The 144,179-nt window shown below is 40.5% G+C and overlaps 1 protein-coding gene across 1 annotated transcript; it reads left to right on the top strand.

Annotated features, from left to right (window-relative positions):
- The first annotated feature begins 2,014 nt into the window (after window positions 1-2,014).
- Window positions 2,015-56,948, top strand: LOC124795285 (DDB1- and CUL4-associated factor 13). The gene is made up of 9 exons (XM_047259240.1): window positions 2,015-2,174; window positions 5,410-5,609; window positions 20,996-21,193; window positions 36,851-37,019; window positions 37,096-37,243; window positions 41,827-41,980; window positions 48,730-48,876; window positions 56,488-56,651; window positions 56,808-56,948. Exons 1-9 carry the CDS (start codon window positions 2,105-2,107, stop codon window positions 56,893-56,895), a joined length of 1,338 nt encoding a protein of 445 aa, XP_047115196.1. The 5' UTR covers window positions 2,015-2,104; the 3' UTR covers window positions 56,896-56,948.
- Window positions 56,949-144,179: the final 87,231 nt, after the last annotated feature.

The raw sequence follows: 144,179 nt of genomic DNA on the forward strand, positions 1-144,179 counted from the left end.
TCAGCAACTGTATCATCTGAGTTGGGAGGGCGATAATAGGATCCAAATATTATTTTATTCTGGTAGTCAAGAATGATCTCTGCCCATACCATCTCACAGGAAATGTCTATTTCAGTTTTGCTACACGATGAACTACTTCTAACAGCAACAAACACGTCACTGTCCAATGCACTTATGTTATTCTTTCTGAACACCATTAGGTCATTCACAAATATTTCCGCTGAACTTATCTATGGCTTTAGCCAGCTTTCAGTGCCTACAACGATTTGAGCATCAATGCTTTCTATCAGTGCTTGGAGCTCTCATGCTTTCCCAACACCGGTATGACAATTTACGGCTGTTATACCGATGATTCCTAGATCTACATTCTTCATATGTTCGACTACACCCTTTCAGACTGAAGTCCTTTTTGTGTCTCCCCAAGACCTTCTATCCTAAAGAACTGCCCAGTCCGTCCCACACAGCCCCTGCTACCTGTGTAGCTGCCTCCTGCATGTAATGGGCTCCTGACTGATTTAGCAGATCCTGAAACTCCACCATTCTGTGACACAAGTCGAGGAACTTGCAACCTACAAAGTTACAGAACCACTTGAGCCTCAGATTCAGATCCTCCACTTGGCTCTGTACCAGAGGTCTTCAGTCAGTCCTGTTGATTGCGCTGCAAGTGATGAGCTCTGCTTTCATCTTGCAAGCATGAGTGGCAGTCTTCACCACTTCAGATAGCTGGACAAAACCAGAGAGAATCTTTTCCAGTCCAAAGCAACACACACAGAAGTGCACACTGGCTTTCTTCTCCTCCTTGGCAACCAAGTCCCTAAGGGGCCTCATAGCCTGCCTTACATTGGAGCTCCGAACCACTAACAAACTCACCCTCTCTGTCTGCCCAGATATTGCAGGCTGTGAGGTTTCCTCTGAAACAGGACAAGTGTTTGCATGTGGCTGAGTGACATTGTCAGCTACAGTTAGCACTTGGAACCTGCTTGTCAGACTAACTGGGGAGGCCTTACATTCTGCCTCATGGGAAATCTTTCACAGCCTGCCATGTCCCGAGGCGACCTCCCACTCGACCATGGGTGAGTAATCAATCACAATACCAGCAGTAAGTTGTCTGGCCAATGGTGCCGACCAATCGGCAGACTCATGATTCGTGCTATACATCTGCTGAATCCCATCCACTGCAGCCTCTAGCTATGTAGCCGAATCCAACACAGCTTGAGCCTGAGAGCAAAATGTCACCAACTCAGTTCGCATCCGCACACAGCAGTCACAGTACCTATCCATACTAAAGACGGTGGAAAACTACACTATATGGACAAATATGTGCGGCAGAACTTTACTGTAAACACTGACGGAAAGAGCAGTGTCTAGTAAATTAAATTAACATGCAGAAATTCAAAAAGTAGCCTAACAAAGTACACAGGTCAGACTAAATAATTCGCCCCTGGTTAGGAACTTGTAAAATGTCACGAGTTTGGTTACTTTCTGACACAAACGAAAACGCGAGAAACTGTGTCTAGTAAATATAAAATTGACACAAAGAAACTGAAAAACTAAACTAACAAAGCAAAGCAGATTATTGGGTCGGGGGAGGGGGGAGCTCATGGTATTGGAGCTCCCCGACCATTTCATCGCCCTTATAATGTTGCGACGAGGTACTGTCGCACGATGGGCTGATGTCCCATCGTTCATAAATCATAGTCGCTGACTACCAACAAGAGTAAAATTTTTCGATAGTGCTAGTAATTTATCGCACAATGACTTCAACCACCAGTTACTCATTTCAAACAAAACGACTCACATCTGGTTGTCAGACATAAGTTTGGGGATCTTTTCTTCTATTTCTAACCAACACTACGTCCTATATAAATATGTGCTGTTTTTTAAACATCTTGTACACAAAAAACAATTATTAAATTATTACATGCCGAGAATTTTATGTAGTGGTCACAACAAACTGACATAAGACTGTGGTGATCACTTCAAAATGACAATGTGTACTTTGGTGTAAAGTAGCAAATGTCTTTGCAATACGGATGGTAAAGCGTGGTTGTAATGTTTACTTGAGATGTGTTTGTGTTTGTGTAGAGTTTGTTTGTAAGTGACAATGAAAGTTAAAGTTCTCTGTCGGAATCCAGACGATTATCTGCGTGAAACGAAACGTGATTTGTACAAAGGTGAGTTTATTATTCTTGTTTTGTGCCAAATTTGTGTGATGTGATTTGCGCCGTGACACAAACGCCAACTGAGACGCAATCAATCATACGGCATGTGGATTTTACAGTTAATTTTAACTGAAAATCGTACTTGACATGCAATCATTTAGAAGACTATAATATAATTTATGCTCTCCCCTAAGTACACAGTATCATAACAATGGATGGTAGCAGAAGGTGAGTTCCATGATCAACCCTGAATGAAGCGATTTGAAGTCAACTGTTAGAGCTATGACCTTTTACTTTTCGTGAAGTGCACAACCTTGTATTAAGAGCAAGTTGCCAGTCTTTCCACCAGGCTACTGTCCTGTCGATATCCAACTTGACTGTTTACTACAATTTTGTCAGATAGAATTTTCCTCATTTTAAAGCCTGCGATTGCAACAAATGCAATGTTCTAAATTTTTAAATCGTTGATGTGTTACATGAACTTTAACAGCCCTATTACCTTCCACTGGGGTACATCAGATAACTGCTTCAATATAGGTGAATCTCCATCCAGGGTAATGTGCTGTATGCTGCCTGACAGGACTTTTGCTTCAGTCACAAAGCTGGTTAGTTACCCTACATCAAGGTTTTCTTTTTCTTCAAAAGCTATTGTTGCATTTAATCAAAAGCGTAGAAACGACGACTCAACTTGGATTACTATATCCATAGCACCAATGGTATCGTGGGAAGAGTCAAGCTTAGTATCTTAATAAGTTTCCTGACCCCCATTGGTTTCCATGGAGAAGGCTGTTTTGAATGAGATAGGTTATAATGTTTGACATCAAGATATATTCTAGGAATCTGCTGCAAATGAATAAGTAATATTAAATTTTAGTTTTGTCATTCAGTTCTGCTTCCTTTTTATGTAGATGTGACTTGTGCTCTTTGCCAGTGACAAGTAACGTGTCTCTACTCAATGGATCTAGCGTGGAGCAGAACTTAATAGAGATTCTTTCAGGTGTCTGGGCACTGTTATGTGACATTGGCAGCCTTATCATATGATTGTATTTTTTTTTTAGTTTTGTTACAGCTCATGTGATAATATTTTGCTGTTGTAGCTCTCTGATTGTTCTGCTTTGTGCATGTTTTCTAGAGCTTGGTTCACTGTTTGTTGTAACTTCAGACAACTCATTTATGAGGGGCAGTCAAATATAAACTGAACACTCACCATAGTGAGACCATAGAATGGTTCCATTAAAAAGTAATTTCATCGTTCATTAAGACATTATCCCACTGGGAGACAAGATGAGCAATTCCTGTTTCGTTGAATTCAAGTGACTGCTGACAAATCCAAAACCACGCTCTTTTTTGCACTTCTTCATCTGACTAAAACCGACACCCACTCGTGTTTCTTTACGTCGCCAAAGATGTGAAAACCATATGGTGAAAGATCTGGGCTATACAGGGGTTTTGCAGTGTTTCCCAACCAAAAAGTTGTAGCCTTTGTCCAATTGGCAGTGTAGGGGAGGGCATTATCCTGCAACAGTAAGATTCTGTTCAACAGGATTACTGTGCAATGCGACTTTAGGGAGGGGACAAGCTAAATATAATAGAAAAAAAAGAAAAAAAAAGCACCACCATGATCCCAAAACACACAAAATTACGAACAAAAGAAAAAAATTACAAAAATCTACAGGAATCGGACACTTCCCTTGATCTATATAGGTCAACCGCTGCTAAAGATTCCAAAACACCAATGCCTATACATGAAACTACGAAAATTAGAATTTGTCATTTCCCTTGACCTACCAACACCCACAACTACGTAAAACGAAACCAAAACACCACCACCTCAATAATTCAAAAGTCAAACATCCCTACTTAAATTGAAATGCATTCAATGCACAATAAATACACAAAACATTACAACTCGAAAAAAAAAGACACTACAAAACAATTACTTACCACCAACAAATTTGGGCGCTGCAGAGTATGTCGGTCATCCCAAACACACACACACACACACACGCGGCGCCTTCAAAAGCAACAACCAACTTATAAACTCCATGCCTTAATGACGTCACACACCATGGCACCCTTAAGTCATGGGTCAAAGCAGATGGGTAGAATCGGACGCTTCCGAGTCAGGTCAACGAAGCGTCCGATTCCACCCGTCTGCTTTGACTCGTGACTTAAGGGTGTCCTGGTGAGTGACGTCATTAAGGCGTGGAGTTTATGTAATGCTTTGTGTATTTATTGTGCTTTGAATTTATTTTAATTTACGTAGGGATATTTGCCTTTTGAATTTTTGAGGTGTTGTGGTTTTGGTTTCATTTTTCGTAGTTGTGGGTGTTGGTAGGTCAAGGTAAATGACAGATTCTAATTTTCGTAGTTTTATGCATAGGTATTGGTGTTTTGGTATCGTCAGCTGCGGTTAACCCGACCATTCCATGTTCCCATTGTATCAGATCTTGAGTTTTCGTTTGACTGCCACTTACACATGCTGAGAAGTAAGATACACACCTCCTTATGAATTTTACTGCACATATAGGCTTTTCTAGTACTTTTTATATTGGTGTTCATTGTTGCTACAATTTCTTTGTGATCACTGACTCCTATCTCTCTGTGGACACAGTCAAAGGAGTAAGATCTATTTGTCACCAACAAGTCGTATATATTTCCATCATGGATTGAATGCTAACCCATCTGATGTCAATAATTTTCTGAGAAATCTTTTAGGACTGTTTTGCAGGAAGTTTTATATTGTCTGCCACCTGTGAAGTATCAATGCTGCCTGTCAAGTGTGGGCTTATGGAAATCTCCTCCAACCAGTATAACATGGCTTGTATACTTACGTACTAGGGAACATAATTCATTTTTTACTTTTTTAGTAATCATTTGCTTTTGTAACTTCGATTCCAGTTGTTACAGTTAATGCCACAGTTATTTCACATACAGACTCAGTTTCTATCTCAGTTGATTTAAAATTCTTGCCTATTAGGCCTACTGCAAATACTCCAATGCCAATCCAATTAAGCCTCTAATGGAATGAAAATTTTGAAAGGTAAATATTGTAATGTTTTTCATTATCAATCAAACCCATTTTTCTATAAGTGAGATTAATAGTGTGTAACATGTAATAAGTTGTTATCAGAATGGCTGTAAAAATGAGCATATTTGACAAACTAATATTTTTTCTGCATTTTCAGAAATGTTGGACTTCGACAAACTTATCATTGCCTGCAATGCTTTGTCTGTTTGATTTCAGTTCCTAGAAACTATGATCCAAATCTTCATCCATTTGAAGCACCTCGAGAATATATACGTGCACTCAATGCAGTGAAGCTTGAGCGAGTCTTTGCAAAACCATTTATTGGAAATTTAGAAGGTCATAAAGAAGGAGTCAGTTGCATTGTAAAACATCCTGCTCGTCTTTCATCAGTAGCTAGTGGTTCGTATGATGGAGAGGTAAGTTTCAGTATATCACTTTTTGTGATTTATGGAGAGGTAAGTTTCAGTATATCACTTTTTGTGATTTAAGGTGATTAAAATGTTTACATTCCCAAGCATCTGCCCATAGAACCTTAATGAACTCGGTTTAGGTTCATTTTCTATAAGTAGTAAACATTGCAACATTGCGCCTATGTAGATGTGACACACTCAGCCTGGTGAAAATATGAGCCTCAAGAAATGATCAACACGAAAACATAACGAAAACCAGTGAACTAACAAGACCTCATTGGAAATGCGAGGTTTTAAGCGATTTTCTTGTTGTTGATGCCTTCCAACATATTAAAAAGCAGAAAATGTCAGACCACACTTTGAAAATAAAGGTTTTCATTGTGGGCATCAGTGTAACTATAAAAGGCCAAACTGGAGAATGCAGTACCACCTGTCGGCTTTAACCCTTGATAAAGATGGTTGAAACCTCTATTTTGAGCTTATACAATATGATGACCATGACGTTGCTCATTACACATACAAGCAGACACAAATAATATGCTGGCTGCTGTGGCCAAGAGGTTCTAGGCACTTCAGTCCGGAACCGTGCTGCTGCTACGGTTGCAGGTTTGATTCCTGCCTCAGGCATGGATGTGTGCGACGTCCTTAGATTAGTTAGGTTTAAGTAGTTCTAATTCTAGGGGATTGATGACCTCAGATGTTAAGACCCATAGTGCTTAGAGCCGTTTGAACAAATAATACAAACAGTATTTAATTGCAGAAAAATCATTAAACCAATGGAACAACCACAGGAATTGGGTGGTTTTGGGTGTGGATAAACTAAATATATGACAGTCCTAATAATAAAAACATACCAAAACAAATACTAACTCAAAGATTAAGCAAATAAAATCCTCAGCAATCAACAAAACTACAATGAAAAAACCTGAACAAAAACTGGTGTCGGTAATTTTGCTTGACTTATATAGTAGCTCCAAAGAAATCCATGAACTCACAAAACCCTACACAATTTGACAAGTCTGTTATCTAACACTTCAGTTGGTCTAGTAAAGTAAGTAAACACCACTGATGGGTTGTGTCTTAGGCCTGTTTTGACTGGCTGACTGTGCCTCCAAAGCAGTTCCATGATTGTGTGACATGATCAGCATGTTGCAATCCCTACAGCCATTATTACAAATAGATTAATCCTGATAATGTTGGTGCTTCTTTAGTCAAGCAGCTCCAAATTTGACCTCAGAAGATCTGAGTAGACTCTGTACCAGACCTTCTTACATCTCAGAAAAAATCTGAGGAGGTATCAGGAATTGAAATCAGGTCCTTCCGCACCGAAGCCAATGACATTAACTGTCTGGCTATGTAGGTAGGTCAGTTGGCTTATATAGCTAAAGCGAAGTCCACAATGCCACAAAACCAAAACTCGCTCACATAATTAAAACTGAAAGTTTTAGACCAGTAATGTACATAAAATCAACTCCACAGTACCTCCCAATCACAGTCAAACATAGTTACAAGCAGCTAACAACACAATACACCAATTTTGTTAACACAGTAAACGCACGTGAACACACATCTGACACATACTTCAATAAAAATAAGACGGCAAACCATCCAAACCAGCCAACATGTAAATCTAGAAAACCAATGGTAGCAAAAGTAATATATCATCAATACCATCTCTAAAATGGCCAATGTAAACTTCTCATACTAGGAACCTCTCCACATAGAATGCTGACAGCACCACATATACCAGCTTCGGTCAGTCTCGTACCTCCTCCACAAATGTAACACTTCACACACTCGGCAGTTAAACCAAATAACTGTAGCAATTTTATCATGGTCAACATGTTGTCCCCATTGTGGCATGCAGGTACATACTTGTGTACTTAATTCTCATATCCATAACTATCAAAAGATGAAACATAAATTTAAGTCTCCAAATATAAACAACAGACAGCACTAATAATTCTAAACCTAAAAATAAATGTATTGCCCAAACCACCAGCATTAAAATAACTCACTAACGAACTGCTGCAAACTCGTCCAGTATTATTTTTGCAAACAGCACTCAAGAAGTCCAATGAATCACCGACAGCAGTCACAAAAAATTTAGAAACAAACATCCCACACTACAGCTCACCACCATATACTGCAACACACCCTCTACAGATACGATCAATTTCAAATATGTCACACCACACAGTTACGTCATAGGTCAAAACAGACACGTGATACCTTCATCTTCGGTTGGCCTCCAGTAATATGACCGTTACTGGTCAAAACAGAATGACAGTATTGTGCTCTTCAATTCGCTCATTATCTACACTAGTTCAACATGGTATAGTAAATAACCTGATGCAAGAACCAAATGAACAAAACACACCAATGGCATTTGCTATTGAAACAAACAGATACATCACAAATGTCATCTACATGACATTTGAAGTCATACTTCAAAAAAATACAGACGGTTCACAATGTTCACCTGACCCCATTTTCCATTTGTGTACCGTGTTATTGCCATTTGGATACATTTCAGTTCTTTGAAGGAAAAAATATTATTTACTGAATTCTCACTGTTTATAGTTGTTAATGTGACCAAACAGAAATATATTACATGCTGTCTTTTTTTTGCCATTGCAGATATGCAAGTTGTATAGGTTAATCAATGTCTTTTGCAACTGTAATGAAAGTCTTATTAAGACTTTCTTTATTGTAAAGTATCTTACACCAAAACCTACAGATGTCGTACACTCAGATCAGTGCCAAATGTATATTGATAGAGTATCAACCAAAACACCGATTTTGTTCATGCTGTGTTCTGTTGTCCAGTAGAACATGCGTAAACGGTGATTGAAAGTGACACCAGAACTACAAAGCACGTGAAAGGTGTATGCATGAATGGTGGTTTTGTAAATCTCATGTGTGTAAGTTGGTAGAGTGTGAGGCCGTCGTACTAAACGTCCTGTGTTCAGATCTAACTGATGACTTTGTTGTAACTGTTTATGTGTGAAACTGTCACAGGGGAGAACATTTTTCTGACATGTAAAAGGACTTTTCGGAGTCTGTAGCAATATTCTTTTGGCAGTCTGCTTTTGCTTTGTTAGGGTGAAAGTAGCAAACCTATAGAGTACATTTGTATAGATAGGTATTGTGTTCTGTTGCTCATGTCCGTTAGAACAGGCACTGCTCGTGATGAAGCAGCTAATGTATTTGTAGTTTCACTGAATAAACATAAACAATCTGAATAGTAGAATAAAGAAACAATTGCATCCCACGTGCAGAAGTATTAATAGTCCCATATAACACTTTCGTGCATAATGCAGTAAAAATTTGTCGTCATTGGGATATGAATCTATGACCCTAGGTACAACAATCTGATGCTCTACCAATTTCCCCGCGAAATTATATAGGATTAAATTCAGTTTTTGTTCTATAGACCCAAAAAATGAGATGATTTTCGTGGGTGTGGAACATGTCGTAAAGTATAACATAAAAACATAAAACATTTGAATATAATACTTACTACCCTGATCATTTGTCAGGAGATTGTCGAAATAGGTGAGTACAATGCGATAAACTGGAACAGCTAATAGTTACAGAATTAACATGCTGCCAGAATGAAACATTGTTGTGCACTATTAATAAATTTATCATACAGAAATACCTAATCTTGACTGTTGTGACTGAGTGCTGTCAAAACTGAAATCTGACAGACATTTTTACTTAAGTTGGCTTAACGGTGTCTGTTAAGAAATTCTTCTCTAGAGTAGAAGGAGTTGCCTATCAAAAAGTCTTTCAAACTCTCTTTAAACCTTGCTTTTTCTGAAGCAACAAGTTTTTAATGGTTACTGGAAATTTATTGAAAATGTGTATTCCTGACTATTGGACCCCGTTTTGGACCAAGGTCAGTGACTTTAGGTGTTTATGTTGATTGTTCTTATTCTGAGTATTGAAACTATGTATTGAGCTACTGGTTGGATATGGAGATATATTACTTGCAACAAATTTCGTTAAGGAATAAATATACTGAGAAACAGTGGTGAGAATACAAGTTCCTTGAACAGGTTTCTATAGGATGTACTGGAATTTACACCACAAATGATTTTTATCATATGCTTTTGCACCCTAAAAACTTTTGCTCGGTTTGATGATTTACCCCAGAATATGATCCTGTATGTCATAATAGAATGAAAGTAAGCAAAGTATGCAAGTTTTTTTACATTTATATCTCCTACATCTGACATCATTCTCACTGCAAATACAAGCTTGTTTAGGCACTTGAGCAATTCTGTGGTATGTCCTTCCCAACTGAATTTATTATCTAGTTGTAATCCCAGAAATTTAACACGGTTAACATCTTCGATCTGCATGTTTTCATATGTTATACACGTGCTGGAAGGAAATCTCTTATAGGTTCTGAACTGCATATTGCAGGTCTTCTCAAAGTTTAATGACAATGAATTAGCTTTAAACCATTTATTAATGTCAGTGAAAATTTGATTAGCAGCTATTTCTAAATCTGTACTTGACTTGCTACTTATTGCAATGTTTTTGTATCGTCTGCAAACAAAACAACATTAGCATCTGGCAATGTAACAGATGAGAGCTCATTAATGTACACAGGGAAAAGCAATGGACTCTAGGTGGAGCCTTGAGCAACACCACGTGTAATTGATTCCCAATCAGATGAAGACTGACTGCTTACTGCACAGGTATTTTGGAATGACACTCTTTGCTTCCTGTTAGAAAGAAAAAACTCAAACCATTTCGCAGCATTGCTGGTGACACCATAATATTCTAATTTACTTACGAGAATGCTGTGATTCACATAGTCAAAGGCTTTTGACAGGTCGTAGAAAATGCCAGTAGCCTCTAATTTATTATCTAACGAATTAAGTACATTCTCACTGTAAGTGCAAATAGCTTTATCTGTATCAGAACCCTTAAGAAATCCAAACAGTGACTTGTACAATATGTTATTTGCAGTGAGATGCTTGAGGAGAAGCTTGAACACAACCATTTCAAATATTTTTGAGAAAGCCAGCAAAAGTGAGATTGGTTGATAGTTTGATTGTATCTCCTTATCCCCCTTCTTGTAAAGAGGAAGCTATATGTAATAGTTACTCAAAATTATGCTTTTTCTGTGCTCCATAGTTCTGATATTACTTTAAATTAACGTTTATGCCCATTCCACTGGACAACTGCACATAATATGAACTGAATCAGGCTTTGAGTCGATACTCTAATGATGTATAACGTTTGGTACTGATCTGAGTGTCTGACATCTGGAGGTTTGGGTGTTAGCTCACAGAGCAGAAGTAACAGTCCTCTCTGTTGAGTTGGTACTTGGAGAAGCTCCAACCCGTCTGCAAAAACCGAAGTGATTGGTATAACAACTGTGATGCTACCTGCAGCCATGGTCAGGACAACTTAATAGGACACAGTACTGAAAGCGGAATCCCATTATCTTTATGTAGTACATGCACCTCTCAGCTAAAGATATTATGAAGGCTTCCTCATGGGTAAAGTATCCTGAAGGTACAATAGCCCCATTTGCATCTGTAGGTGAATTTATTTAAAAAGAGTTATTAGACAAAAATAAAATGCTAATCAGGGTGAACATGTGGAATGTTGGGTGCTAAGGCTGTGTGGGGAGCTATAAATGGAAAGGATGCATATATGTAGGTAGAGAGTTTAGGAATCAGAGAGGAAGGGGGGGGGGGGGGAGGGAATTTTGGAGTGGTGATCATACGTTTATTCGTACTGAGTCAGATAGTGGTTAGGTAGGAATGAAAACTGGTAGGGGAGAGGCAATATGGTAAAGGAGGACTATATTCAGCAAACAGAAGTTGGAGACAGTGAGTAGAATCAAACAGACATTGTAATCTTGAGGACATAATAAAATGGTGGTGTGGGCACACAGGAGCAAGGTCATTAACCCTTTGAATGCTGCAGATGTGATATCCGGCCACACTCCACCTTCCCTTGGGGGCTGTGGACCTCATTAGCCGCTGCAGTGGTATTTCCCGTGGGCACTGCAGATGGCATTCACCATTGCAGCCTGGCTAGCACCTGAGTCCTAATGATGGCTTTTACCATCAGCCGGTTCCACTATCAGCAGTATTTCTGTCAGATTTCACAATTGCTGTTCGACATTCATGGTAGCTGATTTGTGTGATCATCCGCATTCTGCTTCTGTGGTGTCTTTTAGTTTTCTGCCTATTCATCTGGATTTTTAGAGTGCTATCACTTTTTTGTTGTGCAAACAAATGGCAAATTGGCATGGATGCACTGACGAAGAGATACTGGAGATACTCATGAGGAATGTTAATGACAGTCTGTGAGGCATTTTCAATAACTGTAGTGATGATGATGATTCTTCAGAAGAAACCTGTTGTAATGAATCTACATAGTTCACCTAATAGAGCTCACCAGGATAGCTCTTCTCCAGATTCTGACTGAGCGAGGTGGCGCAGTGGTTTAGCACACTAGACTCTCATTCGGGAGGACAATGTTTCAATCCCGCATCCGGCGATCCTGATTTAGGTTTTCTGTGATTCCCCTAAATCGCTTCAGGCAAATGCTGGGATGGTTCCTTTGAAAGGACATGGCTGACTTCCTTACCCAGTCTTCCCTAATCTGATGAGACCGATGACCTCGCAGTCCGGTCTCTTCCACTCAAATCAACCCCCGACCCTCTTCAGATTCTGAAAGTGAAGACCAATCGATCTGTAAAAGGCCATGCCTTATTGACAGATTTGATTGGCAAAAGCATGATTTCAGTCCAGCACTGCATGCATTTTATTGCTCATCTGCAGGACATAATTGCCAACTAGCGCCTGATTCAAGCGTTCTATCCTTTTTCGTGCTATTTCAGTCAGAAAATCGGATGAAATTTATAGCATTTGAAATGAACTGATCTTACACTTTCACCATTGCAAATACGTTAGAATCATTCTCGACCATCCACCTGGAAAGATACTGGTCTTGAGGAACTGTATTGATTTATTGGTATGTGGCTTCTCATGGCCCGCATTAAAAAGTTGAGAATAAGGAATATTGGTCCAGAGATGTACTTCTGAGCACTCCATTTTTCAATGAAGTTATCTCTGAATCATAGAGATGACAGTTTGTTTGAAATTAGCAAAATAATTGATACTGTTCGTTTTGCAGTGCATTTAATCCATACAAAAAGCTCTGCGTCGATGAAACTCCATTATTGTTCAAAGGTTGCTTATCTTTTAAACAATTCATTCCTTCGAAATGAAGTAGATTTAGAATCAAGACATTTGTGTTGTATGATTTGTAAGAGTGAAAATGTCTTTGATTTCATTGTATATGCAGGCACAACAACAGAAGTTGAAATCCATAATTTGGGGAAATCTGGCAATATAGTGGCAACACTAATGAACCATACTGTGAATGTGGACATAACCTGTATGTTGACAATTGGTGTACAAGTCCAGATCTGTTCCTCTGGCTTCACAGCCATAGAACAGCAGCATGTGGTACTGCATGTAGCAACAGGCGCAATTTTCCGAATCTACAGAGGAAATTTAAATGAGGAGAAGTTGATTTTATGTCTACTGTCAAAGTGCTTGTCATCAAGTTCTGCAACAAGAGAGAAGTGTTGACTGTTCTGTAACACTACAGAATTGTGTGACCCAGGAAAGACAAACGGGAAGGCTGGCAAGAAAGTAATGAAGCCGCAGTGAGTTGTCGACTATGAGTACAGTGCAAGTATGGGTGCAGTAGACCGCCCTGACATGCTATTAAGCTCAGTTGGATCTATACGTAAAACTGTTAAATGACACAAAAAGGTTTATTTTATTTTATTTTATTTTTTTTTTTTCGTGGTGTGGATCTTGTGTTTTGAATGCTCACACTCTTCACAGATCGTTGACATGGGGAAAAATACCATTAGCAGATTTTCATTCATGTCTGGTATGAGAAATTCTTGGAAAAATTTGCTTCAGAACGGAGAAGAGATAGGAAAGGAAGATGCTTGATGATGTGAATCCTGTGCACTTTACTGGAAGGCGCTTTCCAAATGTCATCCCAAGTGATTGGTTCAAGAAACGCAGACTGTGGCGTAGACATACAGTCTACTTGAAACAGAATGAGCGCAGAGAAATATGAATGCAAAATATGCACTGTATCCTTGTGTGCTGTACCATGTTTTGAAACGTACCACACTAAGAACAACTTTTAGCCAAGTTTCTACATTTGGAAGATGAAATTAAGCCCTAACTTCTGACAAAATTATTTAAAAAATAAAAATAAAAAAAATGAAATTGTACAAAAATTATAAAAAATATTATTAACTTTACCATTGCTGGTCCAAGGCGTAGATGAGGAGAAGGATGGAAATATAACACTGCAAAATAAAAATAAATGAATACAAACACAGACTTATCTGAGCTGGAAGAAGCTCTCCAGATGAATTACTGTTCTAACAAACACATTATGTATGAACGTGTGAAACATCCAGTCCGTGCTGACACACAGACTGGATGCTTCCAAGTCCAAGACTGTAATGAACAAAACAAAAAAAATTAATTATTCATATTGATTATTTCAATCGTGAATGACGAAAATCATGAAAATCCCATAGAAAAAAGCTCTTCCAGTATTTCCAGAGTTTTCCAGGTTTCTAGGCAACTTCTCCAAACTTTTCTTTCATACAAAATTCAACAAAAAAAGCATCACCCACATCGGTTAAGCCATTTTTGTGTTTTAGTGGGACTAACACACAGCATTTCATTTTTGTATATAGAGATATTATGTACAATATGTACATAAATGAAGGTTAAATACATTAGATGATGGTCAGTTGCACATACTCGCCCGTTTCTGAGGCACAAGAGGTCATTTTGAATTAAAAGTGACATTTAATTAGGTAACAAAGAAACTTTAGCATTTCTTTATTGAATTCTTAAACAAATGCATCATAATTTATTTATGCTGTATAAAATGAACTCAGAATTGTAAACTTTTTGATTTTGAAGTTTCCCTGGTGATAATTTGTTGGGTCAATGAGGTCAAAATACAGTATATTGATTATCTTTGAAAGTATGTGTCGGCATCCAGACGCTTTGCTCGAAAGTTGTTTGCGGGCAAATTATTGTGTGAGTACAAATGAAAGCCAACGTCTGATTGTTATGGATTCTCCAGCATTTACATCGTAAGTTACATACAAAAAGCTGATAATTAAGTATCAGTATGCGAAATAAAACTCAGATGTATACAGAGACCTTATGATGATTCACAAGAACTAATTGCAAATGAAGGAAGCCCTTGATGAGAAGTTAGCAGAATCAGCAGTTTCAGTGAACATTATATCTGTTGAGCAATTCATCTCCAGATTCAAAGCTAAAGAATAAGTATCCAGATACACAGTGTTTATTTGTAACGTTGATAATCACACTCAGACTGCCAGACAGTTGCGACCACCCTGGCTCCCGAAAAACTCAACAAAGGGCGAGGTAGGATGAGGGAAGAGCTCAGGCACAGGCAGTAGTCCGTGGAGATGGCTACCAGTGCAGGTAAACGCATTATGCGACCTCAAGGGCGTGCTCGACAGGCCAGCCAGACGCGCAGCTGCAGCACAAAATTCTGTAAGACCAATGTGACTATAGAATGCAAAATTATTAAAATGAGAATTGAAAAGAAAAACATAAATTCGTTTCTGCCTGCTTATAATAATATAAAATGTGCTAAGTTAATATGTGGCGTACAGTGATTTGCATGCTACAGGTTCCACAGACTGTGAGTAAGAAGCCACTTATTAGGCCGGTATTACACTATCAAATTTCTTTGTCAAAGATTTGATCAAAGATGTGATCAAATATTCTGTCAAATATATTTGACAAAGATCTTTGATGTTGTGCTAGAAGGGGTATTACACTGTCATCAAATTTTTCGTCAAAGTTCAAGATGGCTGACAACAACAACTTGTTATTAACCGCAGTAGTTGCATGTACCACAATTGTACTGTGTACACATGCGGAAGAGAAGCGGGGGGAAAAAAGGAAACATACCTGGGTGAAGCCGTGGGTTTTACGATGACACGATAAAAGCATTCAACAAAGCTTGTTACGTGAGCTTATAGTGGAGGACGTCAAGTTGTACATCAATTACTTAAGAATGGATGAGCATACATTTCTGTATGTGCTCAGTGAAGTGTATCCTCATATCACAATGCAAAATATTCACTTAAGAACTGCTACATCTGCAGAAGACAGGCTCATTGTAACACTCCGATTCCTTGCTACAGGAGAGGGTTAGGTTAGGTCAGGTCAGGTCAGGTCTCCAAACTTCGGAATCTATTTTTTTATTCAGCGTGCCTCACGTTGTAAAGCACCTCATCAGCTTCATACATCTCTATTAATTTTGTAGTTGTCGGCAAACACCAATTATATTTACCAGCAAAGTTTATAAAAACACTACAGACGACAGAATGCAGCGATGCTAGTGCTCCATGTGGTAACATGTCACATTGCGGTGAACAGAAGACAAGCGACTTCTTTGATCAAATCTACAGTGAGGGCATAGATGTGATCAAATATTGGACAACATTTGACAAAGTTCCCTATTACACCATCAAATATCCTTGACAAAGATATTGGACAAAGATATTTGACAAAGAAATTTGATAGTGTAATACTGGCCTTAGGGAACAGTGCCCAATTCATGGCAGATCAGGGTCACTTCATCCTACCTGACTGATCAGTATGAGAAATGGCACTGTCATATAGTTGGTTTTACCAACATCAGGTTATTGTCCCTCACTGCCAGCTGATCTTCTGCTACAACTGCATGGAAGCAAATTGACAGACTGCAGGGAAATGCCACATTGTATCACCTCATGTTCCCTGCAGGGCTGCGTGGTGGCTTGGTCTGCTTATTCATTTCCCTTGATTCTTATATGTTCCAGTATCCAGCAGAATGATGCTTGTTTCCCCCTCTGTTGAAGAAAGTATGTTGGGTCATATATTACCTGAACCATTTTCTCTGTAGGCTACATGTCTTGCAATGATTGTGGGACAGTAAGGGAATCAGAGCAGATGAGAAACCGCTTGCCTTCTGGGCCTATTTAGGAGCCAAGATTGGGTTCTGTTCCAAGCTTAGTGTAAAACTTTAAAATCAGCCACACTCACCTCTAACATGGAGCAGCAGCTCACAAGTCACTGCATAGAAGCTCAATGCAGGGCTCATTCTAAAGGCCCCACTGACCAGTCTATTTCCTTCATGCTGCTCCGTGTCTGATGTTTTAAAATCAGGGGGTCTTGCAAATCCATACATTGTGCACTTACAATCAAGCTGAAATCTCATGTGTTTTAAAATACTGAGTGTGTTGAGGGACTGTTTTTTCAGGTCCTTAAGGTGTGGCAACTAGAGTCAGATGTGAGGCCTAGAAATCTCACTGTGTACTTAAAAATAAGAACTATGTCCACCATCCTCAACTCAGGGCAATTCAAAACAGTATGTGAACAGTTAAAAAGAAAAACACACACACATTTCATGTTTTAGAATTTAAAGCTGCTCATCTCATAAATTCCTCCATTTGCAACTGATTAGTTATAATTGTGAGGCCTATGGAGGAACAGAAGACAGAGAAGTCATCAGTTGACGGAACTTCTTAAGATATTGTGGCTCCAAATAGCATTTTAGGCTTTCTTGATGTCCAAACATACATCCATTAGGTGGTGATAGCACAGGAAAGCATGCTATGTAGCTGCTGTTCCACACTTGTGAAAATGATGGGCTTCCACTACATGATGGGATTAGACTGGCCATGTGTGCTTACAGGACCGGCCCGATATTGTCTTGGTGCTGATGCTGTAGAACCGCTACTCTGGTGGCAGCTTCTCATGGAGTGTCAGGCGTGTTAAGTTTCTTGCCGCTCCAAACTGATCTGCATACCGTACTTTTTCTTGTCCACTTCTGCAATGCCTTTTTTCCAATTGTCCACAAGCAATGATGCTGCTTGGGATCTGCGTGCAGTGTGTGCCGGAGCATGTACAATCCTAAATCCAGGCTTTTAACTCCATGCCACCATGGTTATTACAGAAGCCCACAGTAATTTTAGATTTGGTGTAGTACAGGAAAGATTGCACTCCTGCATATGTTTTTAATGCATTGTTTTATAACATTTTAACTATGCACCAAACTCTGTAGCTTTATTTATGCATGGGTCTAAACAAATGCCATTGGTTGCTCTGTTGTTTTCCCTCATTGTGTCCCCAAGATTTGACTCCCTAAGGACTTTACTATCTTCAATGCAAAATTTATGCAATCTAGCTAGAACTGTAGCAGATGAGACATGTCTGTTCAGATTCCCTGAATGCCCTTCACACTCTACAATGCTTGTACCCAGCATATAAAGTAATCTAGCATATCCAGGACGCCCTCCTCCAACAACAAAGGCTGGGGATGAGATGTCTTTCTGCTGAACGGCAGGGCACACGGGTATCGCAGGAAACAAAAGGGCACATGTAGTGACTAAGTAAGTGTGTCATGATCTTAGTTCAGTGTGCCATCCTCCTGCAAGCTATTGTGTTGCTGTTGAACAGAGTTGTGCATCATTGGGAATAAGAATGGAAGTGAACAGATAATAAGCTGCATCTAGCAAAGTCCACAATACGGCCATGGCGTACCCCCTTCCACCCATGCAGGTGTGATGAGGTCCTCCTTACACATCTACACATAAGCCACAGCCATAAGGCACATACATAGCTTCATTCTCCAGTGAGAGGATCCTTGAGTGTGTGGTGCCCTTAGCATAAAGAGCACAGTATGCCACATTTTACTAGAGTGTATTTTATTTTCCAGCCAGAGGGCAGCAGCTCATTTGCCAAAAGGTGTACCGTCTAGTTTAGTTGACAACCAGAAAAATATGATATGGCTTTATGAATTGTCCAACTTGTTCGTTAAAATTTTAGGATGATGTTTTTAATATAAGGCATGCTCAGATAGTAAGTGTACTAGATTTTAATAATTTTTTTTAGGAAAAGTGTATTTGAAAAAATGACAGGATATAGTTGACTATTTTTCCATACATTTGCCATCCCATTCAATGAATGTGGTGAGCTGTGGCACAAGCTCCCTTATACACTCCTCAAAGAAGTCTTCCGCCAACTCCTCTCCCCACTTGAAAATCTCTATCTGCACTTGCTTGTCAGTGTAAAATTTAATTCAACTCATGCGTGCCTTCAGAGGGTTGAAAAAATGATAATCTGAAAATGCTAAGTCATGAGAATATGGGGGTGGTTCAAAACATCACAACCAGATGAGTCCAAGAGTGCCTTGACTCGCATGCGCTATTGATCCGATTTTCCTTATGCTGCTCGGTCAGTTTTTTTGGGACCAATCTTCCACACATTTTCTGGTATCCCAATGTTTCTTTGAGGTTTTATTTTAATTTTATTTATCATATGGCATACATTGCTATTTTTACACACTTAATATACAATTTAATTACAAATTGACATCCAGACACTGAATATGATCTATGAACTCCTCTGTTGCAGCCAGGAAATCGACAAAGGTTCCCATGTAAGTTCTATCTGGGCATTCTTCCACCATGTGCTGGATTGTTTCTGTAAGTGTTCTGTATAAGACAGTTTTGGGGAGTTGTAGAAACATCATAGAAATTTCATCTACTGTCAATCGGTGGCCTCCACAGACAGTTATGTCGATGTTTTACACCAACTCATCATTAAAAATAAAAGATCTTGGACTCCTCTGTTCCTCGTGAACGTTGTTTCTGCCTCCACTAAACTCCGTACACCACTTAAACACACTCCTTCTGTTCATAACACCTTCACTGTACACCATTCGATTCATGGAAAAATTTGAGTGGTGTTATTTCTTACACAAATAGAAAGCAGATCATAGCACATAGCTCGGACTTGAGGGGTGGGGGTGGTTGTGGTGGGGGGGAGGGGGGGGGGAATTTCTTATTGTCATCTTTCACGCAACTGGACACTACAGTGTGAGTTTATTTACCACTGTTCCTGCAGTGCTCGCTCTGGTCAGAGGATCCCCCTTTACCGCTAGGTGTTACCAACACTCAAAAAACAAAGAAACCACAGCCCATTATGGTCACAGCACAATTACTTTCTGAACATGCGTCGTATGTTGTTATGCTGGCTGGGTCATCCATGATTTTGATAAGTGATAAGTCAGCCATATACTCCTGTGAGTCTGTTTTAGTTTTCCTCTTGCCTCTCTTAGGTTTACTTAACTGTTTTAGAACATATGAGCTCCTTTAATTTTATCTTCCATGATGTGAGCTCGTGTGATTGTGAGTTTATCTCAGATTTCTTTTTATCTCTTTTTTCATATTTTCTGCATTTTAACCAAATTTGTTTCTACTAATTTCATAAGGGTGCTGATGACCTCATGATTGAGTGCGAGTGCACCTAAAACCTCCCCTCCCCCTCCACACATGTGTGCGCGCGCATGCACACACACACACACACACACACACACACACACACACACACACACAGGCTTGTTGCTTTGTATGCTGATGTTGCAAACAACTTGCATGTTGAACAATGGGAACTGAATATGACAAATTGTGAGACAATTGTCAGTAACCAGTCAAAATGCCCATTCATAATTTCCCATGGATTATAAATAAAGGTGACTGCAATTTTGTTCTATTAAGTTAGCGTTTAATCACATTGTAATAATTTTCAGCAAAATGGGAAATAAGACATACAAGTAGGTTATTGTGATGATGACTGTGTATCTGGGACTCTGTGACACATCAGTCTATTACTACAATCATATTTTTGTGTTGAGATTTGTTAGCTTCACCAACTCTTGACCAGATTGTGACACTCCAGCCTAATGTAGACTTCAGGCTTCAGTATATGTAAGTCTATTAGCACATCAAGTTTTCTTCCATTCACATTTGTTAGCTTTGCTGACTCTCAACCAAATTGTCACTGCCCAACATAATGTAGGCCTCAGGCTTCTCTACAACCTAGTCTGTCAGCACATCTAGTTTTCTTCCCATACTCTATATGGAAAACAGATGCATTCAATTTGTATATGCCACCAAAAGAAGTCATTGGAGTCAGCCGTTTTCATTGGCTACCTAAACTATCAGCCGAATGACTGAAGCTAATGTCAGTGAATTGTCAACATTGGCATGCAGTTCAACCAAATAGGCTATTGCCAAGAAATTAGGATGCAGGATATCCTACTCCTGCTTGTATAGTTTTTGGGAGTACTGGTGAAAAAATGTTTTTTATTCCACTGCGTACTGTTTTTACGTGGAAGTTTTTTAAAAAAAAGGGTAGCATTTTAATATTGGATCAATGTACTTGTTATTTTTGCTTTAGAATTGTAGTGAAACATACTGTGTTTGATTGCAGGTTCGCATTTGGGATCTGCCGCAGCAGGCCTGTATTCACTCTTTCCAAGCTCATGATGGGTTCTTGCGAGGAATTACCTTCCACTCTGATGGGCAAAAACTTATTACAGTTGGTGATGACAAAACGATAAAGATGTGGCCATCAAATGCCCCAAAACTTGGAGCAGATGTGGAGCCTCTGAATACTATCCTTAGTAGGGTGAGTTACTCTCATGCTGAACTGTCAAAGTCAGGCTGGCAGTTTTTCACTGGTTTCTTATTTTCAGAGCAAAAGTGCATTGCAGTTATGAGAATGACTATACTATTTATCAGCATTCTGTTGCTCCGCAAGAGGTCCATGCAAATACTCCAAATAAAAAAATAAAATAAAAAAAGTTACTTCTGCGCGATGCGCGTGTGTGTGTGTGTGTGTGTGTGTGTGTGTGTGTGTGTGTCAGTCACAATACCATCTTGAGTGCAATAGTCATCTATGGGTTGAATGTATATCACACTGATAGTGACTAAAAATCTACAGAAACATACTGAGGTGAGCACCATGTAGTGTACACCAAAGTCTCATCAGAATTTTCAGAACTACACCAGCTAAAGTCCTTATTCTTGGAGTATTTCCGGTTGATGTAACTGTGGGGTGTATGTCAGCTTTATACAGGCTATGGTGAGAACCATAAACAGGGGCTATGAAATTGCAGGGTGCAGAATCTCTGACAAATGCAGTATAAAACTGTGGAAGATAAACAAAAGGCAGCATAGATAAGACAGATGTACAGAAAACTAAATGTGTTCATGGTGTATTACCTGGTATTTATGGACTACTAAAATTGAATGAATTAAAGCAAAGTGAGGTTATGACGTTCACAAGTGTTTGTAGTCCCTACCCGCAATATTTGTTTAAAATTCAGAATGTGCACTCAGCAATGTGTTACTGTGGATGTGGATAGGTAAGTCTCCTGAGGACATGGCATTAATTTTTTCCACTTATGGCATATGTTAGGCAGTACATACCATCTGAAGATTTCTATAACCTTCTAAGGGACCCAGAATTATGTTCATCAGTGGACACAACTGCACACAGAGCATCTAGAGCTTTGTAACTTCCTTCTTGCTTGACCTTTGTGCAGTGGTATATGTTGGTTCATATTTGGATATTATCAAGATGCATTTGGTCAGTTTTTTTTCTTTTTTTTCAGTGGTATACAAATAATATGTAGAATTTAATAGTGGGATTAGAACAGTGGTAACACTCATGGACTTATGAAGACTCATGCTGTGTCAAGACATGAACAGTCATAGAATACTGAGTAGGTTAGGTACAGCAGAGATAATTAGGTTCAAATGCTTGACGAGGGACTGACAAGACTCAGTGTTTCTGAGGCAACCGTTGAAGCCTTGAACATTAGTAGGATAGAAAGAGAATTGTACACTAAAATCTCATGAAGACACTCTCCATGGGTCCAAAGGTAAAGCATGCATTAAACAGGAAAATATCTTAAATGGAAAATTCCATAGCAGCTGCTTCTTTGAGAACTTAACATAAATATGTACGTACAAAAGTGATTCCAGATGTTATAAAAATATTTGCAGTATTATAATCTAAATTTAATTAACCCATGCAGTAAAGTACAAAGTGCTTTCTTGGGTTGGTTGGGTAGCTAGTTCTAATGTTCCATGGATCATTTGCATAATAAATTACAATGACATGGAATGAGTCATTTTACATTCAAATAATAAATAACTTTGTAAATATGTCTAGATGCTAACCTTTTTTTGAAAAAAAAATTGCAGATTTGAGTTAATAATTTCTACCCACCACCTTTGCACATTACAATAATAGAAATTCTGCTGTAGAATAGGAATTGCTAAGGAGAAACTTATCCAGTTTGTTTTCAAATTGTACATTGCTGTTTGCTACACATTTTATATTCCTTTTTGTGCTAAAGACAACCTTAATGTGGCATAATGAATATAATTTTTTCCTATGTCATTGTAATTACGTACATCGTTGCCTCTTTTGAAGTGCAATGGATTTTTTACAACAAACTTCACGAGTGAATAAATACATTGTGAACCAGTAGCCAAAATGCCTAACTCCTGAAACAAATGTCTACAAGATGATCTTGGGTGTGCGCCATATATCCTTCTTACAGCTTGTTTTTGAATAATGAACACTTTTTTTCCTAAAAATGTATTGCCCCAGAACATTATTCCATATGACACTATTGAATGAAAATATGTCAGCATACTCATTTGTCTCTCTCAAAGATTTGCAATGATTCTCACTGCAAATAAGTTGTTTTAGAAGTTCCAAAAGTACTTCTTACAGTTTAAATTCTCATCAGTATGAACAAATAAAGACTCTGAAGCTTCCTCTCTGTTTATTATTTTCTCACTTTATGTTACCCTTATCATTAGTATAGGGACCTCTAGATCTACAAAACATAATATGTTGTGTCTTTTTTTTAATTGAGAGTGAAACTGAGCATTATTATCAACCAATACAAAGTATTGGAACTGGACATTGCTGAGTTTCTCACATACTGCATGCAGTTCTATGCTGCTAGTATTGTTTAACATCAACATTTGCCTCTCCACATGTTTGTGACATAAAATTTATCCAGTTATTCATGTAGACTACAGAAAAATTCCTCTAAAAATTCCAAGAACTTCATAAACTCATCTCAATAACTCAGGCCTCCTGGAAACAGTTTCCGATGATTTGAGGTGCCACATTATGCCACACAGCTGATATAAAGATCAGTGCATGCAGAAGATTCACAGAGTCTGGCATGTTAATGTGTTGTTGATACCACTGAATGAGATGCTCCATCCATGGACAGAAGTTTGCTGGTTGTCTACCAACACTAGGAAAGGAAAGAAAACAAATTCATTGTTTTGCAGTGAAACATCTTTTGGTTTAGCAATACAGTTGTTTATAAGAAGCATAGTCTTGCAGTTTTTTTGGTTGTTTTGTGATCAAACATTTTAACCATGTGACAAATTGTATTTCTGACATCTAGGCTTGTCACTTATTTGTGAAGTCATATGTTCTTGAAGCAACAGAGATTTGCAGCTTTACCAGTATCGAGCAATGCCAGTTTCTCTGTCCCAACAGCATTGGCACAAGCGAGTACCATTATTCTGTGTATACTGTGGTTCCCATCCTGGCAAGTTTCAGTTTATATTTTGTAAGACTTGTCATACATGAGTATCAAGAACAGTCTGAATCCATCTGAATTAACCAAATCACGCATTTCAAATCATGTTGTCAAGCCTGCTGAGACACAATTTTTTGAGGCCAGAATGTCATTTCATTTGTAGATTTCACCTCACCATTGATTTTTGGTAAACAATTCCAGCTTAAACCTATCAAGTCAGCATTTTCTGGTTTCATTTTCTTTCCAATTTCGAGAGATGTTACACGAATTACTAGTCCACTTAGAAAGACTGACATAGCCCTAGCTGAATTAAATTTTTTCCAGCTCAGATTGTCTCCCAACAAAATCTTTCTGGAAGTTTGTTGCCCCTTTACAAGCAATTTTTCATGTTCCTTCCATTGGTTAACAATGCCTCACAATCCCAAACATGACATCCAGAGAGAGTGTGCAAATTCTTTTTATGGCAGCATCTTGTTTTTGTGGTACCTCTATTTGATTTGCAGATTTTGACTCATTGAAAATGCTTTGTTCCTATTTTCCATAGCTATTGTACAAAGCTTTAAACACTACTAAACAGAGGAATGTGATCAATAGCTAGGATTGCAATGAGAAGGGAGGTTTCCTGTGTCTATTTGTTGAGGGCAGCTCACCCTTGCCCTCGGAGGCTCACCATTCGTTTGCTGGGTATGGGCTTGGCAACCCCGAGGTTCCTGCGTGCCACCAGTGCTCTGTCATGATAAGCTCTGGACATTCTTGATGACCACTGCACAGCTCAGTGGTGGAACATTGTGTGTCACAGGGAACGGGGATCTTGGATTGATCACCTGGATTGTGGGGATGGTAACACCTCTATAAAAAAACTTAATGAGCTGCATGGCTGCTGAGGTGGAACATTCATCAGTGGGCAACCTGTGGGAGACATGCTGCACTTCAGTAGTGTAAGGCTTACCTAGGCATATGGGGCTCTGTCTAGGTGGACTTTTATTTCTCCAGCTGCTCATGGGACTGAGATGGAACCCTCAAAATTTCCTCTTCTTCCTCCTAGCAGGGTGGGTGGGCCAGTGGTGGGTGTCAACACTCAATCCAACAAGAGAGCTCGTTGTCCTGACTCAGCCGGAGTGCTTATGGTAATAGTAATAGAACGCATGCTGCTGGTCAGAATGTGTTTGTAACAGTTAAAAGGAAAGGCAACAGCTTTATGAGGTCTCCCCTTTTTACATTCAGAATTGTTTAGAGGGAATTACTGTATGTTTAAAATCTATCAAGCAGTTGCACAATGGAATGCTGTTGGTAGAAATGTCTAGTTCCCGACAAGTAAAGAGCCTTCAGAAAGCTCAATGCTGTGGGGAGTATGTGATAGGAACTGCTACAGAACACACTGAATTACAGCAAAGATGTTGTGGCTTGCAGGGATCCAGTTAACATTCCCAGAGAAGAACTGAAAGTTGAGTGGATCCAAGAAGGCATTGTTGACATGCAAAACATTATGAAAAGGGAGGATGGCGATTTACTGAATTCAGACTTGTTTATACCGACTTTCAACAGTAAGAAACTTTCAGAGCACGTCAAGGCAGATTTATGTTCCTAACCCAATGCACTGTTTTAAATGCTAGCACTTTGGGCACACTATTCTTGGTTGTAAGGGAGAAGCCACTTATGTGGTCAGGCTGCCCGCAACAGAGTCAGTTATTCATCTCCTCCGAAGTGTGTTAATTGCTCTTGGGATCACCCTGTCTGAAGTAGTGACTTCAGTGCCCATAATGTGTGGTGGGGCTCAAACTATGCTTGACCTAGTGGTTGAGTCTTGGAGGACTTCATGATGTCTCAGGAGCTGTGCGTCCTCGACACAGGGAGTCCCACTCATTTCTTGGCTGCTAATAGTTTGTCCTCAGCCATTGAACTCGCTCATCTCCAACCCTTGCAGACTCTTCTCAGTGGGAAGCAAGTGTTGACCTCCATTCCAGTGACCACTTTCCGTTATCCAGCTTCTGGAAGGAGCATTACATGAACAGAAGCCACCAAAATGGATGGTCAGCAGGTCTAACTGGGTGATGTTCAACCAGCTGGCTTTGTTTAAACACTGCTGCTTCCTTGAAGAAAGAAAGACACAGGAAATTAAACTAGTGCAGTGCATCCCATATGGTGAGCCCAAAAAGATCTAAAAGGGCATGCAGTCCCTTACTTTTCCTACCTCCTTTGCTTCTGTTCTTAAACAGCAGTTCAGAAGACTGATGCTGCTACATGGATGGAGGTTGCTAGTGTTAGCACCAGTACCTGCATTTGTCAATGAGCCTGTGTTGCTGCAGTTACTTTTATGCCCTTATCTCCTCCCAGAACATCAGAAAAGGCCTGGATACTGATGTTGTGGAGATCTCTGCTCCTCCAAAAATTTAGTCTGGTTCACTGTCCAGCAATAGCACTACCACCTTCCCAGGCAAAGAAAACCGAAGTCCAAGACAAAGAACCAGCCACCGATGGAGACGAGAAGTAAGTAGTCTGATCATGATTTCATTGCTCTCTCTGACATCTCTCATGGTTCGTCTTCAGAGCCGATGGACCTTGATGTTGACTTAGGGCACTCAGCTCACCCCAAGATTGAGCCTCCATCCACTGTGGGCTCTCCTTCCCACCAGAAAGACCAAGTGAAATTGCAGCACACGTGGCAAACAGCTCCCATACTACAGTGGAACATTAATGGGTTCAGTACACATGTGGAGGAACAGAAACTCTTAGCATAGAGACATATTCTGTGCTTGTGTTTGGATGAAACACATTTCAAAGCCTCTGATGCCTCTGTACTATAGGGCTATACCCTTCATTGCAAGGATGGTCTGACTGGAGAAAGTGCCAAGGGAGGGGTTCCTGTGTTTGTCAATAACACACACACCACTCCTCTGCTCTCTCCTTGGTTACTGACCTACAAGCCGTAGCCATTGCAGTTCATGTGGGCCAGAAGATCACTATCTGCTCACTGTACTTACATGTACAAGATATGATAGACGATGAGGCTGTCACACACCTTATAGAACAACTCCCCACACCATTTCTTGTACTGGGTGATTTCAGTGCCCATAATGTCTTATGGGGCTCAAACTATACTTGTCCTAGGGGTTGAGTCTTGGAGGACCTCATGATGTCTCTGGAGCTGTGCATCCTCAACACAGGCAGTCCTACTCATTTCTCGGCTGCTAATAGTTTGTCCTCAGCCATTGAACTCGCTCATCTCCAACCCTTGCAGACTCTGCTCAGTGGGAAGTAAGTGGTGACCTCCATTCCAATGACCACTTTCCATTGTGGATCCAGCTTCTGGAAGGAGCATTACTTGGACAGAAGCCACCAAAATGGATGGTCAGCAGGTCTAACTGGATGATGTTCAGCCAGCTGGCTTTGTTTGAACACTAATGGGCTTCATGCCCACTAGTTTGACACATCTAGCATCTCATTGGCCAAAATAATCCTCCCTAGTGTTACTTTTAAACTGAAGCAAATTCGCATGTCCTTCTGTTCTCAAAAATCACACCTGCAGAATCCGGCAATCAGTTTCCCCTACCATGTTTGTACAATGGAGCAAAAGAAGCAACAAGTTCACTCACCACATTCAAACCATTGGAGATGAAAACCATATCCTGCTGATGACAACACAGCTGGAGCAACCTCTCAATAAATGGTAGCCATTGATGATGAAGAACTTCTGACACCTGTATGTTGAATTTGAGACATAACCTCTACAGTAGTGGGTGGATTGGCGTATGGACACCTAAGTTGGATTGCTGTCTCCCCATCTGGTGTGGGCTACGGGTACGCTGATAGCTGGAATCTTACGGCAAACAATCAGTAAAACTTACCTTGTTGTAACTGTCCTTTATTCATGTCATTTACAAGGATATAGCTGTAGCCGGAGATGAGGTTATTGTCCTTGGTGACATAGGTGGCTGTGGGCATACGGTATTCCGGCATGAGCACTTCACTCAAATGACAAGCATTGTGTGCAAGAGGCCACTGCTGCTGACATTCCCCCTGCTGTGGAGTCTTGACGCAATTGCCATCCTGTCAATGAGGGATGACAATGGCCGTTCTTCATAGCACTGCTGCTTCATGGCTGCAGCAACAACACGCCAAGGTAGACAGACAGTGATAAAACTATAGTGCCTGGTGTGACTGAAGATGATGGCAAGCACCTATTGTATGAGATAGTAACCAAGAATGTAGGCCCTTACAGGCCAGTTGACAGCGAAGTTGTAGCTGGGAAGTAAGCCGGCCCAGGATCAATGTAGTAGCCCTCCAGGGAGGTGACCGGTAACAGTAGATAGTCACCCAACAGGTGACACAGTGGAGCAGAGGCATGGAGTTTACTGCATGCAGCTCTGGCAGGAACCAGTGGCTACTGGCAGTAGAGTCCGTAGATGGCAGACGGTTGTGCTGCAAGTAGTTTCTGTCTCGTAATCATCAGTTGGTGTACACTGCATTGCACAGTGTACCATATGCACGTGGATACTAATAGATATAACAAACATCTGAGAATGAAGGTGTGATTTGAGGAATATATATGTGAGCTGGCTGGTTAGTATCCCTCCAACAGCAGCAGTCCCCCTCCAGAACTCATAGCAGGTTGATGCAGAAAGGGATCGCTGTTGGGGAGCAATGATTTCATTTGCTCCAGTTTTCTTGTTTGGTCAGCTCACCCATTTCCCAACATTACCTTTCAGAGGCACTTAATGGCATCTTCATCTATGCTCTGGAGATCACTGTGAAGTCCTTGGCAGAGGGCACTTACCATTGCACTAGTTACAGGGGTTCTTTGCATTCCATTTACATATGGATTGCAGAAAGAATGGCAGCTTAAACAACTCTGTGCATGCTTTAACTAGTCTGATCTTGTTTTCGCAGTCTCTACAGCAACAATACATCTACATACATACTCAGCAAAGCACTGTACACTGCATGATGGAGGTATGTTGTACCACTACTAGTAATTTCTTTTGCTGTTGCACTCGCAAATAGAGTGAGGGAAAAACAACAGCCCAAAAAGCTCCATACAAGCCCTATTTTGTCACTTCTTATCGTCATGGTCTTTATACAAAAGGTATGTTGGTGGCAGTAGAATTATTCTGCAATTGGCTCCAAATGCTGGTTCTCTAAATTTGTGCAATAATGCCTTTCAGAAAGAGCATCATTTTCTCACCAGGGATCCCATTTGAGCTCACAAAGCATCTCCGTAATACTTGGGTGCCGAAAAAACCTACCGGTAACAAATCTAACAGGATGCCTCTGAATTTGTTTGATGTCTTCCTTTAATCTGACCTTGTGGGGTCCTCAAAAATTGGAACAGTATTCAAAGATGGGTAACACTAGTATTCTACATGGATGGATAAGCTACATATTTCCAAAATTCTCTCAATAACATGAAGTCGGGGATTCACCTTCCCTAATACCAACCTGATGTCCTCATTCCATTTCATATCAATTTGCAATGTTACACACAGATATTTGACATGACTATGTCAAGCTGCAACCTACTAATGCTATATTTGAGTGTTAGAGAACTGATTGTCTACTTATCCACATTAAATTACATTTTTCTATGTTTAGAGTGAGCTGCAATTCATCACACCAGCTAGAATTTTTGTCTAAGTTTTCATGTTAATCCTACAACCACTCAGTGACGACACCTTCCCATACATCACACACTGCAGCATCATATGGGAACAGCTGTAAATTACTGCTCACCCCTGTCCATCAGGGCATTTATGTATATAGAGAATAAAAGTGATCCTGTCACACTTCCCTAGGGTACTCTTGATGATATCCTTGTGTCTGATGAACACTTGCCATCAAGGACCATGTTCTAATACTTAAAGAGTCGTTGAACCACTCGCATGTCATGTTTGGACTTTTTGTCAGCAGTCTGTAGGGGGGCACCATGTCAAATACTTTCTGAAAATCTAGGAATATGGAATCTGCCTGTTTTCCCTCATCCTTGGTTTGTAGGATATCATATGAGGAAAGGGCAAGCTGAGTTATGCAGGAGCGATGCTTTCTAAATCCGTGGTGATTTGTGGACAAAAGCTTTTCTTTCTTAGCTTTTCTTTCTCAAGGTAATTTATTACATTCAAACTGAGAATGTGTTCAAGAATTCTGCAGCAAACCAATGTTAAGGACATTGTTCTGTAATTATGCGACAATAGTGGCACAGCATACCCTCCATCATGTTGTGTACAATGCTTTGAGGAGTATGTATGTAGATGTATTGCTGCTGTAGAGACTGCGAAAACAAGATCAGACTAGTTACAGCATGAACAGAGTTGTTTAAGCAGCCATTTTTTCTGCGATCCATATGTAAATGGAATGCAAAGATGCCCTTATAACTGGTACAATGGGAAGTGCGCTCTGCCAAGCACTTCACAGTGATGTCCAGAATTTAGACGAAGATGCAGAAGTTATAACTCTCTGTCAGGCTGAGACTCAGCCTGAATAGCTAACTTTTGCAGACTGCCATAAATCAGTGATGGCACCAGATCTTTTACCTTTCCTATTTACAGGAGTCATCTGCACTTTTCCCCATTCAGTTGAGATGTTTTGCTGTGCGAGAGATTCATGATAAATGCAGGCTAAGCAAGACGCAAATACTGCAGAGTGCCCTTTGTAAAAACCAAACTGGGATTCCATCTGAACTTAGCAACTTTTTTTTTAGGTACTTCTGCATTCCATGGATATCAGTTTCTATGCCCATGATGTGGAAGTTTGCACAACAGCCAAACCATGATATGTTTGTACAATCCTCCTGCATGTATGCTTTTTTAAACATGAAATTTAAAACATCAGCTTTCCTTTAGCTGTCTTCTATTGCCACCCCAGACTGATCAACGAGTAAGTGGATAGAGGACTTTGATCTGCTGAGTGATTTTAGGTACGATCATAGTTTTCTTGGGTTCTCGACAAAGTTAGACTGAGGTAGAGTGGTGGAAGTTGTTACGTGCTATGCACATTAGTGTTTGTGTGGGCACATGAATTTCTACTACAATTTGTCTGGTAACATTTGCGCACTCATTTTTGAACCAAGAGTACTACAACCTTTGTTTCCTCAGCATTTTCCAAATTTGGTTATTAAACCATGGAGTATCCTTTCCATCCTCAATCTGCTTTCTTAGCTCTTAAGTCTCCAGAGTGTGATTTAAACTTTACCCTTAGTCCCTCTATGGTCATCATATGGAAGGTAAATTATGGCTATTCGTTGTGTGCAAGTGGAACAGTAACAACTGGTTATCTGCTTTTTCTAGCATAAATACTCTCCTGGCCTTCTGGACAGATTGTTGCTCTGATGACATCATGATCACTAATCCCTGTTTCTATACTGGTACTGTCGGTAAGATCAAGCCTGTTTCTAGTTATGAGGCCTAAAATATTAGGTAGTTGTATATTCTTATATTCCACTCTGAAAGCTTGTTTCTGGAACTTTGTAGGATGGTTTGTGTCTGTCGTCAAACATTTACCAGTTCAGTTTATTTTAGCATCTCTGTGGCATTCTTTCTTGGATGAAATGAAGCTGTGTCCATTCCTGCTGCCTGTCTTTGTATATTTCAGTATTTCTTGTATTCCAATTTGGCACAAGTTCTTCATTGTTGAGCAATATTCGTGAGTGTTTTGTAAACAGTCAAACATTTACCAGTTCAGTTTATTTTAGCATCTCTGTGGCATCCTTTCTTGGATGAAATGAAGCTGTGTCCATTCCTGCTGCCTTTCTTTGTATATTTCAGTATTTCATGTATTCCAATTTGGCACAAGTTCTTCATTGTTGAGCAATATTCATGAGTGTTTTGTAAACAGTCTACTTTGTAAACTGCTTGCATTTTTGTATTATTATACCAATGAACGGAAGTCTGTCACCTTCTTTACTTGCAACTGAGCCTATCTGTTCATTCCATTCCATATTTCTACAAACTGTTAAGCCAAATATTTGAATGTGTTGTTTGGTTGTAGTTGTGACTCATTGAGATTGTAGTCATAGGATACGACATTTTTTTTGTTTTGTTAAGTTAACGGTTTTATATTATATTTGTGCAGCTTTTTCCAGACAGGTACTTCATTATGGATAACTGCATTATCTGTGAGAAGTCAAGGGTTACTATTAATATTGTGTGCTAGGTCATTTATATACAATGTGAATAACAAGGGTCCCAACACACTTGCCTGGGGAACACCTGAGGTTATTTCTACAAGTGTCAATGATTGTCCATAGAAGATGAAACAGATAACTTATCTAACAAGAAATCCTCAGTCGTTTAAAAAATTTGCTTGGTACCCCATATGCTCATACTTTTAGTAATAAATGCTGCTTGGTACCCCATATGCTCATACTTTTAGCAATAAATGCTTTCCACACATAATCAATATAACTTACTCTAAAAAAAAAGTGAAAGAAAATAAGGACTAATCATTTGATACTTAAGATTAAGGCACATAACAGAAAGCCACCAGCTTCTCGTGTTTTACTTTTCTTTTTGCCTTTATAATATATTACTCCAATCTTCTTTATACACTTTTCACAATTACGAGTGGCTCAACCTTCTATCCTCCTCTCCTCTTTTCTCCCCTCCTGTCATAATCTCCTTGAGAAATCCTGGCCACAATGATGTCTGGGGTTCCTTATTCTATTTTGTTTTGTTTTGAAAAGTAAACGTTTTTATTTCTTGTTTCTTGTTTAAACTGCCACCATCTTATTGTGGTTGTGCAGTACAAGTTTTGGAAGATACAGTGAAACTCCGCTATTACACTTTTCAAGGGACTTCAGAAAATGGTGTAAAATGAGGGAAATAACATTAAAGCTGTAAAAGTTGTGTGTAGGGTATCCCCTTGCACTTTATGTATGATATATGTATGTAACAGGTATCAAAAGACTTGTCAGGCACTTGTTTATTAGCTAATGAAGATTTATTATGTAATAAAAACTACTGATGTAACTGGAACTGATAACTGTCTGGGAAGTAGGAACATTTCACTCAGTTTCCTATGTCATAATCGATGTTTTTGAAAGCCTGCAGCTGCCGTTTGTTACTTAAATAATGAAATACTGCACTAGCTATGTATTTTTTCATGCTTAGCGTGACGTGTTTCAAGAATTTTTCTCATTGTCAAGTGCAAATATGTACATAAGTATATTATGTGGTGTTTGAATATGTGTTATTCTGCATCTCTTGCACTGTAGTCGTCTTTTTAAGGTTATCAGGTACTGTGCATCATCAGATATGTAGCTCACCACACACACACACCCAAACTGTGACTCTCATTGTTTATTTGTGTAACATCACAACAAATACATACATAAATACTGCACTTGACAATGAGAATAATTTCTTGAAACACGTTTTGTTCAGCATGAATAAAATACGTAACCGATGCTGTGTTTAAACTAAAAACATTTGAGCAACACAAAGTGAATGACGGTATTAACTAGCTCTCCAAAACATGCTAAATATGGTTCGAGAAAGATGTCACAATGGTGATAACAATCACGAAACTGTTTTTGTGCAGTAGGGACAGTTTGGAACTGGTTGTGATTGGCCATGAGATCTTCATTCGAACGAACCTAGTTACTCCCATCAGACACCACGCCAAGTAGAGCTTGGCAGCAGCGGGAGATTGAATTGTTCCAACTTTTACACGTTTACTGGTTCAAATCCACTAAGTAGAGTTCCATGGTGTCAAGAAACTTTACCACGTAATATTTGTAAATGATGAGCAACGTCATGCCAGCATCATTTTTTCTATGCCAGCATCATTTTTTCTCCACAAACATTTTTTCGTAATGCGTAAATCTTGGGAAAATTATAAATATGTTGATGCAAAATCAGGTGAAAATTAACTTTGTGGGAATAGGAAATATGATGAGACCTATAAAAAATGTAGTAAATGGTGGTAAAATGTTAATTCCGGGAATGTAAAAGTGAGGTTATTCTGTGCCATTATCTTGAAGCTTAAAAATGTGTACACACACATGGAGGGAGGGAGAGAGGGGGGGGGCGGTAGCTAATTGAGTATTATTTTCCTTTATACAAGTGGTGTTCATTAAGCAATGCCACACTTCTTTTTGGGTGAAAAAAATGTGGATTTTATGTGGGACATTGTGGAATATGAAAAAAGAGGTGGTACCCAAAAAACTGGAATTATTTTTTAAAAGCTATGTATTTTCAAATTGTTTACAAAACAACCTTATCCCCTTCAAGATACTCTCCATTACAACTAATACATTTGCCCCACTGTGCAGAACATTTTTAGTAGCCATCTTTAAAAATGGCTGACAGCTCCTGCCATGTTTGTTTGTTGGGATTTTTTTTTTGTTCCTATACTTCTTCAGCGTTTCAAATTAGTGTCTTTTCATGCCCCTTTTCATGTGTGGAAATAAAAAAAAGTTGAATGGAACCAAGTCAGGCGAGTAAGCTGCATGGGGCAGCTGAACCCTGCTATTTTTGCCAAAAACTGTCTAACAGAAATGGCTTTGTGTGCAGTTGAATTGTTGTGGTGGAAGAACCAGTCTCCCACATGTCAAAAATCCGATCTTTTTTGACAAACACTGTTGCACAATCTTCTCAAAATTCCAAATAAAAGGTTTGATTGACGGACAGATCTGAGGGAAAAAAACTCTGAATGAACCCCCCCCTTGGCATCAAAAAAGCAAATCAGCATTGTTCTGATGTTTGATTTGACTTGACAACATTTTTTTGGATAGCTTGACGATGACGTCATCAATTAGCTTGACTGTTGCTTTGTTTTTGAGTCGTAACTACACCACCATGATTCATCACCAGTAATGACTTTGACGAAAACCCTGGATCAGTTTCAAGCTGTTGCTTCAAAGCACGACATGTTTCAACTTGATGTTCATTTTGATTGTCAGTCAGAATCCAAGGAACAAACTTGTCATTAGCGCTTTTCATTTCCAAGTCGTCTGTTAAAATTCTCTGAACCAAGCTCCAAGATAACACACTAATTTCTGACAGTTGATTAATTGTCTGTGAGCATAAGCTCTCGAATTTTCTCAATATTTTCATCAGTTCGGGCAGCTGATGGATGTACAGAGTGAGATCTGTCATCAGTTGACATGTTGCCATTTTTAGATCGAGCACGCCACTCATACACTTCAGTTTTTCCCATAGCATCATCATGGTAAGCTGTTTCCAACATTAAAACAGTTTCAGCAGCATTTTTACCAAGTGGAAAACAAAATTTCGCAGCTGCAAGTTGTTCACTTAAACTTGCAATCATAAAAAATGAAAAAAGAACAAAACAGCACTAACAAAAACAGTCGCTGCAGATGAACAGAACAAGCCAGGTCGGCAGCACTGAACTGGCAGCACTGAACTGGCAGTGAGTTACGCTATACACCCCTAGCAGCAGAAAAGCGTACTACACAAACTCCACCCACTGCAATGTTATTCTGTTGTTCTTTTTGGGTATACCCACATATTCTGACTTCAACCCCTGTAGTTGCTTGAAGCTATATGTAGCCCTCAGAATGACATCTATAATGGACATGCATTCCAGGCAGAGAGCTATCATTGGGTTTCTTCTACCATAAATCCAGAGCATCGCAGATATTCATAGACATTTGCAGAATGTCTACAGAGATCCGGCAGTGAACAAAAGAAGAGTGAGTCATTGGTGAAGTGTCTGTCAGAATCACAACAAGGTTGCACAAACCTGCCAATACGCTGGCCAGCTGCACACAGCTGTAATGTTGGAATGTGTGGACACTCATTCAAGATGATCAATGGATCGTAATCAAACACCTCGCTGCTCAACTGGACATCTCTGTTGGTAGTGCTGAAACATTTGTCCACCAGTTTAAATACTCAAAGGTATATGCCCACTGGGTTCCTTGCCATCCAACAGAAGGCAACAAAGAGCAGCAAATGACTATCTGTATGGAGATTGTTGTGCATTATGAGGCGGGTTGTGACAGTTTTTTATCAGTCATCATGAAACGTGGATTCACCACTTTGAACTGGAAACAAAACGGCGATCAGTGGAGTGACTCCAAACCACCTCCCCATCGAAGAAAAAGTTCAATGCTACACCCTAAGCGGGTAAAGTCATGGTGACAGTCATCAGGGATTCTAATGGGGTTATTCTGTTCGATATCCTCCCTCATGATACAATGGTCTACTCTGAAGTGCACTGTGCTACCGTCAGGAAACTGAAGAATGACATCAATGAGTGTGCCATCACAAAAATGCGAACGAACTTCTCCCCCTCCATGACAATGCAAGGATTTACACAAATCTGCGGACCTGAGAGGAGCTCACAAAACTACATTGGACTGTTCTTCCTCATCCATCTCGCAGTTTCAGATTTTCATCTGTTTGACTCAATGAAGGATGCACTCCACTGGAAGGCTGTATATATATGATGGGGATGTTATTGATGTAGCAAAATCTTGGTTCCAACGTGGACCGGTGTAGTGGTACCATGTAGGCATACAGGTCCTCCCAGTAAGGAGGTGTAAGGCCTCCCACTGAACAGAGATTATGTTGAAAAACAGAATTTTGTAGCCAAAAGAGTGTAGAATAATATGGTGTATTGGAATCCTAAGTGAAACCAACCTGCTTTCAGAGAAAAGTTGTTGCATTACTTATTGAACACCTCTCATACATGACTTTTTATATGTTGCATTGCTGAGATGTGAAAAACAATGTATTTGTATTTTTCAGACTGTACTTATGGGAGTGAGCCATAATTACAGAAAAGATGTCTTTGCTACTTGTGGTGAACTGTGCCAGATTTGGGAACATTCTCGCAATGAGCCCATTCATTCATATCAGTGGGGAGTTGACAGCTTACATACCATTGCATTTAATCCTGTAGAAAGTGACTTGTTAGGTAAGTTATTTTTTATACATAAACTAAGTACGATTCTGATGCCTGACATGTTCATGAACAGTGGAAATGATTGCAGTGACGTGTGCAAGTGATAGAAGTATCATTTTGTATGATACACGTGATACTGGACCAATGCGAAAACTTGTTATGACCTTACGTACAAATCAAATTAGTTGGAACCCGATGGAGCCATTTGTTTTTACTACAGCAAATGAGGATTACAAGTGAGTGCACTGTTCGTACCTAACAAAGTAATTCTATCGTTGCTATTTCTTTTCATACTAATGAAATAAATGAAAAACAGAAGCATATAAGAAAACATAAATGTTTTCATCTTGTTTTGTTTGTAAGTCCAATCCTGTGATATAATTATGTGCTTTACTATTGTTGTTTCACTTTAAGGGTTTTACTTAGCTGTTTTTCATTATAATTAATGTTTATTTTATGTAATCATCTTCTGTATACATAGCAGCAGTTATTATGTTGACCACATGAAATTAGATTTTGAATAATTCCTGTGAAAACTGGTGTTGGAATGGTCCACCCAATTTTGTTTTATCTTAAATACATATAAACCACTGAGTTAATGATATCCAGGTTTATTACAGGGTGTTTATTAATTAGTTATACAAAAGTAACCGTCATTGGGAGAACGGCAAATAGCTTACTGATACAGGGTGACAATTACTGAACTATAGGGAAAAAATATAAATTAGTTACAAACTACAGCATGCATACACTTTATTCAATATGTAAACGCCACTTCAGATATTGTGATTTAGATTATGACATGTTCAATATGCCTGCCATCATTGGTGATGATGTGGCGCAGACGAATAGCAAAATTTTGCAAGACCCACTGATGGGCTGGAACGTTGATGCTGTCGATGGCCTCCTGAATGGCTGTTTTCATCTCAGCAATGGTTCTGAGGTTGTTGCTGTACACCTTGCCTTTAGTATAGTCTCACAAAAAGGAGTTGCGTGTATTCAGATCTGGAGAATGTGGCGGTCAATCGAGGCGCATGCCATTGGCCTCAAGGGTTTCCCAGACCCAGAATGTGGTCCTCAAAGTGTTCCTCTAGGACATCAAACACACTCGTGCTTTGATGGAGTCAAGCTCAGTCTTGCACAAATCACATCTTGTCAAACTCAGGGTCACTTTGGATAATAGGGATGAAATCATCTTCCAAAACAATCACGTACCATTCGGCAGTCACCGTGCCGTCCAGGAATATCGAACTGATTATTCCATGGCTGGACATTGCACAACACACAATCACCCGTTGAGAGTGAAGAGATTTCTTGACCGCAAAATACGGATTATCAGTCCCCCACATGTGCCAATTTTGCTTATTGATGAACCCATCCAAATGCAAGAGGGCTTCGTTGCCAAACCAAAACACATTCACATCAAAGTCCTGTTCATCTATTCTGTGGATGATAGTTTTGGCAAAACACAACTGCTGCTCCATGGTCCTGGGGCTTAATGGCTGATGAGTTTGAATTTTGTATGGGAAGAGATGCAGGTCTTTAACAACAATTTGTTGCAGTTTCTCCCGGTTGATTCTCACCTGTTACGCAGCTCGTTTGATTGATTTCCCGGGGCTGGTTTGAAACACAGTGCATGTCTTCTCGATGTTTTCAGGCGCTCTCACCCATTTTGGACAATCGACATTGCTAACATCTACATCTACATCTACGTGATTACTCTGCTATTCACAATAAAGTGCCTGGCAGGGGGTTCAGTGGACCACCTTCAAGCTGTCTCTCTACTTTTCCACTCTTGAATGGCATGCAGGAAAAACAAGCACTTTAATTTTTCTGTCGAGCCCTAATTTCTCTTATTTTATCATGGTGATAATTTCTCCCTATGTAGGTAGATGCCAACAGAATGTTTTTGCAATTGGAGGAGAAAATTGGTGATTGAAATTTCATGAGAAGATCCTGTCACAACGAAAAACACCTTTGTTTTTATCATTGCCACTCCAATTCATGTATCATGTCAGTGGCACTATATTCCTTATTTTGTGATAATACAAAAAGACCTGCCCTTCTTTGAACTTTTTTGATGTCATCCATCAGTCCCACCTGATGCTGATCCCACACCACACAGCAATACTCCAGAATAGGGCAGACAAGCGTGGTGCAAGCAGTCTCTTTAGTAGACCTATTGCACCTTTTAAGTGTTCTACCAATGAATCACAGTCTTTGTTTTCTCTCCCCACAACACTATATGTGTGATCATTCTAATTTAGGTTATTTGTAATTGTAATCCCTAAGTATTCAGTTGAATTTACAGCCTTCAGGTTTGAGTGACTTATCGCGTATTTGAAATTTAGCAGATATCTTTTAGTACTCGTGAATAACTTCACATTTTACTTTATTCAGGGTCAATTGCCAATTTTTGCAGCATACAGATATCACATCTAAATCATTTTGCAATTCATTTTGGTCATCTTATAACTTGACAAGATGGTAAATGGCAGCATCATCTGCAGACAACCCAAGGGGGCTACTCAGATTGTCTCCTATGTCGTTAATATCGATCAGGAACAATAGAGGGCCTATAACACTTCCTTGGGGAATGTCAGATATTACTTCTGTTTTTCTCGATGACTTTGTGACCCTTCTGACGGGACATCACGAATCGTCGCACAACTGAAGCGATATTCCATAGGCACGCAGTTTGGTTAGAAGACACAGTCATCATGAACACAACCCATCCTCTCAAAATTGCAAATCAAATTCTTGATTGTGAGCACACTTGGACCAGTTGTCTTCAGCTTGAACTCGGTCTCAAACTTCCTTTGAGCCTCAGTTGGGCTGTTATTGATTGTATAGTAGGCCTTCACAAGTGCTAGATGCTCAGGTGTGCTGTACCATGACATTTTCACATGCAAATGGCTGACAACAAGGCATGTACACATGCGCATAATAATTTCCATCATGCCCCATGGCCAACTGTGCAGTTTGAACATTCTAAAGCAATAGTTCAATAATTGTCACCCTCTTTGTTTGATACAATACTGAATGCAGTTTATCTTCCAAGTTTTATTTACAAATGTTCTGTGTGGCTACCTTTTGTAACATGACAAATGTCACATCTGTAATAAGTTTCTTGCCAAATCCTAAGAAGCAAGTACAATGGCAACTACTTGTGTTATCCATTGTCACAGTTTGTCGATGTTTGCTGACAGCACAGGAACAGACACACTGTTTTTAATGGAACACCATACATAGAAATCTATTGGAGTTAAATCAGGTGATTGTGGTGTCCTGGCACGTCCCTATGGAGATATGCGACAACTACACAATGATGATGTGGTGGCATGTCACCTTGTTGGAAAATAAATTCTGTGCCTAAACTTGTTGTTATTGAGGCATTAGATAATGTTCAACAATGTCCAGGTACGATATGCCAGTTACAGTTGACTTGGCAAAAAAAGAAAGGACCGTAAACCTTGTTTCAACTTCCAGTGCAAAAAGCAACCTTAGGTGAGTCCCATACATGTTCGATTATGTGACGTGGTTTCTCCTCACTCCATATCTGAACATTATACTGATTTACTTTACTGCAGGTATGGAAGGCGCCATCAACACTGAAAACCGTTAAGAAAATTGTCTTCACTCTGCATTTTCATAAACATTTCTACATAAATCTCAACTCATTTTTCTTTGTCACTTTCTCTTAAAACTTGCGACAGTTGCAGTTTGTAAGGTTTGAATGACCGGCATTTCTGTAATACACTCCACATTGTAACACTAGGCATATTCAGTTCTAAGCTGGCATGTCTCTTTGATTTACCCAGACTATGAGTGTTAAGACTGCCAAATTTTTTCAATTGCTGCATCAAAAGCTGCTGGATGACCCTGTCCCGGCATCCTATGTGATATACAGCCAGTTTTGGTGAAACGATTACCAATTAATAACAGTTTATCTTTGAGGTGTTGTGTGTGTGTGTGTGTGTGTGTGTGTGTGTGTGTGTGTGTGTGTGATATTTAGTCTTGAATTGTGTCTGAACTGTAGTAGCATATTTGGATTCATGAAACCATAAACAACACTGCACATGCTCTGCACCATTGTATGACTCCATGGCAACTGTTGGAATAACTCATTTGCGCATGCTACTAGCAGGAACCTTAGTAACTAAGTATTAGGTGTGAGTAAAACTTAAACATTGTTAAACATTGTAAAACTTAATCATTGTTGTATCAAATATTTCTGTAAGCTATTTACTCTTTTCACAATTAAAGGTTGCTTTTATGTAACTAATTTTAAACACCCTGTAATTAGCAAGAACTTGGCATACAGGGTCTGCTTCTGAAATCAAAATCACAATCTCCAAAATAAATTTTATTTGTTCATTAATTCTCTGGAATTCACTTGGAAGTATTATTACAGCTATATTCGTACCTCCCATGACAGTTGTTATGTTAAGGATTTCTTGTCTTGAGGAATGACAGATTATCCCTCAGGAACTCAAAAACAATCTTACTGACTTGATACACAAGTGCAGTGCAGTGTTGATTATGACAGTGTTCACCATATCTGGGAACAAACATTTTGGTTGTTTTGCAGCTGAATGAGCTAAACAACATAAGAAAGTTCAGGTGTGTTAAGCTATATTTGGATGTACATATTCCTGTGTATGACGTCAGAAAGAATCAAAAACCTGTTGTTACATATTACACTCACATTTTCCCTCCGTTCCATAGTGGCTTAGGCTAGTGTCTGTGTGTGATAATATTTACAGCTATTTTCATTGTATAGTAATTGTTGAGATTAATTAAAAATTGTCTTTTACAGCCTCTACAGTTTTGACATGAGAAAGTTAAATGCACCATTTCAAGTTCATTGTGACCACACATCAGCTGTGATCACAGTCGACTATTCTCCTACAGGAAAGGAGTTTGTTAGTGGAAGCTATGACAAATCAATAAGAATTTTTGAAGCTGCAAAGGTATGTTTCATGTTTGTGTGTGTGTGTGTGGGGGGGGGGGGGGGGGGGCATGTGCATGCATACATGCGTGTGTGACTTCATAACATATTTTAGGCTGGTGATTTTATATGCAGCTAAAATGGGGAATTTCATATTGCAAATACAGGAAAAGTTGTTGTAAGTACTTAAGTCCTAGAAAATTGTAAGATATTAATAATACATTTTAAGAAATTATGATAAGTTATGGAAATATTTATAAATTTTTGTGCTATAGGTACAAAGAGAGTTCAGCTTTGTTTACCTAATCCAATCACCCCAATTCTGGTTTTCCAAGTCACTGTAGACAAACAACTGTGTCATTGAAACAAGACCAATTGTTTAAAAACAAAATAAGAGCACAAGGTTGTGGCAGTCTTATGGCTTCGTAGGAAACCACTGCAATCTGGCACCAAAATATTGATTACAAAGCTAAACTTATTTGGGGTAAGAGGAAATGCCTACCTATGGCCAGAAAATGCCTTGAGACCCTTCCATATGGATTAGCAACCCATATGATGAGAGTGGGTCAACAGCCCAGTCTCATGCCCACTGACTAAAAACAGCAGTAAACACAGCATGATGGAAAGACAAGCAATAGAGCAATTACTCAAGGGCTAAGTCAGTTACAGCAAATGCAGACCTGATCATTTGGATTCTGGATGCTAAGAAATCACTGAAAAGAACTGAGGGTTCCCGAAGCTTCTCAAACCCCACAAAACAACATTAATTGGCACCATCAGTATTGAGACTTTATCCAAAACTGGAAACTCAGAATACTGATGGATACCTGCAGCCTATTCGGAATTTTTATACTTCATCATATGCAAAAGAAAACTTGTGGTTAAACACATAAACAGTAATTTACATATATTGGCTTCTGCATATACATACTACGGTCCAGTGGTAGATGGTAAATTTCACATTGCCTTCATGAGTCTCTTTTTCACAGTTAAATGTGTTAACAAGATCGATACATTGGTGAACACACATGCTCCAGCAATCAATGAACCTGACAAAAGCAGTTCTGTTCACAGCTTGAACGAACACTGTAGAAGATGTCTGGACACCATGTTAACATCCTATTTGCAGGTTTTAATACACAAATTGGTAGAAAATGGAAAAACAGCCTCACCGTCAGAAATTTCTCACCACGCAAGAAGACAAATGCTAATGGACAGTGCTTAATAAAGGTATACCCTTTAGCTAATGTCCACACATTTTAAGAAACTTCCACAGAAAGTGACCACATGGAAATTACTTATCACTTACATGTATGAACACCAAATTGACTGTGTAGCGATCATTATAAAATTCTTTCTGGAAATCAAACATTTGCTAGTATACAAGGGTTATCAAGTGTTCATATCATCATTTCTTGCAACTGAAAGTCTGCTTCAGACCTAACCAGAAAAAACTGTCACAAACCTAGAATATTACACATTAACCCAGAATACTTAAAAGAAATACATTTGAATTTATACAGTCACTGCACACAAATATGAGATACACTTTTTGGGCCCATTCAAGGATCAGCAAGGAAACTTGGTATACCTCCACTAGAAATAAGCATTTGTTGATCTTAGAATACTGTAGAGCCTTGGAAGTCTGCATCCAAGCATAGAAAAATTGGAATAGCCACAAAATTCCACATAATTGACAGGACTTCATAGAAATAGGAAGAAAACATCCAAAACAATTGGTTAAATTAAACCCAATACCATTTCAATAGAGTGGATGAAGTTTGTGACGATGTCAGAACGACAAAACTTTCTGCGCGACTTTTACGGAAGAACGAACACATTAGAAATTGCCCAGAATTTGTTTCCATTGCACAGAGGGAACACTTGAGGATGAACACACAAGCTAACTGTGACATATATGAGAAACTACACAGCTGTGACTCTGCTACAGAAAAATTATAACATCACAGATCGATGCCAAACCAAGACCCAGCTTCACAGGCATACTATGCATATATCTTAAAAACAATAACACACTGGAGGAAGAATTGCTGAGACTCTCAAGATCAAAGGAAAACTCATGATTGACAGACTACATGTCATCATTATGAGTAAATGGGGGAACAAAGTTATACATACTGATTTTAAAACTGCTTGGATTTACTGTCTCACAAAAAAAGGCAACAGGAGGGACGAGGTATTTATTTTCTGCCAGTCACTCACAAAGTACTCCTCCCATGGTATTCTTAACTGATTAGAGCAACAGATGAAGAGGAAGGTAGTTGGATGTCAGGTGGAGTTTTGATCTAGCTGATCTTTTCAAGTACAGATCTGAAACCTCAAGATATATGATACCGTGAGTGAATTTCCACAATGGTCACATTTATAGATTTCAAAAAAGGCTCTGACTTGATTGACCAACCATCATCTTCAGTGTATCACATTAATATGGTGTTGGATAACAAAAGTACCACCTTATGTGACGGACTTAGACAGGCAGAATTAAGACACTTACACAAAGCTTTTGGCCACAGCCTTCATCAGTAAAACACCCCCCCCCCCCCCCCCCCCCCCCCCCCCCCCCACACCATTGATACACACAAGGAATCACACCTCACACACACACAACTACCAACTCTAGCAGCTCGGGTCAGAATGCATCTATCATATGGGATGGCAACAGCAATCTGGAGGGGGCGGGGAAGGGGAAGGGGAAGGGATAGTAGTGCACAGGTAGGGGGAGAGAGAACTGCTGTCTGGCAGAGTCTGCAGTGAGTAGAATGCCTACAGATACAGTGTCAGGAGGTTGTGGGGCAGGGAGATGATGAGAAAAGGAGCGAGAAAGGAGAGGAGAGGGGAAAGATGGGCTGGTTGGAGGTGTGAGGGCAAATGACATGGGAAATCTGTTTGTGCACTAGGTCTGCGGGATAGTGCCTGTCTGTGAAGACCTTGGTGTGGCCTCAGCATACTGGACAAGGGAGTTCTTTTTACTGCAGACACACTGTCCTCGGGTGGCCAGGCTGTGTGGGAGGGACTTTTTGATGTGTGCTATCGAAATGCAGGTACTGTGGTGTTTGTTGAGTTTAATGTGGACAGAGATGTGGGTGGAGCCATAAGAGAGGAGGAGGAGGTGGTCATCAAGGAAGGTGGCATGCTGGGTTGACAAGGAACAGGTGAAGTGGATGGGAGAGAAGGTGTTGAGGTCATGAAGTTATGAAGATAGGGTGTCTTGGTCCTGAGTCCGGATCATGAAGATATCATCAATGAACCTGAACCATACTAGAGGTTTGGCAGTTTGGGAGGCTAGGAAGATCTCCCCTAGATGGCCCATAAACAGGTTGGCATAAGGGGGTACAATGCGGGTGCCCATAGCTGTGCCACAGATTTGGTTCTAGACATTCCCTTGGAAACAGAAGTAGTCATGGGTTAGGATAAAGTTAGTACAGTGTATGAGGAATGAGGTAGTGGGTTTGGAATCTGAAGGACATTGCAAAAGATAGAGTTCAGTAGTGGTAAGACCATTGGTATGGGGCTTGTTGCTGTATAGGGAGGTGGCATCAACAATGATGAGTAGGGATCCAGGAAGTAAAGGGGTGGGGATGGTGGAGAGTTAATGAAGGAAGTGGTTGGTATTTTTGACACGGGAGACTAGATTACGGGCAGTTTGATGGGGGTTTTGGTCAATGCGGGCCAAAATTCTTTCAATAACCAGCCACAATGGGGCATCCAGGATTGTTGAGTTCATGGATTTTGAGGAACATGTAGGTATGTTTCCAGGTTTCATATGTGTGAGTAGGGAAATGGAGTCAGGGGAAAGGTTCTGGAAAGGGCCTACGACTCTAAGGAGGGATTGGAGATTGTGGTGGACTTCTTGGATGGGATAACTCTGGATGAGTTTATAGGTGGAGGAATCAGATAGGTGGCAGAGTCCTTCTGCGATTCACTACAACAGTGGTGGAATTTTTGTCTGCAGGTAGAATGATTAGGTCAGGATTTGCTTTGAGTTTGTGTATGGTTATTGTCTCCTCTGCATAAAGACAGTTGTTCAGAGGAACGGACCTGGGGAAGGATGCTAAGGCTAAGTTTGAGGTAAGGAATTCCAGCGGGTGGTTAGGTGGAACCAGGGAGGATCACAGTTAGACGGTGGTATGAAATAGAAGAGGCTGGGTTCAGTGTTGGAGTTAGGTTGGTTTTGGTTGGAGATTGGTGGCAAAGAAATGCTTCCATTGCAGGGATCGGAAGAAGGAGAGTAGATTTTCGACAATTCCAGCATGATTAAATTTCAGTGTAGGTCTAAAGGTGCGGCCTTGGGATAGGACTGAAACTTGTATGGAGTTGATGATTTTGGTGGAAAAGTTAACAACAGTGTTATGGGAATGTTTCGGTTCTGGATTTGGTGGAGTGTTGATAGGGAGTTTTGGGGGATGTGGCAAGTTGAAAAGGTCAGCTAGGCAGGGTTTTATTGCTATGAGAGGTGTACAAGGAGGAACACTGTGGGTAAGATAGGGATTGGATAGTGGTGCCCTGAGGCAGCAGTAGGATGTCAGCAAGTTGGATAACTTATGGAGGTGTTGTCTGGAATGCTCCTCCAGCTGCTGGAAGAAACACAATGGGTGTAAAGCAAGGTAATGGATTACTTCCTCTCATTTTCAATTTGTTACTGTATCCAGTTATCAGAACTTGACAGAAAGAAGTACCTGGAATAAATATGAAGACAAAAAGTAAATGAAACAATATCAGAAATTTCATCTTTGCTGATGACCTGGTAATAATTACTAGGACCACTACATGGTGTAGAACAGCTTCATTAAACCTCACTCAAAACTGATGTCCACATCTCTTATGAGAAAAACAATATGTGAACTCAAAATGCTCAGTACTGATATCAGTAATGATGTGATATGCCAACATCAGGTTCAAAACATCAGTTACCTTCAAATGGGGTGATTTTGGATTGTTTTGAGGTTATTTTCATTGTAACTTGGATAGGATTTTTACGTTACATTGTGTGTAACAAATGTAGTGGGGTATATGTTTAATGAATAAAATAGCCTAAAATGAGAATATCAAACAATGGAAACTCCAGGTAGGAATATCAACAAAATTGTTGCTAAAAACAGAAAATTTATGCCAGAAAGATAACTAGTGTTAGAAGGAACCCTATGGACTTGGGTGATTTTGGACAGCTGTCTTTTTTAAAATCTCTGTCTGAAGTAGCAAATTATGTGGTGGGGAATTTGGACATAAATTAGCATTTTTTTTAAAATTCTCTGTTCCTCCTTTTTCATTTTAGTGACTTTTAACACATTTTAAGGATGTCCATCATTACAAGTAAGTGGTAAGGATTGAGGTAATAAAATTTATATATTAAAGGCCAATTCTTATTTGCTAATAAATTAAATTGCGAATTTTTAAAGTTCTAAATTAAAGTATAAAAATTGGGACAAAACAAAGAAATTTTACTAAAAGACCAAAATCATTTTTCTCACTCAGCATTCAAAATTAAATTGCAAACACATCAAACATTGACCATGAAGTTAGATGGCCTAAGAGTCTAAAGCACATCTTCTCAAAAAATAAATATCCCTCTCTTCTCAGAGGGTGTAGGAAATACTCACAAACTTTGTTCATTTTGCATTGTGTCTTCATCAGGGACATTAGGAAACCAAATATGTTTCTACTGTTATTGTGTGGGCACATCTATTTTCAGATCCAACAAATTGGTTTCGTGTGCTTTGTATTTAACTCTTGTCACAGTTCTAATGCCATAATCTGCACTATAACATTGACACTCACCCGTATGATTTCAGTTGACGTCATATTGCAAGCAGTGGAACTACATAAAGTTTGTGGCATCCTGTGTGAATGGTAGCTCATGGTGGCACTACTGAAAGCCAAAAATTGTGGCATCACATTAATTATGTCTGTGAACCCAACTTTAGTGTGGGATGATGTGTAACTTACGTCCTGAAGTCCCTATGTACTAATCTAGAATACTGAAATAACAAATGACTGCTATAACACATGTATGTTCATCATAACAGTCTTAAATAGAGAGTGTGTTCTGAAACATGTGGAAACAACTTCTCTGTAACAGTGGTCTAGGTATTACCAATCATGAACAGGATGGCTGGCCCAACAATATGTATTTCAAATCTCTCAGTTTTTCCACTTCATTGGTAGATGCATTGTCCTAAAGAAACATGAATTTCCCCACTTTTGCAATCTAGACCTTCACTTGTGTGTTTGTTCATTCATTTGCTGAGTCAGTGTAAGTGGAAAGAAAACTGCCAGATAATTATTACTTGCATTTCATGTCTGAAATTGTAGGTTATCCATAAAGTAAGCATACTCCATTTCGCTAACATAAACCAAGAACAACTAAAAATTAAGAGCAAAGTTAAGGGAGCAGATGGTTTATCTCACAGGTATGCCATACGATCTACTGCTGTGCTGTGCTTGTAACTCTCAAACAGGCACCAGCTCTAGAATCTTGGTGAATGTGTCTTCTCCTGAGACTGAGAAGAATGTATAATGAGTTTGATTTTATAAGTAATCTGGAGGTTACATAATGGACTAATTTGTGATTGAAGGTGATGTCTCATTAAACATAAACTAAGAGGGCAAAGCGTAAAGTTTTAACTGTGACTTTATCCTGTGTGGTAATTGAGAATGGTTCTGTAAATAAAATTCTGTATTCAGTATTTTTATTTTTTTTTAATGGTAACATTCTGTATGTCAAATAAACATGCTTGTACAATTTTTCTTCAGGGGCATTCAAGAGACATCTACCACACAAAACGAATGCAAAGACTGACATCAGTTGCTTGGTCTCTTGATAACAAATACATTCTAAGTGGCTCAGATGAAATGAATATTCGAATATGGAAAGCACGGGCATCTGAAAAATTGGGAGTGGTAAGCTTTGTAGCACTATATTGATATTACAGTACATACATTTTTGTTGCTAAGGCCTCATTTTATATAAGTAGTAAGTAAGGTAAACATTAAAATATTTTGACTTTCTCTCCATTTTCACTTCCATTATTTGATTTTAACTTCTTGGCATCCATTCATCCATCCATCCCCCCTCAGAGCATACACACGCCTCATCGTTCTTGTTGTAGGGGGTCTGTGATGGTCTAGCAGGTAGAGCACTAGACCCCAGCTGTGAAGGTCCCAGGTTCAGTCTCAGATAGAGACAGTGATTTATCTTTGTTCTAGTCCCTTCAGGACAGTTCCAGCTCCACTCAGTCTGCTATTAAATGAGTACTGGGGACCTCTCTGTGAGGGGGAGGGGGGAGGGGGGGGGGAAGGCAGCCTAGGTGATGGGTCCACCATTCTCCCCTCCTAGTGCCATGGCGAAGAAAGGCCACCCTATACTTACAGTCAGGCCAGTAGCCCAGTCAGGATTTGCACCACAGACTTTACCTTGATTCTTGTTGTTAGCTACAGTGGAGGCCAGATTTCCACCTAAATTAGCTTCTGTTGTCTTGTAGAAATTTAAAATATGGTGTTTGGTGATATGTATGCCAGGAGTACCATACATTAGGAGTCGCTTCCACTGGGATATGAAGCCATGCATAAAAGATAATGCCCAGTTCAGAAGCTATTCGTATTAACTTTGTTCTGTCAGAGACGTAAGTGAGGGGTTTGCCTTGGTGGGACAGTTGCATTTTATTGTACTTGACAATTAGCCATTTCTCCTAGGCTATGGAGGAATGACAGATTGTGATCCCTGCAGGCCTGTGTCACTGATGTGACAGCTGTCTCCTTTCCGCAGAATTCCATGTCTGTGGGGGTTGGTCCTAAACTTTCAATTATCAGCTCAAAAAAATAGAGTTATGTAATTAATTTTTTGTTTCTCTGTAGCTAGATGTTTGCAGTCCTGTTACACACTGAAATGCCCATGACCCAGCAACATAACGCACTGCAAAACAAAATCCCACAGCCCTTTGGTAAAGTACAAATCGCCAGTGCCACTTTGTTTTAGCCGCTCTAGCGGTGTGCTATGGGACTCTGTCATGGGGATTTCATTGTGTACCGAGACTGAATACATGCTTGAAAACAAACAGAAAATTAATTATGTACCTTTATTTTTCCGAGCTGATAGTAAATACCTCCTTCCGATACCTAGCACAGTGATATTTTCTTCCTCTGCTGTTGAAGCAGTGGAAATGTCTTTTGAATATTTTTGGTCACTTTATCGTCTGGATATATTTCTTGTAGTGCTTGTGGGGCCATAAGAGACAGGGAGCACATGAGAAATGTTTTACTCTTATTACACCAGCTTGAATGCGTTCAGGATCTTATATACTTAAAGCTCTGTGGTACAAACAATGAATTTATTAGGAAGGAGGATCATGAAGACATTGTCATGGAAAACAAGTAAACAGCTGAGTTTTTCTCTTACTTTGTACATTCATAGTGCCATGTATCTAAAATATTGTGCACTAAGTGTTCACTCAGAATTTTGAATTTGTCAGAGCCAAAGTAATTTTGAGTCTCTTAAGATGCTTCATTCTCAATATGAGCCACAGCTGTATCTAAAAGGCATCCCATCACTCATCTCCCAAAAGGTCTCATCAAGCTTAAAACTTCCAGTGACCATCTTAATTTCCTAAGGTGCACCATAACTAACAGTTTTAAACCAGATGGTTTGGCAGATCCATAGCTCATGTATTCATAACCAAGACAGGATTATATAAAGTCTGTAAAACTGGACCAGATGGGCTTATGTTTTATCGCTATGATAAAACATGTTAAAATATTCAACATTTTTATGGACTGTGCTTTCAGGATCCTAATATGATGTGGCAATCTATAAATTTAAAATCAAATGTGAGACCCAGAAACATTAATAACCCGAAAAATTAAAACATTGTACTTCATCCTCAATCTAACAAAATTAATTCACCACATGAAAAGCTAAAAAGGGCACAAGACAGGATTCCTCACTGTGGACATTGTATTGTCAATTGCAATAACTAAGGCAGCCACACTTTACATTATGAGCTGAGGGACAGTCTTCTCTAGTTCAAAGTGGTCAGATAGATATCTTTAAATGGATCTAAATAAGTTAAACATGAAGTGCTGAGAGAAAGGTGTGTATAAACATGTGTAACATTCTTCGAAGCCTTGTGTGTCGATATCATGCCTCTGAATAGTTTAGAAGGTCTGCTCACTGTCATGGGGAAAATGCCGAGTTGCCTGTTGTATATTAGTCTCCAGAAAGTGCTATTGGCATTTTGAGGTTGATGCAAGCCACTAGTGACCATTCAGTCTTGAGAGTAGTCCAGGAGTACTGGTTCTGGGAACGCTGTGATACTGTTTGGGCATGTAATGACAATCCTAGGCTTCAGTTGGGAGCTCCTTACATGGTTCAAGGTGGACATGATGCACCATGAAAGTTTCAGTGGCCACTGCGGCCTTTGAAACCATCCCCATACTAAGTTTTCATGCTGAGGCTAGTGAGCTGCAACTTCACTTCAGAAGACATCTCCTCATGGTGCAACAGGCCTACAAAACAAAGTCCATGCCAAACACATTTGCATACCATATCATTCTTTGATCACACTGTTTTTTTTGTCATCAACAACAAGAAGCAATGAGGCCCTGTGGGAATCACCCAAAGGATTTCCATTTGGAGATGGGTGTGGCTGATATTATAGTTTTATCTCTTTTTTTTAACATTTTAGATAGGTATCACAGTTTTAAAGTTATGTTCACTGCTGGTTCCAAAAAGGGGGACTTCCTTGTCTGTTCACTAGTGTCCCTCAACCATGTCTTAGGATTCATCTTCCCCATGAATATACTGTATTTACCACACAGCTCCATATGATCCTTAACGCTCTTGAGCAGATAAGAGGTCTTCAGGGCCAAAATTTCTCATCTGCTATGATTCCCTAAGTGCCCTACAATCATTGCAACACATGTGCCCAGCAGAGAAAGTGGTCCATCTAATACATGACCAATTGTACTTCAACAGCAGAAGAGGCAGGTATCATTCTCTGGGCCATGTGGGAATTTGGGGAAATTAACAAGTGAACCAAACCACCAAGGAAGGCTGCAGGGAACACGGGATCAGTGTGCCATTTGCCTGCAGGTTGTCAGTTCACTGTTGCTTCACTTATCCATGCAATTGGTGGCAGCAGGATGGGGGGGGGGGGGGGAGAAGGGGGTGATTGGTAGTGAGGTACAATAAGCTGCAGTTGGTGAAGTCAGATATCTGGTTATGGCATTCCTCATGTCTGTCACGCAGAAGAGATGCAATGAGCCTGACATGCATCTGAATTGGGCACTATTCCCTAATACATGGATTCATACTGTGGAAAGAGGATCACCCAGTCCGTTATGCCTGTGGCGTGCAACTCACTGTACATAACATTTTAATGGAGTGCATTTTATATTGCGATGAGAAAGTGGAAATGAATTTTGGTGATGAGCTGCCCTCTATTTTAGCTTTTGACAAGATAAGACTGGTAAAGGTTCTAAAGTTTTGTGAAGTGTCTGGCCTCCAGCATAAGCTTTTAGGCTGGAGATTTTAGTGTGTCGCCGAGTTCGTGGCTCATCCTTGTTATTCCAGCAATCAGCCAGCCACAGCTATCTGCAGTATTATTTTTTCCTGCAAGGTTTCAATCTGACAGCATGTATGATTATTGTAGGGGCATGTGTGCGTGTGCATATGCGTGCCTGTTTGTTTGTATTTTTATCTTATAGCTGTAGTTTTTAATAACATTGCACCCTTTATCCACACTTTTCTCATAAAATTTTGGTACAGACACGAAAGACCTTGCTGTCACTCACTCATACCAAAATACCATCAGTACTACATCTGTGCTTTGAGAAATTGCCCTGTCACTCAGGTATAAGTAAAATGGTTGATTTGGATTTATAATAACCCAAGTAGTAAAGGCAACCACTCCCTGTGTATTTGATGCATTGAGCAGTTGGTATACACCAGAGCACAGTATAGTGAGTGGCAGTTGGTTCCCATCACTCACTGTCCAAGTGGTTTATGGTATCACTCACTTTCAGCAGGCAAGCACTTGCCCAGTGTGAGCAGACAGACACATGGCCTCTTCCATGCAGCGAAGGAAAGATGGCGGTCAGCCATGCCATAACCCAATGCAAGGCCTACAGAAGAGCATCAAGCCTGTGCACGCTGCAGTGGGGACTTTGTGCATCTTTGTGCTATTCTTGTGGCTATACTAGCCACACAGTCTGCCTTATAATTAGGTGAGGTAGTGTCAAACATCTTGATCAACTACTGTCAGGCTGTGACAAGTGTATGTACCTTCTGTCACATGCACCAAAGCCGAGTTAACTCTACATGGATAGGGCATGTGCTTGTGGTGCTGTAGTGTACATGATTGGAAACATAGCTGAATTTTCAGACAGTGTTCTTTTCAGTCCTAACTAATACAAAACACAAACAATGGAAAATCCAGTTTGAAATATTAACAATATTATGAAAAGGAGATATTCCTACTCACTGTAAAGATGACACATTGAGTTGCAAACAGGCATGATGAAAGGCTGCTGCATACAAACTTTTGGCCACACCTCTGGTGTACTTGCTTGTGTGAATGTGTGTGCAATTCAAAGAAAGCTTTGGCACAAAGTTTATATGTAGCAGTCTTTTCATTATGCCTGTCTGTAACTCAGTGTGTCACCTTTATATTAAGTAGCAGTCTATTCATTTCATTAGGTTGTTAATACAAAACAAACACATATGTGGCTACATTTTCTTAGTGCTTCAGCCTGATAGGCTAGGATTTCTTTACTTCTCCCTATAAGGAGTTGCAGTGTGCTGTTGTGGATCTTATTGCGACCAAATGATGTCATTTGTGCTATGGACAATGTAGAATCTGGTTGCTACATGTAGAGGAGGTATTGTGTTCTTCACCACTTGTGGAACCTACGTCCCAGTTGAGCCTCCCGGCTATCCACTCTGTTATACCAGAAAGCTGGATCTTTGACTGGTAGTTGTGGTACCTGAGCAATGTGTTCTGTTACTTTCTGCCCTATTTCATGAGGACGGATCTAGACACTTCAATTTTGGATTACAGTAACAACTGAGTACCTCCCACCTTTCTCAGGAATCCTCCTAATGAGCTACCTATTAAAACAGTTGGCAAGCACTAAATTGATGACACAATTGTAAAAACTTTGTTGTTTTTTGCCATTGTCAGTTTTCAACCTTTTTTTCATCATCTAATACACTGCAGTGCCGAAGAAACTGGTGGTGGTGGTGGTTAGTGTTTAACGTCCCGTTGACAACGAGATCATTAGAGACGGAGTGCAAGCTCGGGTTAGGGAAGAATTGGGAAGGAAATCGACCGTGCCCTTTCGAAGGAACCATCCCAGCATTTGCCTGAAACGATTTAGGGAAATCACGGAAAACCTAAATCAGGATGGCTGGAGACGGGATTGAACCGTCGTTCTCCCGAATGCGAGTCCAGTGTGCTAACCACTGCACCACCTCGCTCAAACTGGTATAGGCATGCGTATTCAAATACAGAGACATGTAAACATGCAGAATGCAGTGCTGTGGTCAGCAGCACCTATATAAGATAACTAGTGATGCAGTTGTTAGATTGGTTACTGCTGCTACAACGGCAGGTTATCAAGATTTAAGTGAATTTGAATGTGGTGTTATATTCGGTGCATGAGCAATGGGTCACAGCATCTCCTGGGTAGCGATGAGTGGGTAGTTTCCCATACGACCATTTCACGAGTGTTCCGTGAATATCAGGTATTCGGTAATACATCAAATCTCTGACATTGCTGTGGCTGGGAAAAGATCCTGCAAGAACAGGACCAACAATGACTGAAGAGAATCATTCAGTGTGACGGAAGTGCAGCCCTTCCGCAGATTACTGTAGATTTCTATGTTGGGCCATCAACAACTGCCAGCGTGCAAACCATTCAACAAAACATCATTAATATGGGCTTTCGGAGCTGAAGGCCCACTTGTGTACTCTTGATGACTGCATGACACAAAGCTTTACACCTTACCTGGGCCCTTCAACGCCAACATTGTACTGTTTATGACTGGAAACGTGTTGCCTGGTTGGACAAGTCTCGTTTCGAATTGTATCGAGTGGATGTGCGTGTACGGGTATGGAGACAACCTCATCAACCCATGGACCCTGCATGTCAGCAGGGGACTGTTCAAGGTGAGGAGGCCCTGTATAATGGTGTGGGGTGTGTGCAGTTGGAGTGATCTGGGTCTCCTGACATATATAGATACGACTCTGACAGGTGACACATATGTAAGCATCCTGTCTGATCACCTGTATCCATTCATGTCCATTGTGCATTCCAGTGGACTTTGGCGTTTTTAGCAGGACAATGTTACACCCCTCATGTCCAGAATTGCTATAGAATGGCTCCAGGAACACACTTCTGAGTTTAAACACTTCCCCTGGCCACCAGACTCCCCTGACATGAACATTATTGAACAAAGCTGGGATGCCTTGCAATGTCTGTTCAGAAGAGATCTCCACCCTCTTGTACTTTTACGGATTTATGGACAGCTCTGCAGTATTCACAGTGTCAGTTCGGTCCAGCACTACTTCAGACATTTGTCAAGACCATACCACGTCGTGTTGTGGCACTTCTGCGTGCTCGCAGGCGTCCTACATGATATTTGGCAGGTGTACCAGTTTCTTTGGCTCTTCAGTGTAGCTACATTGCATTTACAGCTCTTTAATGTTTCAAGTGTCCTGCAATGAAAAATAATTTAGAATGGAGAAATATTGTAAATGGAATGAAAATCAAGGGTAAAGTTAAAAAACAACAGGATAACTGCATGGCTCGTCTACATGCGGTGAAAGTGTCAAAATTATTTATTAAAACCTGCATTATATTGTGTAGTGTAAAATGTGGCATTGATACACTTTCACTCTATTCTGTGCATTTGGACTCTTACCAACTTGATGTCACGGGAACACTTTGTGTTTTAATGTGTACTGATTGCACACGGAGACACTACATAGCAAAGATATACTTTGTTCGCATTAGGCATCACATACAGGTTAAAACAGGTGACAATATTATCTAAGTTTCTTTAATAATAACAAATGTATAATGCTAAGGGTAACAAAAACAAAATGAATTTGAGAGATGTTAGCATGATATTACTATCATGTACTGATATAAATTGTAAGTAATATATTAATCTATGCCTCTGCCTAAACAGAGTGGCCTTGGTATTTGCATTGTATTATGAACTGTGCTTATTACCTAATTATTTTTGGTTGTTTTTGTGTAGATGTTAAATATTCAATATTATTAAAGTTATTTATGTGGAAAACGTCTTCATTATGTGTAGGTCTTTAAGGATGATCTGATCCTGCAGGCTTTGATGCACATGTTGTTTTGCTTATACCTATCTCAACAAATGTGCTGTAATTTGTGAGAATCTCAAAATTAGAGCATTTCACTGTAGCCTCTATGGAAGGTAACATTATTCCATTCATGCTTATTGAGACAATTATAACTGTCTTCTTCATTTACCGATAGCTTCGACCTCGAGAAAAAGCAGCTTTCAACTACAATGAATCGCTCAAAGCAAAATTTGCAGCACACCCACATATCCGTCGCATAGCACATCACAGACAAGTACCAAAGCACATTTATAATGCTCAGAAGGAACATCGTATCATCAAAGAGAAACAAAAGAAAAAGTGAGTTTTATATCACATCATTCTAAGGTTTTCATATTTAATTTATTTATGTTGAATGTCTGGAGAATTAGTTACCAATCAGTAGCTCTTCCTTAGCTCTGTGTTATCACCACTTCATTGTAGTTATGGTCTTAAAATGCTGCTTCTGTTTTTCAGGGAAGCCCGCAGACGAGCACACTCCAAACCTGGATCTGTTCCATTCATTTCCGAAAAGAAAAAGCATATTGTCAAAGAACAAGAATAATTTACATTTTTGTATACTACATGTCAGAATAAAACTTCTTTTGTTGAAGGTAATGACTTTATTCTTGTAAATAACCTGGCATCTTTCTTGTTACTGGATTTTGTTTGCCTTAAATGTTTTTAGTGTGAGTGATGATTAATATTTTCAAGATTGTGCAGGATCTGCAGAAATCCAAGTTTGAAATGTGTTTATGCACACTTTATTTGCAAGAGCCTTGTACTAAATACTGTGGAGAAGTGTAACTATGCAGATCAACTGAAAGTGTGGTCATTCACAGGCAGTTATTTCAATATCAATCACATGATAAATCTTATGAACTTGCAGTCTCTATTAATTTTTCTTAAAATGTTTTGGTCTGTGTTAAGTATGAATACCAGTTAAAAAGCTGAGTAAGCATCCCGTGTCCTATGGCTCAGTGGTTGCAACATGCAGTTTCACAGTCGGGACAGCAATGGCTCTAACCCAGCTGGACAACAAGTCAAATTGATCTTGGATGACAGACACGGGTATGCCATTCCATGCTGCTTCACTCTTTGCTACAGTTCATAAATTGTAGCGGCTGGTGGAGTGGTAGCATGCCAGATTCTCGGCAACCTATGGCCAGACAATTTTAGTATGTTAGAAAATGTGTTGGCCAGGGCAACAGTCATACACTTCTGTATTGACGTATGTCAAGACAGGTTGAGAAAGAAGTGGACTTTTATTATCTTGTTGAAAGGTAACACCATGGAAACCTCAAAGATATGGTATGCCCACCAGACTTAACACATCAAAATTGAAAATGTTGCTGTCCAAATTACCATGTACACAAATCAGAGATGATAGTGTTGTGTGCCCAATAGCACCCTATACTGTTCAAAAAGATTTCGGGCTTGAAGCCGGTCGTCGTAAACTTCATTGCACGATATTTCGGCTGGATATTTTGAACAGTCTGACGGTGTCGCCATGGGCAGCCCTCTGTCTCCTCTGGTGGCTAACCTTTTTATGAAGGATTTTGAGGAGAAAGCACTTGAATCAGTGGTTTGTAAACCAACTGTTTTTTTTAGAGATATGTCAATGTACTTTCATAGTGTGGCCCCACAGAGAAGAAAAGTTAATAGAGTTTTTTCATAATCTAAACTCCATCCATGAGAATATTCGATTTACTATGGAACTAGAGAAAGATGGTTGCCTTCCATTCCTGAATTATTTGGTTAAACGGAAGAGTGACGGCTCGGTGAGACATTCTGTTTATCATAAGCCCACTCACACTGACTTGTACTTGCATTCTTCAAGTTGCCATCACCCATCCCAAACCGTGATTGTACTTAAAACCCTTGTGCACAGGGTACCGTATTTACTCGAATCTAAGCCGCACTCGAATCTAAGCCGCACCTGAAAAATGACTCGAAATAAAGGAAAAAAAAATTTTCGAATCTAAGCCGCACCTGAAATTTGAGACTCTAAATTCAAGGAGAGAGAAAAGTTTTAGGCCACACCTCCATATCGAAACAAAGTAGGTCCATTGTAATATGAGACACAATTTAGGTCGAATGAATGACGATACAGCTACAGTAGTTTGGTTCGAGTCGTAAGCTTAGTAGTTAAGCTTTATCAGGTAGCCATTGCTATGTGGCAGGCGCTCCGTCAGTATTTATACGGGTACCCTTCCTTTTTCACGTGCTTCGTCTGATTTGAATCGATTGCTTATTTTGCTTTGATCTGATAAGTGCCATTTTCTTTGTTATAGGTGTTTACGCCACTCTAAGCTGAAAATGCATTACTGTACTGTGTCATGCACTGTTTGTCGCATTCTGATAGTGCGTGTTTACGGCCTGTCGCCGCTCGCGGCATGGCTTGCTTTTGTGCTCGCTACCGCCGCTTACAATTGAAAAAAAAAAAAAAAAAAGAGAGAGGAATCGTCTTATTAGCGAAACAATGGCAAGAGACTGCTATTTATTGTTACTTACACTGCTGCTTTCTTTGATAATGATCAACAAGAACCAAATAATAGACTGCGTATGATAGAACATGTTCTGAATGATAGTTAGGCGAAAAGTTTTCTCCGTTTGAAAATCTTTGCGGCCGCTTCTTTAGTACATCAAATTCTGCACAGAAATTAGTCATCTTAGATTTAAAAATCTAGTCAGTTGCCCTGCTTCATTTCTGACTGTATCACTATTAGGCATAAAAATAATACGAATATAAACATGACACGATACGTATATTCTTCCGCGTTTTCTGTTGTCCCGCTCTAGTTTCGTAGTTTATTAGGCAGACAGGATTTAAATGAGATAGCAGCAAACACGAAAGAATACATGGCAAAATGTTTATATTCGTATTATTCTTATGGTGAAGAGAATAGTGCATGTGATTCACATTTCATCAGGTTCCTATTAGCAACCTCACAGGTAGGAAAAAATTCAGAACGTAGAGTTGGCCATATTGACAAACATCCCAAACAGTCTTGCCAGTCGTATTTTCGTAGTACATTGAAATTCTGCTACATTCGAAGATGAACAATACAGAATTTGTATTTACTTCGTTGGATAATGTATGAAAATGGTCGAAACTCGGGACGGAGAAAAAAAGCTCGTCTTCCACCTTTTTAAAATTTATTTATTGACGCAGAGGTTTTGGCGCCAGTATTTATCTTTGTGTCTACAAATCATGCCTGTGTAGCGCTACATATATTCGACGGCAGAAGTTACTTTTGGCGGCACCTACTAACATTTTTCAGAACTTCCGCTTGCTTTGCACTCGATTCTAAGCTGCAGGCGGTTTTTTGGATTACAAAAACAGGAAAAAAGTGCGTCTTAGATTCGAATAAATACGGTACATATGGTGTTGGAAGCAGAGAATTTGCCTAAGGAACTTCCACATTTAAGGACGGTGTTCAGAGACAATGGATACTTGACCCGACAAATTAAGAGGGCCTTCTCAAATAGAGCCAGAACTGGGAAGTGTATAAAAAAGAGAACGCACCAGCCAAGTCCCTAGCTTTTCTTCCCTTCATTGGAAATATTTCCTTCAAAAAAGTGAACATTCTTAATAATTTTCATGTGAAAGTGGTTTTTTGTCCACCTTCTAAGATTTCGGATTTGCTGGGATTGGTGAAGGATGATTTGTTACTGCAGAGCCTATATAGGACAGACAACGCGTACAGTGAAAGAGCGTTGTACGGAACATCAACGTTGCACTCGCATACTGCAACCCAGTAAGTCTGCAGTTGCAGAACATTGTATTTCCAATGGACATTCAATCAAGTACGACAAAACTTTGATTTTGGCCACAGCAACAACTTTTTAGGACTTCATTATCAAAAAATCCGTTGAAATACGCATCGCGGGAAATCTGATGAACCGTGACACTGGTTACCAATTGAATAACGCGTGGAATCCCGTCATCTCCAAAATTTGCTTGAGATGAAGATACCAGAAGACTTCGATAGGTGCGGCCTGCGACAATACTGATGGCAGCTGAGTCTTGCAGTTCCACCAGTGTGCGCACTGTCGCTGGGCGGTGTGGTCCTTCTGTCACCGTGACTGCAACGCATGCGTGGCAGTACCATCAGCGCACTATATAAGACAGTGTGGAGAACATCTTCGTCAGTCCTCATTCAGCTCACCTGAAGATGGCTGGCAGTTGTCCAGATGAAATATCATGCAATGAAGTTTACGACGACCGGCTGCAAGCCCGAAATCTTTTTGAACAGTTGATTCGCTGGGAAAATTTCAAATTTTACAGCACCCTATACTGTCATGTAAGGTGCTGCACCTGTTGGATGACAGTCAATACAGTCCATCAACCTTTGTTCTCTAGGGACTCCACACATGGGTGCACCCCCATCATGTTGTGTACAGAGCCTAGACTCATCCAAAAAGAGTATGTGGTGCCACCTCTTTGTTCAGTGATGTCATTGAGTGGACTGCTGTCAGCACATGGAAACTGCAAAATTTAGTATCGAATTAACATTGCTGGTGCTGTCCATCTCACTCCAGAAACCCTGAATGACTGGGATGTGCATAAATCAAGTTTCAGTTGCTTATCCATATGAGGGCGATTTGGTAAGTCTAGTAAAAAAGTAAGAAAAATTTCTGTGTCATAAACAAATAAACAACTCACCTTACTTCTCACCGAGCAAGGTGGCGCAGTGGGTAGTACACTGGACTTGCATTTGGGAGGAAGACAGTTCAGTCCCGCGTCCGGCCATCCTGATTTAGGTTTGCCTTGATTTCCCGAAAATCGCTTTGGGCAAATGCTGGGATGGTTCCTTTGAAAGGACATGGCTGACTTCCTTCCCCATCCTTCACTAATCTGATGAGACCGACGACCTTGCAGTTTGGTCTCCACCCCCACATCCACCCAACCCAACCCCACCTTACTTCTTAACAATCTCTCTCGAGGCATATATGTTTGGTCCAGTTGTCCTCCAGCGTTTTCTTCCCATTGAGAAAACAGGTTTTGTCAGTCTCTGTAAAATACTTGTTGACTGCAAATGTCACGTCCTCATTTGATGAAAATTTCTTCCCAACCAAAGTTTCAAGTTAGGGAACAGGAAGAAGTTCCTTGGGCTAAGTCTATGAATAGGATGGATGAGGGTTCAATTCAAAACCCACTTCATACACTTTTGCATTGATGCTGATGTGTGGAATGCTGCACTATTGTGGTAAAAGAGCACTTTTTTGTGTGCTAACCTTAGTCTTTTTTAGCTAATGCAAGGTTCAAATGCTCCAACAATTGAGGCATAGTAGGGTCCAGTCATGGTTCTGCCTTTTTTCGAGTAAGATGTGAGCATTATTCCTTGGGAATCCCAAAAAACAGTGGCCACCACATATCAGTTGACAAAAAGGGCCTTTGACGTCTATCTTCATCTACATGGTTACTCTGCAATTCACACTTAAGTTCCTGGCAGAGGGTTCATCGAACCATTTTCATACTACTTCTCTACCATTCCACTCTCGAATGGCACGTGGGAAAAAGGAACACCTAAATCTTTCCGTTCGAGCTCTGATTTCTCTTATTTTATTTCTCCCTACATAGGTGGGTGTCAACAAAATATTTTCACATTCGGAAGAGAAAGTTGGTGATTGAAATTTAGTAAATAGATCTCGCTGCAATGAAAACCGCCTTTGTTTCAGTGACTGCCACCCCAACTCGCGTATCATATCAGTGACACTCTCACCCATATTGTGCAATAACACGAAACGAGCTGCCCTTCTTTGCATTTTTTTGATGTCCTCCGACGAATTATTTGTAGCAACTACGCTTCTCCAGACTGTGGAAGTTGGAATACTCGTATGCATCACTAATCATGTAATGAGGTTCCGTACTCGGTTATTTAAGATACTGTTGTTCTTCTCAATGAATAAAATCTTCTCCATATTCAAACCACGGCATTTCGAACAAAATCCTCGAAACTTCGACAGCTGTTTTAGTCGTAGTTTTTAGGAGTAGGACTCAAGAGCGCGCTTCCATTGTAACGTCTTACTTGCTTTTTTTCTCTTATCTCTAATTCATTTTCTTCCTCTCATGGTATTCCCGCTCCATACTTGTTTCATTTAAATCTTCTCTAATATTAAGTGTAACTTTGTTCCACTCCTGCTTCTAGTTACCTCCGTTCGCAATGCAACCCAGCCTACTGGTTAACTCATCACAGACTCGTCTACTACAAAAAGCATGCTCGTCTTTATCGAAAACTCGCATTGTGTGGACAGGACAAAGAATGTACGCTTCCGAAAGAATTTTTTCCCCAAAAAATATGGTACGCTTCCAATGACAACTGTACTAAGGTGATCGTGCAGCCCTGCCAGAACTGCCAAAGCTGAACCCACCATTCGCCCTCCCACCCCCATTTGCATACTAATTTTCTCTTATTCTTTTGCACATAGATTTACCCAATTTTGTAAATAGGTTTATTGAAATGAAGCATAATTAAAAAATATTACTTAAATAAATTATATTGATGAGAAACATTGTACACAGTAATTCTGTAATTGTATCATTGTAAAATACATTGTAAAAGTACATTTACATCTACATGCCTTCTCTGCAAGTCACACTTAAGTGCCTGGCAGAGGATTCATTGAACACCTTCTCATTATTATCTCTTGTTCCAACCCCGAACAATGTGCAGAAAAAACGAACACCTATATCTTTCCGTGCGAGCTCTGTATTCCATTATTTTATTATGATAATTGTTTCTCCCTTTGTAGATCGGCGTCAACAAAATGTTTTTGCGTTCCGAGGAGAAAGTTGGTGATTGAAATTTCATAAATAGATCTCGCCGCAAAGAAAATGTTCAAATGTGTTTGAAATCTTACGGGACTTAACTGCTAAGGTCATCAGTCCCTAAGCTTACGCACTACGTAACCTAAATTATCCTGAGGACAAACACACACCCATGCCCGAGGGAGGACTCGAACCTCTGCCGGGACCCGCCACAAAGACAACCGCCTTTGTTTCAGTGACTGCCACCCCAACCCGCGTACCATATCAGTGACACTCTCACACTTATTGCACAATAACACGAAACAAGCTGCTCTTCTTTGCACTTTTTCGATGTCCTCTGTCAATCCTACCTGGTAAGGATCTATACTGTGCAGCAATATTCCAGCGGAGGATGGACAAGTGTAATGTAGGCTGTCTCTTTCGTGGGTTTCTCGCATCTTGTAAGTGTTCTGCCAACAAAGTGCAGTCTTTGTTTTGCCTTCCCCACAATATTATCTATGTGGTCTTTCCACTTTTAAGTTGCTCGTAATTGTAATTCCTAGGTATTTCGTCGAATTGACAGCCCTTAGGTTTGTGCGATATATCATATACCCAAAATTTATTAGATTTCTTTTAGTACCCTTGTGGATGACCTCGCACTTTTCTTTGTTTAGTGCCAATTGCCACTTTTTGCACCATACAGAAATTCTCTCTAGATCATTTTGTAATTGGAATTGATCGTCTGATGATTTTACTAGATGGTTTATACAGTGTCATCTGCAAACAACCTAAGGGGGCTGCTCAGATCATCACCTAGATCATTTATGTAAATCAGGAACAGCAGCGGGCCTATGACACTATCTTGCGGAACACCAGATATCAGATCTGTACTACTCGCTGATTTACCATCTCTGAGAGGAAATCACGAATCCAGTCACACAACTGAGACGATACTCCATATGCACACAGTTTTATTAATAGTTGCTTGTGAGGAACAGTATCAAAAGCCTTCTGGAAATCTAGGAATATGGAATCGATCTGAGATCCCTTGTCGACAGCACTCATTACTTCATGGGAAGTAAGAGCTAACTGTATTGCACAAGAACTATATTTTCTGAATCTGTGTTGGTTATGTATCGATAAGTCATTTTCTTCAAGGTCATTCATAATGTTCAAGTGCAGTATATGCTCCAAAATCCTACTGCAAATTGAGGTCTGTAATCCAATGGGTTACTCCTATTTCCTTCCTTGAATATTGGTGTGACTTGTGCTACTTTCCAGTCTTTAGGAAGAGACCTTTTGTCAAGTGAGCTGTTGTATATGATTGCCAAGAAAGGTGCTATTGTGTCTTCTTACTCTGAAAGGAACCTGATTGGTATACCATCTGGACCAGAAGACTTGCCTTTCTTAAATGATCTGGGTTGTTTCGCAACACCTAAGATATCTACTTTTACGTCACTCGTGCTAACAGCTGTTCTGGTTTCGAATTCTGGAATATTTACTTCATCTTCTTTTGTGAAGGAGTTACGGAAAACTGTATTTAGTAACTCCGCTTTAGTGGCACCATCATCGGTAACATTTCCATCACTATCGCGCAGTGATGGTATTGATTGTTTTTTTGCCACTGGTGTACTTTACACACGACCAGAATCTCTTTGGGTTTTCAACCATATTTTGAGGTAATGTTTCATTGTGTAATCTATTAAAATCATCTCGCATTGACATCCACACTAAATTTCAAGCTTCCATGAAACTTAGCCAGTCTTGAGGATTTCGCGTTGTTCTGAATTCGGCATGCTTTTTTCGTTGCTTCTGCAACAGTGTTTTGATGTGTTTTGTGTACAATGGTGGATCATTCCTGTATGTGGTATGAATCTATCTATTGCTGTCGACACTGTATCTTTGAATTTGAGCCATATCTGGTCCACACTTACATAATTAGCTTGGAAGTAATGGAGACTCTTTCTTAGGAAGGCATCAAGCAAATTTTTATCTACTGTTTTAAATAGATACATTTTGCATTTATTTTTAGTGGTTTTGGTTGATATGGTTTTTAGCCTCGCTACAATTGTGTTCACTAATCCCTGTATCCGTCATGACGCTCTCTATTAGAAGAGGTTTATTCGTGGCTAAGTGGTCGAGTGTGTTTTTGCAACCATTTACAATTTGTGTGGGCTCATGAACTAATTGTTCAAAGTAATTCTCAGAGAAAACATTTAGTACAAATTCGGAAGATGCTTTGTGTCTACCACTGGCTTTGAACATGTGTTTTCGCCACCAATTATAACAGTATGAGTGGGATACTTATATGTAATGAGAATCAAGTTTTCTTTGAACAGCTCAGCTATTATATCATCTGAGCTAGGGGGTTGGTAGAAGGAGCCAATTATTATTTTGGTACGGCCGTTGAGTGTAACCTCTACCCATAGTAATTCACAGGAACTATCTATTTCAGCTTCACTACAAGATAAACTACTACCAACAGACACAATATGCAAAATGGCTAAGCAGGCATAGCTAGAGGACAAATGTAAGGATGTAGAGGCTTATCTCATTAGGGGTAAGATAGATACAGCCTACAGGAAAATTAAATAGACCATTGGAGAAAAGAGAACCATTAGTATGAATATCAAGAGCTCAGATGGAAACCCAGTTCTAAGCAAAGAAGGGAAATCAGAAAGGTGGAAGGAGTATATAGAGGGTCTATACAAGGGGGATGTACTTGAGGACAATATTATAGAAATGGAAGAGAATGTAGATGAAGATGAAATGGGAGATACGATACTGCATGAAGAGTTTGACAGAGCACTGAAAGACCTGAGTCGAAACAAGGCCCGGGAGTAGACAACATTCCATTAGAACTACTGACGGCCTTGGGAGAGTCAGTCCTGACAAAACTCTACCATCTGGTGAGCAAGATGTATGAGACAGGCGAAATACCCTCAGACTTCAAGAAGAATATAATAATTCCAATCCCAAAGAAAGCAGGTGTTGACAGATGTGAAAATTACTGAACTATCAGTTTAATAAGTCATGGCTGCAAAATACTAACACGAATTATTTACAGACGAATGGAAAAACTGGTAGAAGCTGACCTCGGGGTAGATCAGTTTGGATTCCGTAGAAATATTGGAACACGTGAGGCAATACTGACCTTAAGACTTATCTTAGAAGAAAGATTAAGGAAAAGCAAACCTACGTTTCTAGCATTTGTAGACTTAGAGAAAGCTTTTGACAATGTTGACTGGAATACTCTCTTTCAAATTCTAAAGGTGGTCGGGGTAAAATACAGGGAGTGAAAGGCTATTTACAATTTGTACAGAAACCAGATGGCAGTTATAAGAGTCGAGGGGCATGAAAGGGGAAGCAGCGGTTGGGAAGGGAGTGAGACAGGGTTGTAGCCTCTCCCCGATGTTATTCAATCTGTATATTGAGCAAGCAGTAAAGGAAACAAAAGAAAAATTTGGAGTAGGTATTAAAATCCAGGGAGAAGAAATAAAAACTTTGAGGTTCGCAGATGACATTGTAATTCTGTCAGAGACAGCAAAGGACTTGGAAGAGCAGTTGAACGGAATGGACAGTGTCTTGAAAGGAGGATATAAGATGAACATCAACAAAGTAAAACAAGGATAATGGAATGTAGTCGAATTAAGTCGGGTGATGCTGAGGGTATTAGATTAGGAAATGAGACACTTAAAGTAGTAAAGGAGTTTTGCTATTTGGGGAGCAAAATAACTGATGATGGTCAAAGTAGAGAAGATATAAAATGTAGACTGGCAATGGCAAGGAAAGCGTTTCTGAAGAAGAGAAATTTGTTAACATCGAGTATAGATTTAAGTGTCAGGAAGTCGTTTCTGAAAGTATTTGTATGGCGTGTAGCCATGTATGGAAGTGAAACATGGACAATAAATAGTTTGGACAAGAAGAGAATAGAACCTTTCGAAATGTGGTGCTGCAGAAGAATGTTGAAGATTAGGTGGTTAGATCACGTAACTAATGAGGAGGTATTGAATAGGATTGGGGAGAAGAGAAGTTTGTGGCCTAACTTGACTAGAAGAAGGGATCGGTTGGTAGGATATGTCCTGAGGCATCAAGGGATCACAAATTTAGCATTGGAGGGCAGCGTGGAGGGTAAAAATCGTAGAGGGAGACCAAGAGATGAATACACTAAGCAGATTCAGAAGGATGTAGGTTGCAGTAGGTACTGGGAGATGAAGGAGCTTGCACAGGATAGATTAGCATGGAGAGCTGCATCAAACCAGTCCCAGGACTGAAGACCACAACAACTACAACAACAATAACAACAACAACAGACACAGACACACCACCACCTACTTTATTTAATCTATCCTTTCTGAACACAGTTTGTGCCTCTGTAAAAATTTCGGCAGAATTTATCTCCAGCTTTAGCCAGCTTTCTATTCCTGTAATGATTTCAACTTCAGTGCTTTCTATCAGCGCTTGAAGCTCTGGTACTTTTGCAACACAGCTACGACAATTTACAACTACAATACCGACTGTTGCGTGGTTGATTCTCATCGTTTCTTTGCCCTGTACCCTTTGAGACTGGAGCCCTTTTTGATCTTTTCCTAGACTGTCTAACCTAAAAAACTGCTCAGTCCACACCACACAGCCCCTGCTATCCGTGTAGCTGCCTCCTGTGTGTAGTGGACACCTGACCTATTTAGTGGAACCTGAAACCCCACCACCCTAATGGCGCAAGTCCAGGAATCTGCAGCCTACACGCTCGCAACCGTCTGAGCCTGTGATTCAGACCCTCCACTCGGCTCTGTACCAAAGGTCCGCAATCAGTCCTGTCGACAATGCTGCAGATGGTGAGCCCTGCCTTCATCTTGCTAGCAAGACTTGCAGTCTTCACCAACTTAGATAGCTGCCGGAGACCAGAGAGAATCTCTTCCGATCCATAGCAACACACGTCATTAGTGCCAACATGAGCAATCACCTGCGGTTGGCTGCACCCTTACGCATCATGGCATCCGGAAGGACCCTTTCCACATCTTAGATGACTCCCCCCAGTATGCACACTAAGTGCACATTAGCTTTCTTCCCATCCTTAGCTGCCATATCCCTAATGGGCTCCATCAGCCACCTAACATTGGAGCTCCCAGTGACAAGCAATCCCACCCTCTGCGCTTGTCCGGACGTCTCAGGAAGACTGGCCACTGCCGCAACCGGCAAGGCCACCCTTGCTGGCTCAGAAGTACTTTCAGCAATGGGCAGTACCTCAAACCTGTTACGGAGGCGTAAGGTTACAGTCTTGCGGCCAGCACCAACTTTCGCCTTCCGCCCAGGGACTCGCAACCCCGCCACGGTTTGCCAATCACCGTCAGGCAAGTGTCAACTGGCAGGAACATCTGAATCTGAGGGTGCAGTGGCATCAGAGATCCCAGGCAATGCTACAGTTTCCAGAGGTGTCAAAGCTCTTGCCTCGGGTGTCCCAGTGTCACCACGGCGGAGGGCAACAGCCTGGAGCCTGTCGACCATGGCCAACAGAGCTTCCAGCTGTTTACGGATGGTGGCCAATTCCCCCTGAATCCGTACACAACAGGTACAGTCCCTATCCATCCCTAACAATTTCTTTTCCTGCCTTTTATCTCACAAGCCATTCAAAACAAACAGATGACCGACGACTATGCAAATTTACACTGCACGGGTACTAAAATGCGATGCTACAACTCTCAAATACTATAATACGTGCGAAATTTGTGAATTAAACTATGCAAGTACCCAACAACATGCAAAGAAATTAATAATTAAACTATGAAACAAATAAGTGAGCTAAGAGTACAACTTGCTACTGGCTGCTGCTTATCCAACGATGGCAGGGAACACTTTAACCAGCCTTTGTCCATTGTTTCGACTGCCATTTTGACTGTGGTGTGTAATGATGGATCTAGATTTCATCAACAGTCACAAATTGGCACAAAAGTCTCTCGGATTGCCATTAAAAGAATCTCAAACATTGTGCTGTAATGTTGTGTCGAGAGCACTTATGGTAGACTGTAAGCAGTTGCGGCATCCACCTTGCCTACAGCTTCCTCACAGTGAATTCTACATGCAGGAGATTATGCACTTGCTCAGTTGAGATGCCTACAGTCTCAGCAGTCATTAATTTTTATTTGAGGTCTTGCATTACCAATCACGGATTTTTGTCAGTGGTTTCCTTGTGGCGACCTTATTTGAATGATTGGCATGTGCTCTGTTTTTGCCCTTGTCCGACCACATTGAAATTCGTTAATCCATAGGTAGATGGTCATCAGTGGTGGTGCAGAGCCCTCGGGAACTTCATCCAATTCTGTTTTGATTTGTGTGGCAGTCCAATCTTGTAAATGAAAATGTTTGATTAGTGCGAAACTTGGTTTTTTCGTTTTTCCATTTGCAATTGCAGTTAATTCACTGAACAGTTCAGATGGCTGTCAACAAAGAACTGTTTGCTGTACATTGTGGAATTTTTGTATCCTTGGAATAACCAAGCTTACCAACTAGGAAGGTGCAACAAAAACATTCCATCCTTTCGTGGAAATTTACCTGACTTATCAGATAACCCTCATAATTATTGGCAAGCCGAGGCTGTGATACTTCTGATGAGTTGGACATGATTGGGATCTGAAAAATTCACATTTGCGATAAACGGGTTTTGAAATACCTTTATTCTCTGCATATAAATATCGAGAAGGTGGCCAGTTTTTGGTTACTTGTATTGCAACACATCTGGGGAAGCCCAATTTGGAAAGAGAATATATGTAAGTTTGCAAAATAAATAGCACACCTGTGCATAAATGTAATGATGTATCAGCAGGGTCATAAGTTACTTTCTGGCATCATATCAACTGTGGACTATTGAATGGTCTATGAGATACATGCCACTTATAGCTATGTAGGACTCGGCCATCAGACCTATGCCTGGATCAGGATGACAAAGTGACTGATAGATATGGAAAAGAGCAATGTTGCAGTTCACTGCTACCTGCGTGCCAAAATAGCCACGGCAGTAACAGTTGTGCAGTTCAGTAATAAATCCATCCATTGATTATTCCGCCTTGCAGATTCTTAAGAGCCTTATAACTTTGTTGTTCATTTTTGCAATTAGCTAGATACATTATTTTGTGTCTTATAAAAAAAAATAGCTGCAAGAAACAAAGTGCATGCTGAAAACATATCACAACAGTTAAGTTAGTGGCTGTAATTGTCATCCGCAGAGTGATGCGACAACAGGCAGACAGATGACCTGATGAAGCTTGTTTCTTGGTTGGTTGTTGCTATAGTAGCTGTCATGTAAACAAGCAACTGTCTGTCACTTCGTTATTCTGATCCAGGTATAGCATTTTAGAACAAAGAAATACGTTTCTTTGTTTGCTAGTGTGAAGAAAAAGTGTCAGTTTTAGAATGGGAAGGGGGCAGGAAGCAAAGCAAGCAGTCACAAAGTAACCATTACCAAACGCTTTGTGCACTCTGCCTTTCTTTGGAGTGTTTGCTGTTTTCATTTCTTATTTGAAGTATGACTCTTACAAAAAGGAAGTGGCAGCAGTTTATCAGTTCTGCTTTCACAGAAACAGAAAATAGGTGTAGTTCAGTTGCCCTGTGAGATGGTGGCGGGGTTTGTTCCTCCACACCACTCCTTATCCATCAGGCAGCCAAAATGCACACTTGTTTACGCACATGGCTGACTGCCATGTTATAGTGTCCACACTTATAGCAACTGGAAAACAAAACTGGTCAATCTGTTTCGACCAGGCTGAGGAGAAAATACTGCTTCTCAACAGGAACAATCATTTGTTGAAAGCTTAAACAGAGCCAAAAGAAGAAGTAAACCAAAGAGCATTTTGGAAAAAATCTGTTGAAGTTTTTGTGAAAACAAATATTCAATTTATTATAGGGAATAAAAACTGTTTATTCTCTGGTATTATTATTTTATTTACAATCCCTTTTTTATTATCAGTTTCATCTTCAGACACATAGCAAAACAACTCTTTAAATTAAAAAAAAAAAGTTAATTTTGCAAAGAATAGATGCTACATTTTGGGTCTCTAGACACGATAGTAACATCTGTGTGTGGAGACAGATCTGCCAACACCAAGTGACACATCGCTTGAAGATGATGGGTACGAAACCCTTCGAAACGTTGCGAGAAGACGACGCCTTTACTCGGCTGATCACCTGAGAAGATTTCACGAAGTGACACATCGTTTAGTCGAGTGACCACTACTTGAAGACTTGTTGTCCTTTTGAGGAAGTAATTGCCTAAAATGCAAATTTTCCAGTAATATTTGTTCAATGCACCGTAACAGCGTGCTATAATGTTAAGGAGGTCCTTGAGTCATTTGTTTTTGCCATGCTTAGACTGGTAGGGCAATGAATCTTCCTGGCAGATTAAAACTGTGTGCCGGACCGAGATTCAAACTCGGGACCTTTGCCTTTTGCAGGGAAGTGCTCTACCAACTGAGCTACCCAAACACAACTCACGCCCCGTCCTCACAGCTTTACTTCTGCCAGTAAGCTGTGAGAACGGGGCGTATGCAGCATTGATGTGTAGTACTCTCGCATTCAAGAATGGGGCAGGTGCTATGAAAAATCATGTCAAATGATGCTCAACGTCAGAGTGAGAAACAAAATTCGCGATGTTGAGCGCCACTCGCCATTGAAGTGAAAAGTGTTAATAGTCAGGAAACTGATCTTTCAAATATCTGTTCTCACAAAGGGGAGTTTACTAGAAATGTAATGCTGTTGTGCATTTTGATGGAAAAATCTCTTTCTAAATTACTACGAATGGCTATAAGAGGAGTTTATTGAGTTCGTGATATTTGGTTGACAAATATAGAACAACTCTGCCACTTGTGGGAGTGATCTCTAGTGCCATTGATGGAGGCTCACTGAGCACTATGTAGATATAAAAATAGCAAATAGAATCAGAAGGGAGTAAAAAGGCATTCAAAAAAGTGTAACCATAAGTAAAAGACATATTATTGTTGTGCTCTCTTGTGCGTGATGCTAGTGTAAATTTGTGGCTAGTTTCACAGTATGTACAAGAGAATTGAAATGCGAGAGATTTGGCTGTGTCCAGTATTTAAATTGGAGCAACGTAAGGGAAAATATAGAAGACCATACTCTGTGTACACATCTCAGGGATTGTTAGTTCATGCAAAGTAAAACTGTCTTTGGACTCTTCAAGCATGAAACGATTTACCTGGTCTGTTGAATTGCAGTATTCTTTGGTATGAACTAATATTGTATGAATTTTTTGCCTTGAATATTATTAATTTCAACCATCTTATGTGGTTGATGAGAGTATGGTGCAGAAGATAAGAAACATGATTTTTTTATGTTATTAAATATTATCCATTAGAAGAATTAAACAGATGCACAAATGAAAACCAAATTGTATTAAGTTAATGTGGGCCTTAAACTACATTTAAGACTATATATTTATGGTTGTTGTTGTTGTTGTGGTGGTCTTCAGTCCTGAGACTGGTTTGATGCAGCTCTCCATGCTACTCTATCCTGTGCAAGCTTCTTCATCTCCCAGTACCTACTGCAACCTACATCCTTCTGAATCTGCTTGGTGTATTCATCTCTTGGTCCCCCTATACGATTTTTACCCTCTACGCTGCCCTCCAATAGTAAATTGGTTATCCCTTGATGCCTCAGAACATGTCCTACCAACCGATCCCTTCTTCTAGTCAAGTTGTGCCACAAACTTCTCTTCTCCCCACTCCTGTTCAACACCTCCTCATTAGTTATGTGATCTACGCATCTAATTTTCAGCATTCTTCTGTAGCACCACATTTCCAAAGCTTCAATTCTCTTCTTATCTAAACTATTTATCGTCCATGTTTCACTTCCATACATGGCTACACTCCATACAAATACTTTCAGAAACGGCTTCCTGACATTTAAATCTGTACTCGATGTTAACAAATTTCTCTTCTTCAGAAACGCTTTCCTTGCCATTACAAGTCTACATTTTATATCCTCTCTACTTCGACCATCATCAGTTATTTTGCTCCCCAAATAGCAAAACTCCTTTACTACTTTAAGTGTCTCATTTCCTAATCAAATTCCCTCAGCATTACCCAACTTAATTCGACTAAATTCCATTATCCTCATTTTGCTTTTGTTGATTTTCATCTTATATCCTCCCTTCAAGACACTATCCATTCCGTTCAACTGCTCTTCCAAGTCCTTTGCTGTCTCTGACAGAATTACAATGTCATCTGCGCACCTCAAAGCTTTTATTTCTTCTCCATGGATTTTAATACGTACTCCGAATTTTTCTTTTGTTTCCTTCACTCCATGCTCAATATACAGATTGAATAACATCGGGGAGAGGCCACAACCCTGTCTCACTCCCTTCCCAACCACTGCTTCCCTTTCATGTCCCTCAACTCTTATAACTGGCATTTGGTTTCTATACAAATTGTAAATAGCATTTCGCTCCCTGTATTTTACCCCTGCCACGTTTAGAATTTGAAAGAGAGTATTCCAGTCAACATTGTCAAAAGCTTTCTCCAAGTCTACAAATGCTAGAAACGTAGGTTTGCCTTTCCTTAATCTACCTTCTAAGATAAGCCGTAGGGTCAGTATTGCCTCACGTGTTCCAATATTTCTACGGAATCCAAACTGATCTTCCCCGAGGTCGGCTTCTACTAGTTTTTCCATTCGTCTGTAAAGAATTCGCGTTAGTATTTTGCAGCCGTGACTTATTAAACTGATAGTTCTGTAATTTTCACATCTGTGAACACCTGCTTTCTTTGGGATTGGAATTATTATATTCTTCTTGAAGTCTGAGGGTACTTTGCATGTCTCATACATCTTGCTCACCAGATTGTAGAGTTTTGTCAGGACTGGCTCTCCCAAGGCCGTCAGTTGTTCTAATGGAATGTTGTCTACTCCCGGGGCCGTGTTTCGACTCAGGTCTTTCAGTACTCTGTCAAACTCTTCACGCAGTATCGTATCTCCCATTTCATCTTCATCTACATCATCTTCCATTTCCATAATATTGTCCTCAAGTACATCGCCCTTGTATAGACCCTCTATATACTCCTTCCACCTTTCTGCTTTCCCTTCTTTGCTTAGAACTGGGTTTCCATCTGAGCCCTTGATATTCATACAAGTGGTTCTCTTTTCTCCAAAGGTCTCTCTAATTTTCCTGTAGGCAGTATCTATCTTACCCCTAGTGAGATAAGCCTCTACATCCTTACATTTATCCTCTAGCCATCCCTGCTTAGCCATTTTGCACTTCCTGTTGATCTCATTTTTGAGATGTTTGTTTTCCTTTTCACCTGCTTCATTTACTGTATTTTTATATTTTCTCCTTTCATCAATTAAATTCAATATTTCTTCTGTTACCCAAGGATTTCTACTAGTCCTCGTCTTTTTACCTACTTGATCCTCTGCTGCCTTCACTATTTCATCCCTCAAAGCTACCCACTCTTCTTCTACTGTATTTATTTCCCTCATTCCTGCCATTTGTTCCCTTACGCTCTCCCTGAAACTCTGTACAACCTCTGGTTTAGTCAGTTTATCCAGGTCCCATCTCCTTAAATTCCCACCTTTTTGCAGTTTCTTCAGTTTTAATCTACAGTTCATAACCAATAGATTGTGGTCAGAGTCCACATCTGCCCCTGGAAATGTCTTACAATTTAAAACCTGGTTCCTAAATCTCTGTCTTACCATTATATAATCTATCTGATATCATTTAGTATCTCCAGGCTTCTTCCATGTATACAACCTTCTTTTATGATTCTTGAACCAAGTGTTAGCTATGATTAAGTTGTGCTCTGTGCAAAATTCTACCAGGCAGCTTCCTCTTTCATTTCTTACCCCCAATCCATATTCACCTACTACGTTTCCTTCTCTCCCTTTTCCTACTACCGAATTCCAGTCACCCATGACTATTAAATTTTCGTCTCCCTTCACTATATGAATAATTTCTTTTATTTCGTCATACATTTCTTCAATTTTTTCGTCATCTGCAGAGCTAGTTGGCATATAAACTTGTACTACTGTAGTGGGTGTGGGCTTCGTATCTATCGTAGCCACAATAATGCGTTCACTATGCTGTTTGTAGTAGCTTACCCGCATTCCTATTTTTTATTCATTATTAAACCTACTCCTGCATTACCCCTATTTGACTTTGTATTTATAACCCTGTATTCACCTGACCAAAAGTCTTGTTCCTCCTGCCACTGAACTTCACTAATTCCCACTATATCTATATTTAACCTATCCATTTCCATTTTTAAATTTTCTAACCTACCTGCCCGATTAAGGGATCTGACATTCCATGCTCCGATCCGTAGAACGCCAGTTTTCTTTCTCCTGATAATGACGTCCTCTTGAGTAGTCCCCACCCGGAGATCTGAATGGGGGACTATTTTACCTCCGTAATATTTTACCCAAGAGGACGCCATCATCATTAACCATACATTAAAGCTGCATGCCCTCGGGAAGAATAACGGCTGTAGTTTCCCCTTGCTTTGAACCGTTCACAGTACCAGCACAACAACACTGTTTTGGTTAATGTTTCAAGGCCAGATCAGTCAATCATCCAGACTGTTGCCCCTGCAACTACTGAAAAGGCTGCTGACCCTCTTCAGGAACCACACGTTTGTCTGGCCTCTCAACAGATACCCCTCCGTTGTGGTTGCACCTACGGTACGGCTATCTGTATTTCTGAGGCATGCAAGCCTCCCCACCAACAGCAAGGTCCATGGTTCATGGGGGGGGGGGGATATATTTATGGAGCAATGAATTTAAACATGGTCGCAGAAGGATTATTAAATGTACTAACCCCCACTGTGCTTCATTAATCTATCTTCTGGAATAGCAGCTGGTTGACAAGTAACCAAACTGGCACACTAGAACATACTTTTAAGCAGGACAGTGCTCTAGCCAACACAATGTCATTCACAATTCAAACTGATTCTTTGTTAGTTTTCTGATTCATCTCTATTATGTAGCTTTGAATATTTGGCTTGGTGAAAGAACTTTTTGTCAAATGTCTAAGTCATCTCCTTCACAACAGAGTCTTTTGACAAACTTCATCTCTTTTTATAGAAAAAAGCTCACAAGATATAGTGTGTAATCATTGAAGGTGATTACATTCATCATCATTTAACAGTTCCAGTTTTCCAGGTACTGGTAATGAGCCTCACCCACTTCGTTCTGTCCAAATGCTCCTGTTCACGGAGAACATCATTCACCGTCCATCCTCTGGTCACTACATTAGCCTTAATCAAGTCCATCCATCGGGTTCGAGGTCTTCCTTGAGGTCTTCTCCCATCCTCCTGTATTTTCAAATTTATTTTGGCTGTTCTAGTTGGCTCCATTCTCATCACATGCCCATACCATCGAAGTCTAGATGTGCCAATTTGATCTAATATGGATTTCTTTATTCTGGCTTCATTCCTCACTTCCTCATTCCTTAACTTGTCCTTCATGGTCTTCTGGATGGTGGATGTAAGAAATTTCATCTCTGATGCTTGCAGCCTTGATGATCTTACTTGTTGGAAGAATTCAGATCCTTTTTGCACTGTGTCGGTGATTTCATTTCTGACCAAATTATCACTGGAGATCACACTTCCAAGGCAAGGAAAACTGTCCACACTCTAGTTGGTGGTATCCTAGTTTTACATTTGCTGGTTGTCCATTTCTGTTGACTGCCATCACCACTGTCTTGGTCTTGCTTATGTTCTGGTTATATTTCTGGAACTAAGATTTCCAGTCATCGAGTCTGATCTGTACTTCCTCTTCACTTTCACCCCATATCGTGATGTCATCAGAAAAGGTAAATGCATTCAGTTCACCTGACTTCTCCTTGACATTCTTCATTATAGTATCCATAACAGTGATGAATAGTAGTGGAGACAGTGCATTTCTCAAACCAATAATGATCATCCTTCCCCAATTTGTACACAGCTAGTACAGTTTTTGTACAACATCTGAAGTTTTCTCATTAGTCCTTCAGGCGCATTCTTTTTCCTCGGGCATTCCCAGATCTTATCTCTTATAACACTATCATAGGCTTTTTCTATATCCAGGAATAAAATGACCAGGTTCTTGCCTTTCTCCCGATACTTTTCCATCAACATGCAGGTGCTAAAAATTAGAGCTATTGTTGATCTGTTACTTCTGAAACCTTATTGTTCCTCCTCCAGCTGTGGTTCTATGATAGTTCTCAGTCTCTTTTCTATGATCTTCTCAAGTATTTCCAGCCCATGACAATAGGATTATTCCTCTATAGTTGGTGGGTTTCCACCTGCTACCTTTCTTACACAGGGGAATTATTACATCATTGCTCCAATCTGCAGGTATTTTGTTATCTGCCCATGTGGCACTGAGTACTTGGTGCAGCCATTGTATGCCTTGGATACCTGCTGCCTTTATCATGTCTGCATTCACTTAATCTGCACCTGAAGATTTTCCTTTAAGCATAGATTTTAAGGCTGTCTCTGTCTCTGTTTCTGTCCAGGCAATGGGAGTTTCCTCATTGTAAGTGTGGATTTCCAGTTTTGTATTTGGTTTTTCAACTGATCTATTTAATAAGTGGTCAAAATGGTTTTTCAGGACTTCTCTCATGTCACTTTCTGTCATAACCAGATTTCCATTTTCATCTTCAAGTGCTTTTATGGTATTCGTTGGTTTCCTTTACTTCTGATAACCCTATACAACAGATTCTTATTGCCTCTACTGACCTCCTCCAATGTGAGAAATCAAATAATTAAAAAAAGAATCAGTTCAAAGTAGTATTTTTCATTATACTTGTTAGAAAGAACCCAACACTGTTCTTGAACCAAATGCAGTAAAAGAAATGTTTCATTAATCTAAAGAAGCCAGTCACTTTTTTTTTTACTTTTCCTGTGGTAAATAACCTTGTACAGCCACTTTGGCTGATTTGGAGGTTACTTACCTAACTAACAGGAAACTAAGCGTATTGTGAAATACCTGTGCAACAAGCATTCAGTCTTCACCTGATTGGGAATTAATTACATGAGGCATTCCTCAAGTTTCCACCTTGGGTTCATTGCTTTTTCTTGTGTACAGCAATGACCCCTCATCTGTTACATTGCCAGATGCTAAGTTTGTTTTGTTTGCAGATGATACAAACATTGCACTAAATAGCAAGTCAAGTACAGATTTAAAAATGGCTGCTAATCAAGTTTTCACTGATGTAAATAAATGGTTTAAAGCTAATTCACTGTCATTAAACTTTGAAAACATCCATCATATGCAATTCAGAACCTGTAAGAGATTTCCTTCCAGCATGTGTATAACATTTGAAAACATGCAGATCGAAGACGTTGATAGTGTTAAATATCTGGTATTACACCTTGATAATAAATTCAGATTTGCTGAAATTACTTTCACTCTGTTATGTCATATGGGATCATATTCTGGGGTAACTCGTCAAACCGATCAAAAGTTTTTAGTGTGCAAAAGTGTGTAATAAGACACATTTGTGGTGTAAATTCAAGAACATCATGTAGAAAAACTGCTCAAGGAACTTGGTATTCTAACCATTACTTCTCAGTATATTTACTCCTTTATGAAATTTGCTGCAAGTAATGTATCTCTATTTCCAACCAGTAGCTCAATACATAGTTTAAATACTCGGAATAAGAACAATCTACATAAACACCTAAAATCACTTAATTTGGTCCAAAAAGGGGTCCAGTATAGAAGGAACATACATTTTCAATACATTGCCAGCAGCCATCAAAAACTTGGTTTCAGTTTGAAAGACTTTTTGATAGTCAGTTCCTTCTACTCTATAGTTGAATGGCTGTTAGATTTCAGTTTTGACACCATTTGGTCACAATAGTCAAGATTAGGTATTTTATGTATGATAAATGTATTTAAATTGCGTAACAATGTTTCATTTTGACAGCATAATAATTCTGTAAATATTAGCAGTTTCTGTTTACTGTAATGTGTTCACCTATTTTTGACAATCTCCTGACAATTGACCAGGATAGTGTTGTTATATTCAAATGTTTTATGTTTTTTGTGTTATACTTCCTGACTTGTTCCAAACACACGAGTATCGTCTCATTTTTGGGTCTATGGAACTAAAATTGAGTCTAATCTAATTTATCCATCATATCCTTGGGAACCTCCCCCCATGAACCATGGACTTTGCCGTGGGTGGGGAGGCTTGCGTGCCTCAGTGATACAGATAGCCATACCGTAGGTGCAACCACAACGGAGGGGTATCTGTTGAGAGGCCAGACAAATGTGTGGTTCCTGAAGAGGGGCAACAGCCTTTTCAGTAGTTGCAAGGGCAACAGTCTGGATGATTGACTGATCTGGCCTTGTAACAATAACCAAAACGGTCTTGCTGTGCTGGTACTGTGAACGGCTGAAAGCAAGGGGAAACTACGGCCGTAATTTTTCCCGAGGGCATGCAGCTTTACTGTATGATTAAATGATGATGGCGTCCTCTTGGGTAAAATATTCCGGAGGTAAAATAGTCCCCCATTCAGATCTCCGGGTGGGGACTACTCAAGAGGACGTCATTATCAGGAGAAAGAAAACTGGCGTTCTACGGATCGGAGCGTGGAATGTCAGATAACTTAATCGGGCAGGTAGGTTAGAAAACATAAAAAGGGAAATGGATAGGTTAAAGTTAGATATAGTGGGAATTAGTGAAGTTCGGTGGCAGGAGGAACAAGACTTCTGGTCAGGTGACTACAGGGTTATAAACACAAAGTCAAATAGGGGTAATGCAGGAGTAGGTTTAATAATGAATAGGAAAATAGGAATGCGGGTAAGCTACTACAAACAGCATAGTGAATGCATTATTGTGGCCAAGATAGATACGAAGCCCACACCTACTACAGTAGTACACGTTTATATGCCTCCTAGCTCTGCAGATGACGAAGAAATTGAAGAAATGTATGATGAAATAAAAGAAATTATTCAGATAGTGAAGGGTGACGAAAATTTAATAGTCATGGGTGACTGGAATTCGGTAGTAGGAAAAGGGAGAGAAGGAAACGTAGTAGGTGAATATGGATTGGGGGTAAGAAATGAAAGAGGAAGCCGCCTGTTAGAATTTTGTACAGAACGCAACTTACTCATAGCTAACACTTGGTTTAAGAATCATGAAAGAAGGTTGTATATGTGGAAGAGCCCTGGAGATACTAAAAGGTATCAGATAGATTATATAATGGTAAGACAGAGATTTAGGAACCAGGTTTTAAATTGTAAGACATTTCCAGGGGCAGATGTGGACTCTGACCACAATCTATTGGTTATGAACTGTAGATTAAAACTGAAGAAACTGCAAAAAGGTGGGAATTTAAGGAGATGGGACATGGATAAACTGAAAGAACCAGAGGTTGTACAGAGTTTCAGGGAGAGCATAAGGGAACAATTGACAGGAATGGGGGAAAGAAATACAGTAGAAGAAGAGTGGCTAGCTTTGAGGGATGAAGTAGTGAAGGCAGCAGAGGATCAAGTAGGTAAAAAGACGAGGGCTAGTAGAAATCCTTGGGTAACAGAAGAAATATTGAATTTAATTGATGAAAGGAGAAAATATAAAAATGCAGTGAATGAAGCAGGCAAAAAGAAATACAAACGTCTCGAAATGAGTTCGATAGGAAGTGCAAAACGGCTAAGCAGGGATGGCTAGAGGACAAATGTAAGGATGTAGAGGCTTATCTCACTAGGGGTAAGATAGATACTGCCTACAGGAAAATTAACGAGACCTTTGGAGATAAGAGAACCACTTGTATGAACATAAAGAGCTCAGATGGAAACCCAGTTCTAAGCAAAGAAGGGGAAGCACAAGGTGGAAGGAGTATATAGAGGGTCTATACAAGGGCGATGTACTTGAGGACAATATTATGGAAATGGAATAGGATGTAGATGAAGATGAAATGGGAGATACAATACTGCGTGAAGAGTTTGACAGCCGGCCGCGGTGGTCTAGCGGTTCTGGCGCTGTAGTCCGGAACCGCGGGACTGCTACGGTCGCAGGTTCGAATCCTGCCTCGGGCATGGGTGTGTGTGATGTCCTTAGGTTAGTTAGATTTAAGTAGTTCTAAGTTCTAGGGGCCTTATGACCTAAGATGTTGAGTCCCATAGTGCTCAGAGCCATTTTTTGAGGAGTTTGACAGAGCACTGAAAGACCTGAGTCGAAACAAGGCCCCCAGAGTAGACAACATTCCATTGGAACTACTGACGGCCTTGGGAGAGCCAGTCCTGACAAAACTCTACCATTTGGTGGGCAAGATTTATGAAACAGGCGAAATACCCTCATACTTCAAGAAGAATACAATAATTCCAATCCCAAAGAAAGCAGGTGTTGACAGGTGTGAAAATTACCGAACAATGAGTTTAATAAGCCGCAGCTGCAAAATACTAACACAAATTCCTTACAGACAAATGGAAAAACTAGTAGAAACCGACCTCGGGGAAGATCAGTTTGGATTCCGTAGAAATACTGGAACACATGAGGCAATACTGACCTTACGACTTATCTTAGAAGAAAGATTAAGGAAAGGCAAACCTATGTTTCTAGCATTTGTAGACTTAGAGAAAGCTTTTGAAAATGTTGACTGGAATACTCTCTTTCAAATTCTAAATGTGGCAGGGGTAAAATACAGGTAGCGAAAGGCTATTTACAATTTGTACAGAAACCAAATGCCAGTTATAAGACTCAAGGGACATGAAAGGGAAGCAGTGGTTGGGAAGGGAGTAAGACAGCGTTGTGGCCTCTCCCCGATGTTATTCAATCTGTATATTGAGCATGCAGTGAAGGAAACAAAAGAAAAATTCAGAGTACATATTAAAATCCATGGAGAAGAAATAAAAACTTTGAGGTTCGCCGATGACATTGTAAATCTGTCAGAGACAGCAAAGGACTTGGAAGAGCAGTTGAATGGAATGGACAGTGTCTTGAAAGGAGGATATAAGATGAACGTCAACAAAAGCAAAATGAGGATAATGGAATGTAGTCGAATTAAGTCGAGTGATGCTGAGGGAATTAGATTAGGAAATGAGACACTTAAAGTAGTAAAGGAGTTTTGCTATTTGGGGAGCAAAATAACTGATGATGGTCAAAGTAGAGAGGATATAAAATGTAGACTGGCAATGGCAAGGAAAGCGTTTCTGAAGAAGAGAAATTTGTTAACATCGAGTATAGATTTAAGTGTCAGGAAGTCATTTCTGAAAGTATTTGTATGGAGTGTAGCCATGTATGGAAGTGAAACATGGACGATAAATAGTTTGGACAAGAAGAGAATAGAAGCTTTCGAAATGTGGTGCTACAGAAGAATGCTGAAGATTAGATGGGTAGATCACATAACTAATGAGGAAGTATTGAATAGGATTGGGGAGAAGAGAAGTTTGTGGCACAACTTGACCAGAAGAAGGGATCGGTTGGTAGGATATGTTCTGAGGCATCAAGGGATCATCGATTTAGTATTGGAGGGCAGCGTGGAGGGTAAAAATCGTAGAGGGAGACCAAGAGATGAATACACTAAGCAGATTCAGAAGGATGTAGGTTGCAGTAGGTATTGGGAGATGAAGAAGCTCGCACAGGATAGAGTAGCATGGAGAGCTGCATCAAACCAGTCTCAGGACTGAAGACCACAACAACAACAACAACATCCTTGGCAATTATGAGTTGGCTTTTGAACTGTAATTAAGTGTCAGAAGTAAATAGTTGTAGTTGAGGATGTTTACAGATACGTTTCTCAACTACACTCTGCCCGCACATACTGTAATAAGTTTCGTACCTCACACATACTGTCATATTTTCAGATAAACGTAATCATGGCACTACCAAACGAGCCTTCTGCAGGTAAATTCAGAAATTATGTGACTATCTGTCTGACATCAAACATTTGTAAACTGATGACTGAAATAATATGCTGAAGGTTAGACTGCTACTCACAGTAAAGATGGCCTGCTGAGTTGTGGACAGACATAACGAAAAGACTGTTACACAATATAACTTTCAGCCAAAGCAATCTTCAGCAAAGAAAACACACACAGAGGCAAGCACACCTCATACACACGACTACTACCACCGTCAACTCTGACTGGTCAGAGCCATTGGTGATAGTGGTCATGTTTGTATGAGGTGTGCTTGCCTGTGTGAATGTGTGTGTGTTTCATGCTGAAGAAGGCTTTGGCCAAAAGCTATAATGTGTAACAGTCTTTTTGTTGTGCCTGTGTGCAGCTCAACAGGTCACCTTTATGGTGTGTAGCAATCTATTCTCTTTCTTGTTGCTATTCCAACATGTAGTTTCCATTGTGTGAAAATAATTTCATTCAGTTGGATCTTTGTGTCAGTGACACAAGGTAATGAATCCACAATAACATAACCAGAACTTTCAAAAGGAAAAATATCAGCAAAATGGTGAATAATGGGAAAGACCAAAAATAGCAGTAGTAATATTAATAAAAACTATGTGAACTAATTTTCTTAATTTTGCAACTATTGATAATGGGCAAGGACAGGAGACAGAGCTGGCTGCTGCCTGTTTCTTGGAACCATCATTATTTGAATGGAATGATTTGGAAAAATAATCCAAGCCAAAATCATGGTGACTGAATCAGGTAAACAAGACAGATTCTTCTTTACATGCCCTCTTTAATTAGAAAGGAGAGCTGAAGAGGTAGGCCATACTGAAAGAAGATCAATATGGTTTCAGAAAAAAATGCAAATATGCTTGGAATCACATTTGAATTAGTACGTATTAATTGAAGAAGGAAGAATAAAAGGGATAATAATAAAAAAAAAACACCTTGCACTTGTAAATCTAGATAAAGCGTTTGACATTGTAAGCCGGGATAAGAGAAATCCTAAGAATAATGCAGGAAAGTAGGAACAACAGGTATCTAACCAATAATTGTCAATGTTTAATACTAATATTTCTTTCAACATTTTCAGTGCTAATAATTTTCTTGTTTTTTAAAGAAGCAGTACAAAAAGTGAAAGAAATGTTGGAAAAGGTATAAAAATTAAGAGGAGTAAAACCTACTTGAAGCACTAACGTTTACTTGTGTCATGGCTGTCCTGACCCAAAGGAGGTATCACAGAAGAAACATTGACTTAAATGGGCTACTTGGAATCAAATCTAAATTTAGTATATACAAAAGACAAGCAGAAGTAATCAAAAATAGTAAGTAGTGTAACAATATGCTTAATGCGAAAAGTAGGAAAAAGAGACTTGAAGTAGTGAAATAATTCTGCTATATACGAAGCAAGGTGGCAGAAGAAGCAGAATGCCACTAGTAGAGAAATTCTTTGTCAAAAAGAAAGAAAACTGCTGGAATGAAATGTTGACATGGAATCGTCGATGAAGATCCTGAAACTGTATGTTTGTAGTGAAGTGTCGTAGTGAAAAGAAATGTGGAGAACATGGAAGACAAAACTGGTAGTATGTTAAATATTGTGCCCCTAATCTTTTTGATGAGTTGGAGATTCTAACTGCATGTTGGGAGCCATAAAAAGAAAGACACTGAATACATCACTCACAAAATGCCGTTCATATGGTAATGGAAACTGATTGGGTTCAGAATTCATGTTGAGCAACTGAGACACTTTACATGATCTGTGGTATTATTGAGGAGAGTAAGAAGAGATTATGGCAAGAACTCCTGAACTTGACAAAATATTGGAAGCCACCAGAAAGATTTTTCAGAAAGTACAGTAGACCACCTACAGAAGCTGTATTCAAGGACGGGTGTCTTCAAACAATACCCATAGAGGTCTCAAACATGGTTATGGTTGAAAATACCCCCAGTAGTTATCAAAGGTTCATTGTATCTAACTGTGTAGGAAGGACTGTGGAGCACGTGGTAAACTATTGCTGGGTCCAAGTGACTGGGAAGATCTGACAACCTGACACCTGCTGGGGGCAGCTGCACAATAGGTTTTCTTATTGAGACATCATCTGATAGCCATATTTTGGACATAGGAAAGGTGTAATGTGGAGAAACAAATTCCTCAGATAGCTCCATCAATGGTACTTCTGTGGACGTCTGTGAATATTTATATGACATTTCGTATCTCAAGTTTTCTTTAGATATGAGTCGCCAAATTTGCCCAACATGTTTTAGCAGGACATTGTTGCCCTCATGGCAGTACTTTAAGTGAAGTCCTATTATTGTTATTGGTAGTGTAGCTTTCATATTAAGGAACATTATCAATGGATGATTTTTCAGATTGTTGCTCCTCCTCCAGTGGTGCAGTTTACTGTTGGCAGTTAAGAGAGCACCTTTTAATACTGCCCAAGACTATCAAATAGCATGGCAGATTAGTTGCTAGCTAAGCATCTTGGTGTTGAGCAACTCTTGACGATAATATTTTCATTTTCCTTTGCGTCATCCAATCTTTCTTCAGTACTTGGAGGAAAAAATGTAGATTGTTTGGAGAAATAAAAAAAATGAAGCTGCCAGAAACTAGCAATGTCACAAATAAACTGTAAATTGAATTTAAAACAAAAGAAATGCACTGATCACTTGTTGGCAGCGTTATTACCAAGAAGATTTAGGGAATGTCTTGAATGTGCTGTCCACTCAGCTCAAGAATTGATACTCTTAATTATAGGTTGCAGTCCCAAATACTTTAATGGAATTGTCTTACGACAGTCGTCTCCAATTGTCACTGTTAATTTGAAGGTTTTTCAGTCTTTTAAAAATGTTGTCTGATAGTTCTGAAAGTTTTTGGCCAGAGTTTGGTGCTTGTTGTTGTTGTTGTTGTTATGGTGGTCTTCAGCCTGAAGTTTGGTTCATACAGCTCTCCCTGCTACTCTATCCTGTGTGAGGCTCTTCACCTCTGAATAACTATTGCACCTTACATCCTTCTGGATCTGCATACTGCATTCATCTCTTCGTCTCCCTCTATGATTTTTACCCTCCACACTTCTCTCCAATACTAAATTTGTAATCCCTTGATGTCTCAGAATGTGTCCTATCCACCGATTGCTTCTGCTAGTCAGGTTTTACAAAATATTTGTTTTCTTGGCAATTCTGTTCAGTACCTCCTCATTAGTTATGTGTTCTACCAATCTTAATTTTCAGCATACTTCTGTAACACCACATTTCAAATGCTTCTATTTTCTTCTTGTCTAAACTGTTTATCGTCCATGTTTCATTTACATACATTGCTACACCCCATAAAAACACTTTCAGAAAAGATTAAATCTGTATTGGATGTTAACAGATTGCTATTGCCAGTCTACATTTTATACCCTCTCACTTTTGCCATCTTCAGTTATTTTGCTGCCCACACAGAAAAACTTACCTACTGCGTTAAATGTCTTGTTTCCTAATCTAATTCTCTCAGCATCTCCTGATTTAATTTGACTGCATTCTAGTATCCTTGTTTTGCTTTTGTTGATGTTCATCTTATATATCGTTTTCGGGCACTGTCCATCTTGTTTCAACTGCTTTGTCAATTTCTTTATTGTCTGTCAGAAATACAATATCATTGGCAAACGTCAAAGTTTATACTTCTTCCCCCTGGACTTAAAATCCCACTCCAAATTTTTCTATGGTTTCCTTTTCTGATTGCTCAATGTACATATTGAATAAGATCGGGATAGGCTACAACCCTGTCTCACTTCCTTCCTAAGCACTGCTTCCCTTCCATGCCCCTCAAATCTTATAACTGCCATCTGGTTTCTGTACATTTGTAAATAGCCTTTCACTCCCTGTATTTTACCCCCACCACTTTAAGAATTTGAAAGAGAGTATTTCACTCAACATTTTCAAAAGCTTTCTCCAAGTCTACAAATATTACAAACGTAGGTTTGCCTTTTCTTAACCTATCTCTAAGAGAAGTTGTAGGACCAATATTGCCTCGTGTGTTCCAACATTTCTTTGAAATCCAAACTGATCTTTACTGAGGTCAGCTTTTACCAGTTTTTCCATTCTTCTGTAAAGAATTCGAGTTAGTATTTTCCAAACATGACTTATTAAACTGATTGTCAGCATTTGCCTTCTTTGGAATTAAATTATTATATTCTTCTTAAATTCTGAGGATATGTTGCATGCCTCATACATCTTGCACACCAAATGGTAGAGTTCTGTTATGGCTTACTCTCTCAAGCTTATCCATAGTTCTGACGGAATGTCATCTATTCCCAGGACCTTGTTTTGACTTAGGTCTTCAGTGTTCTGTCAGATACTTCTCGCAGTGTCATATCTTCCATCTCATCTATGTCCTCTTCCATTTCTATAATATTACCATCAAATACATCTCCCTTGTATAGGTATAGGTCCTCTATATACTCCTTCCACCTTTCAGCTTTCTCTTCTTTGCCTAGGACTGGTTTTCCATCAGAGCTATTGAGCTTCATACAAATGCTTCTCATATCTCCAAAGGCCTCTTTAATCTTCCATTAGTGATATATGCTTCCAATTCCTTACATTTGTCATCTAGCCATTCCTGCTTACTTCCTGTCAATCTCATTTTTTAGATGTTTGTATTCTCTTTTGTTTGCATTTTTATAGTTTCTCCTTTAATCAGTTAAAGTCAGTATCTCCTGTGTTATCCAATGATTTCATTTACTTATTTGATCCTCTGCTGCCTTCACTATTTCATCTCTCAAAGCTATCTATTCGTCTCCTGCTGCATTCCTTTCACCTGTTCTAATCAATTGTTGTCTAATGCTCCCTTTTAAACTCTCGACAACCTCTGTTTCTTTCAACTTATCCAGGTCCCATCTCTTTAATTACTTAGCTCTCTGCAATTTCTTCAGTTTTAATGTACAGTTCATAACCAATAAATTGTGGTCAGTATCCACAGTTGCCCCTGGAAATGCTTTACATTTTTAACAAATGGTTCAGAAATCTCTATCTTACCATTATAAAATCAATTTGAAACCTTCAAGCGTCTCCAGGTGTCATACATGTATACAGCCTTCTTTCACAATTCTTAAACCAAGTGTTAATGATTAAATTGTGCTCTGTGCAAAATTCTGCCAGGCAGCTTCATCTTTCGTTCCTTTTCCCCTATCCATATTCACCCACTATTTTTTCTTCCCTTCTCTTTCCTACTACCAAATTCCAGTCACCCATCACTATTAAACTTTCATCTCCATTAACTGTCTAATAATTTCTTTTATCTCGTCATACATTTATTCAACTTCTTCATTACGTACAGATCTAGTTGGAATATAAACTTGTACTACTGTGGTGGTTGTGGGGTTAGTGTCTGTTGTCGCTATGATAATGCGTTCTCTATGGTGTTATAATAGCTTACCCACATTCCCATTTTCTCACTCAGTATTAAACCTACTGCTGCATTACCCCTATTTGATTTGGTATTTATAAAGCTGTATGCACCTGACCAGAAGTCCTGTTCCTCTTGCCACCAAAGTTCACTAATTCCCACTATATCTAACTTTAACCTATCCATTTCCCTTTTTAAATTATCTAACCCACATGCCTGATTAGGGATCTAACATTCCACGCAGTCAGTAGAATGTCAGTTTTGTTTGTCCTGATGACAACGTCCTCCCAAGTAGTTCCCGCCTGGAGATCCAAATGATGTTGGTGTGAACAGAAAAAAATCACTCAGCAGGGGGAAAGTCTTCCATTCACTACTGAGGCAGTTTTCATGGGACAAGTCGGGTGGGGAACCAACAAAAATCAAAGAAATACTTCTTAGCTTGGATTTCCTTAGCAGTCTCCTTTACTCAGTCAGCACTGATAAGGACAAGCTCCTCACATGTTTGAGTTGATAAATAATATGTTCTATGACCTCCTTTTGTGTTTTGGACACCAATACCATCCTACTGATTTGTGCTCCAAAAGAAAGGGCACAAATTCTACGATGAGCTACAGCGAAGTTATGAAGTTCCCATACAAAACTGATCTGATATGAACTTATGAAGTTCCCACAAGGAAAATGATCTGAAACGTTAATCAAATCCCCGCAGTTGTAAACTGTGACAACTGCCAATGACATAAAAAAAGTTTGAGGAAAGGCCAATTGTTTTGTATTATCCCGAAGTGGGAAGAGAGTGTCACGAATGTGATACACATGTTGGCATGGCAGACATTAAAACTGAAGCAGGTTATGTTGCGGTGAGATACTTCCCTTTTTTTTTCTTTTTTTCCCCATACTCTCCTCAGGAAATATCAGTCACCACTTTCTCCTTCAAATTAGAAAAATATGTTGTTGGCTCCTACCTACATAGGAAGAAATGGCAATCGTAATAGAATAGGAGAAATCAGAGCTCACACAGAAAAATTTGGGTGTTCATTTATCCCATACACTACTCGAGACTGGGGCAGTCTGAAAATGGTCCTATGAAACCTCTACCCAGGCCTTAAGAGTGAATTGCTTAGTAGTCATGTAGATGTAAATATAGATGACTTGACCACTGTGACAACTTATTAGTGGACATACCACCAATACTAGTTTTCTTTCAGAAGTTCTTTCTGCAGATTTCTGTTAACCTGCTCTTCCATTTGAACTGACAGCACCTCTCTATCTTGACAAATTTTCTTGTACCAGTTATTACAGTTTCTTGCCGTTGCATTCATGCTTGGAGCATGGAAGAATAATTGATTGAATCCCTCTGTGTGTGAAGTGATTATTGTAATCTTGTTCTCACAATCTGCATGTGAGTGATACATAGGGTATTGCAGAGTCATTATATAAGGTGCTTCTTGAAACTTTGTTAGTAGACTTTCAGGATAGTTTACTTCTATCTTCAAGAGCATGCCCTTCAGTTGCTTCATCGTTACTGTAATTCTCTCTCATGGATCAAACAGACCTGTGGCCATTCATATTGCCGTTCTCTGTGAATATCGAACATCCCCTGTTAGTCTTATTTGGTATGGTCCCACACACTTGAGCAGTATTCTAGAATGAGTCAGACAAGTGATTTGCAAGCAATCTCCTTTATAGACTGATTGCACTTCCCCAGCATTCCACCAACAAACCGAAGTCAGACACCTGCTTTACCCACAGCTGAGCCTATGGGATCATTCCATTTCATATCCGTACAAACTGTTACACCTAGGTATTTGTAAGAATTGGCTGATTTCAACTGTGGCACATTGGTACTGTAGTCATAGGGTACTACATTTTATTGTTTTGTGAAGTGCACAGTTTTACATTTCTGAACATTTAACAAAGTTACCAATGTATGCACCACTTAGAAATCTTATTAAGATCTGACTGAATATTTATGCAGATTCTTTCAGACGGTACTTCATTATAGATAACTGCATCATCTGCAAAAACTCTGAAGTTATTAATATTGTCAGCAAGGTCATTAATATGCAACAAGATGAGTAATGGTAACAGCACTCTTCTCTGGGCACACCTGAAGTTACTTTTACATCTGACAATGACTCTCCATCCAACTTTACATGCTGCATCCTTTCTACCAGAAAGTCCTCGATACAGCAACAAATTTCACTTGATATCTCATACGATCGAACTTTTGACAATAAGCGCAGGTGTGGTTCTGAGCCAAAAATTTTTTGGAAATCAAGAAATACTACATCTCCCTGACTGTCTTGATCCCACCGAGCGAGGTGACGCAGTGGTTAGCACACTGGACTTGCATTCAGGAGGACGATGGTTCAATCCCGTCTCTGGCCATCGTGATTTAGGTTTTCCGTGATTTCCCTAATTCCTTTCAGGCAAATGCCGGGATGGTTCCTTTGAAACGACACAGCCGATTTCCTTCCCCGTCGTTCCCTAACCCGAGCTTGCGCTCCGTCTCTAATGACCTCGTTGTTGACGGGACGTTAAACACTAATCTCCTCCTCCTCCTCTGTCTTGATCCAAAACTTTCAGTATGTCATGTGAGAAAAGTGTGAGTTGGGTTTCACATGATCTATGTTGTTCTGGTCAAGAAACTGCATTATGTTTAAGTGTAGATTGTGTTCTAAGATTCTACAACAAACTATCTCAAAGATATTGGGTGGTAGTTTTGTGGATCACTTCTGCTACCCCTCTTGTAGATGGGTGTCACCTGTGTTTTCTTCCAACTACTGTGCACGGTTTTGTATCTGAGGGATCTGTGACAGATTATAGTTGGAAGAGGAGCTAACTCAGCCACAAATTAAACATAGAATCCAACAGGGACTTCATTGGGCTCTGGAGCTTTGTTCAGTTTTAACATTTTCAGCTCTTTCTCAATGCCGCTAACACAGATATTGATTTCACTCATCTTTTCAGTAGTACACGAATTAAACTGGGGAATTCTCCTGGGTTTTACTTTGTAAAAGACTGTTTGAAAATTGAGTTAAGCATTTCAGTTTTTTCTTTGCTACCCTAAATTTCAGTTCCTGTCTCATTGTCTAGGGACTGAACACTGACTTTGGTGCCACTAACAGCCTTTACATATGACCAGAATTTCTTTGTGTTTTGTGAAAGATCATTTGACAATACTCTGCTATGGTACTCAATGAAGGCTTCACACATTGCTCTCTTGACAGTGAACACGTTTCTTTCAGCACATCTCTACCATAGAGGATCCCTCCCATTATGAATGGTTCTACTGGGTACATATCTGTCCAGTGCATTGTCAACGATATTTTTAAAATTGAGCCGTAGCTCCTCTGCTTGCTCCTGCCCTATGCTGAAAATTTCAAGTTCCTTACTGAGATATGACACTACTGATTTTTTAAATCTAGGTTGTTGAAAACACTATCTTTCTGCTTGTTTTAGGTGCCCTTTGTACATTGACAATAATTGTTGCCACAGCCATGTTATGCATGATCACTGTTACCAGTTTAAATCTGGTCATTCTCAGAGAGGTCAGGTCTATCTGTTGCCATTAGAGCCAATATATTTTCATCGTGAGTGGAGTTCTGAACTATTTGTTCTAGGTAGTTTTCAGAGAAGGCATTAAGCAATGTTTCACCAGGATATCTCATCACTCCTACCTCTAACAAAAATGTAATTTTTCCCAATAGATTGTTGGATGATTAAAGTCTCCACTGATGATTACTTTAAAACTGGTGAACTCATGTACAAGCGAACTGAGGTTTTCTCTAAAGTTTTCGGTCACATCAAGAGATGAGTCTGGTGGGTGATAGAAGGACCCAGTTAGCATTTCATGCCCATCCTGATTCTGAGTTTTGCCCAAACAGTCTCATATGTAGCTTCAGTTTCTATCTCAGTGTAGTTACGTTTCTTGTCTGCTGTGACAAATACACACTTTCCATTTCGCATTAGGCAATCCTCTTGATATATACTTAAACTTTCCCCAAAAATGTCACTGCTATCAATTTCAGGTTTCAACCAGCTTTCTGTACCTAGTATTATGTGGGTTTCACTGCTTTTCAGGAACGCTTCAACCTCTGACACTTTGTTGTGAATGCTTCAGCAGTTAAACACAAGGATTTTAATACTCTCACCTGTGAGACACATTTCTTTCGATCGTACACTGGTACTTATGGGTGTTCTACAGCTACCATTATCTAGATTGAATGGAAGGTCACCTAATCTAAAAAAAAACCTTGTGTGCATCCCACCCACAATCAGCTATCTGGATAGCAGCCTTTGATGAGTAGTGCACACCTGATCCATTTAGGGACACCCTACAGTTCTGAACCCAATGGCCCAAGTCCAGGAAGTCGCAGCCTACCCTCTTCTTCTTTCGGTCTCTAGCTCATCCTTCAACGTGACTCAAAACCAAGGTGCCACAAGCAGTTCTGGGGACATAGCTGCAAATTGTGAGCTTCATTGAAATTCCATGTGCAATGCTGGTCTTCTCAACCTTCTCTGACAGTCACTGGAATGATCCAAGTATGAGCTCTCAGACCAGAGGACAGGCATAATTTATTCCAATGTGGGCCACAATTTGCAGTTGCTTGCTCCCTTTTCCCTCAGTGACTGCCAGAATAGCCTCTTCAACAAGTTGACTGAGGCCCCCAGGCATACACACTGAGTGCACCTGGTGTCCTTTCCTGTCCCTTGCCGCTATATCCCTAAGGGGTACTATCATTTGCCATATTTTTTGACTGCTGATTATTAATAGAGCCCTACCTTTTTGCCTTTGTCTTTTGTTGACAACAGATAAAATGGGTTTTCCCAGAACAGGTGAAGTTAGTCCCACTGTCAGTGAAAGACAGCACCTCAAACATATTGGTTAGAGGGATTGGTATAACACCCTGAGTCCTCCCTGGTCCCCATCCACACTGTACAGGATGCCTAGATCTACAATTTATACGCTACTTACAGTCAAGTGGAAGAGTAATGTCAGATCCCGTACTTTCTCCAGAGGAGACAGGATCCACAGGTACCACAGGTACATGACTCTCGGGAGCTATTACAACACGCTGATTAACAGCAGCAGTCAATCGTTTGATAGTAGTCAGGGCACCCGATAGTAGTCAGGGCGATTTCCAGTTGCTTCCGAACGCTACCAACTCATCTCATGTTCGAGAACAGCATGCACAGTGGGGATGTATTTTGTCTGGAGCAATGTATTGCAGGATAGTGAACAAATAACTTGAAACTAAGCTTGTTGATTATATTTTATATCTGTTGAGCTAAAAAATTACTAATTCCCTATATAAATTGGAGCAAATACACAAAACGAGATTTCTATTAAGGCAATGGAAAAACCTGTGGTAAAAATTACTAATTTCCTATAACTTTTTGACGTTCATTATTGTTATTAGCAAACCTGAAAATAGAGTTAATTTACGATAAATGTGGATAATATACAGGGTGAAGCGAAATTTGCGGGCTCGGGCATCGCAGTGCGACTGCTCACGTGCCAGCGATAAAAAAAATGTCTCTCACAAAATTTCATCCAATGAGTACATCCACAGAAAACGGACGTTAAAGAGTGGCAATCTGGGAACACTGTAACCAAATGTAAGGTAATTATCTCACAGTTGGTGTAGTGGATAAAGCTTTGGGTTAGTATGGAGGAGATCGAGGGTTCGATCCTTAGTTCGGGCGCATTTTTTATTTACTAATTTCATACTGTATCCTAAATTTACAACATTTTGAAACACTGAACATAACAAATACGTGGTTGGACCAATAATAAATAGACAGTTGAAACAAATGACCTGTCATAGGACAGAATATCTACAAAAACAATATCAGTTTCGAGATGCCAAAGATGATAGCACAGTACAATAACCCAACATCTTCTTGTATTTATACTACATGTAATATGAGCACTCAGATGTCGGACATTAGCCAAGCCACCTGTGACAATAATAATGTCCATATTAATGATCACATGACATTCACAACAGAATACATTGTTCTCAGAACAACAGATGCTCAAAGCGACTTCCAAACATTGCGCTACTCGCCGGATCTTAAAACTCTGGACCCTTTGCAGCAACGCTGCATCCACAGTAACAAGAGCTGCATGAACACGTGCCATCAATTCTTAAACATTCGTCGGCGGAGTAGAGTACACGTGCTCCTGCAGGTGTCCCCTCAGTAAGAAATCCTGGAGATTTAGGCCAGGTGAACGTGGAGGCCATACAACTGGACCTCCATGTCTGAGCCATTTTCCTGGAAATGCTCTGTCCAAATATTGTCTCACATTAATTCCAGAGTGGGGAGGTGCACCATCATGTTGTAACCATATTCTTTGCCAAACATGCAGTGGAATGTCTTCCAGCGCATCAGGCAGATAGTTTGATAGGATTGCATGATACCTCCGCACAGTCAACTGGTCAGGCAACATGCAGGGCCCAACCACCTGTCCCCTAATATTCCAGCCCAGACGTTGATACTAAAGAGAACTTAGTATCCACGGTCGTGGGTGATGTGTGGGTTAACTTCACACCAATGGTGGGCATTGTGCATATTGAAGACACGTTCATGAGTGAATGCTGATTCATCTGACCAAATTACGGTGTTCACAAAGTCATTGTTGGCTTCCTGTTGTTGTTGGAACCATTCACAGGATTGTATCCACTGATGGCGATCTGCAGGATGCAGGTGTTGTGTGAAAGCATAATAATAGGGGTACAGCCCATGCTCCTGCGCCAGGTTGATTGTGTGTTGCAAGACACACAGCTGCCTTGCTGCACTATGTGTACTTCGCTGAGGTTCTTGGTGTATGACCTCCAGAATAGCTTCCTCAATAGCTGGAGTACGGCGAGTCCGTGGATGACCTCTGTCATGCGATGATGAAAGGAGAGAACCTGACTCTCGAAGGGGCAGCTCCAGATGACGAAACATATTTTTGTCTGGATAGCATTAATGAGGATATCTAACAGCGTATTCACGAGCAGAAACACTAGCCCAGTTATCAGATGCACCAAGGACCAGAAGCATATCCGTATATTCATAGTTTGTGTATGCCATACATCTGCCACACTGGTTTAGAGGTTTACAATGAGAAAATTCTATACGTCTATACATGTACACTCTTTGACATAAAACTCGACCGGCGGCCGGCCGCTGCAGAGGCTAAGTCCGCGCCGATCGCGACATGGGGGCAAATAAACTGGCCAACTCGCTAATTCTCGAAGTCCAGCAATCTGCACAATCTGGCAACGCTGTAGACCGCGGCACTTCCTGGAGGAAGTCTTGTTCCATATAAGAGGAACTATACACCGTTTACGCCCATGGTATAGCGGTACCATGCGTTGTTTCTGCCTAAAATGTCTGTGGATCAAAACTAGCTGGCGCAAAAAAATTTTATAGCCTCTTCCAACTGAATGCTGAAGACATGAATGTAATGGTAATGCAGATTCAATCTATTTCACTTTCTATCACACCGATAACAAACTTTTATCCAGTAACCATTTTGCGGCAGATTTCTTGCAGAGTGTCCTCCACTGGACGTCGCATGCGGCAAAGCTCCGGGATCCATTTGCTGGCTACTGGCAGTGGCCGTGGCGACAGCAGCGGCGCACTCAAAAATGTTCAAATGTGTGTGAAATCTTATGGGACTTAGCTGCTAAGGTCATCAGTGCCTAAGCTTACACACTACGTAATCTAAATTATCCTAAGGACAAACACACACACCCATGCCCTAGGGAGGACTCGAACCTCTGCCGGGACCAGCCGCACAGTCCGAGACTGTATTACATTACTCGGCAAAAGCTGCGTATGGTCCGAAATTAATTTGACAGACTTAGACGAAATTAAACCACCTCACTACATTTGATGAATTTATAAATGCTTCATACCTCTTTCTTTTCCTTTCAAAGTCCATTATTTGTGCAACTTTTGGCCAATACTCGGATGTTTTCGTCAAGCCAGAGTGAGCGTCTGTGGTGTAAAGCGTATTACAGTTTTTGTTTCATTCCTTATGGTAAGTGTATGCGATAAACTGTGTAAATACCTTGCAATACATGCTGTGTAGCAGTCCCGGAACACTGCACATTTGGAGTTCCATGTATGGATCCAGGAAGTATTTAACGTTGATCGGAAGTGATAGTTAAGGTCATCAGATTTAAACCAGAAAAAGTTATCGTTTTGGAGGTTTCAGAGAACGGAAAGGAATTGCTAACGCCGGTGTCAGAAAACGTCTACAGTTAAATGCTATTGCAAAATTTAGAAGAGTGGAACTATATTTATCTACACGTTCACTTCATAAACAACCTCCTGACATGTTAGACCTATATGACGAATAAAACTCAAATTCGAATCGTTGACAGTAGGTTTGAATCTCTTCGCAAACTATTTTACAGTGAAGCACCTTGACATTTGCAAAACATACATTCATATTGACATAATTTACTAAGTCGAAATTGCAAGAAGATTTATGTGTAAAGGCATTCTTCAGATTTAGTAGTTTGCAACTCCATTAGTTAAAATGGAAAATAAAACGTTGTGTTCAGCCGCCTTCAGCGAGATTGGAAGTGCCATTTCATATAGCACCAGCATCGCAACGCATAAGGGAATCGCTGAGCTAACGACACAATGGCGCCAACAGGCGGACTATAGTCATTGCGATATTGCCTGAGCCTCAAAACGCAACATTAAACACACAAACAGGTGTTACTTATGTGAAGAATGCCGTTCTGGGAGTCCAGAAATTAAATATACTTTCCAAAACGAATTCACATGAATTTAGCGACGTAATGGCGGGCTACACCCGGAAGTAAATGCACTCTCACGGTGTTGACAAATACTTGCTACGACGCTGCCAATTCTCAGCTCTCTTACGAGACAGCTCTTTAGCGAGATGCTTGTCGTGATTGTCCGATACGGTTCTTCAGAGGGGAGAGGCGCGCGCACGTTTGGTTTTCATGCGGGGTTCTCCCCTGATAGTTCATGACGTCGCCTTGTGGGCTATGTATACATTTGAGGCATTCAATTATCATTAATCCAGAATGAATTAAGTTTCAGCTTCCGGCGAGGAAGAAGGCTGTTGACGCCGAAATTATATCATTACAACGCAGGGAAAGCAAATCGGATGATTCAGTGTTTCTCATTCAGTATAAAACATGTGAGATAATTTTCCGTAACGTTCATAATCATTTCAAAATACAAACGAACTAAAAATACATCGAAAGCTTATTTTAATTGAATACAATGTAAGATATCAAACACTTGGCACCTCGATGTCGATGTGTCCATGTGCAATCTTTTGCAGCATACATATAGAATGTCATGATTACCTCCAGAATGAGGAAATATGTTAGTATGGATGGAAGTAAGAAGAGAAGCAATCAACAAATATTCGATTCCACATGGCATTCATTTCATTTGAGATTTAAGAAAAGGTAAAGCAGGATATTACTTTCGTTAACACGAAAGATATGCCGCATATACGGACAACGAGGAAATCTGTCTTTATAAGTTTCCTCCTTGAAATGTGTATGCTGTATTATATACTAAGTAGCCCGATCATTGTTTCCGTGATGTTATCCTCTTGTTTGGCCCCTAAACGATGAACAGATTCCAAATGCACGTCTCTGCATGTAAGTAGTTGTTCAAACTCTTCCTGAGTCATTTTTTGTGTATTTGCTTGGAATTCATGATGCAGATCGCTGTGCCTCCCCCTCTCGAGGGTTAAGTCTCAAAACTAAACCGTTTTCTATCCACTGGCATAATTTATTGAGACAGCATCAGCACAAGCCTATGAAAAAAACCTTCGTTTAATATCTTGCCTAATGACTGTCGTTTCTTTCTTAATAGTGATCCTTGACAAAGCATTTTAACGAAGTTTATATTCTTTTATTTTGTCAGTCTTCCTTTCTCCACTGAGATGTAAATGGTTCTCTTTATAAAACGTGTAGTAGCGTCACAAGGGCAACTGTCGCAATGCAGTCGCAGTGGAATCGAGACAGCAGGGTGCGTGTGGTTGCACTGATTGAGCATGGCAGCTATTCGGCATCAGAACCTGGAGAAAAGTGTGGAGTACCGGCAAGATCAGCTAGACGCTGTTGGAAAGGATACAAGGAAAGAGACTCTATGGGGCGGAAAAGAGGAAGTGGACGGCTCCGTGTGTCTACCGCAGTAGATGATCAGCGTGTTCTGGCGAATATACGTGCTAATCCATTCCTCAGTAGCCGTGCCCTGAAAGAGCTATCTCAGTTTCCCGGCAGCGGAAAGACTTACGAGGAGACTAAAAGACGTCAGATTATATTGTCGGTGAGCTGTTATAAAGCAGCAATTAACCGATTATCAGAGGGCTGACCGCATGGCTTTTTCAGCAGAATATATCGACTTTGACTGGAGTAGAGTAATCTTTTCGGATGATAAATTATTTTCTTCCTGTAGCGACGCCCCTGTTCAAGAGAGACAATATACATTTGTAGTAGGCACAAAATAATAAATATAATATCATGATTTTAGTAGTTCATCCCTCATCTGATAAATAAATGTGACACTTGAATTTGTGAATATTTGCATTAACACGCAAATGTTTTTAGCGTTTGGTATACCGCCCACGAGGACAATGCTTCCAGCCATTACATTTTCTCTTCTTAGGCTTCTCTCCACAGTTAATTCTTATACGACCCTGCGATTCGTTTCTATCTCCTTCTACCTTGTTTTGGTCATTTTCCGCTACATTCAGTATCCTGTGACCTGTAGGTTGACCACACTTTATTTTTTCAGATTCCATCTATCACTTCCAAAGAAAAGAGTACTCCACATCATCCATTTTGCAGTGTGTTTCTATATTTCTATCACTTGCATGTTTACTTCAAAGAATATTATTCGTAAACATAAATGGTTTGCTATCGCTGTTCTCCGCTTTACTTTTGTTAAGCATCTATTCCTCTCTCATTCTGGTCCTGAAGTGCTGTACTTTTAATGCCATCAGTTTTTATTGCTGTGTTCTTATGTTTATTACTTTTTCTCATTGCCATTACCATTTGTTGTTGTTCTCACATTCGAGTGTTATTGTTTTCTCGATTTTCGGATAATACCCGCAAAATGTTGTTTATTCCGTCTAAATCTGGAACTATTAGAAAATTGTTAACAAATGTGATTCAGCGTATCTTTTCACAATTGAATTTAACTGTTAATATTTCCTGTTCCGTTGCTTGTATGCTTCTGGTATTCCATACTTTGCGAGTCGGTAGTATGGACTAAAAGAAGACAACCTGCATATTGTAGGAGATACACGCACTTCTTCAGTACAAGATAAGTGTTTTAAGTAGAACAACAGATGTGTTTCACAGTGGGAAAAATGAAGAAGTGCTCATTGCTCATAAGATATTGATTTCAGACTCATTTCTCTTGTGTAGTGGATTTTTTGTCTTGTTTCTGTCCATCCTATCAGCTCTCGAAATGTGGATTACTTGTTATAATACCCTGTATTCGAAGCAGATATGTAGACAAAGGACGCCCATACTCATTCCCAGACTTTATATTCCTATTTTATTCCATTTGTATTTGTTATTCTGCTCTAATGTATTCAAAAATTGGAACCAATCTATTCAGTTCAAAATGGTTCAAATGGCTCTGAGCACTATGGGACTTAACATCTGAGGTCATCAGTCCCCTAGAACTTAGAACTACTTAAACCTAACTAACCTAAGGACACCACACACATCCATGCCCGAGGCAGGATTCGAACCTGCGACCGTAGCGGTCGCGCGATTCCAGACTGTAGCGCCTAGAACTGCTCCGCCACCCCGGCCTGCACCAACTCAGTCCATGCCAGTTTTTTATAACAGTAAAATTATACCTTCCATTTTGAACCATTCCTATATCAATGAAGGAATTATTTCTTTATCGGTTCATTTCTTCTCTTTTAACTAGCAGCACATACAAACCTGTAACTGATTTAGTTATTCTTATTTTGTTCCCTAATAGGCCTGCCCTAATAAACCGATCTATATTTCCTTTTATTAAAATTGTACGATATTCGTATGTTTCTTGGAGGCATGATGTACTTTTCACTGTTGAATGCCTTGGCTGATTTTTCTTTTAAAGTTAAGCATAAGATAAAATATACTTTACTAACATTGCAATCATGAACTATAATATATCCCCCAAGGTATACACTCTTTTTCTCCAGGTCACTTCTCGAAACTTAGAATATAATTGCGCAGTAATGCCCTCATGTAAAATTAAAATGTGTTCAATGTTTCGTAAGTGCATTTCCTCGCGTCCTGGCTTGGGTGAATGATAGCAAATCTGTCAAACAGGAGAGGCGAGGTCTGTATCACCTAATGCCAGGTCGTTCGCGCTTGTTTCTGCCATCCACTTTGACATGGGAAGTGACTGATGAGGGGGCTAGGAATCGGAGAGTCAACGTACTGGTGACGGTAGTTTGTGGTTCCTGGTGTCTCAGCCTAAAGCCGTTCACCCTAGTGTGCTTTCTGTCAGGAAATATCGTCCTCGGAAAGTGGACAGGATGGATTTCTCATCCTTTGAAATCGTGAGATAACCGCATCAGCACGTTTCAAGGATAGTACACAGTTGTTCACGAGATTTGTTTCTCGTAAATCTTTTTCATTATTCCTCCTTTACATTCAATTTTGATATCAGCTGACAACTGCCTGCATTGCCTTGATTAAAAATTATATGACAAAGAAACAAATTGTTTTCATGTTTAATATTCCGTAGGCGCATGCAAATATATGAATTGGATTACGATTTACAAATTTTATGACGTTAGTCATAACAGCAACGCTGAATACACGAATTGCTCTTGAGCAATGAGTATTACATAAAGATACGTACTCGTAGTGGTATTTAGTTCTCACTAATATGAAGGGATGACTTATTTCACTAACATTCATGAAATCAGCTGTAGGCGTTTACTCCGAGCGCGGGCCGCGTTGACACGAGGTGTGAACAGGCGACGTCAGCGGCCACGCTCTCCTACAGTAAATGCAACACATTGAGCGAACGAGCACGTGTAAAGTCCGTAGAGAATATCTCGCTATAAAACGGATTTCTTTCTTCTATATATCTTTGTCAGTGGAGAGATAGAAAAAAGAATTGTATAGTGAAGGCTAGCAATCGTTTTGAATAAGCGAAACAGATTAGCTTTACAACCATGCAACAGAGTCCAACAGTTCAACAGACTGCTGCACTGTATTGAACAACTTACACCCCACCTCATCATTACCAAAGCATAGGAGGACGGCATATTCTGAAAGAAGTCGTACCTGCGTCTTATGACTCACGCCTTAAACTGTATTCTGATCTCTGTCCCAGCACCCTACCATTGTCAATCTAGGTTTTTGTCAACAGCTATCAGCAAAGGATTGTGCAATGTGGAATCCTCCGAATAATTTATAAAACTGTAGCTTAGACTACACACCCAATGCAGTTGTCGAATTTTTTCACAGTATGGAAATTCACAATATTAGTCAGAAGTATTTAATTTCTAAGTTAGTGGATGATCATTTCTTTACAGGACCATAGTCCGATTCATAATAGCAGAGCCGTCCAGAACTGGTTCCAAGGTCAGCAGAGAATAAAACTTCTTCCTTTCGCCCCAAAATCACCATACCTCAACCCCACTGAAAATGTGTGGTTCAAAAATGGCTCTGAGCACTATGGGGGTTAACATCTGAGGTCATCAATCCCCTAGAACTTGGAACTACTTAAACCTAACTAACCTAAGGACATCACAAACACCCATGCCCGAGGCAGGATTCGAACCTGCGACCGTAGCGGTCGCGCGGTTCCAGACTGAAGCGCCTAGAAACGCTCGGCGACAACGGCCGGCGGAAATATGTGGGCGGAGGTTACGAGGTCGTTACCACCTGGGTCAAGGAATTCAGAAACTCTGTGGAAAAATATAGAGTATACATGGTGGGAGATAAACGATCATCACAATCTCTCGATGAATTTAGCCTTATCATTTCCCCGACACCTTCGAGCAATCATAGACAACGAGGGAGGATGTGTAGGGTACTGAAAGAAAAATAAAAGATGAACCAGTTGCGAGGTCCTAAAGTGTTCCGCAAACCTACTAATGCTAAATGGTCCATGTGTATTCTCATTAAATGTGTCACTACGTGATTCTTACACATAACTACTAATTTAATTATTTACTCAAAGAAATAAATAAACAAATGCACGCGCAACGGATAAATGTTTAATTTTTCAGTATTAACCCCAAATTTTGTACACTGTTAATCACCCGACTGTGTTTAAAGAAAATACGTAAGTAACAGAAATCGTAACTGGGCCTGCATAATAATTCCTCCTCCGTTCTGTAAGCTATTTCTTTTCATTCTGTCTTACTTCCATCTCTCAAAACATAATAACGGTATTACCAGTAACATACAGGAAAAAATTTCCTAACAGCTGATCTTGTAACAGCACATTTAAAGATATTTTATTTCCTATGGTTTCTCACCCACGGGAAGGAATGGAGGATAGCCCACAATGATTGATTCATAACGTGACAGCAACACACTATCACTCTGATTACCATTGGGCAAAGCAATGATCGTATCTCTACGCGGACCAGTACTAGAAAAAGTCTAACTTCTTCAATCAAACCTCTCATTTATTGACGTGCCTCGAATGTTAACTAAGTCCTGCGTGGCTGGAAAGTTCACGCGGTCGCGATTCCGAAATTTACGTTTCCTTCATATTCGTGCGCGGCACGTTTTTTCAACTGAAAAAATGCCCTCCACAGGTTACCTAGACCTATTTCCTAATTATATATCGGCACCATGAAATAATATACCATCCAAAGCCTCCCCTCCAAAAGATACATAAATACACACACAGAACTTTTCACAGTACTTACAGTTCGTGTATAGCGTGGATAGCATGTCAACACGAATTAATATTATGCTGTTTCCCCTTTTTTTAATTCAGGAAAGCGATTTCAGTGATTCTCACGTATCTTTCAAATCCAGTTGTTCTAAAAATCAGCTTCACACGTAAATTTCTGCTGACTCATTCCACAAAAGGTGACTTCTTATTCTTTCATATTAAATTAGCAACCTTGCCTTTATCCATGAATTTCAGACACTCGTCAAATTACAAATAAAACACACTCAAGCTACAAATGGCTTCTTTGAAAACTAATTCTTTCAGATCAAAACTAAGAGCATTACTTTCTACCATGAATTTCTGTTAGCAACTTGATTAGTTAAAGCCACGAGATAATATTTTCCTACACTTCCACATCAGAGTTTGAAACAAACTAACCAGAATCCTCAGTTTAAATTGACCATTACTAAAAAGAATTATGGTAAATCAACACATTCCTACTTATAAACTAATGGTTCCTAGCACTCAGTCATCCACTCTTCATCATTTTCTTCATCAGCCCCATGTGGTGAGTGCCAGGTCTTTAGACTATAATAGCTCGTCACATGTATCTTATTTGTATCGTAGCTGCTTTACAATTGAATTCTAACACTTAACTGTTCACCGAATTACTCAATCGAAATATCAAATTCCGTTAACTTTCAAGTTACTCTTCGCGGTCGCGACATAGTATTCTCACATTTGCCAATCTTTTACCTGTCTATAAACAATTTGGTTTCCTCAAAATATTATATTAAATTAAATATACTCTGAAAGAGAATGTTACCACGTAAGGTGGAACATTAGAGACTTAAATAACTCATTTCCTTTCCCTTTGCGGAGATCATTTTGCTCCGCCACTTCCTCAGTCCATCCGGCTGCTTCAGTCGTCCCCAGGCAAGTGCCTTTCTCTTGCCATGCCACCGCTCTCTCCCTGCCTACGGAGAGGGTGGTGTGCACCCAGGCCAATCAAGGCTCCAGAATTTCAAGCATTTGAAATTCCCGGCTGTCTTCTTCCCAGCACACAATGAAATCTGCCCGCGCTTTTCTACTCAATGAGCTTAACGTAAGAATACAGACAAACCTAGCCCCCTTCTCTCCAATGTCAGAGACACACGTTTAACACAGAAAACTCTCATGTCACTGCATATCGATACATCATTACCTTCCCATGATTCTAATAATTTCGTTTCAATATTCACTCCCATTCTATCCACAATGCATACTATTTACCTTGCTCTCAACCCAATCGTGGACTATTTAGGGTAAGATAAGTGGGAAAAGCGGGTTTTCATACATTATACCAAAATAATAAACTCATCCAGTTGCTCTGATCAATTTCCTAAACACAGCAGGTTGGTTCAATAAAAATCAACAGCTCAGATCGAGCGTCTGATAACAGATACCTGATACCTGACGTAGCAAGATATTCTAGCAATTACATGTGAATAGTGATTCCCGTGCGAATAGGCTGATATTTATGAAGTACAGCGCCTTTGGGCTATCAGGAAGTAATTCGGAGGAATATGGCCAAATTCAGGGCGCTGCGTTGACGGTGCCCACGATCGATATGATGAGCCTGCTGCTCTTACTGTTATTTTGTTTCTTTCGTTCTGAGGTGTACCACGAAATAAAATTCTCATCCGCTAAACGATTTTCGCTTCTATTCGTAAAGCTTCTTGAGTAATCCCGCAGTGAACATTACCTAGAGATGATACTTGTAGTTTTTGAAGTAAAGGCATATGTTTAAGGATAACGAACTGTAGTCGAAGTTAAACCAGATGCTACTGAAGTAATTAGGTTATGACATGCGGCAGCGAGAGTGGCAGCCATTGTTTGCTATGTGGGAAGCAAGAAACCTGAGGCCTTCAGTAGTAAAATGTATGTAAAATTCAATAACAAGAAATCCTTTTTATGGGGTAAGCATGCTAATATCATATATATCTGACGCTCAGGAAACCTTATCTGAAAGTATATGACAGGCTTCCTGCTATTATGTTATGTCGCTTGCTTTCAGTAAACATATAGATAACCCATGGTAGAGCTTTCTCGTCATCCGAATCACATAAATGGGAATAACAGTCAGAGAGTTATTACTAAATTGTAGGCACATGGCCACACCACATATCTAAAATTTGGAGAGCAGACTCTCTCGCGATAGATTGGATGTCTGGATCCCATCATGAAATAGTCAGGCTACGAAAACACGTTGTTCTTGCTGTCAGCGTGGTCCAGACTGCAATGTTGTAGGCATCCTTTGGCAACCCTGTTGGCATAACAATGATTTGCAGCTGTGAGACTGATTTATCCTGCTAAATTCCCCTGACATTTTCTTGTGATCTGTATGAAATACTGTGAATGTTCCCTCTGATGATATCTTATTGAGTTAGTAATATTTTGTGAGTACAAGGCCATTTCATGCAGAATCTATCCCTTGTCTCATCCTTCACATTGTGAGTTATCAGTTATCTACTGCGGCCGCGATTAAATGGCAATGAGTGAGTTTATGCAGGAATTCCTTTGGCATCATAGTTGTAAAGTAGACTATATAAAACGGTAGTTGCCCCCGAAAGCAGTTCCAGGTTTGCTGCAAAAGATGTGTCTTATCAATTCCTTTCGGTAAGTTTTAAACTAGGTGCTACCTGTCACATGTAAGTGTGTCCTAGCAAACTGGCAGGAGTTGCCATGATCGTAGACCTCACTAATCTTAAGTCACATCAAAATTACTGATAAAATTACTGAACAGATTCAAAGCATCTATGAGAGTCACGAATTTTACTTTGTTCATCAACTCGGTCTGAAATAAGACGGCAAAGATTACAGGGACAATGACCAAGTTTGTTAGTATGCATTATCTGTGGTAGATCTGGAGGTGAAAATGCGCAACTGCCCTTTTGCGAACTTGTGTTCTATTTTTGCATCAATATTGTTGTGAACCCACCATCTGGTATCAACGCTTTACATTAGCAACCATTATATCTAACCATTTTGATAGTACACCTGATAATATAGATGAGTAGGACACAAGACAGAATATAGATAATGTCCGTTTGACGTCAACAGTGTGTAACATTTTCCTTTTTTTGCATAGGACAATCATTTGAGGTTTAGTTAAAATAAGCTTACGCTGCAAGAGAATTCGCTTGTATTTTTCAATCTGTGGTCTGTTGTCGGTTTGAAGGCCTTCAGTTACATCGGCAACTTAGTGCAGCTCCATCGAGGGCTGTCTGGAATGGGGTGGAGATAGCAATATGAAAGTGGCGAGCTGTCGAAGACGATCTTCATATTGTTAGTGCGATTGAGACTTCGTATATTCTTGACGACGTTTAGCACCTTTGCGGTCAGTCACCCAATTTCAGAATTCATGTTGAGTAATCCTGCTAAATTGTCATAATATTGTCTTTTTATAATGATGAGTCATCTGGTTAGTCGTCATGTTCAAGTGCCATCTACAACGCAAATTTAATATTACGATCCTAGGAACTAACCTGCAATATGTTTTGTATTTCATAATCAGAACTATCTACATTAATCGTCATCAGAACAGTGTTAGGGAGCAGAACGCAGCAGTACCTTTGTAACTACTTGGGGACCTGCTTGAGTCGTGTTCTAAGAAAAGGGTAGTTGCTGGTTCACATTATATTACACTAGCGAGAAGTACCGAATTTTCCTTTTTCTCTGCAAATATCCAGAACTAAATTCAGTAACAAAATACTAAGAAGATATTTGCATTGTGCCAGCTCAACGATCAGCCTATTTTTATAGATTTTTATTTTCACAGCTATTCTCGTTCTCCATTGCAATAAATTTCATTCTTTTCTTGCTTGTTCTTGTTACGATTATTATTGTCATTCTCCCATTCGCAAGAGTTTTCACATCCCTATTTGGTATCGATGCACATGAAGACTGGCTATGAAGGAAGGGAATAATGAATGTTACGTCATGCAGAATACACTCATTTACTTCGTTACCTCGTGATCAACGCTTCAGGAGAAGTGAGATAAATGAAGATGTCAATAGGAGGACAGATACGCTGGCAGAACTCGGCAACTACTCCTGTTGATTTAACAGTGTTACCAGATAAACTGGTACGGCGGAATCAAAAATGTAGTACAGACTATGCCACATTAGCAGAGAACTGCTAATTTCGGACCATGACCGTGAATTACTCTTGCGTCAGCTGCTGGTAAGAGTGTTGCACCTTTAAATGAAAGGCTTTGTTTGATGTCTTGTGCTGATGCTGTCTCAATAAATTATGCCAGTGGATAAAAGACAGTTAAGTTTTGAGACCTAACCCACGAGGGGGTCTGCTTAATGAATTCCAAGCAAATACACAAAAACAACTCAGGAAGGATTCGAACAACTACTTTCATGCAGAGACATGCATTTGGAATCTGTTCATCGTTTAGGGGCCAAACAAGAGGATAACATCACGGAAACAATGATCAGGCTACTTAGTATATAATAGAGCATACCCCCCTGAATAGGTCAGGCTTGCACTACACGCCGGAAGCGGCTACAAGGGTAGCGGAGGACGTGTGGAGTGCACATGGGGGTTTTTTAGGTTAGAGGATTCCCTCCCTAGGCCCAACAAGACGCCTCCTGAGACACGGCAAGGTAGGAGTAGGCAAAATGCAAAAGGGAATAACAATATTAATGTGCTAATAGTAAACTGCAGGAGCGTCTATAGAAAGGTCCCAGAACTGCTCTATTTAATAAACGGTCACAATTCCCATATAGTACTAGGGACAGAAAGTTGGATGAAACCAGACGTAAACAGTAATGAAATCTTGAACTCAGATTGGAATGTATACCGCAGAGACAGGCTGGACAGTGAAGGGGGAGGCGTGTTTACAGCGATACGAAGTGCAATAGTATCGAAGGAAATTGATGGAGATCCGAAATGTGAAATAATTTGGGTCAAGGTCACAGTAATTGGATGTCTCTATAGGCCCCCTGGCTCAGCAGCTGTTGTGGCTGAACACCTGAAGGATAATTTGGAAAATATTTCAAGTAGATTTCCCCACCATGTTATAGTTCTGGGTAGAGATTTTAATTTGCCGGATATAGACTGGGAGACTCAAACGTTCATAACGGGTGGCAGGGACAAAGAATCCAGTGAAATTTTTTTAAGTGCTTTATCTGAAAACTACCTTGAGCAGTTAAACAGAGAACCGACTCGTGGCGATAACATATTAGACCTTCTGGTGACAAACAGACCTGAACATTTGAAACAGTTAACGCAGAACAGGGAATCAGCGATCATAAAGCGGTTACTGCATCGATGATTTCAGCCGTAAATAGAAATATTATAAAAGGTAGGAACATTTTTTTGTGTAGCAAAAGTGACAAAAAGCAGATTACAGAGTACCTGACGGCTCAACACAAAAGTTTTGCCTCAAGTACAGATAGTGTTGAGGATCAGTGGACAAAGTTCAAAACCATCGTACAATATGCGTTAGATGAGTATGTGCCAAGCAAGATCGTAAGAGATGGGAAAAGATCCACCGTGGTACAACAACCGAGTTAGGAAACTGCTGCGGAAGCAAAGGGAACTTCGCAGCAAATATAAACATAGCCAAAGCCTTGCAGACAAACAAAAATTACGCGAAGCGAAATGTAGTGTGAGGAGGGCTATGCGAGAGGCGTTCAATGAATTCGAAAGTAAAGTTCTATGTACTGACTTGGCAGAAAATCCTAAGGAATTTTGGTCTTATGTCAAAGCGGTAGATGGATCAAAACAAAATGTCCAGACACTCTGTGACCAAAATGGTACTGAAACAGAGGATGACAGACTAAAGGCCGAAATACTACATGTCTTTTTCCAAAGCTGTTTCACAGAGGAAGACTACACTGTAGTTCCTTCTCTAGATTGTTGCACAGATGACAAAATGGAAGATATCGAAATAGACGACAGAGGGATAGAGAAACAATTAAAATCGCTCAAAAGAGGAAAGGCCGCTGGACCTGATGGGATACCAGTTCGATTTTACACAGAGTACGCGAAGGAACTTGCCCCCCTTCTTGCAGCGGTGTACCGTAGGTCTCTAGAAGAGCGTAGCGTTCCAAAGGATTGGAAAAGGGCACAGGTCATCCCCGTTTTCAAGAAGGGACGTCGAACAGATGTGCAGAATTATAGACCTATATGTCTAACGTCGATCAGTTGTAGAATTTTGGAACACGTATTATGTTCGAGTATAATGACTTTTCTGGAGACTAGAAATCTACTCTGTAGGAATTAGCATGGGTTTCGAAAAATACGGTCGTGTGAAACCCAGTTCGCGCTATTCGTCCACGAGACTCAGAGGGCCATAGACACGGGTTCAGAGGTAGATGCCGTGTTTCTTGACTTTCGCAAGGCGTTCGATACAGTTCCCCACAGTCGTTTAATGAACAAAGTAAGAGCATATGGACTATCAGACCAGTTGTGCGATTGGATTGAAGAGTTCCTAGATAACAGAACGCAGCGTGTAATTCTCAATGGAGAGAAGTCTTCCGAAGTAAGAGTGATTTCAGGTGTGCCGCAGGAGAGTGTCATAGGACCGTTGCTATCACAATATATATAAATGACCTTGTGGATGACATCGGAAGTTCACTGAGGCTTTTTGCAGATGATGCTGTGGTGTATTGAGAGGTTGTAACAATGGAAAATTGTACTGAAATGCAGGAGGATCTGCGGCGAATTGACGCATGATGCAGGGAATGGCAATTGAATCTCAATGTAGACAAGTGTAATGTGCTGCGAATACATAGAAAGATAGATCCCTTATCATTTAGCTACAGAATAGCGGGTCAGCAACTGGAAGCAGTTAATTCCATAAATTATCTGGGAGTACGCATTAGGAGTGATTTAAAATGGAATGATCATATAAAGTTGATCGTTGGTAAAGCAGATGCCAGACTGAGATTCATTGGAAGAATCCGAAAACAAAGGAAGTAGGTTACAGTACGCTTGTTCTCCCACTGCTTGAATACTGCTCAGCGGTGTGGGATCCGTACCAGATAGGGTTGATCGAAGAGATAGAGAAGATCCAACGGAGAGCAGCGCGCTTCGTTACAGGATCATTTAGTAATCGCGAAAGCGTTACGGAGATGATAGATAAACTCCAGTGGAAGACTCTGCAGGAGAGACGCTCAGTAGCTCGGTACGGGCTTTTGTTAAAGTTTCGAGAACATACCTTCACCGAGGAGTCAAGCAGTATATTGCTCCCTCCTACGTATATCTCGCGAAGAGACCACGAGGATAAAATCAGAGAGATTAGAGCCCACACAGAAGCATACCGACAATCCTTGTTTCCACGAACAATACGAGACTGGAATAGAAGGGAGAACCGATAGAGGTACTCAGGATACCCTCCGCCACACACCGTCAGGTGGCTTGCGGACTATGGATGTAGATGTAGATGTAGAAATAATGGACTTTGAAAGGAAAAGAAAGGGTATGAAGCATTTATAAATTCATCAAATGTAGTGAGGTGGTTTAATTTCGTCTAAGTCTGTCAAATTAAATTCGGACCATACGCAGCTCTTGCCGATTAATGTAATACAGTCATGGACTGTGCGGCTGGTCCCGGCGGAGGTTCGAGTCCTCCCTAGGGCATGGGTGTGTGTGTTTGTCCTTAGGATAATTTAGATTACGTAGTGTGTCAGCTTAGGGACTGATGACCGTAGCAACTAAGTCCCATAAGATTTCACACACATTTGAACATTTTTGAGTGTAATACAGTAGGGCGTCGATCTATGTTGCTTTCGAGCGTGAATGGAAATCGTAGAAATCTTCTATGGAGCAACATTTAATAACAATAAAGCGTTTTAAATTATCAAAAGCGATGAGCGGTAGCAGGCGCTTTCGATAAAGAACGGGGGAGTGCTGCGCCGCTGCTGTCGCCACGGCCGCTGCCAGTAGCCAGCAAATGGATCCCGGAGCTTTGCCGCATGCGACGTCCAGAGGAGGACACTCTGCAAGAAATCTGCCGCAAAATGGTTACTGGATAAAAGTTTGTTATCGGTGTGATAGAAAGTGAAATAGATTAAATCTGCATTACCATTACATTCATGTCTTCAGCATTCAGTTGGAAGAGGCTATAAAAATTTTTTGCGCCAGCTAGCTTTGATCCACAGACATTTTAGGCAGAAACAACGCACGGTACCGCTATACCACGGGCGTAAACGGTGTATAGTTCCTCTTATATGGGACAAGACTTCCTCCAGGAAGTACCGCGGTCTACAGCGTTGCCAGATTGTGCAGATTGCTGGATTTTATAGAATTAGCGAGTTGGCCAGTTTATTTGCCCCCATGTCGCGATCGGCGCGGACTTAGCCTCTGCAGCGGCCGGCCGCCGGTCGAGTTTTATGTAAAAGAGTGTACATTGGAATCTGTCACAGGCGCATTACTTCGCTCGCAACTAGTCCCTGTCTGGCGGACAGTGTATATAGTATAAATACGCCGTCAGTCCTGCATGCTGTTCCACCTAACATGCATTACACCTTTGACAAATGTTGCTCTGCATGATTCATGCCGACACCACTAATTGTGAAATGTTCGGTTTCGAATTACACTGTTTTCCTAACGGCAACAGACATGATGTTTCCACAATCCCATCAATATAAATAATAATAATAATACATTGAGATACATCCTAAACAGCATGTGGTTACCAGTCTCAATGTTGAAAGGCATAATTAGTGGGACCATGTTGATAACACATACAAATAGTAACCGAGTTTGTTCACAAAGCACGTTCCTAGTCCTACTGGTAACGTAAGGCACTAACGAAATATAATGGACCCGACCGAGGCAAGATTAATAGTTGGTACTAATCTATGGGACCATTGGAGGAGGGTACAAAGAAAACAGGTTTCGCATCTTGTAGATTAAGTGGTGCGAACAAATTCACTTCTTTCAAAGCAGACCAATCTTCCATTTCTATGCTTGTAGTATGTAAGTGCAAATGTTTTCTAGAGGACCCGCCGCAATCGCTGTTAATGATTAAAATACTAGGTACCGTATCACCTGAACTACATTTACCAAATAAAAAACATATACCTCAATCTAGGATTGAACCCTCGACCTCCTGCATGCTAACTCAAAACTTTAACCATTGCACAAATTGTACAGCAAACTAGTGTTTTCTGACAGAGGTACTCACCATACATGAGTTTACAGTGTTGCCAGATTGCTACTCTTTAACGTCCTTTTTCTGCTGATGTACTCGCCGGACGAAATTTTGTGAGAGACATTTTTTTATCGCTGGTATGTGAGGAATCGTGCTTCGAAGCCCGAGTGTGCGAATTTCGCTTCACCCTATATACTCCTTCTTAAGGGAAAACTAGATGTAAAACAATATGTTAGTTAGAATATCTGCTGCCATAATTAAATCACAAACGCCGATTTACTACAAATTAGATTATGCACAGGACAACGGTAACTTCTGAAACTTCTCAAGAATGCACGTTTATTTGTGTTGATATACAATGGAATTCGCGGTGATGTATTCTTTGGCAGTAACTGTGAACCAAAAACGCTGATATTCTACGAAATAATTTATCCAAAACTGCTATTACGGGTAACTTACGAAAATACAGTTTTGTAAGCCTTCGAAAACGTAAAAAAAATAACCTATTTCTCATGTAATTACACTGTGAAATTAGAGAACGATTATTTTGAACGAGGATAGGCGTACTGTTCTCAAACATTTGGAAAGGGCACAAATAAGTTTTAGCGTAGAATTGATAACAGTAGGACTTTATCGCGGTATTCGCGAGTGTTCCGAATCTCACTTTATCATAGTACAAATGGGTGTTGATACAGTCAATGAAAGTGATACAGGAGAGACGCGACTGTAAAATACGCAAATCTAGAATTTCAAATCAACACACGAATTTTGTACACGGGGTCTCACACAAAGGAAAATTCCGAATTCGGATTTTTGCATGTAAATATACATGCGAATTACACGATTTTTTCCCCTAGCTGTTTCTGTGCCAAGTTGTACACTGGCGTACCGAAGAAGGACACTGCAGCGTGGTTTACCTCAGTCAAATTTAGATAGATGTGCAGCACCAACAAAGCACTTCTTCTGCCTATTGCAGTTAACAGTGCTACTCAGCGTGTGTAGCTACATATTAACATGCGGTTGGTGGGTTGATTTCGGGGAGGGGAACAAACAGCGACGTCATCGGTACCAGCGGATTGGGAAAGGAAGTGGGCCCTGCTCTTTTAAAGGAACCATTCCGGCATATGCCTAAAGCGATTTAGGAAGATCATGGAAAACTTAAATCAAGATGGCCGGACGCAGGTTTGAACCGTCGCCCTCCCAAATGCGAGTCCAGTGTGCCAACCACTACGCCACTGCACTCGGTGCTACATGTTTAATTGACTTGACTGTAAATGTTACTACTGATCGTCCGGATGAAAATTTCACAGTTAGAAAAAAAAATGCCTTTGTTTTTAGTTTGATCGACATGTTCTTTTCCTCGTACAATAGTAGATCACCTATGTTGTGCACCGCTTAGCTTCTTCACGCCAGTCAACGTATAGGATAGATTACTGTTTTAAAAAGAATAGTAGCCTGAATGTGGAGTGATTACAAATGACAACAAAAGCAATTTCGGCTTTAGCTGGGCGCGCTGCGAACTATTGACGTGTGCTGCTACTGGATGACCCACGAGCTAGGGCTATTGATAGAATATCGGTATTGTTCCCCCAAAAAATAACGATATATATTGGCTATAATTTCTTCGCCGATATATCGATATCAAATTAACAATAAAGAGCGCCGATATTTTATATTACGCTTTTTTCGCAATTTTCGATGAATATTTGAAGTTGTTCTTTTGAAATTGTAGTAGAACACAATTTTTACTTTCATTGTGTAAGGGAGTCTTACTACTTTTTGAGATTTCATCACATCCGTTCTTTCTCTTTGGCTGTCTGAAGCAAGTATAGATGGCACAAAGAAGAAGTCCAATTCATTGGGGATGGCGGTGTGAATGGAATAACAAGATTTCTGATGTTAAGAAGTAGCACACCAGCTGCCTTAAAAAACAGTTTTTAGCGCAACTAGTGTGCTTTTTTTTTGACATCAGCATTCTTCGGAAATAGTTGCTGAAACTGATGAAAAATGACAAGATTGGTCTTTGTGGTGGGCGGAGACGAGTGAGGGGAAATGCTGACGTAATCGGCGATCGGTGCTACCAACAGAAATTGCAACGTTTTAAGTTCACCACGCAGTTTTGACACTACAACTGCTAGGTCACTGCGTTTGCAGAAATGAAAAGACAGAGTAGTCGACATGAAATGTTCCGGACAAATCCGATACGTGACGAAACCGAACGACGGACACATCAGACATTTTTATTGTGCCACTTACCTTCAGTTACCATTGTTAACAAGTGGTTATCGCCAAGCGTGAACGTGCATCGTTTTACTTTCGGTTCTCGCTCTGAGGGGGGATAAGCAGGTTACTAGCTTGTAGATGTACAGAATATCTAATAATAAATCAATATTTAGATATACAGGTCTAAACCTGGCAGTATATTTACAGTGTGCAGCCGATAAGCCATGATTGTGTATCTGCTTTACGAGAAGATGTGTTAAGCGCTTTATTTATGTGAACACAATGCTAGGGTGCATTGTCTAATACCACAATACTTTCACCAAGAATATTTGGTATTGTTGTATGTTAATCGGGGGCCTAGAAACGACGGAGAGGCTCCATCCCCGCCGCAGCCGCAGTGGTCCACAACCCCACGACGGCTACCGCAGTCCACTTCACCCCTCCGCCGCCCCACACCGAACCACGCTTTCAGGGCTATTGTGTGGTTCGACCCCCGGTGGACCCCCCCCCCCCCCTCCTCCTCCCTTCCAGGGAACGTCTCACACCAGACGAGTGCAACCCTTATGTTTGCGTGGTAGAGTAATGGTGGTGTACGCGTACGTGGAGAACCTGTTTGTGCAGCACTCGCCGACATAGTATAGCTGAGGGGGAATAACGGGAACCAGCCCGCATTCGCCGAGGCAGATGGAAAATCGCCTAAAAAACCATCCACAGGCTGGCCGGCTCACCGGACCTCGACACAACTCCACCGGACGGATTCGTGCCGGGGACCAGGCGCTCCTTCCCAGCCCGGAAAGCCGTGCGTTAGACCGCATTGCTCACCGGGCGGGCAATATTTGGTATTAGGTGGTCTTGCAATCATTTTATATAATTTTCACTGTTCATTTCATCGCGATAATCTTCCGATGTTGATCTCGAATCATAGATGAGCTCTGCACCCTCAATGAACCCCAATTCTCCTACCGCACGAACCACTGTTGCTCCTTGTCCAGAACTTTCATTTTTCTGGACACCTGGTGCGTCACTGTGGTGCCAGTCTATACTCAATATAGCGTGTATGCATACGTTTCATCAGTATTCACGACGGCTTTCTTCGCACCTTTCTCGTTTTCTCTCAAAGTTCTATGAAACCATACATGCCATGCTGCAATGCCCTCCCTCTCAACCAGAAGTATTCGTCTATTTTTATATTTTTTAAAACGAAACCACATATTCTTCAAAATTTTCCAGAAAGTGGTTCGTTTCTCGGTGAAATTAATGTCTTTATCCTCCTTCACCCAACTGTGAAGCTTTCGAAGGGTGGGTATTTCTCTTGTAACGTCGTAATGTTCCAAGAAATTTCTTTTCAGTAAACACTTATCAAAGTCGTCGAGACACTTCGTTTCCTTCCTCGGTCACTTCTTCCTTGGTGTCACAATTTTATGAACACTCCGTGTATCTTTCTTAACATCGTTCACAGCATTATGCACTGTCCTTACACTCTTCCTTACTGTGGCTGCTGCTCTCTCTACAGTTGTGTCTAACGGTATTAGCAAACCTTTCCATTTTTCTTCTTGTCAGAAATGAACTACATTCTTAATAAAGACTTTTCTGTCTGAGCGTACTCCTCGATAACGCATATTTGCGCGATCACTGTTTATTTCAGCAGACACTAAGAATACACAGCAGCAGTGATGCTCTTTGACAATAAAGTGACTGTACAATGGCGACCCACGTGCGTATTTTGTGTAGTATCGAGTGTTATCGGTTGCCTTCAGCCCCATCAGTATGTAAACAAAGCTTAATTCCGCGTTCTGCCGTCGGCAATTGTCGAATCGAAGCGAAACACTACTGTTCAGCGGTTGTGGCCAGCGACATTAAAAATCGCCCACCAACTGAAATCAATAATGAGTCAAAAGCTACGCTAACGTCACTGGCGCTAGCTTGCCTTCCATGTCGCCCATGTATACCATACATTTCTTAGGCTTTTTCTTGAGTGTGAATGCAGAAGTGTTCTGGAACTACTGCAAGCTGATACATCCGCTCATCAGGTCCATTGTTGACTTAAGTTGTCAAATGCCTCAGTAATATTTGGAATGGCACATACGTCAGTGATAGTTTTTTTGTGTTCACTATAACGTAAGTCGCAATAGAATATGCATGTTTTAGTGCCCCTTACTGATTTCATGGGGAGAAAGACTACCACTGCAGCTCGTGGTCTATCACTATGTTCCACTATTCCCTATGCTAATTGCTACCCAGTGAATTCCTCCATTAACGGCTGAAGATGCCATGGTACACTGAATGGTATCCAATAGACTGAACTGTTAACATCGGTGGGTCTAAGACCCTTTGCTAGTAACGGATCATTTGTATTAAATCTATGAATCGTAGCAGTATATTTTCCATCACTTGTCGATCACTATCTTGTAAGTGACTCACTTTTTTGCGTACACTAGATGCACTACCTGTTTGCGTGTGGTTCTGGTCATCACATGGCCTAACAATATCTTCAAATTACATGCATTTTTTAAAACCAAGCCTACGTAAAATGGAAAATACAAGAGCCGATCGAAGTCTCTTTTCGCCCTCGGACCATCTCTTACAGTAAATCTGGACCTGGTTAATGACTTGAAAGTAAAGGAAAATCGCCCATGAATAGAAACCATATTGTGCAGGCATCTTCAATTGAATAATAAAAGGAGATTATGCTAGAAGAGAGCACACAGACAGATATTCTGGAGAGGTGGAGGACGTTTGTTCGGGTCCCGAAAGTTATATGCGACAATGAAGACGCATTCCATGCTTCACGCGGACTTTGTTGCGTTAAAATTACTGCCGCAGCTCTGGGTTCGGTAGCGTGTGTGGTGTTTGTGCGCTTAGGGCAGGCGAGCTGCGGGCCGTGAGGAGGACAAGGAGCCTGGCAGAGGTCAAGGGCGTTCGACGGCGCCACGGAGAAGAAGCAATCAGCGGCCCGTTGTCTGCACGGAGGCGCCTCAATAGGTAGCGAAATTACCTGCAGACTAGGCCCTTCAGTACCTGCAATTGTTCATTGGATTGAAGGCAGACACGTTCCCGCGATGGCCGCAGAGCGGCAGGTTTTAAATTAGCTAAGAAGAGCCAGCGTGCGGGCAACTGAATCACGTGCTCTGTGAGCCAGGTGGCCGTCTTCGTAAGGCTGTTCGCCGGTGACATGAGAGAAGCACGGTTGTCCGGCGCTAGCCGATGTTTTGCAAGTTCGGCTTGTGAGCGATCTGCGACAATCCGTCATCAAGCTGACTTACTGTGCCAGGAGACACATGTTACTGAACCAAGAACTGATAAACACATAGTAAAATGCTAGTTTCTACAACTACTTTTCCGTGGACCTGGGTTAACAGCAACGATTAACCGAATTCATCTACATCTGCACCTACCTACACTACTGGCCATTAAAATTGCTGCACCAAAAAGAAATGCAGATGATAAACGTGTATTCATTGGACAAATATACTAGAACTGACATGTGATTACATTTTCACGCAATTTGGGTGCATAGATCCTGAAAAATCAGTACCCAGAACCACCACCTCTGGCCGCAATAACGGTCTTGATACGCCTGGGCATTGAGTCAAACAGACCTTGGATGGCGTGTACAGGTACAGCTGCCCATGCAGCTTCAACACGATACCACAGTTCATCAAGAGTAGTGACTGGCGTATTGTGACGAGCCAGTTGCTCGGCCACCATTGACCAGACGTTTTCAATTGGTGAGATATCTGGAGAATGTGCTGGCCAGGGCAGCAGTAGTACATTTTCTGTATCCAGAAAGGCCCGTAGGGATCGAATGAAGGGTAGAGTCACGGGTCGTAACACATCTGAAATGTAACGTTCACTGTTCAAAGTGCCGTCAGTGCGGACAAGGGGTGACCGAGACGTGTAACCAGTGGCACCCCATACCATCACGCCGGGTGATACGCCAGTATGGCGATGACGAATACACGCTTCCAATGTGCGTTCACTACGGTGTCGCCAAACACGGATGCGACCATCATAATGCTGTAAACAGAACCTGGATTCATCCGAAAAAATGACGTTTTGCCATTCGTGCACCCAGGTTCGTCGTTGAGTACACCATCGCAGGCGCTCCTGTCTGTGATGGAGAGTCAAGGGTATTCGCAGCCATGGTCTCCGAGCTGATAGTCCATGTTGCTGCAAACGTCGTCGAGCTGTTCATGCAGATGGTTGTTGTCTTGCAAACGTCCACATCTGTTGAATCAGGGATCGAGACGTGGCTGCGATCCGTTACAGCCATGCGGATAAGATGCCTGTCATCTCGACTGCTAGTGATTCGAGGCCGTTGGGATCCAGCACGGCGTTCCGTATTACCCTGCTGAACCCACCGATTCCATATTCTGCTAACAGTCATTGGATCTCGACCAACGCGAGCTGCAATGTCACGATACGATAAACTGTTATCACGATAGGCTACAATCCGACCTTTATCAAAGTTGGAAACGTGATGGTACGCATTTGTCCTCCTTATAAGAGGCATCACAACAACGTTTCACCAGGCAATGCCGGTCAACTGCTGTTTGTGTATGAGAAATCGGTTGGAAACTTTCCTCATGTCAGCACGTTGTAGGTGTCGCCACTGGCGCCAACCTTGTGTGAATGCTCTGACAAGCTAATCATTTGCATATCACAGCATCTTCTTCCTGTCGGTTAAATTTCGCGTGCTACAGACGCGAAATCTTCGTGGTGTAGCAATTTTAATGGCCAGTAGTGTAGATACCCCTCAGGCCAGGTACGGTGCGTGGCGGAGGGTACCCTGTACCACTACTTTCCTGTTTTACTCGCAAATAGAGGAGGGTAAAATGACTGTCTGTATGACACCAGACGAGCTCTAATTTCTCGAATCTCATCTTCGTGGTGCTTACGCGCATTGTATGTTGCCAGCAGTAGAATCGTCGGCAGTCAGATTCAAAAGCCGGTTCTCTAAAGTTTCTAATAGTGTTTCTCGAATAGAACGGCGCCTTCCCTGCAGGGATACCCATTTGAGTTGCCGGAGCATCTCCATAATACTTACGCATTGTTCGAACCTGCTGGTAACAAATCTAGCTGCCCACCTCTGAATTGCTTCGATGTCTTCCTTCATTCCGATCTGGTATGGATTCAAAACACTGGAGCAGTACTCAAGTATAGGTCTCACTAGTTTTCTATATCCGGCCTCCTTTGCAGGTGAACCATACTTTCCTAAAATTCTCCCAATAAACTGAAGCTCACCATTCGTCTTCCCTACCGCAGTTCTCACATGCTTGTTCCATTTCAAATCGCTTTGCAACTTTACGCCCAGATATTTAAACGACTTGACTGTATCAAGCAGGACACTAGTAAAATGGTATCCGAACATTACAGGTTTGTTCTTGTTACTCATCCGCATTACATTTTTTCCACATTTGGAGCTAGCTGCCATTCATAACACCAGCTAGAAACTCTGTTTAAGTCGTCTTGTGTCTTCCTACAGTCACTCAACTTCAATACCTTACGCCACGGCGTCATCAGTAAACAACTGCAGATTTCTGCCCACCCTGACCGCCAAATCGTTTATGTGTACAGAGAACAACGGCGGTCCTACCCTGGGACAGTCCTCATGATAAGTTTGTCTATGATGAACTCTCACCGCCGAGGACAACGTACTGTGTTCTATTACTTGAGAAGTCTTCGAGCCACTCACATATCTGAGAATTTATTCCATATGCTCGAACCTTAGTTAACAGCCTGCAGTGGCACACCATGTCAAATGCTTTCTGGAAATCTAAAAGTATGGAATCTGCCTGTTCCCTTTCATCCATAGTTCGCAGTATATCACGTGAGAAATGGGCAAGCAGAGCTTCACACGAGCGGTGCTTTCTGAAACCGTGCTGATTCGTAGACATAAGCTTCTCAGTCTCAAGAAAGCTTATGATCTTCGAACTGAGAATGTGTTCAAGGATTTTGCAGCAAACCCAAGTTGGGGATAGTGCTCTGTAATTCTGTGGGTCCGTTCTTTTACCCTTCTTAAGTACAGGAGTCACTGCACTTTTTTCCAGTTGCTTGGGACTTTGTGCTGGACGAGAGATTCACAATAAATGCAAGCTAGGTAAGGGGCCAATGCCGTAGAGTACTGTAAAACCGAATTGGGATTCCGCCCGGACCTGGTGACTTATTTGCTTTTAAATCTTTCACTTGTTTCTCTACGCCAGGGATGCTTATTACTATGTCGCCCATGCGGAAGTCCGTCCGATGCTGAGATGCCAGAATGTTTGTACGATTCTCCTGGGCGAACGATATCCTGAACGTGAATTTTTAAACTTCGGCTTTCGTTTTGCTGTCTTCAATTGCCTTACCAGACTGGCCAACGACGGACTGAATGGAAGACTTAGACTTGATTAGCGATTTTACATAGGACCGGAATTTTCTCGGGTTCTCTGCCCGGCCTTTTGCTAAGTTGTGACAGTCGTAGTTGTTGTATGTTTCGCGCATAGATATTTTCACAGAGACACAAAAATCTCTACTAACCTTTGCTTGTCGTCATTTGTGCGTACTCTTTTGAACCGAGAGTGCAACAGCTCTGCTTCTACAGCATCTTCTGAATTTCGTTATTAAATCATGGTGGGTCTTTTCCATCCTTTACCCACTTACTAGTCACAGACTCCCCAGACCACGATTTACAGTCTGCTTATATTTTGCCCATAATTCCTCTACGTCTACCTTACTGGAACTTAGTGATGTCAGTTCACTGTCTAAGTGGGGTGCTAACAACTACTTATCTGCTATACTTAGCAGGAACACTCTCCTCGACTTCTTGACTGATTTAGTAATTTCGTAACCATAGATGCTATAGTGACATCATGCTCGCTAATCTCCGTTTCTATACTGACATTGTCGATAAGGTCTGGCCTATTTGTAGCCACAAGATCTAAGATATTTCCATTGCGTGTGGGCTGCCAGCTATAGCTGCTCAAGATAATTTACGGAGAACGTTTTCAGAAGTATTTCGCATAACTGTCTGTACCCTCCGCAATGAAACCATGGACATCCCAGTCTATGCTCGGTAGGTTAAAGTCGCCTCCAACTAGTATTGCATGGAGTCGGGTGTCCAGTAGAAACATCCAACAATTAACTTGGTTTCACCTACACCTGTTATACGCGACCAGATAACTTCACTGTCACACTCAACTTGGACCTAAATAGAGACAGTATTTTTGTCAACAGTAATGAACACTCCCTCTTCAGTGGCTTCTGTCCACAACCCGCTAAATATCGCAGAGTTTCCCACTTCGGGTTTCACCTAGCTCTCAGTCCAAAGAATAATTTGAGTGCAAGAATTTTCCTGGAGGGCAATAAATTCGGGAACATCTACTACAAATACTTTGACAGTTCACTGATAAAATTTTGACCTTTACTCTGCAAGCCGTCTGACTTCCCTTGCTGCGTATCCACTGGCGAGTGTTCATCAGAGTACCTCAAACTACTGCTTATCCTAAAAAAAAAACCCTCATGTGGACTCCACAAGTACTCTGCTACACGAGTAAGTGCTTCCTTTGTGTAGTGCATCCCTGACCTATCGAGGGCATACCTACAAATCCCCACAAGACAACGCAGGTCTAGAAATCAGCAGCTAAGACAGTCACAGAGTTGACGAAGCCCTTGGTTGAGACCCTCCAACTTGGCTTCAAACCAAAGAACCCCAGTCATCCCTGGGAACAATGCTGCAAATTGCGAGCTCTGCTTGCACTCCACATGCGAAGCCAGCAGTCTTCAAACTGCACCCTGCACGCTCAGCAGCCACAGCAAGGCCGCCTCCACATCTCAGATGGAGCCCCCTGGCAGACATACCGAGTACACATTGGCTTTCTTTCCAGCCCTGTACGCCATCTGCCTAAAGGGCTCCATAACTCCCCTCATGTGCCTCCTTAGACCCTGCTGAAGGATTGCCCCCCCAGTCCACTCTCGGTGATACCAGGCAGCCATTCTCCACATTGATCCTTCGCCTCAAGCAACTCAAATGTGTTACCACCCGCCACACATCCTGCTGTGGGGACAGATTGACTGCGTCAGGTATACTAGATGGTGTCCCAGAAGCAGACCCCAGGGGCAAAACGAACAACAACTGAGTTGTTCCATTTGATGAGCCAGTCTCCAACACCGCTACACTCAGATGCAGCAGCCTGAAGGTTACTGACCGTTGCCAAAACCACATCCAGCTGTTCGCAAACTGTGGTCAGCTCTTCCTGCACCTGCACACAGCATGCACACATTCTAACCATCCTAGCAGGCCTACCTGAATGAGTAAATTATAAAAGCAGACAGAATCCCAGATATGCAACTTGCTACCCTCCTGATGTGTGTCCAGTGGACGCTGATGCGTTAATGAGCTATGTAGATGAATGTTCAGTGAGCAACTATTGTGATACTGACTTGAATGAATTCACGCTTACGAAAACGCGAGGTTAATTCTCGTAAACAGAAAACTACACACGACATTTAATAAATATGCTATGAGGAAAAACAGAAAAAGATATACACTTAACTTTCCGCTCTGTAGATATACAGTGAAGAGCCAAAGAAACTGGTACTCCTGCCTAATATCGTGTGGGGCTCCCCGCGAGCACGCAGAAGTGCCGCAACACGACGCGGTTTGGTCTCGACAAATGTCTGAAGTAGTGCTGGAGGGAAATGACACCACGAATCCTGCAGGGCTGTCCATAAATCTGTAAGAGTGCGAGGGAGTGGAGATCTCTTTTGAACAGCACGTTGCAAGGCATCCCAGATATGCTCAATAATGTTCATGTCTGGGGAGTCTGGTGGCCAACGGAAGTGTTTAAACGCAGAAGAGTGTTTCTAGAGCCATTCTGTAGCAAATCTGGACGTGAGGGATGTGTAACATTTTCTTACCGGAACTACCCAAGTCCATCAGAATGCACAATGGAGATGAATGGATACAGGTGAACAGACAGGATGCTTACGTACATGTCACCTGTCAGAGTCGTATCTAGATGTATCAGGAGTCCCAGATCACTCCAACTGCACACACCCCGCACCATTATACCACGGCCTCCACCAGCTTGAACAGTCCCCCGCTGACATGCAGGGTCCATGGATTCATGAGGTTGTCTCCATACCCGTACACGTCCATCCGCTCGATACAATTTGAAACGAGACTCCTCCGACCAGGTAACATGTTTCCAGTCATCGACATTGTTGACGGGCCCAGGTGAGGCATAAAGCTTTGTGTTGAGCAGTCACCAAGAGTACAGGAGTGGGCGTTCAGCTCCGAAAGCTCATGTCGATGATGTTTCGTTGAATGGTTCGCACGCTGACATTTGTTGATGGCCCAGCATTGAAATCTGCAGCAATTTGCGGAAGGATTGCACTTCTGTCACGTTGAATGATTGCTCGTACGCCGACTGTAATACCATGTTCCAACTCACTTAAATCTTGATAATCTACCATTGTAGCAGCAGTAACCGATCTAACAACTGCGCAATACACTTGTCTTATACAGGGTGGTCCATTGATAGTGACCGGGACAAATATCTCAATAAATAAGCGTCAAACGAAAAAACGACAAAGAACGAAACTTGTCTAGCTTGAAGGGGGAAACCAGATGGCGCTAGATGGGGCTGCCATAGGTCAAACGGATATCAACTGCGTTTTTTAAAATAGGAACCCCCACTTTTTATTACATATTCGTGTAGTACGTAAAGAAATATGAATGTTTTAGTTGGACCACTTTTTTCGCTTTGTGACAGATGGCGCTGTAATAGTCAAAAACGTATAAGTACGTGGTATCACGTAACATTTCGCCAGTGCGGACAGTATTTCCTTTGTGATACATTACCAGAGTTAAAATGAACCGTTTAGCAATTGCGGAAAAGGTCGATATCGTGTTGATGTATGGCTATTTGTGATCAAAATGCCCAACGGGCGTGTGCTATGTATGCTGCTCTGTATCCTGGATGACATCATCCAAGTGTCCGGACCGTTCGCCAGATAGTTACGTTATTTAAGGAAACAAGAAGTGTTCAACCACATGTAAAACTCAACCACAACCTACAACAAATGATGATGCCCAAGTAGGCACCTCTCCTCCCTACTCCCTCCCTTTTACCTCGCACACTTTTATCCGTGTCAGTTCCACATGCTACACTACTGGCCATTAAAATTGCAGCACCAAGAAGAAATGCAGATGATAAACGGGTATTCGTTGGACAAATATATTATACTAGAACTGACATGTGATTACATTTTCACGTAATTTGGGTGCATAGATCCTGAGAAATCAGTACCCAGAACAACCTCCTCTGGCCATAATAACGGCCTTGATATGCCTGGACATTGAGTCAAACAGAGCTTGGATGGCGTGTACAGGTACAGCTGCCCATGCAACTTCAACATGATACCACAGTTCTTCAAGAGTAGTGACTGGCGTATTGTGACGAGCCAGTTGCTCGGCCACCATTGACCAGACGTTTTCAATTGGTGAGAGATCTGGAGAATGTGCTGGCCAGGGCAGCAGTTGAACATTTTCTGTATCCAGAAAGGCCCGTACAGGACCTGCAGCATGCGGTCGTGCATTATCCTGTTGAAATGTAGGGTTTCGCAGGGATCGAATGAAGGGTAGAGCCACGGGTCGTAACACATCTGAAATGTAACGTCCACTGTTCAAAGTGCCGTCAATGCGAACAAGACGATACCGAGACGTGTAAGCAATGGCACCCCATACCATCACGCCCGGTAATACGCCAGATGGCGATGACGAATACACGCTTCCAATGTGCGTTCACCGCGATGTATCATGATGATCATGATGCTGTAAACAGAATCTGGATTCATCCGAAAAAATGATGTTTTGCCATTCGAGTACCCAGGTTCGTCGTTGAGTACACCATCGCAGGCGCTCCTGTCTGTGATGCAGCGTCAAGGGTAACCGCAGCCATGATCTCTGAGCTGATAGTCCATGCTGCTGCAAACGTCGTCGAACTGTTCGTCGTGCAGATGTTTGTTGTCTTGCAAACGTCCCCATCTGTTGACTCATGGATCGAGACGTGGCTGCACGATCCGTTACAGCCATGCGGATAAGATGCCTGTCATCTCGACTGCTAGTGATACGAGGCCGTTGGGATCCAGCACAGCGTTCCGTATTACCCTCCTGAACCCACCGATTCCATATTCTGCTAACAGTCATTGGATCTCGACCAACGCGAGCAGCAATGTCGCGATACGATAAACCGCAATCGCGATAGGCTATAATCCGACCTTTATCAAAGTCGGAAACGTGATGGTACGCATTTCTCCTCCTTACACGAGGCATCACAACAACGTTTCACCAGGCAACGCCGGCCAACTGCTGTTTGTGTATGAGAAATCGGTTGGAAACTTTCCTCATGTCAGCACGTTGTAGGTGTAGCCACCGGCGCCAACCTTATGTGAATGCTCTGAAAAGGTAATCATTTGCATATCACAGCATCTTCTGCCTGTCGGTTAGATTTCGCGTCTGTAACACGTCATCTTCGTGATGTAGCAATTTTAATGGCCAGTAGTGTAATAATGATACGCGCTGTATACAAATATTAGACTGATGCCCCCTTTAGCTTGACACCCGAAGTGACCGCTGCTAATTCTGATATGTCCTGTATGGAAATTTTACAGTATTTGCCCCTTTGGCGCCCCTGTCAACTTTGCGCCCCAAGTGGCGCCTTGTGTCTCTTGGGCTTTAAACTGGACTTCGATATGAAAGCACCTCTCCGCCACACACCATAAGGGCGCTAGTGTAGGTATAGATGTAGAAGAATGGCTGCTTAAATGCCTATGTGCCCTCTGCAGTTAGTCTGACCTTGTCTTCGTGGCCCATACGTCAGCAACACGTAGAGTGATGTAGTACACTCAGGTGACAAACGTCATGGAATAGCAACATGCACATATACAGATGGTGGTAGTATCGCGTACGCAAGGTACATAATGGCAGTGGACAGGCGAGCTGTTATTTGTACTCAGGTGATTCATGTGAAAAGATTTTCGACGTGGTTATGGCCGCACGACGGAAATTAACAGACTTTGAACGCAGAACGGTAATTTGAAACTAGACTCATGGGATATTCCATTTCGGAAATCGGTAGGGAATTTAATATCCCAAGATCCACAGTGAACACCAAATTTCAGGCACTGCCTCTCACCGCTGGCAACGCAATGGCCAACGGCCTTCACTTAATGACCGACACCAGCGGAGTTTGTGTAAAGTTGTCAGTGCTAACAGACTAGCAACGCTGCATGAAATAAACGCAGAAATCAATAGGGGACGTATGATGAACGTATCGGTTAGGATAGTGCGGCGAAATTAATGGGTTATGACAGCGGACGACTGACGCTAGTGCCTTTTCTAACAGCTCGGCGTCGCCAGCAGCACCCCTCCGGAGCTCATGATCGTATCGAATGGACCCTGGACGACTGGAAAACCTTGGCCTGGTCAGATGAGTCCCGATTTCAGTTGATAAGAGCTGATGGTAGGGTCAGAGTGTGACGCAGACCCTACGAAGCCGTGCGCCTAAGCTGTCGAAGCACTGTGCTGGCTAGTGGTGGCTCCATAACGGTGTGGCGTGTGTTTACATGGAATGGACTGGGTCCTCTGGTCCGACTGAACCGATCACTGACTGGAAATGCTATGTTCGCCTACTTGGAGACTATTTGCAGCCATTCATGAACTTTACTTTCCCAAATGACGATGGAATTTTTACAGATGACAGTGCGTCATGCCGCCGAGTCACAGTTGTTTGCCATTGGCGTCAAGAACATTCTGGACAATTCGAGCTTATGATTGGGCTACTCAGATCGCCCGACATGAATCCCATCGCACACATATGGGACATAGTCGAGAGTTAAGTTCGTCCACAAAATCCTGTACCGGCAAAACTTTGGCAATTACGGACGGCTGTAGAGGCAGTATGGCTCAGTATTTCTGCAGGGGACTTACAATGAATGACCTGTGGAGTCCATGCACGTCAAAGTGCTGCACTGCGCCGGGCAAAAGAATGTCCGAACGATATTGGGAGGTATCCGATGACTTTTGGCACCTCAGTATATACAGGTGTTCTTGGATCACCCACTAAATACCGGTTGTCGGAACTTTGTAAGTTGGTTCTGCGGGTTAGTTGATGACTAAAATAACTTCGTGCGCCTGCCAGTTCATGGTTTTCATCATTTCCGTAACGCTTTCCCGTGGGTCAAACAAACCTTTCGTTGATGTGTAGAAACTAATCGATACATAGCAATAAAAAACAACAGTATTGTTCTTTTTCTCCTATGTTATCTCGCACAGGTAGATGCTGTAAACAGACAATGAGTGCTTTTGCAACACACGCGAAGCAGGTTCTTCGTGTGAAACAACAACTTCACGTCGACGTCCGGATTCCTCGCTGATTTATTCGAAAACCGTGGGCAAACAGACGGTAGCAATTATGCCATTGTCTTATCATGAGGGATCTGTAGCATTGGCAGACACAGTGTATTGTTCTGTAGCTGCTTCCTCATCACAAAAAACAAGTAATTACTTCTGCGAGGTCATGACATCCATTCAGAAACCGCGTCCGAGCCACAAAACGCCTTCGGATTACTTCAATTGCGTCACTTAACCCTCGGGAATAGCTGTGTGACGAAAGCTCCAGAAGGGAAGCTGTAATCAACTTGATGACCTGTAAAATAACTAAAAGCATTCCTGCTTTAATTTTTTCGTGCAAATGGAAATGTTTTCCTTTTTCTTACCGGATGTCTACCTGAGTGTGTGTAATTGGAAATAAACTTTTTTTTTTCTTGCCTGGTCACTAGAAATTTTATAGCGACGTCCTTCGCACCGATTTGATGAATACAGTTTAGAAGCTGCGCGGAGTGGCCGCGCGGTTTGAGGCGCCGCGTCACGGACTGTGCGGCTCCTCTTTTGTCCTTCGATAATTCGCTTCTTACAAGGCAACAATCATAGATAGCGTTGATGGACCATTTGCACGGGCATCTAGAATGACTCTTTGGATACTTCTCGACTACCAGAAGTACAAAACAGATGTTCAATAAATTCTGTCTGTGCTGGTGGATCTGGAAATAGCCGGTTCAAATTCTGGCGGGGCAACAACTGTTCATCATCAACATTCAACGGCCTACGAAGAACAGTTTCTGAGCCGGCCGTTGTGGCCGAGCGGTTCTAGGCGCTCCAGTCCGGAACCGCGCTGCTGCTACGATCACAGGTTCGAATCCTGCCTCGGGCATGGATGTGTGTGATGTCCTTAGGTTAGTTAGGTTCAAGTAGTTCTAAGTCTAGGAGACTGATGACCTCAGATGTTAAGTCCCGTAGTGCTCAGAGCCATTTGAACCATTTTTGAATAATTTCTGATCTGCTCGTACGCCTAAAACCAGCATTAAATCCCCCTTCCTCTTCTCCAGTGCCTCATTGACCGAGGGCATGTCTCACTCGGCAGCCACCATGCTGCTATTCAAGACAGACTGAATACAAAAGAGATACTACACCATAAAGCAGGGAGGCAACTTGAATACCTCCCGCCACGTTTTATTTAGTCAGAGCGTAGGTATGTCATCTAAGACATCGGTAGATAATTCTTCGAATAACGACTAATTAATATTCAAGTTTCGATTGTTAGCTGTCACATCCACAAAATAAAGTAGGCCTATCCCTTATCTATATTGGCCAATCAATTGATATATTTCGTCTCGCAGCAGTTTCTATAACCTGCTCACAAGTACTGTAGCCCCAGACAATAGACCCTGTGACATTCACAAGCCAAAATCAGTATAATATCAGTTTTCTCTGTCTGTGGTTGTGCAGTGGTTGCCCTCCCCACGAAGTTGTTTGTATCACTTTTGTGTGTTTTAGTTCACGCTTTTCTGTACAAAAGGCGGAACAAATTTCCGATTGTCTTGGTGCGGGTTATCTAATTTGCAGATTGTCTGATATTTCGGCGATTTTTCAAAAAATAGTAAACAAACTGTGAAGCTACTGCTGTAATTAGAACGAATATTTTCGTTTAGAGTGCACTGCTATACATATGGTCCTGCTCCATTACGCACACCGAGGCACTAAAACTGGTTGATTGTTTTTATTGTTAACAGGAGAAAATTTGTTTAATTTAACTAATACTCTCCCGAAAACTGGAACTGTCGACATGAAAAAAGTGAATGAAAAACGGAAACAGAAAAAAATGGACAATTATTTCCCGGAAGCGAACAGAAAGCAAGTGGTACGAAATACTGTGTGTTTCAAGCATAATTTGGTAAGTTGTCAGTTTCCGGCTATTAATGTGTATGTAATGCAATGGGATTTCAAATGTGACATGTTATACATTTCGTAAATGAAGTAAATCGCAGTTTCCGTTAAAAACGTATGTGTTTTCGATTATCGGTGTTTTTAGGTTATCCAAGCAGTCGCGGTCCCGCATTAACCAAATAATCCGGGGCTTCCTGAACATGAAATACAAAAACATATCCAGTTGTGCAGGACATATGTGCAGTCTTCAACTTTCGGAAACGAACACCAATTCGAAGAGAAACATATAATGAACTGTTTTCCTCTACTTAAGTCTACGACTACGGTCACAGTGCCAGTGAATTCCGCCGACGACAGACATCGGCCGATGTGTTCAAGTCGGTACGCCAGTACGTGCGCTGTCACGCTTAGCCGATCTCATCTCCCGAACGTACAGAATGCGGACGACAATTGGTGAAATTCAGTTCTATTTATTGTCTTCCTCTGGTTATTGACTGTTATGTTCGGCTACTTGAAGGCCTTCTGCAGTCATTCGTGGACTTGCGATGGAACTTTAATGGGTGACAACGCGCCATTTCATCGGGCCACAGCTGTCCGCAGTTGGTTTGAAGAACTTTCTGGACAATTCGAGCGAATATTTTGGCTACAGAGATCGCCCGACATGAATCCCATCAAACATTTATGGGACATAAATGCACCGGCAACACTTTCGCAGTTATGGATGGCTATAGGTGCAGCATGGCTCAGTATTTCTGCAGGGGATTTTAAGTTACTTCACTATTATGGAAAAGAAGAAGGGTCAACACGCTCTTGGGAGGTACCCTGTGACTTTTGTCACCTCAAACATGTCACGTAAGAAATGTGACAAAAAATGTTGTATCGCCTACTACAAAAAAGAGAAAAAGTAATTTTTTTCACAACAACATGTTCCAGTACAGACCTTTTTTAAGCTGAAGAACAGAAAAAGTTACAGAATAGATGCTGTACTTTTTACAGTAAATTAGCACATGTCAAATATAGCATTGTGAAGCCATTCAGAAATAAAACAGGTAATAAGTACCGCATAAAAGTATTTAATCTAAATATAGGAAGCCTTTTAAACAAACAAGAAGAGCCGCTATTTTCACTTTAAGAAGCAGCAGACACAAATTAAACTGTTGTTGAAGTGCTCTGTTTAACAGAACATAACCTAGAAGCTACAGAAATTGATTAGATACATTTAAATAGTTATAGAATTCGTACTTTTTATTGTAGGACCAAATTAAGATAGTGTGGGGCGGGGGGGGGGCAATTTATATGCACAATAGCCTTAGACCGCAAGACTCAGTACGGTATTGAACAACATTTTCAGTGTTGTGCTGTCAGATGGAAACTCAGTCCCTCATAATAATTACAGTTTGCAGGCGACCTGTGGGGAAACATTCAAGAATTCGCTTCTCAGCTAGAATCGGTTCTTATAAGATTTTATAGAAATAACAGTAAGATTGAAGTATGTAGTAATTCTAACATTAATTTTCTTTCAAATAATAACAGCATTAGGCACCTGGAATCCTTATGGTCCACTTTCAACCTACTCCCTGTAAGATCATTCCCAACACGAGTGTATGGGTGTGGTTACGCACTACTGTACGTACACGTGCCTACCACCAATCTACTGCAACAGATGACAACAGCAGACCACACGTAGCACAGCGTCGGGTCGAGTCACGAGCAAGGACCCAAGAGATGGAGTCTCTCTGCCATGTACTCCCTTGCTGCAGCTCGGGTTTTTCCCCAGAACGGCACGTGGTAGAAAGTGCTCCCCGACAGCACTTCACTCGCGGACGCCGAGCGACTCACATCTCCGCTTAGACTACTGTAGATACTGGTAACGTTTTTCTGCGTGTTAATTCAGGCATGTTTTGTGTTAGAAGAATGAACATTTGACAGCTTGCTGCAATGTTGCTCCATATAGGTACGAATGAAAAGAAGACAACGCCTGTGAGTCAGTGCCACATGCTTTGACCGAATAGTACTTGCTGGCAGCTGCAATGGCAGAGTGCTTCATTTACTATAGATACAGGCAAAGTTTTGCAACCCACTACCAAGCAGCTTCGCTTATGCAGCTTACTACCTCCACCTCACGGTATCCCTTGCATTAATGGCTACAGCGTGATGGACTGTATGACTCTTGCCACGCGTATTATCAAAAGATGACGTGCGCACCAGCTTGGAATTTTCCTTCCAGCGAGAACTTCTCCGTGGTCATTAGATGATTTAATTTTGTTGCCCTGCACACACTGTAATTGTCATAAAGAGTGAAGAAAACATGCCGCAATCGGCGGTCGGCATGCGATTCCTCATCTGACTTCAAGACAAAAGTGTAAACGACCGCTTCGTTTCGTGCATGACACAAATAAAGTCAATAGAAAATAATAGTGGATATATTAACATCGTCTGTATCCAGTGAGGTACAAGAGACACAATAGGTAGGCTGCACTAGATTGCACGTTATGCTGTGCACAATGTTTTCATTCTGTACGTTGGACGTCGAGGCTAAACTTCACAGAGCTGGTACATACGAGCTCCGTTCAAAAAATTTCAGAACATTCGTAATTTCTCGTCAATGATGTGTTGGAGCGAAATGTGATTGGCATCGCTGCACACGTCTGCGTTTGATGTGTAACTGACGAAAGTTTCATTATTGTATATTGTTAGTTATTGTTCAGTGCTGTATTGAGTAGAAAGTTGTGACGCACAGTTTGCCAATTTCGAAACGACAGAGTTAGAGGAGCAGCGCGTTTGCATTAAATTCTACGTGAAACTCAGGAAAACCTTTATAGAGACACACCAAATGATGCAGGAAGTCTACGGTGATGAGTGCTTAAGACGTACTCGGTGTTACGAGTGGTTCACAGAGTTTAAAAATGGCCGGACGGAAGATAAAGAAGACCCTCGTTCAGGACGCTCTTCGACGTCTACCGACGATGCTTATGTCAGGAACATCAACGAAATTGTGTGTGCCAATCGAAGACTGACTGTCAGAGAGATTGCAGAAGAATGTTACATTCCAGTCAGATCATGTTGTTAAGTCCTGACCCAGCATCTTAGAATGCATCGTGTTGCTGCCAAGTTCGTCCCACGGCTCGAGACAAGACCAGAAAGACTTTCATCTCGCAGTCTGTGAAGAGATATTGGATAGCGTAAACGAGATCGAGATGTTCCCTAAGAGAATCGTCACTAGTGATGTGACTTGGGTCTACAGTTATGATGTTGAGACCAAGGTTCAATCTTCACAATGGGTCGGGAAAAATTCTCCAAAACTAAAAAAAGCTCGTCGTGTCAGGTCAAATGTCAAGGCCATGCTAATAGTTTCCTTGACTCTGAAGGATTAGTTCATCATGAATTCGTCCCATTGGGACATACTGTTAATGAATGGTACCATCGGGGTGTGTTGCGATGCCTGCGAGAAAACGTGAGAAGGAAACCGCCTGAAATGTGGCAAAATAATTCATGGCTCTTGCATCACGATAATGAATCCGCACATTCATCCCTGTTGGTGCGTGACTATTGCTCAAAAATCGAAATCATTTTGCTACCTCATCCTCCACACGCTCCAGGCCTGGCCCCTGCGGACTTTTTTTTATCTCCAAAGTTGAAAATCAGGTTGAAAGAGCGAAGATTTGCAACAATAGCCAAGGTAAAAGAAAATTCCCAGACGCACCATGTGTGATCCGGCGAGAGACATACTAAGACTGCTTTTGGTCGTGGAAACGGCGTTGGGAGTGGTGTATTAATTGTGGAGGAGAATATTTCGAAGGAGACCATGCACAACAAGTAAAAGGTAAGTGCAGAAAATTATGTGGACAAAGTTCCAAAACTTTTTGAACAGGCCTCATACATGTACAAGCAACAGTCACTTCAGAGAAGATGTTCAAAGCAACTACGTTGCATTTGCAAACACTTCACCTCTCACTGGATCATACTTTGCTGGACCTATGCAACACACCTACACCCACCATTGCCGAAGCAATGGCCAAAGCTATTAGGTGGTGTATATCCATAGCTGGAACACTATAAAATTTTTCTTTTAAGAGTTCTCACAAATAAAAATCTAGTGGGTTAATGTCCAGGGAATGTGGAGACCAGAACATTGGATCTCTATGACCCATCAATTTCCTTGGAAATACTTCATTTAAATAGTTATGGGCATCCATTCCAAAGTGTATCAGCAGTGCACCACCAGGCCGAAACAATAGCTTTTTCTAAACTTCAAGTAGAATGTTTTCTATTGTGTCTGGCAATGTACTGCAAAGAAACGTACAATACAGGGGTGCATTCAGCTTCTCTGGCAATAAGTAAGGACCCAAAAGACTCTTCCCATGATTCAAGTCGACATGTTTATGCCAAAGTGTGTCTGAAAGCCACGTCCATAGATAACGAGTGGCTTGTATTCCGACCAATAATGGCTGTTGTGGAGGTTGAAAATACCTTCATGAGTGAAGCTAGATTCGTCAGTCCATATCATGTTATTTATAAAATGTTTGTCATCTTCCACTTGGTGCAAAAGCCATTCACAAAACTGCACTTGTCGAATGCAGTATTCTGGCCACTGGTGTTGTGTTAACATGTAATGAGATGGAAGCAGTTCTTCATTGTGTAACCCTTCAACAGCCAGTCTTTGAGATACATGGAACTACCTTGGAATATCATGGATACATTGCTGAGGTGACTGGTAAATGATTTCAAGAGTCATACCCTCTGTTTGTGGAATGCATCTAGTCCTTGGATGACCTCTGTCCATTACTTACGGACAAAGATCACTGGTTCCCAAAGGCATTGCTCCAGGTGACAAATAACTTCCTTATGAGATGGTGCCCTCGAGGGTATTGTACAGCACACACATGAGCAGCAGTTTGGTTATAGGATACACCTAGCATCAAAAGCATATTGAAGTATTCATCATTTGTGTACTCCATCAAGAAGCTGCTCTAAATGAACCTGACAGGACCACTTATGGTTGTGCACTGCGTGGTATGATTTCCCACCCTATAATTACTGATTCAAATTAATTATTTAAGTCCTGTCTCAGATGATTGTCAGGACATATACTTCGCCCTTTGTAACAGCACACTGAGCAAACAGAGTGAAAAGTTCAGAAATGTTGTTTGATCAAAATAATTAGTACTTAGATATTAAAATCCCCCTTCATTGTTTCTTGTGGTTCATGTCTAGGGGTCTTCTTACTCACTTTCCTGTAGAATATTGACAAAATATTTGGATTTGCGGGAGTTCACGGGTTTGATCTTGTAGTATCAATTTTAATCAAAAGAATGAACATCTTTCAGTTTTCATGTTGTTGGTATGTTCTGCAAATCTTTTCACAAATTTTAAATAACACTTTTTCTTTGTGGTCCACAATTATAAAAAGATATTTTTGTTATCTAGACATAATGGGCAACACTCACCCATCTTTGACCAAATGCAGCCATATACAACTTCACTCACCAAATTATTCCCCAGCAACTCACTTACTTTACCCACTGATAGTCCATAGATTACTAAATAAGGAGTTACATATCTAAAAACAAAGATGATGTGACTTACCAAACGAAAGTGCTGGCAGATCTATAGACACACAAACAAACACAAACATACACACAAAATTCAAGCTTTCGCAACCAACGGTTGCTTCATCAGGAAAGAGGGAAGGAGAGGGAAAGATGAAAGGATGTGGATTTTAAGGGAGAGGGTAAGGAGTCATTCCAATCCCGGGAGCGGAAAGACTTGCCTTAGGGGGAAAAAAGGACAGGTATACACTCGCACACACACACATATCCATCCGCACATGCGCAGACACAAGCAGACATTTACACAATTGTCTGCTATGAGTAGTTCTAACAGAATGTTGTCTATTCCGAGGGCCTTGTTTTGACTTAGTTTTTCCAGTGCTCTGTCAAATACTTGTCTCACTATCATATCTCCCATCCCATCTATGTCCTCTTCCATTTCTGTAATATTGCCTTCAAGTACATCTCCCTTGTATCTATATACTCCTTCCATCTTTCAGCTTTCTCTTCTTTGTTTAGGACTGGTTTCCCATCAGAGCTATTGATATTCATATAGCTGCTGATCTTTTCTACAAAGCCCTCTTTAATTTTTCCTGTGGGTAGTATCCACCTTTCCTCTACCGTCGTATGCTTCTTAATGCTTTATCTCGTTTCCTAATGCTTCCTCTGAAACTCTCAACAACCTCTGGTTCTTTAAACTTATCTAGGTCCCATCTCCTTAATTTTCTACAATTCTGCAATTTCTTTGGGTCTAATCTACATTTCATAATCACTAAGTTGTGGTCAGAGTCCACATATGCCCCTGGAAATGTATTATAATTTAAGATATGCTTCCAAAATCTCAGTCTTCCCATTAATAACCAATCTGAATCCTTCCAGTGTCTCCAGATCTCTTCCACAAATACAACCTTCTTTCATCATTCTTAAAAATGATGAAACTATGCTCTGTGCAAAATTCTACCAGGCAGCTTCCTCTTTCATTCCTTTCCCCCCAGTCCTTATTCATCTACTATATCCCTTCTGTTCCTATTCCTGCTGCTGAATTCCACTCACCTACCACAACTAAAATTAATCTCCCTTAACTATATGAATAATTTCTTTTATCTCTTCAGATATTTGTTGAATCTCTTCATCATCTGCAGAGTTAATTGGCATATACACTTGCACTAATATGGTGGGTATGGGCTTTGTGTCTATCTTGGCCATGATAATGTATTCACTACGCTATTTATATTACCGTACCAACATCCTGTTTTCTTATTCATTATTAAACTCACTCCTGCATTACACCTATTTCATTTTGTATTTATAACCCTGTATTCACCTCACCAGAAGTCCTGTTCCTCTTGCCTCTGAACTTCACTAATTCCTGCTATATTTAAGTTCAACCTATCCATTTCCCTTTTTAACTTTTGTAATCAACATATCCAATTAAGGGACCTAATATTTCATGCTTCGATCCACAGAATGCCAGTTTTGTTTTTCCTGATAACATCCTGCTGAGTAGTCCCTGCGCAGAGATCTGAATGGTGGGCTATTTAACCTCTGGAATATTTTACATAAGAAGATATCATCATCATTCAATCATACAGTAGAGCTGTATGCCCTTGGCAAAAATTACGGCTGTGATGTCCCCTTGGTTTCAGCCATTTGCAGTACTACTAGCACAGCAAGGCAATTTTGGTTGATGTTACAATGCCAGATCAGTCAATCACCCAGACTGTTGCCCCCACAACTACTTAACAGGCTACTACCCATCTTTAGGAACCACATGTTTGTCTGGCCTCCAACATATAACCCTCCATTGTGTTTGCATGTACTGTACTGTTATCTGTATCACTGAGACATGCAAGAAACCCCCCCCCCCCCCCCCCCGCCCCAGGTTCATGGGACGGCAGGGGGGAGAGAACATGGCAATTTTTTATTGAGTTATTCTTTGGCTTGCAAAAAATTAAAAATTTCTAAAGGGTATTGGGTACATTACTTTTATACAGGAAAATTGTACAATGGAATATTTATACTTAGGACACATATACAGAAAATTTGTAAAGATGGTAAAAGCCAGAACCTTATACTCTTTCTTGGTTTTCTTTTGGTATTCAACAATGCAGTTTGGTCCTTTTCTGCAAAATGGCTCTACTGCGCATTCAAAACTTGCTTACATCTCCATGTTATGTGTGCTTATTTTGAATGAATGCAGGTGTGTTTACAATAATATTTTAAAATACTAATGGTATTTAAACACATATACATTATTAGAGATTTACTTACTTTTCTAGTATCTGTGCATCGTATGTTAACATATTGTATAATTTTCTTCATAGTATCTTTATTATACTGTGTAACGTTGAAAAACTTTCTGCCAGGTGCACTCACTACCATGTTGAGATTTTGTTGTATATGAAAATCACCCATTCATTTTGACTGGTTGCCTGTATCTTTCTCATGGCAGCCTGTTATACAGGGTGTCTCAGGAGGAATGGTCAATATTCAGTAATATAGCAGGAATGATCATTAGAAACAGAAATGTCTGGTAAGAGCTATGAGCACTTGTTCACTAGAAGAGATATGTTTCAAATTAGTGAAGATGAACGAATGCTGAATGAAATTTTCGCTCTGTAGCAGAGTATGCACTAATATGAAACTTCCTGGCAGATTAAAGCTGTGTGTCAGACCAAGACTTGAACTGGGAACCTTTGCCTTTTACAGGAAAGTGCTCTACCAGCTACCCAAGCACAACTCAAGAACTATCCTCACAGATTTACTTCCACCAGTACCTCATCTCCTACCTTCTGAACCTCACAGAAGTTCTTCTGTGAAACTTGCACGACCAGCACTCTTGTAAGAAAGGATACTGTGGACACATGGCTTAGCCATAGCTTGGGGGATGTTTCCAGAATGAAATTTGGAAGTCAGGAGATGAGTTACTGACAGAAGTAAAGCTGTGAGGAGGGTTGTGAGTTGTACTTTTATTTATTTATGTATCGATCCTTAGACGATATACATTGTATGGATGTTGTCAGTGAACGTACAAATTATGGTATGAAGTCTAAATAATTTATTAACAAATGCCATTTAAATTGTTTAATAAGCATAGGCATTTTGATGTAGAACTAATGTACATAAATACAAAGCCCTATATACATATTACATAAATGAGAAAAAGATAATTTATATTGTTTAAAAAAATACACTATGTGTGTTGATATGGAACTAGCAGCATAAATACACAGGCATAAATACATAACACATGAATGAAAAAAAATATGACGTCAGGTATAACTTATGCTAGGTGTTCCCAACAATTCTTTGGTTTTCATTTTAGATATTTGTCCAAAGTGTGGAAACAATTCTCTTGCAAAAACAGTTTTACAGCTTTTTAAAAATAATACATACTGCTAATTTCTTTTATATTCTGTGGTGGCTCATTGTAGATTATCACGCCTCGATACTCAAGACTGTTCTGAGCTTTTAGCTTATTTTTTCTATCTAAATGGAGGCAATGACTCAATCTTGTGCTATGATCATGAATAATGTTAGTCAAGCTATAATTGTCAAGATTTTTCTGATATACATTATGGTCTGAAAAATAAACTGACAAGGAACTGTCAGAATGCCCAGGTTTTTCAATAATTCTCTGCAGTGAGCCCATTTATTGCATTTTGTCATTATTCTTACAGCTCTCTTTTGTAATCTGAAAGCAGTTTGTAGATTCTGGGAACTATTTCCCCAATAGGTTATTCCATAGCTAAGGATGGTGAGCACATAACCAAAGTAAGCTGACCTTACACAGATGTCACTGCACACTGATGCAAGAACTCTAAGCAAGTAGCATGCTGTGGAGCCCCTCATTGAGAAAATCATGACATGTTCATTCCATTGTAGATGGCTGTCAATGTGCAGTCCTAGGAATTTAGTGTTAGTTACATCTGTTATTGAAGTGTTGTCTAGTTTTAAATTTATGGACGTGTGCTTCTTGTTTATTCTAAAGTACATGTTTGTTTTCTTAATGTTGAGAGTTGTTCTGTTCTCTGTAAACCATTTGTAAACATCTGCTAGTGCTTCATTGGGTTTTTCCAATAGCAGGTCAGGTGTCTTGCTCATAATCAGTATATTATTGTCATCAGCAAAAAGTACTTTCTCTGCATGCCCCACACATTGTGAGAAATCATTAATATAAATTAAGAACAATATTGGGCCCAGAACACTTCCTTGTGGGACTACTATATTAACATACCCACATTGTGGCTCAGATAAGTGATTTACCACATATTTGGATGTGATGTGTGAGATGTCTACTCTCTGCACTTTGTTATTTAGTTATGATTGGAAACTTTTATTTACCACTCCCCTGATTCCCAGAGACTCCAACTTGTGTAGAAGAATATCGTGATCAATGGTATCGAAGGCCTTCGATAGATCTAGGAAAATTCCAGTTACATAACTGTCCTTGTCTAGTGATTCCAGAACAATTTTTGTAAACTGAACTATTGCGATTTCAGTGCTTCTGCCTGGTCTGAAGCCATGCTGTTCCTTGCAGAGAAGATTATATTTATTTAATTTGCTCATAAGTCTATTTTTCATCAATGTCTCCACTATTTTGGAAAATACTGGAAGTGAAGCAATTGACCTGTAATTTTCTATGTTTTCAACATCACATTTTTGTGAAGAGGTATGATTTTAGCTAGTTTCAGGTAGTCTGGGAAGCAGCCAGTCTTAAAAGACTGGTTAATGATGTCAGTTAAAGGGGCTTTAAGGTTGTCTATGTACGCGCTTAGTGCACAAACTGGGACTTCGTCCAGTCCTGTTGAGGATTTGTTTTTTAATTGTTTCGTGGTACTGCTTACTTCTCTTTCAGTAGTGGGGAGCAGCATCATTGAATTTTTTATGTAATTTTGCACTTGAATATCAGATTTTTTGGAAATTTGCTCTGCAGGTCGTTTGCAATACTGGTGAAGTATGAGTTTATGAAGTTAGCGAACTCGTTTTGGTCACTTACTGCATTGTCTGATTTCTTGATTTTAGTGTCTGAGTGCCTCTTTTTTTGATTTCCAGTCTCATGTTTAACGAAAGTCCAAGCAGTTTTACTTTTGTTATTTGCATTTTTTTTTTCAGTTTGACGTTAGCTTTCCATAGATTTCTTGTAGTTATTGTTATAACTTAAACGACCAGGGTCACTGCATGTACTCTTTATAGAGCTGAGTTGTCTGAAGGTTTGGGCAGATTTTGTAATCCCACTGGTAATCCATTCTGTTTTGCTCTGTGCTCCAGCCAGAAGTAGGACTTCGAGAAACGATTCTTCAAATTTGGGCTTAAACAATGATATAGAATGATAGAACTTTCTGTTGGCATCTGTTTGTACATATACAGCATCCCAGATTTCGCGACTTAACTGTATAGTAATATTTTGCATGGCTGATTTGGAGTAGATTCTTTTATATGCATGCATCTTGGTTCCTTTTCCCATAGGAACATTTATTTGTGCAATTTGACAAAGATGATCTGAAAGTCCCAGGTTTTTAAGTTCTAAGTTACAGTTTCCTGTGCCAATATCAGTGGCTATATGATCAATAGTAGAGGCTGAGTTTGTCGTTACCGTTGTTGCATAGATGACTAGTGATGTTATTCCAAAGCTACATAAAATGCTCAGAAAAGCATTAATAACTTTATCTATTTTTGCTGTATTTATGATAAGATCTCCATGTAGCAGGATGTTATTTTTAGTGTTTGATACTGGTCATAGACTCTGTATTAGTTTTACACAGATTATGTCAAAATCACGACTAGGAGAAGGATATACACATAATATAACAAGTTTTTTGGGAACATTTTGCCATGATAGCTCTATTGCTGACACTTCAAAGTGTTTTTCTTCACCAAGAAAGACAATGTTACTTCTTACCTTATATTGGAGTTCATTCTTAATATAAATACATGACCCTCCCCCTTTAATTGAAACTCTACCATAAGAAGATGCTTGTATATATGAGGGTAAAGTTACATAGGCAATTTCACTTTCTTTGCACCAGCGCTCAGTAATGGATATAATAGAGCTATTTAGAGTTTGCTTCACTCGACTTCAAGCTGCTGTACTTTGTTTTTGATACACTGAATGTTTTGGTGGAACATTGTTAGGCGTTTAATTGTGTTTGTATTGTTGATATATATATATATATATATATATATATATATATATAGACACACACAAAAGCACGGGTACCTATGTGAAGTGTTCAGTGCAGTTGCCACTGAACACCAATGCATTGTTTAAGCTTAAGCTACTAGAACTATTGGCTACATTACATAAATTAATTTGCATAAGATCATTAGCTGTTAAGCCAGTTTCGTCTTGTTCAGGGCTGTTTGGATTTTGGTCTATGCTACCATTTACTCTAAAAAAGCATCCCTAATATCTCTGATATTTGGAATTTTGTTTAAGTCGCCCTTTTCTGCGATAGTTTCGCTTATTTTCTCACACAACAGTTTTTTTGCCTTCGAAATTTAGATGCAACGCATGTTTGGCATGAAGGCACCTGTCCAATTTACCTATATCGACTACTCTACATTTTCCAAACGAAGCACACAACTGTTTCATTTTGATGTTCGTTTTACGAAGCTCATTGTAGACAAACGAATTATATATTAGGTTATACCTATGAGGTAGCGTTGTAACTGTTGTGTTACGAGATTTATTATCTTCTAAGAAATTTTTCAGGCTTGCTAAGCAATTTTGCGCCTCGTTTCTTGCGATATCGTTGGTACCAGCTATGCACGCAACATATTCATTTTCGACTTCCATATTTTCCTGCAGGTAAACATCGGTAACGTTTTTCATGCTTACACTAGGTTTTATTAATCCCACTGCTTGTAAGTCTTGTAAAGTTCTCGCCAGATTTCCGCCGTGGCTGCCCGTTAAAAAAAGAACACTGGACCTTTTATCCAGTGTATTCTTGATTCTATTGTCACTCAGTCACTGGCTCTGGCTGAAGTTTCGTTTGTTCCGCCTTTGCATTGTTTACAAAGCTCTTTGACACCACGCTTTGAAGTTTGCCGCCGGTCACTGTGACCGAGCGGTTCTACGCGCTTGAGTGTGGAACCGCGCGACCGCTACGGTCGCAGATTCGAATCCTGCCTCGGGCATGGATGTTTGTGATGTCCTTAGTTTAGTTAGGTTTAAGTTCCTAAGTCCTAGGGCACTGATGACCTCAGATGTTAAGTCCCATAGTGCTTAGAGCCACTTGAACAATTTTTTTTTTTTTTTTAAGATTACCACTGTCACTTGTTTCGGCGATAAAGGCACTTTTTTTTTTGTACGAGATTGACTGTTACTCGGAAGAGAACGCGATTTTCGCGACGATAATAGTTCACACTTTTCAGATGTTAGATTTTTCACGCTTGTATTTGGAACGGCATGGATATGCCGGAGAAATTTAGGCGATTTTCGCGGCGATGACGATCTACACTTTTCAGATACGTTTTTTTATGTCAGCCATCAGTACATTAATAGTTAGTTGAAGACTGCTTATACGACTGTTTAACTTTTCAATTTCATTTCTACAGTTTTGTGCACGCACTGACATTATCGGCAAAATGTACGCGTTTTTTCGTAGCAACACTAGACCTTTCTATACGAGCCTCCATCTTATTATAAAGAAGCTCAGTTGGTAGAGCTGTTGCATACGAAAGACAAAGGCCCTGAGTTTGAGTCTTGGTCCGGCACACAGTCTTAATCTGCCAGGAAGCTTCACGAACAAATGCTCATAGCTCTTGAAGTATGCACTTTAGAGCCAATGTTTATTGTACATTTTTTCTAGTCAATTGTACCATCTCTCAAAATATGGAAAATAAAGTGCTTGCAGTAGATGAGATTTGTTTCACAGTATCAAACTTGAAGAAATGCTTTTAGCTCTAAAGGTATGCATTTTGGGGTCCATGTTTACTGGACTTTTTGGCTCAAATGACTGTTTCTTTCACGTTCCTGAAAATTAACCAGTCTTCCTGGAACACATTGTGTATATATAGAGAGTCATATCAAATGTTGCAAAAACTGTATCATTACTGTCTCCTGACAGTAATGACGCATATCATGACAGTTAACTTTCTCTAAATGTACGTACAGTGGTCAGTATTTAGAGATACGATAAGAACAATCATTTGAAGCAAAAAAAAAAAAAAAAAAAAAAAAAAAAAAAACTAGTAGTAAAAATGGGCTCTGAAATGCATACTGTACCTTAGAGGGTTATGAGCAATTGTTCATTTTCGCTAATGTGAAACAGACTTCTCCTAGAGATCAAGTGCTCATAGCTCTCAAGTTACACAGTTTAGAGCCCATGTTTACTAGACATTTTCACTTCGAATGATTATTTCTGTCATATCCCTGATACTAACCATTCCTTCTGGGACAGCGTGTGCAAATAGATTACTACAGGAGTGAGACAGAGGGCCATTCAAAATGAAGGGGTAATTTTTGTGTACAACGAAACCTCAACCTTGTAATGAATGCAACAGGCAGAAAGTCTTTCAGTGTTCTCCAACATAACTGAAGTGAGCTCTTTGAAAACACAAAAGCATGTATGATACAAACATGTTCATGTAGTATGCACAAGTACTAGCACTGTAATGTAAGTAAATCTACGGTTACACTCTCGTGACATTTTAAGTTTTAGAAAGTAATCAGAGACCAAAGCAGACAGATGGAATCAACACATTAAGTATTCCTCAGAACAATAAATTTTGTTGTTGAGATATTTCTGAGAGCTTCCTACCGATTGGTATTCACATATTAATTGTATTCATTCATTTTTGCGGGACCT

The sequence above is a fragment of the Schistocerca piceifrons genome, chromosome 4 (assembly GCF_021461385.2).
Source record: "Schistocerca piceifrons isolate TAMUIC-IGC-003096 chromosome 4, iqSchPice1.1, whole genome shotgun sequence".
NCBI classification, from domain to species: domain Eukaryota; kingdom Metazoa; phylum Arthropoda; class Insecta; order Orthoptera; family Acrididae; genus Schistocerca; species Schistocerca piceifrons.

Coding starts and splice junctions, on each gene's coding strand:
- LOC124795285 (XM_047259240.1), top strand. CDS start 2,105: ATGAAAGTTAAAGTTCTCTGTCGGAATCCAGACGATTATCTGCGTGAA. Junction 21,194..36,850: donor TGAATACTATCCTTAGTAGG/GTGAGTTACTCT, acceptor TGTATTTTTCAG/ACTGTACTTATGGGAGTGAG. Junction 37,020..37,095: donor TGTAGAAAGTGACTTGTTAG/GTAAGTTATTTT, acceptor AAATGATTGCAG/TGACGTGTGCAAGTGATAGA.